The sequence below is a fragment of the Passer domesticus genome, chromosome 2 (genome assembly GCF_036417665.1).
Source record: "Passer domesticus isolate bPasDom1 chromosome 2, bPasDom1.hap1, whole genome shotgun sequence".
Classification (NCBI taxonomy): domain Eukaryota; kingdom Metazoa; phylum Chordata; class Aves; order Passeriformes; family Passeridae; genus Passer; species Passer domesticus.
Window position 1 is genome coordinate 124,654,371 of NC_087475.1, and position 144,179 is coordinate 124,798,549.

The window sequence follows — 144,179 nt, forward strand, 5'->3', positions numbered from 1 at the left end:
TCCCAAACAGGCCAGCTGTCCTTTACTGATAACCTGCCTAAACATTGCTTTTCCAGAGCAGGTGAACTAAGCTGCAAAAATAAAGTGTATTTGTCACACTGCTGCTAAACTTTAATTTGTTACCTATGTGAAATCAATTGTTCAGATCTTTAGGAGGTGTGTGTGGAGGCAAAAAAGGTTAATTCTTTCTATGCCCTTACTTAGAAGGCTTCTGTATATTTAGAGACTAACCATTTAACTAATTACTTTCATCATCCTGAGCTTGAGGGATCAGAGACCCACAGAAAATAGTGGGGGACAACAAACTCAGTGAAACCTGATACAGCAGGAAAAGGACAAGGGTGTTTAATCAAAGCCAGAAATGTGCAGAACTGGGTACAGAACAATGTTTAGATTTAAAGAGAAATATTTCTTTGGCATGACCAGTTGGACATCATTAGCCTGTGTTTTTCTGATTTTGGAATCATCATCTGAATTAGGTCATTCTCTCAAGACTAAAATTCTGCTTGCTCTCTGCTCTCTCAAATAGGAATTCTCATCTCATTGCATATCAGGATTTGATATGTTGCATTCTTAACTACAGCCAGAAAGAATTTTTTTTTCCATGCAGTGTGATAATCTGTGGGCAGATACAATTTAAAAAAAAAAAAAATCAGCTTATTCCAGCAGTGCTCACCTACTTCTGCATCAAGAGGAATGTGTTTCACCAGGTGTGTATTTCTCAATAAATATTCAGATGTGGAGCTGTGGGAACCCAATACTGCTAGACCTAGCAGAAACACCAGAAAAGGAGGACAAAAGGTGGAAATTGCCCCAGAAGGCCCCATACAGTGAATGGTTTAACCTCAAAAAGTTGACCTTTTTTCTGGTGTTTCCCTCCTGGCTCCAGATTTATTTGCAGCCTCTTCACTGCAAAATTCTTGGATGAAGGGAAATAAAATAATGACTCAAAATATTCTGCCCAGCAGTCTGCTGTGGAAAAAAAAAATTAAAAAAATAAGTGAATTTCTGATTGTAAAGAGTAAGTGTACTAATAATGATTTTTTAATTTATTTAATTTATTATTCATGCACAAGAATTTTAATAACTTTAGTGAACAGAAGTCAAAACCAGGACCAGATGGAAAAGAGGAAATTCAGCACCCACAGCAATTTTGTATCAAAATGAAGACTGTTATACCTTAAACATCCAAAAGTCCAGTTCACAAGTCTCAGCATAGTCAAAAGAAATAAACACCAACAATGAGAGATTAATAAAAAAGAGTTACCAGCAGCTCTCCTTTACCCTATGTGGGCCACATGCAATACTTCATATGTTTCTAACCTATACATTTCACATATATAATGTTATTTTTTAATTATTTATTAATATGTTTACTAAAAAAATCTCTATATTTCTAGTTCCATATTTTGGGCATATTTTACACCCAACAGCAACCACCAGGTGCAAACAGTTTTACATCAGATGACAAGAGGGAGTCAAAACTATTTTACCTACAGTGGCTGGAACAGTATTTAGCAATTATAAATTTTGGCTGATTCAAAGCATGCTTTAAAAAATTAAAAATGAAAAAAAGAGGTGGGATGAGCATCACCATCAATGGTAGACAGCAAGCAGCAATAGTAAAGCACTCAATTTTATCTGAAGCAATGAATTAAAACCTTCTAAATAGTAATGAACCAAAAAAAACCCAAAAAACCCCCACAGAAATACAATACCAGAACTTAAACAAAGTAATTTATAGGAGAATATTTGTAGCATATTTCCAAAACACTGCAGTAGGAAAATTCATGAATAATATTAGGAGCATTTATGTGATCCACTTTCCTCCTGTACAGTGTTTGTCCAACATAATGAGATCAGGATTGGCTGAATATAATACAAATTTGAGAGTGTTATACTTGAAACTGATCGTGCATGTTAGGAGGGCAAAAAAAAAGGCAAATGGAGCATTTTTCATGCATATAATGGCATGTGTGAATATTGACACTCAGGCTGCACTGATAGAGGTTATTGCTACTGAATTAACAATGCTCACAAATTAACAGCCAGAGAAGTCCCATGGAATACTCTTGCATCTTCTGTATAAATATTTTTTTAACATTTGTTTCCATTCAGGTCAAGGCCATGACATTCTAATTTCATTGGAAAAATTCAAGTCCCATTCTCTGAGGCAGGCAATGTGGGAGAACTCTGACTGACAGAAGATGGGTTTGCTTTATTCTCCAAAATTGAAGTGAAAATTACATTTGTGTCATTACATTTTAATACAGTCTCCCATGAATATACATACCAATATACATCTCTCTCTCTCTCTATATATATATATATTGAACTTATTACCATTCCAGACACTAAAAGTTGAGGTTTACAGCTGCAGGAATTCAAATAAGATTAAACAGAAAACTTTTACTTGTTTGCAAACCCTGCATAAATTTTGAACTGCAGTTTTCACCAGGCAGAGAACATAAAAGTCTCTTCCATTCAAAGAAGAAAGCCAGAAAATATTAGGTGAGATATGATGGGCAGGAAGGACTGCAAAATTCATGTTTGCATGAAATTCATGCCTTTTCATGCCTGATTCTGCTTTGTTCATTATAAGAATAATCCATTAAATAGTGTAAACCAGTTGCAGGTATTCCAACCAAACTTTTGCTTTTCCCACACAAGTCTACACAATATTTTTATTAAAATCCCCCCACAGCAGATCAATGAGACTTTCCTCCACCAGCAGCTGTGTACCTGAGGAGCTGAACTTGTAAAACCGCAACTTAGTCCATTTGGAGCACAAAGTTTAACATTTGCAAAGTGCTGAGATGATTTTGAAGGCCTAAGGAAGTGAAAAGGACTTTGAAAGGGTCACTTAAGTACTCTTAACCTTGCAGACACAGTAAAAGGATCATGTAAAGAGGGAAAGGGAATTCCCATTCTCCTTTTAATTCAACAGAGGATGTGCTTTCCTGAGAAGTTTTTATATTTTCCTTTTTTTACAGCCTATTTCTGAAACAGCACATTTCCTGCTTTCTTTTCCTCAACAAAAAGAAAAAGAAGAAACTTTAGATTTAAGAATTTTAAGATACTTCTCCCTAGCACAGGTTTGTTTCTTTCCAATTTTTCTGCTTATTCAAAGACTATGAAGAAAAATCAATAATCAAACAGGTTCAATAAAACAGACAAAACAAAACATACCCAAGTTTTAATGGTAAAGAACATGCTGCTTGCATATTGTTAGAAGCTCCACAGCTACAAATTTATTCAAATCAGACCATTGAAAGGGACAAACCCAGAAGTTCAGAGTTCTGCTCCAAATACTCTTAAGACTCTTTATTCAAAGTTTTCTGCCACTTGAAAACACCTGGAAATAACTGAAAATCCATACTGAAAATCCAACTGAAAAGTTCCAGCCATTACTATAATTACCTTAATTTTCTTTTTACTAGCTCTTCTAGATAGCTGGTGCACTTTACAGTATTCTGTTTCCAGCATGGGAAATCTGGGATCAAAATCCATTTTATGTGTAATTTTCTATTTCATGGGTCAAGCATCAATAACTTTAAAAAGCAGCTTATATCTTAGACTAAAGCAAAGCTGAGTTCAGAAGCTAAAGCATTTTGTAATCTGCGAAAAATAATAATTAAAAAAAAGGAGGTAGGCTTTTGTCAGAAAGCCAGGCATCTTTGCTTTGGGGTTAGTGGGTTTTTTTGGTTTTTTGTTTTGTTTTTTTTTTTTTTTTTTTTTTTGGGTTGGATTTTTTTTTTTTTTGTCTAAGAAAGAACATTTTATACAATTTTTGTTTAACAACTTCCACCATATTCTAATCTTTGTCATCTCTGGATGTCACAGTGTATTGCCAAGAGCCACTGTGACATCTGCTAGGGAGGGCAGAAATAATTTGCAGGTTACTGACAGCTGCTGTGGATTGCCAGACTGTCATTTCAGAGTGTACATTGGAATAAAAATGTGTGGTAAAAAGCTTTCTTCATCCCCACCCTCTGCTATTAAAGTATTGCACATTCTCAGCAAAACCAGTGAATCCTCTAAGCACTAAATAGAATGGAATCCATGATCTTGGAGGTCTTTTCCAGCTTCAGTGATTCTGGGATTCTGTGGAAGTTAGAAAATGTTACTGGGGAAAGTGTGGTTTTGTTGCTCCAAGATCTGGATGGCTCACATGTGTGCATAATTACCAGGAGACAGATGAAAAAAAGAAATCCTGGAGACTTTGAGGGCAAACCAGCAAATATGCTCCAATAAGTCTTAACTATTTTCAGGTAAGGCAATGGGAAGATTTGATTTTTGATAGCACTTAGACCTACACTAAGTGCTTTTAAAAATCACAGCAGAAGGAAATTGCCAAAGGAAACCAACAGAAATAGAAAAAGGAGCCAGGAGCTGAACTGTGACCCACCCTGAGCCTCTCCACAAAGCCTCTGTGGTGGTTTACAGGTGCTGGACAAGGAATGGTGATGTGGTGCACAGCTGGGCACTTGGGACACAGCTCCACCTGAAACTGCTTTCAGCAGTGGAATTCAAGGTCTGCAATCCCCTGAGAAGCAGAAGAGGAATATAAATCCCAGCCTGGCAGTTCAGGTCAATTTTGTATCTATAATTTAACACAAACAAACAAACTACCCCTCCCAAGCAAAAGAAAAACCAACAAAGCAAAATATCCTGCTACTTACATATTTTGAATAAACAACACAAACAAACCTGAAAACATGAAGCTGGTGAAAACCAGCCCACCAAAACCAGTGAATTCACATGGTTAGGTCAGTGCTGTAAGGGACTGGGTACAAGAGGGCTGCTTGTGCATTGAGATGAGGCTGTTCAATGGCTTTGTCACCCCATGCAGAAAACACACTTAACAGCATGAGAAAGAAGGACTCTTCCATGTCCTGGCACTGCCTGTGCTTCACCAAAAGCTGGAAAAGCTCCTGTGTACACCCAGCTAAGCAAAGAGTTGACAAGCCTTTGCATAATCCAATTGCAGGAGCTGCGAGTGTAGTAAGCACTAAGAGGAGGAGTGTTGTACAGCAAGGCCTGCTGAATTATTTACTCACAGCTACATCCTAAAAGTTTTAGTTACACTGCAAACTTCTTGTTGGAGTCTTCTGCAAACCCTGCTCCTGCACTGAACTGGGAATGTGCTGCTCTCCAGCGTACTTGATGGTGAGGAAAGGAAGCTGAGTGAAAACATCAGCCTGGCAGGTCATCTCATTTCCACACGTTGAAAGCTGCTCTGAATCCAGAGCTTTCAATGCATAAACATCAAGGTTCACAGCCACCAAAATATGGCTCATACATTGTGCATTTTCTATAAAGAGGGTCAAGGATGATGGGTTCTGCAGGACACAGGCACTTTACCTCCATTCAAAACATTTCCCAATTAAACATGAGTTAATATACTCATCCAATTAATTTTTTTGTTGTTTGTTTGTGCCTTGCTGATTGAGTGAGTCGCTATCCAAACAGCTGCTTTTCAAAAGGGACCTTTCTTAGCCTCTGGTGCTGCAGACTGCTGTGTTATGTACTAACCCACTGATCCATATTGCCTTCAATTTTCTTTGATGCTTTCTAGATTTTAAGTGCTGTAGCATAATGTTAGCCTTGCAAGTGCAGCATCTATTTCCAACACAGCTACCTCCTGCAATTTATCTGGGCAAATTTTTCAAAGGCAGTACTCTACACATGGAGACATTCTGCCTCCATCCTGTGCCCCTAATAAATTAAAAAATAGGTAGATAAATAAATGCCAACCTTTAAATCCTGTTTTGAAGGCAGACCACATTATCTCATCAGCTGGAGACTACATCAATGGTCGTGACTTCACCACTTTATAAAACACTCTCTGAACCTCGGATGAGGAGCACGTTACACACAAAAAATGGTGTGTGCAGGAAATATCCATTGTATATCTACAAAATGGGCCATATCCCAGTGCCATTAAAATTGATGGGAGTTTTGCCACTGCCTTCAATGGGATCAGCAGCAGTATATAAAGATGGATTGGCTCTGAGCGTGCACACTGGCGCTTTATGGGCGTGACAATATAAAAGCCCTGTTGAAGTAATGGAATGAATTATAACAGTGCTGGGGATGTCAATTTGCCTTCTTCTACCTTCACTTGCTGTACAAGGAACATTAAACATTTCCCTGGTTAGCCACAGAATCATAAAAATTACAGATAAAAAAGTGCTATTAAGTCTACTACCAATACAAAATCACTCCTCCTTGTACCTTTTCTAATCCTTTCTGCAGCCCTGTTTTACATCACTCAAATGTTCTGGCATGTTCTCCTCCCTGTAAAGAATTATTCCATCAGCTACTTAATCACACATTCAGAAAAGACAGATTTTTTCCTAGAGTAAATCAACAAAGCAAAACACCCTCCTAAAAAAAATTAAAAAAAAAATATATTGCTCTGAATTTGCTCTTAGCATTTTATTCCACTTTCGGACAATTAGAAAATACTTTCCAAGAACTCTATCAGTGACATTTTTCCCTGCTTTTCATGGCCCATCACATCCAAATGCAGGCAGGACGAGCTGCTCATTTATTAGTGGTGGGATGGTTCTCAATAAAGCTGAAATCCCTGGACTCCTCTCCCATCTTCTCCTACTGCCTCATCACATTTTTGGGCTTCACCCTGTTTTGTTTAGGATAGAGAGCACCCAGGCTCCTCTATTTTTTAGCATAGGATGTTCAATAAGGACCCAGTACATTAAAGAGGAAGAAGAAATAGATCTAAAAGATGTGCTACGTTTTGAGGCACTCTCAGATCAAGGGACCTCGAGCAGGTTAAGGTGTTACAACAACACCTGTTCTGAGACAGAAGTTTTGCCAAATGACATCAAAAGGTGGTTTGAAAGCCATTCCCAGATTCTCACTGAAGATATGCGACTCTAAAGATCTCCCCTATAGTGAAGGAATTTACTGGAGACAGGGGAAGAATCAGCAGGAATCGTGTCAGGGCCCATCCCCAACACAGACCTGCTGTACAAGAATTACCCCAGAGCAGCTCAGGGGACTGAGACACAGCAACATCAACCCAAATATCTTGGGGATGGCTGCAAGATCTGCTCTGACACTGCATGCAAGCAAGCCCCTTGTCAGTTTTGACTGCTTTATGTGATTTGCCTGGTCAGAGGTGAGGTCAGGCCAAATGCTTGTGGTCCTTGAAGATGAAAGCCTCATGTCAGGGAAGCAGCATTTTGGAAAAAAACAAAGTGAGAATGTCACTGACCAGATGAAATGCTGCCTCCTAATGCCTTTATCTTTAAAAAATACTTCTACTTGTGGCACCTCTCACTATAGGATTATTACCTGTTTAGGGTTTAGGGCAGCATATCCATTTCTTTTTTCCTCTGAGCCCATGGAGGGGTCACATCACCACGACACCATGGTGACAATCGCAGAGAGAAACAGCAGAAAACATTGATGGGAAGAACCCCCTTGGACACAGCTGTAGGGAGCAGAAATTCCTCTGTGGAGTACAAAAAACTAACACAGGTTGATGTTCCATCTCTCCCTCTCAAGAGCAGCTGTGACTTTTTGATCCATTTTATTTTGGTGGCACAAAAAACATTTTTGAGATGGAGCTGTGGAAGGTGCATGATGCTTGACCCTGCTGAAAACTATGTAAAACTACTAAGAAAATAAAAACTTCCAAAGTCAGAAGACCTTGACCTCAAATCATAGGATGCATACAGGAAGATCAGACAAGGAAAACATTTTCTGACAAGTGATAAACACCAGTCTTCAGTCAGGAATCATGTAGTGGGGTGACATCTAAAAGCTGTGACCAGTGACTGTGTGCCCTGCCTTCTCTAAGCCAGGTTTGGCAAACAAAGAACTCCAAATTTCACTTTTCCCTGGAAGTTAAAAGACTACCAGCATGTGCTGTTCCAATTTCTCCCAGAACAAAGAATCTCATTTATAGCCAATACTGCATAAAGTTACATCAGCTTAGAAGTGAGCCAAATTCTACTACAGCCAGGCCTGAGTCTCAAATTTTTCTCACAGTCATCAAATAAACTTTTCTGATAGGAACATCTACCAATACAGCCATTTGTTTGGCAAGAAGCAGGCAGACACATTTGATTTAAATGCTTATAGCTAAGTTAAAGACCCTGCAAATTTAAAGCAATCCCACTGCAGTTTTCACAACTGATGTCCTCAATTCTCCTTCTAAGACAGTTAAATGAAGTGAGGGGATCCTCCCAGCCCAGTACAGGCACCTGTGGCTCTCCCACCAGCCTCCCCCAGATTTCTTTTATTTAATACCAAGAAAACCAGAATAGGTGAATGGTGTAAATGACACTTTATAATCAGAGACTTGTAGATATTACTGACAAAACTGTGCTCACACACCCCCCACACCCCAGGGAAAAAATATCCTCTCTATTCAGAGCTTTTCCTGAACAGGCTGCAGCCACTGCTGCTCGTCCATGCTAAAAGCCACAGTATCTCACATTTTTCTCCCACTGCTGTAGTCCTGATCTTTTCATTTTGCCCCTCCTTCAACCCTCTCTTCACACACCTTACTGAGACAGCCAAGAGTTCATTAGTCCCCTGGTCAGCTGCATCAGCACACACACATTGTGTAATCTGTTTTTCCACTCCACTCCACAGTGGAGAATGCTTTTGACAAGCCATAATTGAACTGTGTCAGATGCCACTGCATAAAGGATAAAATTTGGTAAATACTGAAATTGCCTTTAGATAAGGCTTTCCAATTTGTTATTGTGCCAACCCCCCTGAAACAGGGAAGTGACTTTTTGGATGTTGGAAAAGGAATGGCAGAAAAGCATGAGAGCAGCTGAGCTCCAGAGCTCTCTGCTGTCTCTGAGGTGCTGGCACTGGTGTGTGCTACACATACAACTGTGGGCAGTTTCATTAGAGGTCATGAAGATTTCTCTGGGACTCCCCAGTCCAACAAAATTGGTCACTTTCCTGCCCTCAACTTGTTGGGGCTGCAATTCCTTCTATGATAGAAAGGCTGTCTTGTTTTGCACCCCATCTCCATCAGCATTGCTCAGGAAAGAGGAGGAAGGACATGGCAAGGAATTAAATTACAATTACCTAGCTGAAAAAAAAATATATGTAAAAAGGAAAAATGTTGCAGCTTTGTAATGAAGGGAGCAGAAGTCAGAAGTATCCAAGAGATATTTGAATGGACAAGAAGCCTTTTCAAGAAGTGCCTTTGAGTGGACAGTACTTGCGAACATGTGCAAACTTTGCCCCTCACCTCTACAGACCTACCTCCATCCTTTCTGCTTTTCCCTTCTCACCCCACATGTGCTCAACAAATTCCTGTCACCAGCCAGAACTGATTAGAACAGAACTAAAGAAACAACTCCACAGCAATCTGGAACAGAGCATAAACCAAAACTAATCAAGTACAAGCAAAAATAAGTATCACTTATTAATTAGCCTTGTTTTTACTTCTCTTGTCAGTGCATTCTTACACTGGTTGGGACGGGAAAGGGACTCCAGGAGATCAGCAAAGGGTTATGCAGACACAACTCAGTGCACACCTTGCTGCAGGGTTCAGGTCTAAAGCAGCTCACAGCGATTTGCCCATCTGCTGAGACTGAGTTCATCTTTCAAGGGTCTCTTTGTTCTTCCTGTGATTACCCAGTCCACGTCCTCCTCAACCATCCAATTCAAGCACATATTTCAATTCCATCCCTGAGCAGGTTACATTCTTGCCTTTCCATTTCAATTTCCACAGGGCAAATGAAAGTGATGGGAAGCGTTTTGCCAAAGGTATGGTTATTTCACCCAGCAGCCTGACATGACTTCAAATCTGGATATTACATTTAATGTTCCTGGGACAGATGCTGTCAGGCCTTTTCACAGTATCCTCTGCATACCCAAACTGCATGAACTTTACAGCCTCTCAAGTTTTTAGAGACATTGCTGACAATTTAACACTGCAAGGCTACCTCAAACATTTTTCATCCCAAAGCTGGGGAAAGGATAACTGTGAAAGCTCACACAGCACAGGGTGAGGTTTCAGAACCTCAGATGCATTTGTTTGCCTCAGCAGAAGGTACAGCAGTGTGCTGAGGGCAAACTCTGTGATACACACATAAAATACACTAAATGTTTTCAAAGGAAGGAAGACAGATTTAGATTTGATATTAAAAAGAAATTCTTTACAGTGAGGGCAATGAGACACTGGAACAGGTTGCCCAGTGAAGGTGTGGGTGCCCCATCCCTGAAGGTGTTTAATTTAAGGCTGGATGGGACTTTGCAACCTGGTCTAGTGGAAGGTGTCCCTTCCACAGCAAGGAAGTTGGAACTTGATAATCTTTAAGGTCCCTTCTAACCCAAACCATTCTGTGAAATTAATTAGTGTACAATGTCACACACTCCCATTTCCACAGAGCAACTATTTTACCACGGTTCTTTAAAACAATGTTTTTAAAACCAGTGATTATCACCTTCCATCTGGGAAAGGACCCTTGGGGATGAAAGGGTTCCACTCTGCTTCAAGACAAGCACAGGCTGAAATATATGCACCATTAGTCTTTCAATTCTTATTTTTGCAAGCTCAAAATAGAATAATATTAATAAATCTAAAAAAAAAGCTGGTGTTGATCTAACTGCTGACCTTTTCATCTGTAAACAAAAGACACCTTTGTTTTTAAGCAAACAACTTAGCAAACATGAAACCTGTTCTGCCAGTGCTTCAAGATTACACTGTCCATACAAATCAGTTCTTGCAGAAACACAGATTTCTAGATGTGTTTAAAGAGAATGCAGGATTTCCATGAGTTCAGACCACTGAAAACCATTTATTTAAAAACATACTGTATTAGAACCAAGTTAGCAAATAACTTGGTTATTTACCAAGTGCAAAACCAGTGCAAAACTCTACCACATTAAGCCTCTATTCTAGAATCCAAATCCCTTTAAAAGCACCACCTTGAAAACAATACCAACTTCCTAAGGACTCAGAGGCTCACAAGCCCATGCTGGAAGGCACATTCAGTATTTTAAGTTAAAATAAGTTAAATGTCTTGCTTCCTTTTGATCAGGAACTGAAACACTAAATTCAGTTGCCTTGGATGTGTTCACATACACATACTGTATTTAAATCAATATTAGTTGATCATATACTGCTCATAACCAACAGGCATCAGGTGGAGGACACTTTCTTTAATTTAGCCACATACATGGGACCCCAGGCTCTCCCTTTCTCTGGGAGAACCAGCAGTTCATGCTGCTGCATTCCACTGAGGAAAGTGAATTCCTGGGAAACACCTCTGGCCATCCCACTTATATCCACAGGCATCACATTCATGCAGGAGTTCAGGATGAGATTGATCACATCACTGTTTTCTGCCCTGGAGAGGGTGCACGTGGAATAGACCAAGGAGCCACCAGGACGCAGGGCTTGAACAGCAGACCTGCAGAGAACAACACGAACAAGGGGAAAAAATCAACATCAAAAGTGACATACTGCTAGTGGGAGAATGTGTAGGCTTATAAATCCAGAGTATAAATAAATATGACAAAAATAACATTACAAAATGTCTTAACTTTAAGTTCAGGAAACCACCCACAACACAATTTTGCTTTTCATTTATTGTTGTATTCTCAGTTAGCTGAAGGTATTTTTTACACCACAGTGACAAGTACAAAGCAGCTTCTATTCAGAATATACATCAAGCATTCCTGAGCTCAGCACTGCTGTGAAAATGATGCAATTGCACACAGAATGGGTTACCCCACATCAAAAGGGCCTGTCACACGCTTGGCAAGATGCTTGTGTAAATCTGCAGTAACAGCCTGAATTAATGACTGGGCTGTAATTTTAGAAACTCTCCTGCTAATTCTGCAACTCATTTAGCAGGTAAGAGGATTCGGGGGTGTCACTGAGCCACTGCTTTTCAACGTCTTTTTTAGGGATCATTTACTGTTTCTTTATAAGTGCCCTTCACTTATTAACCTGCTGACAAATTTTGGTTAAACAATGGCAAAATAGTGGCTTAAAGCCTGAAAGCTTCACAACTGCTGTTGGGTGGAGGGAACAGAGGCTCTTTATCTCTTTATCACTGCAAGTGAATTTATATAAACTGCTTATTTTCCACTACAGCAGATCTGCCAAGTCCTTACACATATGCAATACAACTTATGAGTATAGAAATGGGATATGTAAGTTGTATTTACCTACTCCAAATTAAAAGAATAAGGAGAAAACTCAAAAACCTTGCACCACAGAAGTATTCTTCAAACCTGGTACCACCACATTTCTAAAAGAGGAAGCTACACAAAAGGTTCATTTCCTATTAAAACAATGTCTGAAGATAAATTCCATCAAATCATATATTTTTGAGCCATTTTTGGCTCAAAGACTGAATTGTAAGCTGATATACAAACAGATACTACAGGAAAAGACCACATTATATACAACTGTTCCCAAAGATTGCTTTTATTTAAATCCCTAAGATTTCTTTTATTTAATACCAAGAAAACCAGAACAGGTGAATGGTGAAAATGAAAATGAATAATCAGAGACTTGTAGATATTGCTGACAAAACTGTGCCCACATCCCAGGGAAAAAAATATCCTGGGACAAATAAAAACACAAAAAGAAAGAACCATCTCTTCAAACCAGATGTGGTGAGCAGCCCCCAAATGCAGAAAGTCTGATTCTAAGTCTAGATAAACAAAGACAATGCCATGGAAATAGCAATTCCTCCAGAAACAAGCTGAGGACTTCCCAAGGGTGATAGCTGACCAAAAACAGTTGAGAAAGGAAAGATGAAAATACAAGGGGGGAAAGATAAGCCATTTTAACAGAAACAAGACTTTTTGGGAAAATAACCAATGAATAAAAGCTTCAGCACAAGGAGGATCAAAGTTCATCACAGCTTTCAAAGCTGCTCTGAAAGTCCTGTCCAAAATAATAAGGGAACACCAGGACATCATTCAGACAATGGTAAGACCAAGTGAAAACTCCTTTTTTTGATACCAAACCTATTTCTCTTGGGAGTATACATATGACCTTGTTCAATTCTTTTGAGTCTTCCTTATGGTAACCATCAAGCCAAGTATTTATTAATAACCACAGTGCACTCACATATATGGAGTTAACTTCTAAATTCAAGCAAAGCAAGGATGTGCAACCTTGCCTTCTCATGGACACCAAACCAGCAAGAAAGCTTCTTGCACCATCTCTTGGCCTCACTCCCATTTGGGAAAATTAAAAATCACTTTTTCTCCCCCCACATATTGGATTTCACTTTTTATCTTTCACATTAGAACTCAAAGAGAACAGAGCTGAAGTCTAAATGGGCTCTCATGAAGTCGAGCTGATCTTCAGATTATTATCAGAATCCACCCACATAACTCATTTTTGACAGACTTTCCCCTGCCAGCTACACCTTTTCCATGCATGCAGAAGTGCCAACCCTGAGGGCAGCCAGTAAGCTTGGGAACCTTTTAATGTGACAACTGAGATGTACTTTTAGCAAACCTGAGAATTTTACTCAGAGAAGTAGATAATGGCAACAAATTTCCTTCCTCTAAGACAGCATTTAGACAAGAGAGAAAATTCTTTTCCCATGTAAAAGTGGGAAACGTAAAAGATAGAAAAGTAGATGTAGCTACAGGTTATAAGGTTAAATACCTGAACACTTGCTAAATGTCTTTTTCTTCCCATATGGAAAGCAAGAACCCATCAAGACAACATTTTCAAGGGCACCATCCTCCTCCATCAGAGGAAAAAGCAGCACAGACCTCTGAAGGGAAACTTGAAAATCTCACCTCAAAACCCCCTTGTGTCTAAACTTCAACTTGTGAATCTCCACTGGCCCATGACCCAAAAAGGTCAGCCTGCTCAGTGCAGCTCTCTTTATTTTGAACCTGCAGCAGGAATTAAAATATCTGAGGAGAATTACTCCAGGCAGCAAGGTTAATCAATGTATCTATCCATCTTGTCAAGTGCAGCAACAGTTGTTTCAGTGCCTGAGCTCAAAGTCAATGCCCCCAGCTCTGATTAAGCCGTGCCTGGCTTCTGATAAACCTGCAGGGAGCTGCAGAATTCCACGTGAGAAGTGCTGGGCTCAAAGTCACACGGGGTGACACTGAGCTGGGCCAGCAGAGGCAGGCACTCTGCTCCTCTCTGCATCAGCAGCACAGAGAATTCATTCAGGACAGGATTTGATCACCAGGGAATTTGTTCATTAAAGAATTGTTCAACTATATTTAACCAGCTTCCTCTCTAAGCACTGGAGGGAAACAAGCTCATGCAAGGGCTAGGCTGGAGATGAAGCACAACTTAGTCCTACTGTAACTCCACCATCTAGAAATTAAGATTTCTCTTTCACTGGGAATCTTAATTACTCACTCTTAGCTGAAGGAATTCAGTGTTTGTAACTTTGTGACTCCTAAAAACAGGAAGTCAAATCTAGAATGATTAAGATGCCAAAATATTTTTTCACCTTCCTCTTATTACAATGTTAAAAAACCCCTCAAATTATTTACAAGTAGTTGATCTGCAGTTCTTTTTCTCTTGGTGGCACACATTACACTTGTTTACTAAAGAGCTAAAACTTTTAGCTGATATAAACATCAAGTTAATATCCTAATTTTATTTCAGGTACATATATTTCTTGTAATGAATTATACAAGCTTACAGGCACTACTACTGCAAGGTTTCATACTTCACATGATGAAACACACATTAAGGGCCCTGGAAACTTTTTCTGGAGCCTTTGTCTGTCCATCTCATTCCACAAGTTCTGTAAAACAAATTGACATATGCAGATTGCTCCCCTCCTCTTTCTAAATGAGACTTTACAGCCCTATCAAAAAACAAGTAAAAAAATACTTTATACTTTTGCAGGGTGTGTCTCTGGGTACAGGTTCATATTGTACTGTGGAAGGCAGAGGTACAACAGATGCATTAATCTATCCTAACTCCCTCTATTACAGGAGTACCAAAAAAGACTTTGGAAAGAAATATATTACTTCAAAGCTCTTTTTTTTAGCTTATTTCTCAAAATTTACTAAATTAGGAAAAACAAAACAGCATCACTGGTTAGTATCTCAGGGGTAAAAAATATTATTATGCTAAAGCCACATGGCAAACCCAAAAAACTCTTTTATGCAACTAGTTAACCAGGACTTAAAAAGGACTTTTTCCCACTGACAGAGAAAAGTCTTGGTGTCTCAAATATCCTTTTAAAATTGGGCGGACACAAAAATATGTATTTCACACTACAGGTAGCACCTGCATGTCCAGCCTATCCTCTGGCATGTGGGTTTATGCTGCATGCCATGGGAAGGGGCAGCATTAATTATGTTAATAATTCAACCACTTGCTGTATTAAAGTGAAAAGATGACAATTTCAGGGCAATTTTAAACTAACACAACACTTCAACAGTGCCATCTTTTGGCAACTACTATGCATTTCTGCTCAATAGGCAAGATAATGTCTCATCAGAATAAAAAATTCCAATTCCATTCTTTTTATTGACTTAAAATATCCACAGTACCTTTTGCCTCTCACAAGAGTCCAGACACTTTGTGGCAATATGACCTGCATGTTAAAGGCTTTGCTTTTATTTCTCTGAACCTGGACAAAATGATAAAGGAAATCCTTCAGTGTCAAAATACCAATTTTTTTAATACTTTGTGATGGGCAGTGACAGTAGTTCAAGCACTCCCTCTGCTCCTCTCTAAATAAACTTTGCTCCTGTGGAGAAACACTGCAGCTCAGAATAACAGGAGAATCATGAAAATCAGCTGCCTTTTTCAACATTAAATTGAATTATAAATAAAAGGAGATACAGGCATCAAAACCCCCTCAACCAAACCCAGTCTTTTCTACCCTAGACAAAATTTGTCCTGAAAATCCTGATAAGCAACATTTCTATTGCAAATAATTCTAAATTATTCTAAAGCAAAGACCAAACAAACAGCTAGAATTATTGATCTTTCTCCTTTAATACATGGTGACTTCTGGAATATTCATCCTGTTAAAACAGGGATATGAGACAGCCCAGGAGGGAGAATTAAAGACCTTTGAAGCCCTCTAAAGAAAACTTTAGGGTTAGTGGTTATCCTCACAGCTCATAAAACACACAGAGAAAGGACTGGAGGTGAAATTAAAGCAAAATTTGTGCATGAATTGAAATATGTGATCCCAAAAAGCAGCTGAGTAGCTTATTTGTTCACTCATACAGTTATTTATATATTCAATAAACCTGGCTTTGCAACATATCCTGAGGAACTTGATCCATAAGTTATTCACAGGGTGCTGCCACACTTAAAATCAGAAACCAATTATTTTAAGATAAAACATGATGGAACACCTGATGAAACACCTGGAGCCACAGCAGTGGCCACAGCACTCACTCTTTGTGAAGAAAGTCCAAGCAACCAAGTAAATCCTCCAACAACCCAAGCAAAAGTGTTTTGGGGAATGGCACAGCACAAACACACACAAAATATTCAGCTTTTATAAGACAAAAAGTGGCTAAAGAATCCTATCATCCACACAACCCGCAGCAGATGTGTTGGTCCAACACCTGGAATTCTCAAAAATTCCCAGTGGAGCTAATTGAGAAGATGGTTTTGGACAATAAAAGGATTAACTGGGCAGCTACAGAGGAACAGAAGGAAAAATTCCAGGGGAAAGAGCTGAAGATGTGATGAAGCAATTCCCAGCACAATTTACTCCACACAGAAATGGTACAGTGGTGACAGATGCTAAATATATGATTTTGTATTTATAAACACAATTCTGCATTCACTCTATAACCACAAAAAAGCCCAGCTAAGAGCACACAATTCCTCTCCTGTGGAAAACTCCACAATTCAGTGAGAAGACAGAGCTGTTTAATTACTGAGAGATGCTGTGTATAGAAGAGTTCCAGCCGTCTGAATGCCTTTGCTGAGTATTCTAAATTGTGTTCTGTTGGATTTCTTTTCTGCTGAGCCCTAACACAAGTTCCTTTCAGCTGCAGAAACCAGTCTAAGAATAATTACAACATCCATAACAGTTTAACCACTATGTAATTGGGTATTCAAGCTTAGCCCAAAATTTAATTTCTCTCTGAGAACTGATAACATTGGTAAATCTGCTTTTGGGAACCACTGTATTTTGTGCTAGCATTTAGCATCAGGAAGTGAATATTTCTTTTCTTTCAACTTTGCAATTTGTTTTCTGCACAAACACTCCAAATACTAACAAGATTTGCAGTGTGTTCTTGGATTAGAGCACTCAGCAGGGACGCTTTGGTTTAGGTATGAACAATCATTACAATCTCAATTTCCTTCAAATCAGTGGTGCCCTCATTGCTTAGAACATTTGCTGCTCAGCATTTATATCACTTATTTACATTTCAGATTTTATGCAGGCTGCAGGAAGAAAATTGTTGCATCAGCTTCTTCCAGATCTTCATTCTCTGAAGCCCCTATGTACTTAATTAATTACATTGTATTGCAAACCCTACACTTCCTTCCTTAACTTCCCTCTTTGATGATCCCAGCTTCCTCAGAAACAGATCCATAAGAACAAATTAGAGGTGAAGCATTTCCTTCCTTAAGAAGGAGGGAATCTCAAATTTCAGGCTGTTGCTTGACAGAAATAAAAATAGAACTCCACTTTGCATTTCATTCTTCTCATTTTTATGTTACACTTAATCCTCCTGCTAAACTGAAATAATGCTTGGTCCCTCAATCTTCGCTTTTAAATCACAGGATGGTTGGGGTTGGAAGGGACCTAATGATCATCCATTTCCAGTCCAATCCCCAAACTGTCCCAAATTTCTCCAAGCCTTGTCCAGCCTGGTCTTGGACACTCCCAGGGATCCAGGGGCAGCCACAGCTTCTCTGGGCACCCTGTGCCAGGGCCTCAGCTCTCTGACAGTAAAGAATTTTTCCTGTGTCCCATCTGAACCCACTTCCCTCTCAGTTTGAAGCCATTCCCTTTGTCCTGTCACTCCATGCTCTTACAATGTATTTCTTACATTACTCTCAATAAAACTGCTGGGATTCAGCCTTACACTTGTTTTTGGTTACAGACATAGGAACCAAGGTCAGGAACACCTGGGAGCATCAAGCACCAGGTAACCTGAATCAATGAACCAGAGAGAGCCCTGCAGGAGCTGGCTTGTGTAAAAAGCAGTACAGCTTTTTGGTTTTTTTTAAGTAATATTCATGGAGCCTCAGCCATCCTAAATATTACTGGAAGTACTGGAGAAGGGATTCAAACTCAACTTTTATTTATAATTATGCACTCTAGTCATTAAACAGAGGCTTCAATAGGGAAGCATTCCAGAATTTTAGTTCTAATGCACCTGTCACAACCCATTCAGCCTGTTCTGATCTTGCTTTATCATTTCATTTCTCCCCTTTCATGTGGCATCTGAGATGTCTTTAGAACTGGGAATTCATTCTAAAGTGATCATGTGAATTGAACAATAACCACCCAGTAGACAGCTATCCTTCAAATATTTTACCCAATAACCCAAATACCTACATCCAATAACCCTTATATCCTTTATCAATAACCCTTATAAACTCTAATTCTTGAAAGTAACCATCCTTTTACTACAATTTATATAGCAAAGGTATTTTACTAATTTATATAGCAAAGGTATTTTGTCTTTACAAATTCTTATTACTGTTGCTAAACTAAACAACATTTTCAACATAAAGTTCTCCCTCTATTTAGGAATAATTCAATTAAATCTGATTTGGGCTGACAGGAATGTATTTTTTAAAAAAAACAAGGTTTCTGCTGTCATGAGTTCTCCAGGATTACAATGTGGAATGATTTATGCAAATTCTCAAAATTTCTCTGCATGATGTATGCTTCCTTTTGCTATGGGTTCACAAATTGGATTTTCCATGTCAGATATTGAAAAGCGGAAACTGGAACAGGTCAGTGTTTTAAATGTGATTGATTTCTTCAAAGGAAATGGATGACATGATGCATTACTGCAATAAGATCCTCATATTTCTGTTATAAATCACAGGCTTCTGCCAGGCCTTTTTCAATTGGAAGTCTTGCTAAACTATCTTGAACTGCAATGGGAACTTTCCATAAAAATTTTTCTTTTTTTTCTTATAATATGTTATTTTTCCCTCAATTTGCTTTGACAGATGGACTTCAGGCATGACTGTTACTCCACAAATAACATTCAAGGTTTTATTTCAGAGGGTTTTATTGAAAAGTCACTCTTTTTTTTTTTCCTCCATGAGAAAAATAGTGCAGTTTGAAATGATTCACAAATGCCAGCCCATAGCTGGTAGCATTAAAATGTGTAATACATGACAGTCTGGCTTTGGATTACTGGGGGCATGTTCTCAAAAATAAACAGTCCTCCCTTTCCTCCACCAAACCTCACATTCTTTTACTTTTTTACCCTGCCAGTTAGGACTGGGAGCTTTCTGTGCTACAAACAATCAATATGGAATATATCTAAACCCATTTGAGCCGTGTCCACCTAAAATCTTTTGATTTTACACCAGACTGTTGTTGAGTCATCTGCAAATGGACATTCTTTTGAATAAATGAGTTAAGAGGACCAAGGCCTCACTGCTGATATCACCCACAGATATTTCCACATCCTCATTATTATCTCAGACCCACTGGTTATTCTGAACAGCATCCCAACCACAAATTCCTGACATTATTTCCAGAGCAGGAATCCTGGGTTGGTTTATTACATCTTGCCCCCATGTAATTTTTATTAATTACAGGAAGTTCATTTAACTTTTTTCACTTCTCACCTTAGAAGCTGGATCTGCAGGGAGGACAATTCCTTCCTTTGCATGAGCCTGAGCACAGCTTGCTGAGGGTCAGCAGAGAAGAGCCAACTTCTGTCATTTGAACAAGGAGCATCAACCAGGACCTAAACAATTAATAAAATCAAAATTTTTAAAATCTCAACAAAGATGGCCACTTTTTGAACACCATGTGCAAAAAATATATTTGGTTTTCTTTTGCAAGTATTAGGAAAATTTCATTTTCCATTTTGGGGTTGAAATTATCCCCTTACTATTTTTAGATGTTTTTATGGGATTAGCAGTTGGGGAGATAAAAAAATTAGTGCTCTGAAATCAAGATCTACCTGAGCAGATCCCTCTTGTTCTCCTCCTCTTCCTAATTACCCATCATGCAAAGATTACAGCTCAAGGTCTTCAGAATTCACTCCCAACATCATCCAACACAGGAATAAATGCACAACAAGCTTCATGAAGTGTTTCCTGAGGATCTACAAATCCTGTACATGACTTTATTCCCTTTGACAGGTCAGGTATTTTTGTGGAGAACCAGGAAAAAAAAGAAAATTAAAAAGACAGGAGCATAGGAAGAAGAAGAATCAGAATACAGAAATATAATTTGCCAATAATAATGTTACCTTGTCATAAAATTCAGGCTGAAGATCTCCAATCTGTCTACCATCCAGTTTAGAGACTGTTATCAAGTTAATGAAAGGATCTGGGATGAAGGATTCTATTGTCTGCTCCAACCATCTTGACCTCAAATCATCATATTCATTGCAGTGAAAATTACCTTAGAAAATTAAGGAAAAAACAAACAAACAAAGAGAAGTAAACACCCAAAGATAAGTCTCTGTATATCTTTTTTTCAGTTTTGTTTTCACAAATACAAGGAGTTAGACCTATTTTGGAAGTTGTACTGCATTGCCATGACTACCATGGAGTTTACACCTTATGTGCCTCTGTTATAGTACTTTTTAGAACACTACTGAATTTTTATAAACCCAAATAAATCTCAACATGCTCCTACAGAGCAAACCCTAAATATTTACTAGGAAATCCTTCTGTAGCAACAGACTTCCACAGTAAAACAAACTTTAATCATGACCCATATCCAAAGAGTGAGTGCCTTCCTGGGCTCCTTAAGCCACCATCTAAATGAAGTGCAAGCCCTACATTATTAAACTGCCTTTTTAAATAAATAAAACATTAATTTTGTGTATCTGGAGGTACATCTTAGCATTCACTGAAGTATATTAAGAATTAAATTCTTCACATATCCCATTCAGCAATAGTTTGGTCTCTTCAGAAGCAGACAGAGGGTAAAGCATTGGGTTTTTTTTTTTTCCTCTAAACCTTCTGAAAGGACAACTCCTATTTAATTTACTTCATTAGCATCACCTCATTCCTGTAGAAGAGGGAGGGAAACCAGCTGTAATCAGCTGGTGCAGGTGGTTATAGTAATGGTCTCATCAGCAGGAGCACAAGGTGCTGTGAACAGTTTGAAATAATTATTACCCAAGCCCACAAATAAACCGGGAAACAGCAATCCCAGCAATCCCAAGCAATCCCTTGGCCCAAGCTGTTGCTTTGCTTGTTCCTGCCTTCTAAACACTCTGATCATCTCAGAATCCTCCTCCAATTCCCTACCATAAACCTTCTACCTCTGCCCAGATCTTGGACATTTCAAGACTGCATTGTGCATAATTTCTTAAGCTCTGCTTTATATCAGCACACTTAAATTTACCTTAAATGTGTAGTATTTGCACAGTATTGACAAAAGAGGCAACAGAGGAGAAGGAAAAACAAAGTAAAAACGGACAAGAATAAGATTGCAGATTAATTACATCCCTGTGCCAACAAACTGATATGGCTTCCAGTAACTTCTGGAGAGGTAATAGTTGAGAAAAAAATCCACAAAGCTACCCCACTTTTGCCTGTCGTTCTGCGGAAATCTACCTTAAAGCAAGGACTGCATTTTTAATCTTCTTTTAGGCAAACAGATTTCACAAAACCCTTATTAAACAGCACAGAACTAGGTGGAATACAAACTGTTGTTTCGTTTTTTTCCCTCCACCAGCAGCTGGCTCCATTACCTGGACAGGCACACTGCAGGATAGCTACAGATTTGCCCCCAGGTGCAGCACAGAGATCCAGAACATCTTCCCCATCCTTCACCTCCAAGGCCAGCACGGGCAGCAGCGAGGCAGCGTTGAGCAGGTAATAGTCCTTCAGCCTGCCAGGCTGGTGTTTCTGTGCAGGGAATCTGCCAGGAGCTGTCCTGGTGTAACACCTGAAGGCTGCTGGGAGGTAGGGCAGGGCTGCTGGGAAGGCAGGATTGTATCCCTGCTCAGCCAGGCTGCTCTCCAGGCTGGGGCTGTGGCTGAACCTGTGAAAAATGACCAGATAATATTGGCTTTCTCATTTATTTTTAGCTTATGCATGTTGTTAGTGATGACAAGGATCTAGAAATAGTATCAGTGATAACTCTTTTTAGCTGCTTGTTAATATAAGAGAATCTATCAGCTTAAGTCTGCACTGTGTTGCTCATAGAAATAGCAGTGTAATGAATAGAATATCTATGTGTCATTATGGAAACAACAGTGTGATGAGTGTATTGGATTACAGACCTCAACAAAACAGAGGATGTGAAAAAGGCTTTTGTGTAACTAAAACCAGTGCAAGGCTATCCACTGACCAACCTGTCCAAGTGGTAAGATAACCCTGACACAAACCATTAGAGAATACCATGTTAAATTTAAGGACATACTAAATCCTTATCAGAGGATGTGAAACAGCAGGATAGAGACACAAGAAGAAATAAAAGATATTAACCCGACACACAGCATGTCATGCAGATAAGCCAGTGTGTGAAGAAGTCTAACAAAGGAGTTCCCAAAACATCACAAAATTAGCAAGAATGTTTGAATAATATATGAAACAGATGACTATGCATGTACCTCAGTGATGTAACAGTATAAAGATAACACTGTTTGTATACACAGAGATTTTCTTTGGCTGTTGGTCAGGAACATCCCAGTGCTAGAAATATTGTCCTTCCTTATTATTAAACTTCTAAAAATTCTGCAAACTGAATTCTGTTTCTCACAGACCTGTTCAGCAGCACAGCATGCTGCCAGCACCACGGCGAGGTCAGCACATCTCTAGGGTGAAAAAAGGAAAAGCCATTCAATAACCCATCAAATTAAACAGTGTAGGAAGCCTTTACTTACAATCCCACTATTGGATAATTCTGCTGTAATTGGAAATTAATGATTTTTGTTAGAAAAAGTATGCAGGAAAATAATTTTAATAGGAAATCAAGCCACTTTTTTTTTCTAATTATTGCATTTAAAACACCAATTTCTTCTGAAACAAGACATTCTCCATTTTTCTTACTTTATAGGAGGAGATACAAATGATGAAGCATAATGGTTTGCCTGACTATAAAATACTTCCCTGGGGACAAAGAATAACTGTATTATTAGCTGTAAACAACAAAAATAATCACACACACATTGGCTTTACAATGTTCATTCCAGCCTATACTAAAATGCCGTTTTTACAAGTGTTCTTTTTTACATTTTATGCTCTGCAAACACTGGGCCAGTAAAACTTAAATTAACAGATATTTTTGGAAGACAGCAGTGGTATGTGATAGAAAAGTGCTTGTTTGCATTTCAGTTTGCTCTTTGTTATATGGATTTCCCTCTTTCTGTTTGAATTCCTATAGTAATTTTTCATTTAATCTCAAAAAAAAAATATATTCTTCAGGAGTATTCACTGCCTAAAGCAGAAAAACACATTGATCCAATCGAAGAGCTTTTAAGTTGACTCAATTAAACTAATGCTATACATTGATGCTTTTTGTTTTTTAATAATTAAGTTCTTTAGCAGCTGTGTGACAAAGACCTAAATTTAGTGACAGCCTTTGCCATACGTGTCATTACTAATTCAATTCCTTATCTCTCCCCTTCCTTCCATGTCCTGAAAGGCACAGACCTGACAGTGCTCCATGCATGTCCCAGCTCTGCCGTGTACTGCTTCTCGAAGTGGTCCAGAACCACCTGGCAGATCTGCTTCTGGAGCTTCCCTTTGGGCTTCTTTTCCAGCTTCAGAGAAAGGAAGAAAAAAGAAAAGTAGCAAAGCCAAACTAAACCCTCTCTAGTTCTCACTAGAATAAATAAAAAACATCCTACTAATTACATCAACTTGGTCTCAGTGATATTAGAATGCTCAAATATTAGCCCATATCTTTACGTGATCAAGATGTAATAGACATTGCAGAGAGCAAAGGAGTGAAAGCTACAGCACACTGTTCCTCCCCGCTCGGCTGGTTAATAATAAATACCAATAAATACCCTCCATATCCACTGTGCTGACAATCCAGCGCTTCCTGGCACTCTGATGGAGATTAACCTACGAGAAGAAGGGAAAGACCTTTTGCTTTCCCCCGAGGGCAAGCGCAGAGTTTCCCTCCCTCGGGGCACCCGCCAGCCGTGCCCGTTCCGCCGCGCTCCTTCCAAAAACACCACCGGCACGGAGCCCGGGCCCAGGGCGGGCTGTGGGGCCGGGCAGGCTCTGTCAGTGCCGGAGCAGCTGCCGGCAGAGGCTGCAGAAGCCTGGGGCACACTGCGGAGGAGGGACAGGGGCAGAGCAGACTGGACGAGCGGGCTCTTTCCGGGCTCTTTCCCGGCTCTTCCCGGCACGGCCCGCGCAGGAAGCAGCCGGGGCCCTCCCGCCGCGCTTCCGGCCGCGGCCCCGGCTCGCCCGGCCTGGCTCTGGTTCCAGTTCCAGCTCCAGCCCCAGCCCCTTCTCACCTGCTCCGGGTCCCGCCCGGCCGCCCGGCCCAGCCCCAGCGCGGCCCCGGCACGGCGGGCGAGCGGCAGCGCCGGGCCCCGCATGGCCCGAGCTGCCCGGGGCGGGGCGGCCCGGCCCCCGCGCTGGTCCCTCTGCCGGGAGTCAGAGCTCTTCACAGCACCACGGGACGGAAAGGGCAGGAACTGATCTTAAATCAGCTGGTCCCAGCCCCTCGGTCAGGGGTGGGGACACAACCCCTGGAAGATGCTCAAGTCCCCAGCGAGCTGGCTTCGAAAGGTTGAGGCAACCCACCACTTCCTTGGGCACCTCGTTCCCGTGTCAGTTAAAAAAAGAAACAAAAAACCCAGTTAAAAAAAACAACCGAAAAAACCCAAAACAAAACAAAAAAACCCAACACAAAAAACCACTCCAACTTCCTAATTTTTTCTCTGCCTTTTTTTTTTTTTTTTTTAGCCATGGAAGCCTGACTTGCCGTCCTGACTCCTCTGCCCAAACCAGGATTACACAGCACCTGGGCTCTCACTTTAACAATTTACAACAGTGATGCTCATCCCAGCACCTGCTGGAGGGTCTGATAGCATCCACACCCCACCCAAACATCAGGTCTCTGCTTGTACCTTTTTTCCTATATGGCCCAGGCTTTGGAAGTGCTACTCAACTCATCTGAACCACACCGGGGATCAGTTCCAGACTAGAATGCTGGTACTGCCATGAAAAACTGCTGGAGACTTGAGAATTATTCACAGAAATCTCTCTCACACACTTTCAGATCAAACATTCTCTGGGGACAGGAATCAGGAGGACCACTGTACCCCAGTTCAGCTGTCCCTGGTTTAGCAGCACTAAAATCGGTGGCTGCTCTCATCTGATCCCTCTCGTCTGATCCCTTCATCAAGACCTGCAAACTGCTCCTCCAAGGAAGGGCATCCTGCAATCACTGTGTCCTAGCAAAACAAAACAAATCCCCACAGACCCTTTTGTGCACATTTGCCAACTCTCTTGCTAAGATCAAGCCCTGTGGAAGCAGCAAACTTGTTTAAGAGTGGTTTTTAATTAAAGCTTCTGCAGGCTGAACCCAGCCTCTGAAATTGAGACTGGAAAGGGGTGCAAAGGTAAAGGCAGGAGTGCTGTTGTATGGATAAATATTTGAGTTTCAGGTACCAGCTAATGAAGACTAAGTGCTTTTGCTCACCTCATGCAGATTAGCTTGAAAGCTGATTATTAAAATGCTTCTATCAGGGTTGTGACAAAGGGCCTGGAGGCAAAACGGAGACTTCTTACATATCAAACATGAAAGAAACCTGAAAGGCTTTTTGATAAGTGAGTTTTACCAACAGACACAGAACAAAACTAGTAGAAAAAGTAGTTCTGTGGTTGTAATTCTGCTAAGGACAGTACCATACCAGAAAATGTACACAAGAGTTGAGTTTTACTGTAACAGTACAACAAAAAGGTCTGCTGAATGAGTCACCTTTCCCTAAATCTATGGCTATATTCCACTGTGCCCTATGTGTCTGAAACCAGATTTGCACCAAAGCAAAGAAAGGACTCCAGTTCTTCAGCACCACCACCATCACAGCCAAACTGCAACCAGCAATAATGCATCTTGTGTCTCTCTCATGTGCTACTGCAGATAAACTTAGCTCAAATTATGTTTACAACAGGCTCCACTTACAAATTAAATCCTGGTGGGTATATTCTGTTCAAAAAAGTAAAGTATTTCAAATGGAATGAACCCAAGGAGTCAAGAAGCTAACATGATGGCAAAGTTATTGGGTAGCATCCTGAAGTTACAGGACTAAACTTCCCACTAAAATACTGCAATATATTATTGAAAAAAAAGACTGCTTGAATCTTATTTAAAGGGGGAAAAAAAGAATCAATGTTGTTTACCTTGTTAATCCTTTCCAATCTCACCCAAGAGACCTAATGGATACCAAATGTCTATTTTTAATAATTTTGATGTAAAAAACCTTGAAATCTATGAGTAAGGTCTTTCTGTGAATTCTAAGATGTAACTAAAAGAGAAGACAACTGAACAACTTATTTTGAAGTACTGAGTCTCTCACATTAATTCAGTTAATGAACATTACTATTCCTTCTTAGAAGACACTCTTAACTTACCTTTAAAATATTTTGTGTAAATTGTATTCAAGACGTTACGCATAGATAATGCAAAATCTTCTGCTTAAATAGTGAATTTCTGTATTCTTACCACTCCTGTATTTAAATATAAATACTCTTAGCTGCATGCACTCATACATTTCAAAAGTGATTATATGGATGACAAAAAATCTGGCAAAATCTAATCTGTGCTCTCAATTTACAGCTGCACAACTTTTATCTCTCAAATATTAAGTGCACTATCAAAGCTCTTTATAGGTATTCATATACACTCAACTTAATGCCAATCTTATCAGTATATTCTAAATTTGATCACATTTCTCCTGCAAAAATATGCAAAGATTCTGTCTATGAAAACTCCATTCATTTTAGAAATGTGAGACTTGCAGTCCTTAAATATTTATAGACTAGACTTACTTCCAAAAAATTGTAAATACAGGAAACATGTGGATGCTTTGCAATAGCTTTATTCTATACATAAATGTCATCTTCAGCAAATAAAAAGTCATAGCAGTATAAATTACTGAAAAAAAACCCCAGCATAGTAAATAAGTACAAAGCATATTAATAAAACAAAAACTTATAAAACATTGTTGAGTACTTTGGTCACATACTGGTAAAATTTATTTTAAAAGCAAAAATCAAAAATTATACATATGTCCACACACACGACACACAGAACACACAGTTCATATATATATAAGCATCAACATTTTAGTTTTTCAAATTTGTTACCACAGCAGTATTTAGCTTTATTTTTAATAAAGACTTCCATGATTTATTTTAGGAAAGAGGGAAAACAAAAGCGTAGTACATTCCTAGAAATTGAAGCTGTAAAAAAAGTAAGTCTGCAAAAGTAGAGCCTTTAAGCCAAAAACTTAAGTGGTAACAGAGCTAGTGTTAGTGAAGTTGAGATTGCACATATACATTTTTGTGCAACCTCCCCTCCACTTAGTATTGTGTTGTCTGAAGGGAAAATGACCAAATCCTGAGAAAAATTCAACTGAATCAGTATTAGAATACAAGAGAAGTATTCTCATGCTGGTAGTCACATAGAAATTGTTTCCTCCTTTCTCTAAACCAGCAAACACAGAGGAATAAACCTCTCCACCTATTCCAAACTTCGTATCCTTAAGACTGATTCCACCTCACTTTTAATTATTTCATTTTAATATGGCAGATGTTTGTGCAACTCCTTGCTGCAAGGGGTGCATGGCAAGGATTTCCAATATCAAAGTGCTGAACATGTAACACACCACATTGTTTCAACATCTCAACTCCTTTGGTAAAACCACATTATTGACGACAGACCATAATATAAAATCACCAAATACTGCTTCTCAAAAAATCCCCTGAATGGGAGCTTCATCCTGTCTGTCATTAAGTGGCAGAACAATGAACATTTACAAATACACCACTGGTTGTCTCCAATGTAACAGTAAAAACATTTAAACAGGAATATAACAAATAGTAACCCTTCTTGTTTAGGTATCACATGTCAGTGATTTTAACACATTATATGGAAATGTTAAAGAAATACTTAAAAACCCAGGGTTTCTTCAGTTTGCAAGATATTTTAGTATTATTGAGATTAAAAACTGAGGGAGGTCATCTGCATACTGGTTGGTTCAGTTTCCCATCCAACCTGATTATTTAATTAGTGCAAATTTCCCACTCTGTGAATTTTCTCGTTTGTTGTAGTAGACAATACAGTATTCAACTCTATTTTTTCCCACAATATTTATTACCTATGTCAAACTCAGATAACAAAACAAAGAAAACAACTGATAAGAAAACTTCCAGACAGTTCAAATACCATTATTTTGTATAAAATGTATTTAATTTTTTTTATCGTACCCTCTGCTTCAGATTGCCAGTAATATGAAATATGTAAAGTACTACCTAAGAAAAGGTATTGGTACTGTAAGAGAAATATAAGAGTCAAACACACTTTATTTTTTTGCACTTGACTATCAGCTTTCTAATGCTCCCTACGTATCATTTCATTGGTAGTAGGTACACAGCTCCACTCAACCTTTCAACTAATTTTATAAAAAGGTAGAAAAATATATTCAATATTTGTTTAACCTTTCTATTATTCACCCTATCATACAGGAATCTTACAAAATGCTTTAGAATAATTTATTCCCTGAAAAAATCCCAAAATACCAACACCTGCACAGCACCTGGAGAAAGGTCTCAGTGGCAATGTACAATCCAGTATTATGGGATCTTGAAGGTGTTTTTCTTCAGGTTTACAGCCATGTCTTTTCACAAGTAAACCAAATAAATCCTGAAGAAGAGCTGGTGATGTGAAAAGTAAATTATAAAGTCTGACCATTAAGCACAACAGGATGAACTCCATGTTTAGTTGTCACATGCTGATAAAATATCACATAAAAAAATTTCCTTCAAGGGTAAAAAAAAAAAAAAAAGATAGGATTCTTAATTTATGTTTTTTAAAATTCTCTTTGTGCTCCAGTTAAGCAATGACATCATGGGTATCACTGTTGGGTCTTTGGCGTAGAGTCAGCGGGGGCAGAGGCTTTCCATAGAAATCTGTGGAAGAAATTCCAGAGCAGAAAAACACATCAATCTGTCGCTACCACCTTCCTGGCTCAAAGAATGTTTTCTAAATTCTTACTTCCATAATGAAAGCCAGGGATTCTATGAGTTTAGAGCTAATTCCTCCAAGCAAACTTTCAAACCTAGTGCTAATTAATGTCTAGAGATGGATTGGCCAAACGAGGGTTTAATTACATTTTGTTATACATGCATCAGCATTTGCAAGATCAAGCCCAAAGGGGATCTGTAAACATCCCTAAAAATAGGAAAGGAGAAATTCAAAGTGTACAATAGCAACTGAAAAAATGAAACACTGAAATTTGTACGATGTTGTATTCAAGACTGCACTGCAATATAGTTTTAAATTACAGTAATACAGAGCAGAATCCAAAATTTTGGGACCATCTATGCGTGGCATTTATCTTCCAAGCTAAAATAACTTTCTAAAAGAACTATTTCAGAATTTTTAGATAAAACTGCAGCATTTCCTTCCATCAATAAAGGAATTTAAAATGGCAAAATTGTACAAGACAAAGTTAATAAGTACATCAGAAGAAAGTAACAAGTGTTCTCAAACATTTGTAATGGATGTGAAGTAAAAAAACCATGCAGACTGGAACATGCAAAGCACTTCACAAACAAAAAAATATGGAATATGGTAAGAGGAAGGAGGTAGAAATCAAGAAAAAAGAAAAGCAGCTTTTTGAAACATTCAAATCTCCATTCTGTTTATACAGACCACCTCTTCCCCAAGAAAGCCGTGATGGCCTGCCAACACAAAATTCAGCTTTAATAAATCATCATTTTCCAAGAAGAATATATCCCACTTGTCCTACAGATGCAATAATTTCTGTTAAAATTGCATTCCTGAGCTAAGATTAACAAAGACAAACAAACTGGACTACACTACTTGAAGAACATGTGGACCTGTCTGTAGGATTGAGGTTTTAATTACCTTTACATTTAGTTAGCAAAATGAGAACACTTTTATGTTATTGTCATAAATAATTTGATTTCAATAGCACTAATTACAGCAGCAAGAAAACACCAACACATGATTCAAATGTCAATGAAAATCTGTCCATTGGATGGTTTTATTCATCCATTTTTTTTGAGGTCTGGCAGAGAATTTTGCCTCCTATAATGAAGTTTAACATTTTTGTAAATGTATCCTCCTCGCTGACAATAAACAGGCACTCATCACCTCATGTTGTGCCAAAATTATTAGCATGACTGGAAAAATGGCAGTCTTCAGGGAATATAAGCATGTAATTACAAAGTCTGAATGTCTGAAAAAACTTTTAAACCCACCTTTGAATTTGGACAAAGGTGAGGGAATGAAAAAAAAAAAACTACATTGATTTATTTCTCTGCTGAAGGGGCAATCAAAAATAAGCTGATTTTCAGAAAGACGCAATTATTGTAAAAAAAGAACCCAAGGCAGGCTCCTCTGGTCTTAGGGAAACTCTGAGTTTCCAGTGAGGAGCAGGTTCTGAGTGTGCAAAGTATGTAAGAATTCATTGAAAAACACTGTTGTGTGAGAGGAAATGGGCAAGGCCAGGTGGGAAATTAAATCAGTGTATCTTAAGGGTCCTTCCCAATCCCAGTAATTCTCTGATTCTGTGGATCTCAAATTGACAGAGTTAAAACCCCACAGCTGCTTTAAGCAAAAGAAAGAAATAAATGATATTTTTGAAGATCAGGACCTAACTAAATGTTTGGCAGTGCTGAGCTATGAATGTCAAGAACTTTCTTCATTTATAAATAGTGCTTTCCTAATAGCTATTTTCTTGCTAGGATTTGCAAGTGTGAATCTTGTGAGTGGTTCAAAATTCCTGGAAAAAAAGAATAAATCTCCCAAAGAACAGACAATGCCTTACATTCAGTGATAAATTTTGAGTACTTCAAGTTTGCTCTTAACACCTCTGGTCAAGAGATAATTTCCCTACCAACATATTTGACATTTTCAGCTTCCAAAATTATTTAATAATTATACTTATTTTACTATTTAACACCTAGCTTAAGCAGGTTTTTCCCTCTTTGTCCCACCCATGCTCTTCCTACAGAATGCAACACCTCGATAAGGCACAGATAAAAATTGAGTTCCTTTTCTTCCCCTCCCTACCTCTTCATCTGGCTTTCCTTTCTTGTCACCTTCTCTCTATTTGCCTTTAAAAAAAAGAGCAAGATGTGTTTAGGATCAACATTACAAATCACATTTTAAGCACATGAATTTCCTTCCTGTGAGAAGTAAGTATTTTGGGTTTAGAAATCTTATTTTCCCTTCAGATATATTTTGGTTCTCTGGCAGAAAAGCTCCTTGTTCTTGTGTTCCAGATGTCTCCAAATTCACTTTTCAAAATTTGAAAAATAAAAATGGAAGAAAAATGAAGAAGCTATCATCTCAAATTCAGGAAAAAAATGTAATATCAACATATGAAAAAGTCTTCCACAATCTTCCAAAAACAGAAAATAGTCATTATTGAAGCATGAAATCAAGACTGCCTACTGCATCTTGATATTTCCAGTTAAATTTTTTCATTTTAAATGCAGTATGTATTTGGACTCAAGTAACTGGCCCCATTACTATTTGCAATATGTCTAATTCTTAGGTGCAAATAACTTCAGATCATTAACAACTTTTGATATCCCATGCCACTTTAAACTTCATGAGAAAATTGGAGAGAACTCATTGTTTTTCCTAATAAAAAAAATCAGACTTGAAAAAAATCAAAAAGATGCTTTCTACTAAGCAAAAGGGAGAGCTTTTGGTCAATGAAAACTGGAATTGAGAAATGAAAAACAGACAAAGAATGAAGTGAATGTAGAAGTGAATGGACAATGGAGAATGGTTTAAAAAGGTACAAAGCTCCAAATACTTTCAATTACCAGGATGATGTGTTTCACCAAGAGGCTCAAGTTTTCCAAGTCTATTAAGCTTGGGAGTTCCCCATCCAACTACAGGAAAACAAAAACTGTCAGAGCATTCCATGACTGCACTGGATTATTCTGAGCTGTACAGACCCCACATCTCCTTGGGAGAAATCAAAGCATTCAGAAATGCCCAAGTTATGCACTACATTGCATCCATGGTGAAGAACAATGAAACACTTCAAAAACAAACTGATTAACCTTAAAAGATGTTGATATTTTTAATCATTTCAGTGAGTAATCAAGTTTCTGGCTCTTTTTTTTGGGAAAATGATGGTTTCCCCATGGAAGAGGCCAAATTAATACTGCTGGAAGTTCATATCACGAAGTGGGAAGCTGCATTAAAGATTTTCTAGAGAGGAGGTTTAGTAGCTCCTCTCTGTATGAAAACCAGCTCAGTTTCATCATTCACAAGTGAGACTTTGAAAGGATTACCAACCACAAACTGAGACATCAATTACTGTTTTTACACTTACCTGGTGGAAGGGCTGCTGGTGGTGTAGGATTCTTGGGAAGAGAGTCCTCTGTATTAACAGGTTCTACTCTGTGGCCCCTTTTTAATTTGGGTTTTTTACTTTTTTTCTTATTGTTATCTACATCCAACAGGAAAAAAAACCCATTACATATCCTACAGTCATATTCAGGTAATATCCTACATCAGATTCTAATACAATTGTTGGGGACATAAATCAGAGCCTTCAGTCCAGACTTAAGACATAAAATTATGGGAAATGTAAATCACACAACATTTTGCTATAGAAAATAAGCTGTGGGCATAAAATATATGAAAACTCTACGTTTCCATGAAGAAATTCAACTTATATAACCTATTCCTGAATTTCTGTGTTTCCAATAGGTGACATTGATATGTGGTATCATGACAAATAACATGGACAGAAGAAGAAGCATATGAAAAATCACATTAAATAGTTTAAAAGGCAGAAGTTTTACCTGAGTCAAGGCATTCTGAGGCTTGTTGGTCACTCTCTTCTGCATGCTGCAAAAGCTGGGCAGTTGTAGAGTTGCACCTTTCCTGCCTGCTGTCATTTGTGGTTTGGCTACTGCTACTTGATAAGTGGTCCTGCTCTGCTTGGGATTTCAAGGCAATTGTAGCCTTTTCAGTCTCCAACTTTTGTCTCTTCTTTTCCTTTTCCAGCTGTTTTTCATTCTAACAAAAAGGACAAGAATATTTTTAAATGACTTCTAATGCTGTGAACTGACTAGTAGGACAGAAAGATTATTAAAAATAAAAATATTCTCCAAATATCTTACACTTAGCATAGAATTTATTTTCAAATAGATGAAGAAATTAAATTTACAATATCCTATCCAGAGAAAGGGAGAGGAAATTATAAAACAAAAGGATCTTTAGATTTATTGCCTGTTTTCTTGTTTTATTTTTGGTCCTATTAAAAAAACCAAAACAACCTTCTACTTTCTTTCTCCTCAATTACTTTTTTTTAATGTGTGAGTTAAAAAAAAATACAGATGCACAGAGCCTAAGTCTCCAGAAAATACTATCCTAATTTGGATGAATAGCTATTGTGGCATACAACCTCAACAACAGGCTGCTTCACAATTCTCTGTCACTGCAATATTCACAGCTGCACCTTTATTTTCTTGCTTTTGATGTTATTGCTAAATGGATTATTGTGCATGTAGCTGCCTTGACATGTTCTGTGGATATGGGTGCTTTTGTCTTGGAAAAAAGCAAATGTTTGAATTACTTGCTGGAAAAGTTTACATGTTTCTTTAGATTGTGTTATCTCCAGGCAACTGAATAAAAAAAATATGAACTCAGAAATGTAGGTTAAGGAAACTTTATAATGAATGTGATTTTCATATTTCAAAATTAATAAAAAATTCTCAAGAGTCTATTTTCCACTGAAAAGAGGTTATGCTTACAAATCTGAATAAATGAAGAAGACAGGAAGATTTGATATGACTCACCACATCACTAAAACACCTTAGAATAAATTCATAGACCTTGAATATTTTCCACTTCTGAATCCCAGGAGTTTAATTAGGAAATGTTTTCAGTAATGTGTTTACATTTATTTTACTGTGTCTACAAAACTTTTGTTCCCCAATCAATAATATGGGTTTTCTTATCACAAAAACATTGATTCAAGGCACAGAAAACAAGGCTGCCAAGATTAAAGTATGAATTTAAAAAGTGCTGTGCAGACAGAATTAGAACTCTTTCAAATAACCATTTTTCTCATTGCCACTCAGACATTTGTTAAGGTATTTCCTAACAGACCTAGGTGTTCTCCTACCTCAGAGATTACAGTAGCTATAGGCTGGAAGGGGTTTCCACATTTCCCAGGCTCAGGGTCTTCCTCCTCAGGTGCATTTCCTTCTTCTTTTTCCCTTTGGCATTGTTGTTGGGTTTGTGTTGTTTCAGTGGTTTTGGTGTTTGGTTTTGGGGGTGTTTTTTGGGGGCAAGGGAAGGGGAAAGAGGGAGAATGAATAAAGATTTATGAAGAAGCCATACATTTTATAGAGAACAATGCCAGCTCTCCCCACTCCACCTCTCAGTGTGGCATAAACCCAACACAATCCAATATGGTCAGGAGGTTTTGTGTGTGCAGAGACTTGTAGCAGATTAGGAGCAAACCAATTTTTCAGAAATTTGTGAAATATATATGAAGACCATGTCAAGTTGCAGCTGTTTTAAAACGTACTCAAGTAATTTACTTGCTTATTTAAACCAAAACAGCCAGAACAGAGTCCAAGATACTTCCCAGCTACTTCTCACAGTAACTGAGACTCAAAATTCTCTGCCTGCAGAGGAGAGGACAGGAGTGCTCAGCAAATATTTTAAGAATGCCCCAGTAACGATTCACATCAGCTCTTCACAGGCACCACAGCAGGGTGCTAAAGACCAGAAAGGGATTTGAAGAGGAGTGATAAATCAGTTATCCTACTTTCCCTCACTGCATCATCTTTAGTTCCTTCATGCCTCACCTGTTGGATATCCTGAAGTTTATTAAGCATAGTATTGAATACATTTTCATATTTAGTCTTTGATATTTACATATGGGTTAGAGTCTAACTTAATATTTTATTTTAGAAGGTAACTTCAGATTAAATGACAGGAATTATTTTTTAGGTCAGCCTTCTGTGAAGTTATATTAGTAAGGTCAAATTTATCCCACAACTATCTTACAATTCTCATTCAAAGTGCATTTCCAGCATGCAGCAAACCAAATAATGGGGATGAAGAGGCAAAGACTTCAAGACTCTTGGCTTGCAAGCTTTAAATCCTGGATAGCCTGATTCCCGTAAGATCTAGGCACAGGAATGACCCAAACATTTCAGAGAGGGGAGGAAGGGATGGAGTAGGGATCACAGGAAAATACCTCTGCTCCCGTATCCTCCTGACTCGCTCAGCCCGTTCCAGTTTCTTCTGCTCCTCAAGTGCCTTTTGCTCTGTTGTGTCTCTCTGGATGCGCTCACTTAAGGCATCAAAATCTTTTGCTATGATATGGAGAAGCCAAAATAATCCCTTTTTGATTGATTTGTCAATTTTTTTCCCACAGCCCATGATCGCTGAGCAAGGCTCCTGTAAATATATGGAGAAGGAGGGAAAAATTTGCAGTTCAGACCACATTCCTTGACTGGAAACAAGAAATTAGCTGAACAATTACTGTTGACTGTGAAGCTTGTAAAACACTGAGAATTATGGGTTATAAATAGTCCATGCTAGATTTATCAATCAAAATGGAAAAATCTGAGATGAAAGAGAATCAGCTTTACTTCATTAAAGAAAGTTCAACATGTTCATAAGCACCTCGGGGGTAAATAAAATCTCCTGTGAATTTGTCAGAAAAGCTATAAAACCAATTTTTACATCAGAACAGGCACTGCACCTCGATTGGAGTTTTTTTTTGTCACTATACTCTCAGCAGCAAGTGAGAGAAACATGATCCAGGCAAATCTGTTGAAAGAGAAAGGCAAACCTCATGGAGAAAATAGTTCTGAAGACACATCTGGTAAGAAAACACTGAAGGACCAAGAGTGCCTCTCTTGAGATTAAAGCACTTCAGGGAGACAGGATAAAAGCCTTCAAAAATGTGAGGTAAAACTGCAAATAGGAAAATAATTTCTTTTTAATTTTTCATGTCAGGAGGACAAGTAAAATAGGCTTTAATTGGGAAAAACAAGGCAGGGCTTGATTCAAGCTTCAAACATGGGAAAGATGTTCTCTCAAGTTCTCCTGGGAACTGTTTTCAAAATGTTTTGGAGCACTGTGTCTTTTAAAACATTCTCAGAATAACAACTGAATAGAACAGCTCTGTGTATGACATTTCGCACTGATCGTGTTCAGGATTTGTGTTTATGAAGATTTAAAGAGACTCTCCAAGACCAACATCTGAAAAACTCTCAGTGCTCTCTCCATCTGACAAGCATTTAAATGGCACCACAATCAGATATGGAATGTACAATTTACAACAGAAAAAAAATCAGTTATGTTTAAATTAAAGTTCAAATATGAGTCCTTTTCAATATGGAGCCCTGCAATACTCTCCAGCAGAACCTACTCAGGAAGGAGATGTATAGAGGATGTATGCAACTTGTTTCTCTGAGGAAACTGAGATCAAACACTGGCCAGCACTGGGGAAATGCTCTTCTCAACTTGCACCAATATTATTGTTGCTGAAGTTTGGTTACAAAATATAAGGTTTTATAAATATGGAATCTACAGACATTAAATAAGAAAAAGAGGAAAGTCATTCTCACTGATAGTGTCCAAGAGCAAGACAAATTACTCCTTCCATTTCCTTTCATATTTTGTGGGGAAACTTAAAGATCCAGTGGAAAACTAAATACAAGAATAAGAAGAAATAAAAGGTTTTTTGGTCCTTGACTAACTTTCTATCTTGTTTCACAATGCCTCTGTTTAAACTGACTCCAGGAGTCATCCTACTGAAGGCATTTGGGACCATGTTTATCTTTGAAGAGCCTGGTAAAGAAGGTGTCCATTAGAGTATGAAACAGTCTTAGGAGTGTGTGATCTGGTGTCTTTCCTAATTACACACAAAATATAAATAAAGAACAAGAACAGCATGTCAAAAATTAAGCAATTCCAATGTATTGGAATCTAGTATCTTTCAGGTTGTTTTTACTGAATATTTTTCAAGTAAATATTTTTGGTACACGAGCTCCTTGGGGGGAAAAAAAAACCAAAAAACCAAGGATGAACTTGCAATTTTTATTTTTATGATTGCTATATGTGCATAGTGCAAAGAGCACTAACTGAAGGAAAGCACTCAAATGATCATGACATAATAAACAGAGCTATGCCCTGCTCTTACTCAGCTATTAGAGAAAATAATAGCAATATATAGTGCTCTATAAATTCTGCAAATTTCTCTAGTGAATTAAATTTATTTTTAAATTTTAAAATCCAAAGCTCAAATGGTTTTGCAAAACTGTCTTCTTATCTTGGTTAGTAACAACATAACCCTCATTATCTTTCAAAGTGTTTTTTAGTGCCATCAGAAAGAGATTGTGGAAGTAAAGCCCTATCTAAGACACTGGGAGATTAAAACAAAGGCCTAAAGAAAAACTTCAGGGACTACTAATTTGGATATATTATCTGAAATATTGGCCAATATTAAGTAGCTTTCTTAAAGATTTCTGGGTTTGGCTCTCCCCACAATGACTTCCTGCTAGGTTTTTTCTTAACAGGACAATGAGTATTACATCTAAATTTCAGTTCTATGCCACGTAGCCTAACTTCCTACCTTAATGGAAGCTTTACACAGATATGAGAAAATACAGCATCTTAACATCTACTTACAATTTGACAGAGACACTTGTGTTCATTAACCAGCCTTTCCAGAGATAAGGACTCGATTACATCTGCCTCTGACAGAGCTCCTTCTCTGTCCTGCTTATTTGCCAGCCTAGAGAGAAGATCAAAAGAAATATTCAGCATCCTGCCACAAGAGAGGCTCTCACATCTCCAAAAACTGAGTTCATGACAAAGCTAGGAAGAAGAAGGGGAAGACTAAGAAAGAAAAGTTGAAATTCCTTGTTTCAGCTTTAATTATTTCTTCTACTCAATAAGCATGTTAGTCTATACACCATTTTCATCAGATACTAATGTTAGATAATCACCAAGGTGCTTAGCAATACATTAATATTATTTCTAGAGAAAGCAGTAATATTTACAGTTAAGAAAATGGACATAAAAGACCATCCTGCTTTACATCTAAATCAACACAGGACAATCTGTTGGAGCCTCTGGATGAAAGGTCACAGTTTTGCAACATTCCAAACCATAAGCATTTCCCTCTTTAAAAGTGCTTCAGGATCATCTCAGCTCTGCCTGCTACCCAGCAGGTAGATGATGCCTAACAATGTTTTGAACGTGCTCTTCCTGAGTAAAACTTAAAAGTATAGAGGGAGGAACTTGCATGAATGGCTCTAAAAACCGTATTTTATTAAATAGAGGAAAGCAAAAGACTCCCACATGACTCACAAAATAAGTATTCTGTAAGATGAAGATCATTGTCGTGTCACTTATATATGGTAGGAAACAGGACTCTAGAAGACAGACATTCATTTAGGAGTATAAAATTACAATCCAACCTTATTTTGCACTTTCTACAACATTAATAATCCAAGCCAGAGTGCTGGATTAGAAAATATGAAATTTGTACTTGCTTCTCTCTAATAAAGGAATTCCACTAAAATAATGTTCCTCTGAAATTTAGCAACATTTCAATGAAATGAGAACTCTGATTCAATTTTCTGGATAAGAAAACAAATATTTGGCTTCCATGAGCTCAGGAACAGAAGGTTTTGGAACCAGACATCATAGCCTTTCCCCTGAAATCCCAAGTCATTATCATGAACTCAAATGCTTTTAGGGAACTTAGGCCAAAGCTTGTACTTTGAATTTATGTTAATTCCTTGCTGGGAAGGAACAGTGGTAAGAATTCACTCCATAGTTACCAGAACTTGTCAGCACTTTAATTTGATCAAAGACCTTATTTGTCCCTATTCTCCAGAATCCCAGTATGAGAGCTTAAATTCTTAATTCTCTTACTCCCAAGAGATTTTTCAGCATCAAAAACATTAGAAAAAAAGCTGTGTTGCATCTACAGCCCAAGACCCCATATTTCTTGTCACCATTACCCTCATGAGCTTGGATTCATTATCTAATCTTTCATCTTCCTTCTCAAGAATTTGTTTATGAAGGAGACCATAGAAAAGCAGCTTCTCAAATGTCCAGTCCCTCTCAATCTTCACCATTCTTAACTATTTGTGGTCCAAACCATTCAAAGCATTCACTTATTTATCATCATCCTGGGGATTAAAATCCCTATGACCTACTGATAATCAGAACTTTGCTGGCTTGGCCTGCAGAGCTGATAAGAGCATAAAACTCTTCCCTGCCCTTCCTTGATAATAGATTCCCAATTCTTAAAGAGAGAACTTCCACAGTGCTTTGTATGATTTAGTGCAGGGATTCCCAAACTGCTGCTCAATACATATACAGAACCTGTGATATTTTCAATATGTTTATAATCCTCTGGCACTGCTTCTTTTCACCAACCAGCTAAAACAAGACTTGTCCTCTCAGTATTTAGCTATGAAACCAAAGCTAAACCAGGGAAAAACTGAGATGCAATGCAAGAAAGTAATTAAAAGACTGGAAAAAAATTACCTCCACTTTTTTTCTCCCCCACATAACCTATTTTGTCACAGTTTGAAAATCCTACTGTGCTGCCTCTTAGTGTCAAAAAGCATTCCTCAGCAGTGCTGTCAATTCATCTAGAGCTAATTGAAGGAAATATTTCTGAGCAGTGTTTGTTGCCACAGCCTATTCCTCTCTCACCTGAAGATTAAATAACTGCACTATTTGCACTATTTTTGCTCTGCACAGCCTAGAAAGCACAACTGAAGCAGAATGAAATGCTGGTAAGCTGCATAGCTCAGTGGCAGCTTGACACCAACATCCCACAGCTCGCAGTAGCTGCTGATTTTTAACCTCCAGCACCTCAAAAGGTGTCAGATTTGCCTTTCTGGTCGATTAGCTTCCACTTTCTCTGCAGCAACACTGACAAAAACATGGCTGAGGTGCTGTACCTGAAAAAGCAGCTGTCTCTGCCTATTCTCCCCAGGAACTGAAGTGGTTTTGCTGAGGTCCATCGACAGCTGGACCCTTCCCATTTCAGACTTTAGGTCAAACTTCTAAACAGACTTCAAGTATTTTCAAGATACTGTAGTAAAACGCATTATTCTGCAGGGGCTTTTCTTTTCCCCCATGAACAGATCCACCTACCCTCAAGAATTCCTTTTCCCTCGGTGCACAAGAAAGCAAAGCCTGCACTGACACTTGTGCTTCCAAGTTGGGCAGTGCTCCACTCTCAGCTCCTAAGGGGAGCTGCTCCGAGGCACTTCCTGCTGCTGGGCACTCCGAGGGATCCGCCTCCCAGCAGGGCTGGCTTGCAAACAGGCACAACCAGATTCCCCAGGCACAAAGTAATCAATTTGCCTCTCTCCTGCAGTTGCAGAAGGCAGTTTCTCTCTCACTGTGCCACTCCTGAGGATGATCACACTTGGAGGACGACAGAAGAATTAGAAGCAGGAGGAATGAAGGAAATGCTTCATGGAATGTTATTCAAGACACGTTGCCTAGGGAATATTCTGGAAAAATGTTTTTTGGGATTATACTGAAGCTTAACCTCAGGAGTTCCTGTGTAAAGGGTAAAAGCCACCACAACAAGACTCAGAGGTAAATACTCTTCTTACTTCATGTTTCTAAATTTGCAAATATCAGAAAAAGGCTTTCTAGTGGGGTGTAGAATAGAAATGTGCTTAAGTGTCAAGATAAAAAAAATAATGTATGTCTGTCTTGCCAAGAGTTAGGTATTTTGTGGGTGAATGTGGACTTAGAGCTCTGCTGCTCTTGCACAGGAACACCAGGGTTTCAGGCAAGTTTTATGCAAAAAACCCCCTTCTTTAGGCAATACATCAGTTATCTTAAAAGACAGACCTTGATTTTAATTTTCCAAGTTAGCTGAACTTCATATATAGCAATTTTTCATGTTTAAAAACCTGTAGGAGGTATATATCAAAACATACTTGAAAGCACAGCAGAGTGGCTGTTAGTTTATCATATTGAGTTTGCTGAGTAAGAAGCTTTCATCTATAAAATCATGCTTGGCTTATTTCAGTTTCACATAAAGAATATTTGAATTGTCTTAGTGTAACAAACGTACCTCATGCAAGAAATAAAGAGAAAGTTGGCATCTACTGCTTTTAGATCAAGTAGGATTTTTCTAAGCAACTGGAGAGCTTTTCAACTTTAAGAGTCACGGGAAACAATGTGGAAAGGGAGTGTTGTGTGTGCATTGGCACAACTGACATCTACAGCTCAGTGACAATATTTCTCTTAGAAGCCACTTCTGCCAGAGAAAAACAGAGTCTGAATGCTATGGAAGTTCCGTGACCTGTCTATAAAATCTCAATTACTGAGCAAAGAGGAAAAAAAAAACCCACAGAAACCAAACCAGTATTAAAAGTTTACTTTGCAATACAGATCTGTAAAAATGTCTCAGATATGCTACTTTGGGGGGTGTATTTATTTAGAATCAGTGATCACAAAATTCTGGGTCAGATCTGCATAGTGTCCATCAAAATTAATGAAGAGCAAAGCATCCCTGACGTCAAAATACTGCAGCATCAGAACAATCTCCATAATTGAAAACAACTATAGGAAAATTAATCTTTATGAGAATGGTTTACCTACGATAGTCATTAAGGCTACTTCAAGAAGCCATAGCTTTGAGGGATGGAATTAGCTGGGAAAACAACCACAGGACCTTTGAAATTAACAGCAGTCTAAACAAGGGGAAAGAACAATGCCATATTCTTCACTCTACAGTGAATCTTCTATTTAAAGTGCTGCTCTACCCTTTTTCCCTTTGGAATTTTCATCTCTCACCCATTAACCTTTTTCTTGGGCAATCCTGTGGACAGCCATCACAAGGATGTTTTATTCCAAAGAAATGAGGCCTCAGCAGATGCAGCATGAAAAACCTTTTCTCTTTATGCTCTGCTTATCTTAACATCCACAAAAGTCAAACTCCTGACCTACACACAGGCAAAAAGAAGTGACTTGTCTGCTTGTTTCGCTTGTTCCTTCTTCAGTTATTGGCAGTTCACGAGGTTTTTGAGGAAGTCATGGAAAATCTAACTCTTCATGCTTTTAACAAACAAACAGAAGAACAGACCAAGAGTTTCAAGTGGCCCATGGAAGGCACTCTTGATGAAGTCTGAGCCTGCTCTGTCAGATGATTTTTTGCAGACTGCCTTCCAGATGGAAGGGTTAACAGATCTTCAGGCACATTCTTCTTTAGCATTTCAAGCCCCTGCCTCTTCTGGGTTGCTGACAACAGTGACAAACCTATCAGTAAATTTTGATGGTTAACATATGGCTCTTTCTGAAACAATGGGATTTAATTTCAATTCATGCCTTCAGTTCTCATGCAAAACAATACTTTGAATATTATGGTAAACTATAATGAGAAAAAGGTGAATAAAGTGCTACAGTATTATTGGCCTGCTTTCATGTAATTTCAGGGAGCTGTAGGAGATATTTCTGTAAGTCAGCATTTTCCCTAGACAGTTCCTCCAGGTTACTTTTAAATAAGAGAATAGTTAAAACTAAGATTCTTAACTCCTCCTGTTTACAATATCTCCAGGCAGCTTCAGTCTCATATTAGCTTTTGAACTTTCATAAGAACAGCAATTATAATTGGTTTCATTTTCTTAAGTGGCCTCGTTCTCACCACAGGTCTGAATCATATTCCTATTTACTGAAAACGTTTCTTGACACACTGCTCTGCTATCAGTTCAATCCCACCTCTTAGTCAAACAGGCTGCAGCCAACAAGGTCTGAGCTCACCTAAATCAAGTTATGTTCAGCTTCCAGATGTGAAATTCCAAAACAAATGGCAGTAAATGATACAGCAGTATATTTTTGGACAAGATGAAAAAAAAAAATTGATTGCTTTCTTATACTCTATTTACCTTGATATATCAAACCCTAGGCAAACCATAGTCAAATTACCTGTATTTTTAAAAAAAAAAAAACTGCCTTACATTTATTACAGGTGAGTTCCAAGGCTGTGATAGGCAGCTCTGTGGTCTGACAGAGATGAAATGGGAATGTAAAGCAGGTGGGATGGTGCACGGCACAAATCCTGAGTCTGCACTTCCACTGTCACGAAGACAAATCTCTCACACCACTTAGAGCAATACAAAGCTGTTAAGTATGAATTCAAACTACATATCCTATTAAATGGAAACAATGCCACCTGTACTCTATCCTGCTGCAGCCCTTTCTCTTGCTCCCGTTTTATTTTCAAGTACTGCTTTAAAATATATCAATATTTGGACCTTAACGAAGTGCTCTTTTGGCAGAGGAGATCATGACTTTCTTTTTAGGTTTCTGTGACCTCTGAGTTTGGGAGGACTCTTGAAGGGCACTGCTGGCAGCAAATCTCTGGTTAAATAGGTGAAAAAATCACCATCAAAACATGAATGTTACAGATTTGTGGTTAAAGGCCCAAAAAGATCTGGAGTCTCTTCTCCCTCTCTCCATGTCTCTTGGAAACCTCACTCCAGAGCAGCATGATTTGGCTATACTTTTCCAGCAACTTTGGCCTAATTCTTCCCCACCTTATGAATTCTTTGAATACTCAGGTCTGCTTTACTACATTTGAATTTCTTAGTTTTACTCAATATCCACATTTTGCCACCTCCCACTTCACACTAATCAGAGAATTCCTGAGCTACCTTGCTTCAAATGCAGTATTTCTATTCTTGTACATTCTGGTAATTTTGGTTTCCCTGGGGAAGTCTTGTGGCAGTTTTTCCGCAGTGATAGGACAAGGCTGAAGTGTTTTAAATGCAAGAGGGAAGATTTACATCACATGTTAGGACAAAATTCTTTCCTGTGAGGGTGGGGAGGCTCTGGCACAGGTTGTCCAGAGAGGAGCTGTGATCATCCTATTTGCTGAAACTGTTACTGATTTTGCACTATCATCTCACCTGTGGCACATTTTTAGGCAGGGGAAGCTCTCTGCCTTTGGTATTTTCTTGTTGAACCACTCCCACACTTTCCACAAACAGAAACTTGAACTTAAAACTATTTTTAAGTATGTTTTTCCAAAGACTTATCTTACAACAGAGATGCATAAGAGGATATTTTCATCCAACCACCTTGTGTCTTGTAATCCTTGGTTTAAGCATGTTTGTTTACAAGGTATTTAAGTTAAAGGAAACTTTACAGACAAAGGAGAAATTAAATGTAACTTATAGCAAGATGTCCTACTGTAGTAACTTCAGTAACAGGACAAGATTCCAAAACACCACCAAACAAATTCTTTCTTTCCTTGTGAGAACATAAGAGAGCACAAACTGAATTTCAACTCAAAACACCAGCCTTCCCCAAGACTACTGTAAGGATTTTAAACTATATCCATTTAAATAGTATATGTGTCTCACTGATTTTTTGTTGCTAACTTAAGACACTTAAGCAGTAACCAAGCTCCAGAGTATGACTCCAAGATTTACTCATTGCCATTGTGCTCAGAAAAAAGTTAGATAGGTTTCTTGGCACCACATGATAGAGCTGTAATGTAATTCTACTGCAGCTTGGAAATGAATAGAAATAATAATAATTTAAAAAAAATGTTTGGGATACATGTAACATGAAATTCCCTTGGGACACATTGCCTGAAAGTCTACCCAGTGACCTTAATTGACTCATAGCTAAGAGTCAGGGAAACAAACCTACCCTTATTTATGGTACAATCATAAAAAAAAAAAAAAAAAAAAAAAAAAAAAAAAAACAAAACAAAAACCTCCCCCCCCAAAAAACCAACCAACCCCGCTAACAAACAAAAAACCAGCAGTTTCAGCAGAGGTAAACAAGGCAGCATGAGCCAGAACACAGATAATAGATATCAAAGAGCTCTTAAAGAGATAATTCTGATCCTTGATTGCCTGCAAGTCCTCTTCTTTGGAAGGGACTGCAGGATGTTAAAACCAAGGTAAGCTGGCAAATTGTATAAAAGATCAAATAGAAGCAGAGCCTTTGCTGACAGGCATTTTAATCGAAGTGCTGAATAACTAAGAAATAGTGAACAAAACCATAAATTAAAATGAACAGGAGGCTTTGATAATTTAGGGACTGGGGTAGAAAGAAAACAATCCAGCAAAGCCAATATAGAAGACATTAAACCCAAGTGCAAGCCGAAACAAAACAGTTCCATACAACTGTTGGAACAACTTTCCTACTTCACATATCCAATTATGTCTTTTAACTTAATGTAGCCCAAATCTTATTTTTGGATGTAGGCTCCATATTTCCTGGGTCTACTGATAAATTTATCAGACAAGGTGGAAGAACATTCTAGGTGGTTGCTTTGCAATTAAGCAAGTGGACCTTTCAACTTCCCCAGTCAAACATGGCATCTCTTTACATGGAGAGATTGACATAACCCTGTCCCTGAGGAACAACACAGCCAAGTTATCAGAAGGCAAAGGCTCTTGCAATACCCTTAAAATATATTTGACAAGGATGTGAAAATTGCATTTCTGAACCTGCCAATTATGTATAGCTATATATAAAGATGCTTCAAGAAGAACAAATTTAATCACCAGTTACTATATTTGCATGATAATAACTGCAATGGGCAGTGAATGTAGGGGCCACACTAAGTCACTGGAGTGCTTTTAGTCCACAAATTCCATTTATTCCACTCTAAAGAATGGGCATTTTCTCCCTTTACTGACAAAAACTTCAAGGAAAGTGAAATGCTTTCATCTCAATGAAAAGAAAAACAGGATGTGCCCCTATATACAGACACATAGGACAAAACAAGGACTCAGTAAATGAACAGAGCTTGTTGTGGAACACTCAAGAAGCCAAGCCAATAATTCCCAAGGTTATCTCTGTCATGAAGACATCCTCATTTCTTTGAAACCAGCATGGGTTCCAATTGCCAGTATAATCAAGCACAATTATTGGCAAGCCTGTTCAGTGGCAGGCTTTGAAGGCAAGCCTGACAGAACAGAAGATATGAAACTAAGATTCAATTGCTTACATTCCAGTCTTTTGTGAGACTGATCTTTAAACAAGAAAAAAAAGACTCCAGTATTTTCTACTCACTTCTCTGATATTTAACAATATTTGCAGATTTGTTTTGCAGTTCTGTGAGGTTCCTCCCTCCAGCCCCAAGGAACACAGCTATTTCAAGAGCAATGCACCAGTTTTCTTAGACACAGGAAATTCTTGTCACCTCATAGCATAAGGTGTCCTTAGAACTTGCTTGTAATCCCAGGTTTGCCCAGCCCTGCTAAATTAACGTGGGTCAGCAGATGTGTGAGGCTGGACTAGAACAGATTTTCAGGTCACTTCTCTGAAGACCCGTTTAGCAGCCCTGGGTCCTTTCACATGCCCCAGGCTGAACTTTCCCTGTTGGTGGCGCCAAGCAGCTCTGGAACATTCCTGAAGAATGTTATCTGTGAGAAACTGCCTGACTTCTGCCATGGGGACAATCACTGAAAAATTCAGCAGTGGAGAAGCATTACTGTCATGAAATAAACACATTTTGCATTTTCCTCACCCGAGAATAAGACTCCCCATTAAATAACTTGCAAACTTGTTTGATCACAAGTCTTCTCTTGATGTGAACCAACAAACACTAAATTCAAATATTAAGGAATTAAGGGGGGGAAAAAAGCAGTAAAGAAATTCACACTAGAGTAGAATATCAACATTCTTTCTCATGACTGACCTCTGAAGCATTTAAAGTTTTGTTTTCAGCTAATCCTCCTGCAGAAAACCAGATTTAAGTCTGTGAAGACGTGTCCACACTGCTCAACTCCATGACTTAATACAAAAATCTATTTAGAGACTTCAAATATGCACAGAGGAGCAGAGATACCACAGCAGTATCATTTGGAACTGTTCAAATGCAAGAAAATAATTTGCATATTGACAGGTTACTGGATAGACCCTTTGCAGTTTCTAAAAATGCATCTTTTGAATATTATTAAGAAATCCTACATTTGCTTGCTAAGAAAAAAATAAAATCTGTAAAACCAGGGTTTAATAAGAGTTTCACCTATTTAGTGCTGCTATTCCAGAAAACAGCCCTAAAAGCTCTGAAACAGCCAAAAGATACCACTGAGCTGTTTAACCTTTATGCTTTAACAGCCCTTTGAAAGACACACATCTGATTGAACCAGAAGACCCTAAGTAAAAAATCCTATAATCTTCTAGTCCTGAACATGTTACTTCTTTCTGAAATCTTCCATTCTTGATCACAGTCCAAGGAAATAATTTATGTAGAGTTTGAGAGAAATACCTTCTTCCCTATGATTAAAAATAGCTGAACTTAGTTTCCATTGGGCGTGTTTTAGAAAATATCTTGCTCTTAATTATCTTTCCAGTAAAGCTTGCATAACAGCTAGGGAACAAAACAAAACTATATCTGCTTTCTGTTAAATAAGAAACAGCACTGAATTGTAGCCCACTATGATTCACAGTGCACATTTGCATCAATTTTATGAAGAACGTAAATGACAATGTAAGGGTAGATAACAGTAATTCAAAAAAGGCTTAGAAAATCTTCATGCTGCAACATTAGTGATATGGATGCAACTCCATAAAAACTCAAACATAAAAAACTAATTTATTTTCAGGCTAAATTATTAGAGTTCTTAAATGATGAGGGTTCTGTTGTTCTGTTTTGTTGTAGCTAACTGCTTCAGTTACTATCTAACACCCCAGGCAAGGAAAATGGAGAAAGGTTTTTGAGTGTGACCAAATTAATAATCTTAATTCATGCCAGAATGCTGATTCATTACAAAGTCTGCCTCAATCTCAAAAACTGAAATATTCCCTACTGAGAATCCAAAAATGGCACAGCCACACTCACTTCTACTTCCAAAAAGATTTATAGGTTGATTAGTTTTCATCAAGTAAAGAATAATGATAAAATAATTGGAGTTACTTCTCTCTTCCTCCCCAAAATAAAAGTCCTTTCCACACTTCTCTGGTCTAAGTTCTGTGTGCTGCATCGCAAATATGCCTCAAAAATGCCTTGGGTTACAAATCAGAATACTTATTAAAGTACTTAAATACGTATTAAATACTTACTATTAAAATGGGCTACTTATTCAGAATACCTCCCATTCCAACTCACTGCTACTTTGGTGCAGAGGGAGGTAGCTCTAATCTCCAAAACTACTTTTCATATATACATATAACCACTAACATTGATTGTTGTTACATTTTGATTACAGTGCAATGAAACAAACCAAACAAAAAAGATACTGGAATTAACTTCCTGTGTTGCAAGAAGGGAGGAAAAAAAAAAAAAACAAACCAGGAAAGAATCCTGACCACAAAAACCATGAGAGATCGTCTGCAAGAACTCAAACTGAGAGCTAAGGAACTAGAGATGGGTGGGGACAACAATGGGGCAACTGTACAAGAAGAGGAGCAGGAGGAGTTTGAACAGCAGGCCATTATTTATGAAAAAGAGCCCATAACTGAAAGGCACTTGCACGAGATCCAGAAGCTTCAGAACGAAATTAATAATCTGGTGGAAGAAGTCAATAAATTCAGCCAACAACAAAAAAGCCTCGTGTCTTCAATGAGAAGATTCAGCGTTCTCAAGAAGGAATCTAACATAGCGAGGGAAATCAAAATGCAAGCAGAACACGTACGCAAAGGTTTGGATGAGCTGTCGAAAGCCGTGAGGAGAGCTGAGAATGAGCAGGGGCCAGCCCGAGCCACGGTGAGGATCCTGGCTGCCCAGCACGCCTTCCTGTCCCACTGCTACCTGCAGGCCATGCTCGCCTACAACGAGGCCATCACTGCCAAGCAGGACAAGTGCAGGACCTTCATCCTCCGCCAGCTGGAGGTGGCTGGGAAAGAGGTGTCTGAGGAGGAGGTCAATGACATGCTCCAGCAGGGAAAATGGGAGGTTTTCAATGAAAATCTACTCACTGAAGTCAAGATTACTAAAGCTCAGCTGTCAGAGATTGAGCAGAGACATAAAGAACTGGTCAATCTGGAGAACCAGATCAGAGATGTGAAAGAACTCTTTATCCAGATCTCACTTCTGGTGGAGGAGCAAGGGCAGATGATCAACAACATAGAAATCTACATGAACAATGCTCAAGAATATACTCAAGTATCTAAAGAAAAGTTTGGGCTTGCAGTCAGGTATAAAAGAAGAAACCCTTGCAAAGCAATTTGCTGCTGGTGTTGTCCGTGCTGCAGATGACAACAGAAATGAACTGCTTGAAATACCAATGGTTCCTCCACACCAAACTGATCTTGGAAAGCACTCTTGGGATCCCTCAACTTCACTTTTCTTTCCATTTTCCCTTCAGCAGAGCTCTCAGGAAAAACTGCATCTGTTTTTCAAAACAGATTAAAGAATTTTATGGTTTTCACAGAAACGTGTGAACTACAGGAAAGGATCAAAGGATAAAAGTGACCTTTTTTTTGGTTCTTATAAACTTCTTCAAAGTTTAGAAGTTCTAAAGTTTAGTTTGGTTCTTCAAACTAAAACAGTGTGGCAACAAACTCCCTGTACTGTTGGGAGGCATTGAAAATACTGTTAATCTGAAAGACGGGATTCATAAAAATGTTTTGCTTACTTTTCACAAAATAATAGTAAGTATTTTTAATTGTCTTGTGGTTTTTTGTAATTTATATTTACTTGCTCAAATTCTAAATGTTTTTTTTTTTTTCCCCCAGGAATCTAAATTTTACAAAACAAATCTCCACACATAAAGCAGACACCAGTAGTAACAATCCAGAATGGGATAAACCAAACAAGAGGTCAGAAAACTTATCAGGAATATTTCAATACTACATCTATAGGAAAAGTTCATAAACTTTTCATAAATTGACATAGAGATACTTTTATTATTCAGCTCCACAGGCAGAGCCCTACCAGGATAGGGGAATATGATCCTTAATTACACACTCACAAGGTACATTCTTAATGCTGCCTATCCTACCTGAATACAGTCATGTTAGCAGTCTCACTTTTTCTAGCACAAAAATTAGTGAAAAAATAGAATAAAAAATATAACTCCATCCTTACATCCCCTACTCCTCCCCCATAATCTAGAACCAGAGAATGATTTAGGTTGGAAGGAACCTCCTGCAACCAACTCCTTTTGGAACTGAGTGAGAAGTGGCTCTCCATGCAATTTAACAGACAACTGTAATGTAACTGAGACAAGAAAGTTATTTCCAAGAAGAAATTTAAAAAAAATTCCACATTAAAACCAAACAGCAAACCAGAAATGTATTCCTGAACTGCTTTGTGCTATGCAAGGATACAATCAATACCACTTGATTTGGATGGTCAGAGAAGGCAGAACAAACTGCACTGCAATTCAGCAAGACACTAAGTGAACTGGATGTCTTTAGTTGAACGTAGTGGGGAAAAAAAATATCTACTATCAAAGTCATTTTCACATTGTGGTATTTAGAAATAGTTGGATTCCTTCCATCCCAGATTAAAACTGCAACTGAAATTGAATGCTATCAAAATACAATCAAGGGTCTGAACCTTAAAGTAAAATATATTATTTACACAGTAGCAACAAAAAGTAAACTTAGATGATGACACCACTGAAGCTATTTCATTAAATACTCTCCCCTTAACCGTATATCTATTAAAAATTCATTTATGTACCAAGTACACAGTAGAAATTAGCCAATAAACAACAGCTGTACTTCCAATAGTGGAATAAAACTCAAGTCTTCAAAATTCAAGCTTTAATATTAGGAAAAGAGCTGCCTGATTAAGTCATTTCCAGATGTAAATTGGTTAGAAGCAGGCAAAACAGATAAAACACACTGAAGGAGAACAGGGAAGTGAGAAAGACTTATGGAAAACTTTCCCTTGATCCGGGGGTGCTATTAACTGAAAATAAATAGTATGAAATAATAGTATGAACTACAGTTTACACTGAATTTGATATTGAGCATTCAGAATTATTATCAGCTGAAATTTGCAATAATCACTAAAGTGACTTTCCAATGTTTTCAGTAGTTACATAAATACGCAGCAAACCAAACAAATTAAAGCCCAGCTGCAAGTGTTCTATGAAGAAAAGTGAAGCATTAATAGCTATAATCCCTTATCACCAAAATAACAGGTAGAAAGTAGCTTTTCCCTAACAAAATACCTGCCCAAAAATCTCCTTGGTATAAAATATCAGTCACAGCACATGGACTTGCATTTCCTCTTGCACATGCTCCATGTCAACTTAAATAAAAAAACCCACAACCAAAACAAAGACTCCAAACAAACACAACTAATCCCAAACAAAACCAGCATTTGCCTGCATAATATGATGTCTGTGTGCTCCTTTCTGATAAAAGAAAGGACAAAAATAATCCTAAGTGAAGAAAATTTAAACTTGTATATGAGTCTTGAGTATGCTGCCAGAAGAATTTACCCATAAACATAAATAAAGTGATAACACTGAACAGTGAAAAAACCCAAATGACAAGTTTAGCATCTCTAAGTAATTTATACCAAGAGACAGTAAAAGTACAATCACATTTGAGGAAAATTGTCTTAAAATTATTCTGTGACACCTCCATGGGCAGCAATAAATACCAGCATGGGACAGCAGCAATTAAATTTGTAGAAAATATCACACTGAACATCAGATTTCCCATATTCCTATATTTCTGTATTTACCATCAATTTTATGTCCACATTGTGCAATTCAGCCTATTCTGCACAGATTAAAATGCACTAATTAAAACATGTAGCAAGGTATTAGGGAACTTACTGCTACATGGGTAGCAAGTATCTCTTTATTTAAAAAACCAACAAAACCAAAAAACCCACAAACAAAATCTGAACATTAAAATTAATATAACATTTAGGCTAACTTCCAGCATAAATATGGAAATCTGACAATACAGGAGAGAATTCTTAACTCAAGAGGAAGGCTCACACAGGAGCATAATCCAAAGAACAAATGGATCCCTCCACAGAATTGGGACACTGTAAAAGCAAATTCTGATCAAAGGCTTGAAGTTTAATCTAATAAAAAGTATCAACATCAACAAACTTGGTTTAGTTACCATTAGAGCCATTAATAAATACACTCTGCCTTCCAATTAGCTACTGATAGAAATCAACAAGCAATATCAAGATCCAGGGAAGTGAGTGAGTTCTCTGCAGGTCCAGTCAGCCACACAAACAAACTCCATTACAGGATTAGAGCATAGAGATTTCGACCCAAAACAAAAAACAACAAAACCAAAATGCAACCCAAAAGCACCCATAAAGTTGTATTTAATTAAAAAACACAGCACAGCTTTCCACAGTCCCAGCTGCATTTTCATTTGAGTTAAACTAAGCTGGCTTTATTGCCTTGCCTGTGCCAGTAACATGCAGAGCAATGAAAATCTAATCTATTTTCAACATACACACCATTACTTTGCTGAACTACCCTCCAGTTCATCAAGAGAATTAGCCAGGCTCAGCTTCAAACCAGCAGAGCATCACTATTTCTTAAAAATAAGAGGTCTCTCCTCTTACCTGTACAGATTCTTTATGATAGCACAGGGATGTTGTGCAATTTATGCATTATGGAGGTCTTATGCTCACCAGACATAAAAATATTGACTTGATAAACCATTTTAAACTTTCAGAGTTTATTTTTTAATTTCAAAAGCAGATTTGTTATCAAATATTTTTGGTGTGGAATTAAAAAAATATGTTCTTTCCAATATTTTTACAAACCCTATTAAACAGGGAAAAAGCAGGTGCCCAATACAATTAAAGCAAGCCTCCTTTAATGAGATTTTTTTGATCATATATCAGCAGCACCATGCGTTAAATGAACAAGACATTTATTGCTGAGAGATCACCCTATTGCTGAGTATAATCAACCGTTTGCCATTTAATTAATTGATGTAGGCATAAATAGCAACAATATTTTTGCATCATGTTGCCACACCAAATTTGAAAGCCTTTTAACCTACCATTTCAAGTAACATTAAAATTTTAGAGCATTAAAAAATCCCACCTTGTTATTTTTCCGTGGCTAATGAAAGAAGAGAGAAATAAACATCCCTGAGAAGGATAAAATGAAACATAAAACCATAAAACTAATTGCAGTATTGGTTAGAGCTAAAATTACAGCAGTATTAGTTACAGAAATAGTTCTTTAGGTCTAAATTCAGCCAATTTCAGACTATTAGGAGAACATTTATTATGCTACTTACACTAACACAGGTTTTCCTGATATCTTAGGGCTTTTTAGCACTTCTATCATGGCTTGTTTTGTTTCTTCCATTCTTTCAATGTCACTGGAATCCACCACAAATATGACACCGTAGGACTCAGCATAGTAATTCCTCCAGATATTCCGGATTCGTTTTCCACCTCCTAAATCAAAGATGGTGACTTCAAAGCGTCCCTGTTTAAGATTAATTTTGGAAAACCCAACTGTGGGAGCCACATCTTCAGGAGACTCTGTCAAAGAAGAAAGCCTTCATTTTAAAGAGGATTTTATAGTGGGATTTGTGTAGCAAAACTCGCATTTTAAAAACACGGAGCAAAACCTCCTTGTTAAATGTTTCCGATCACATTTTTCTTACATGAAGATTTCCCCTCTCCTCAGGGAATTTAGTCTCTCAGCTAGTTACTTTACATTAATTTAGACAGGAGCACTGGGGGAGTGGGATGGGGGGAGATAACAGAGGGGCCCAAAAGGCAGATTTTAATATTTCACACCACAGTTCCATTGCAGTGGTGGTTACTGTACTGCATTTTCACTTCCACTCATTTCCACGGTAGTAGTTCAACTTTGAGAAGGAAAACAACCAAACCAGTTAAAGCACTGTGACCTGGGAACCCTTGTGCTCTGCCAAATTTATATTTTATCCTTCATGGTTGCCAAAACAGCTTCAGAAGTTCAAACTGAGGGCTGAGATGAAATGACTGAAACTATCTTCTTCTGAGATGTAAATTATCTGATTCCCTTAATTCAAGGTCAGGTTTTAGCCTTTGTTTGTTTGCTTATTTTTATTTGCTGCTTTTTTCTAATTTGCCATGCAATATGCTAAAAAATGACAGATTTCTATTTAATACTTTTGTTTGCTGTCTCCCTTTCCTGAGGGCAAAGAAAGCCTGGACTTTCCTCACACCACTAAGCTGTGCCTGCAGGGCTGAGATAATTGGATCTCTGTTTTATGCAGCTGGGGAGCACAAGCCAGGAGAAACATGGAAAATTCAGCTTGTTCAGAGGAAAAAAATGAAGGCCTGGCTAAAAGCACTGAGCTCTGAAGAGCAGTGCAGAAACTGAATCCCCACCAGCCTTCTGCTCCCACCCTTAAGACAGCCAAGATGGGCATTCAGGACATTTGAGCCCTGGGGAACACTCAAAGAAATCAGAACTATCCTTTCCTTCAGTTTCCCTTTAGAAATACACATCTTTATCTCACTTTTCCCCCCCTGAAAAATAGGGACTTTTAGAAATAACTGTTACATTCAGATGGTGAAGATAGTAAAGGGGATTTTCAAATAGAATGGAAGGCTAAATAATGAAACACTTCTGTTTTTAGGGCAAAGATGGAGGAACAGGAGAGAATACTCATGATTTTATTTGTGCCTTAGCAAGTCTGTGAACTTACATAACACAAGTAAACAAACTCGAGGTGGAGTCTCCAAGTCTGCCAAAACACTACTAAGTAAACTCTTGTTCTTGCACAAGATGAAAGTTATTTAGCAAGACAATCCCTCAAGTGGAGAGAAAAAAATACAGAAATTTTGTTTTCATAAGCACAAGTTTTATCTCAAATTATATCCTGCTTGCATGTGCCAGGGCAAAGTACCCTTCAAAATCAAGTGGTCTCTTAGTAGCAATTTTATCATCATTTTCTGATTATAAATCATGATAAAAAATATGTAACACTAGAACCATCCTTAATGTTATACATACCAATTTCCTTTTTTTAGACCTTATATTAGACCTTATATATACATACTTACAGCACTGATTTTTATATAAAGTTTACTGCTGTATGCACATTACTGGAGTGGTCACCTAAAAGCAACTTCAGCACATGCACACAAGGAAAAAAGAGAAAAAATCAAGTCCACTGACTGTATTGTCCATTGTAGAGTTTTTATTAAGATGTGATATATGTGGTATTTGGATGATACAACCACCACCATTTTCTTTCAGCAGTTTGGGAGGGAGAGATACATTAAGAGATGAAGCAGTATTTTCAGATTCAAATGATTGAAAATTAGGAATAACAGTCTCAGTGTTCCATTTGGATGATAAATTAGTCACTTACCTCCTTGAATTCCTCGGACTGTAGCAGTTTTCCCAGCATTATCAAGACCCACCATTATTAGTGTCACCTTCCTCCATAAGGAGAAAAGAAAACAGAAAGATATTTAATTTTTTTCCTCTAACTATATATAATGTAATCTATTTTTAAACATATGCACAGCAAATTTACCACGAAATAACAGAAAGAAGAGATCAGAATACCAAGGCACTGTTACTATTGTGTGTCTGGTGTTTAATATATCCAGTCATCTGATTAGACAGAAGGGCAGAACAAGGTAGGAAATGAAAAGCCTCATATCATCGTTTCAGTTTCACAAGAGACAATGATTCTTCTTTCAACTGGTGCTTGCCTGCTGCAATTTAATTTCACAGTACTGTAAATTTTATTTGGTGTGGTCATGGTCCCTTTAACAATTTCTGTAATTGCAGTTCCATTCCCCTGTATTTTTACCATCTCTCTACCTCAAAGTTTTTCCTGTGTTAGAAAATTATTTCTGTCTCCATCAGTGTGTCTGAACACCACCACACAGTGTACAACACCTGTGCAGACAACACCAGATGCTGAAAATATGTGGGACTTATTGTGCCTCTGCTTCTAGACTGTAAATGTGCAAACCAGTGGTGCTAGGAATGCACAATTTATTAGCAAACTAGTATAAAAGTTAATATTTTCCCCAGGATAGGATTTTAAAAGCCACAGGAAAACCATATTTATGTGTGATACCTCAGTTCTTTCTCCTGTTCACAAAGACTCAGTGATCAAATCAATTTGCTCAATGTTATGCCCCCTTAAGTGAAGGAATTCTAAAAAAACATTGTTATTTGCAGACTTTAAAATCTAATAGTATCAAACATGAAGTATAATTTATACAAGTTCTTTCAGAAGAGCAAGAAACCTCTGAGAAAAGAACCCAAAAATTAAATAATACTTGAGAATCTCAAAATGCACAAGCTGTAAGAGTAAGGCAAAAACCAAACAAAGTTTACCCTGACCAGCTTAGAAGCTTTCTGTGATGGAGTGACCAGAGCAGTGGACAAAGGAAGGATTACAGATATAATTTATCATGATTTCTGTCCAAATTGGAGGGATGGGTTCAGTGGATGGAGTAGCAGTAGATAAGGAACTGTTGGGACAGTCACAGCCTGAGGGTAGTGGTGACAGCTCTGGGTCCCAGTGGACACCAGTGACCAGCAGTGCCCCTCAGAGGTCCATACTGGGACCAGTGCTACTGAATATCTCCATTAATGAGACAGAAAAGGTGCTGAGGGCATCCTCAGCAAGTGTGAAGGTGAGTGGTGAGGCTGACACATCTGAAGGATGGGGAGCCATCCACAGGGAACTGCACAAGCTCATGGGAATATCAGGAGGTTTAGTAAGACCAAGTACAAGGTGCTGGGTCAGGGTATCAGCACATGAAGAAGAGCCCTGGGGAGAAAGAACTTGGGGCTGCTGGTGGGTGAGAAGCTGGACATGATCAAATATGAAACAATGAATAAAACACATTTTGGGAAGGTGAGAAATGTAAAATACTTTCCCACGTTTACCTGACAGGTTCCCTCCACCGTTTCAGCCAGTTGCAGCAATTGGCCATTAGATTGAACATCCCTCTTCACCAGCCATCCAGGGCCACCAAAGCTGCAGGAATGATGTGGGCAGGCCAGAGCAACTCAATTAGCAGAGGGACTTCAGAGCCAAGGTCTTTCTTGTCACTCCTAGAAAGAAAAAAAGGGACAAGAAAAATAGTTAGGTACTCTGTAGAAAGAAGGCAGCAGCCTCCTGTTCAGTGTGTTATGTTCAGTCTTGTTATCTTTTCCATCCTCACACACTTCATCCACCCCCCTCTTACAGATCTGGGCAGCCACCACACATTACTTATCCCAAATAATAATGCCAGGCCACAGCACAGAAGGAAACCTGTTAGAAGCAAGTTAGAGGAGCGAGACACATCCAGCTACAAAATTTCAGTGCTTGCCTCACCAACAGGTGCCACAGCCCTGCTGAGTGATGGAGAATAAGGAGCAATTTCAAGCATGAGTAAGACTTACAAGAACATATCAGAATCAGGCATTAAAAGCAAACAAAGAACATCCCTACCTGCTAAGGGTATTCATTTAACTGCCAATTTCTTTAGCACAAAAAGATTCCAGAGCAAGGAAGCTCTCCAGTGAGTATTTTGAGGAACTGGCAATGACATCTAGTAAATGTCACTAATTTAAATAGAAGTACCAAGTACTTCTATCATTCCACAATCCCACTTTCCACTCTTCAAGCAGAAAGAAAAAAATATTCTTTTTGAGAATTACCACAGCAGGTCTCCCAAAGCTCGTATCTCAAAATTCCCTTCACATTTTTAATTATAACTACCCTCAAACGAGGGTAATTTGAAATTATGGCAAAAAGTGAATAAGATTATAGCAATCCTGATCAACTGTGATGGTTTAGATAATTTATAGAGGTAGGAACTGAACTCCTCCTGATCTTATGAAGTTCGTTTTCAAGGATGCCTTTGCATGGATCTGCTGTCATTCAGTGTCCGCAACAGGTCAGGTTTCATCCAAAGCAGAGACAACAGATACTCTTTAAACATTTATATTCATTATCCTCAAGAACCTGAGAACAGCTTCTCCGTGGGAGAGCTGAGTGTATGAAGAGCAGAGAAGTGCTTAAAAAGAGCAAGATGATTACAACTGTTACAAGTATTAAAATCAAGCTCTGAAGAATACAAAATCATTAAAAAAAAAGCCTACATGCAGTGGGCTGTGGTGCCTCAACCCACCAGCAAGTCTGAACAAAGCTCACTTTGAGACCAGAGCCACACAAATTTCTAGAAAGCCAAATGTAACAGCTCAGTGAACAAAATGTGCCATTGTAATTGTGTCAAGTGACATAAATGTAACATTTTCAGTGCCCGAGCACCTCCACAGAACAATTCCCATCTCTTTTTATACAATCTTTGCAAACTGTCACAAAATTGCTCTCGAGCCTATTTATGGCCCAGAGCACTCAGATGGGATTCATGAGATGAAGAGAACTTGTTCAAGAGTGAAAAGCAGAGAGCAACAAGAATCTTGTTTAAATACAAAACCATAAAAGGGGGTGGGCAGGAATTGACAAATCAGATAAAAAGTTGCAGAAACAAACCGCTCTAGGAGGAAAGGACATTCAACACTGCTGAAAATGCTATGGTAGGGAGGTAAACCCCATTCTGCTAAGCCAGTTTGGAGAGACTGGATCTCTGAAACATGTACAGAACAAACGTCAGGTATTTTACAGGGTGCACTAAAAACATCCCAAACCTGTTCCAGATATTACATCTGTCAGCTTGTTGAGGTCAAACAAAACCAACAAGCCCACAAACCTGTCAAACTTAGCAGTGAAGCCTGCACACCATTCAGTAGACTACATTTAGTACACCACCTTCACGGGAGACTTTCACAGTAGAGAATTTATTTCAGCAACATCAAGCTTGGAAACACAGCTGAACAAATAATTTAGAGCTGACCCTCCTCACACAATTTAATTATTTAACTTCCTTCCCTGTCTGAATGTCAGTTATATCAGGGCACTTCACTGTGTTATATTTTGAACAGCAAATCGAGTGACTGAGCAGCACATTCAGCAAAAATCTGAACACCATCCTCTCTGCCGAAATTGTATTTGAGACGTAAATAAGGTGTAACAACTGCGATGTCCTGACAGCCCGAAGCACTCAAATCTTTCTGCAGAACAGCTTTAGGACCACCATATTTCCTGAAAAGAGCTGCTAATAGAAGCCCAGCAGTTCAAGAGAGCATCTGCACTTTCCGGCCACGTTCCCAACCTTCCTCTCCCGCTTCCAAGAGAGCAGCAACTCAAAAACCCCGCACGTGTCACTGAATCCTCTCTCCCACTTTGGAAGCACTTTTTTTATAGTTTATAAACTCAGCGTTCTCTATAAAATCCGGTTTCTGACGAAAAGGAGAGAGCCAGCCCTCAGGCTGCCGGCTCCCCCGGGCCCTTCCCCGCCCCGCTCACCGCTGCCTCCGCCGAGGCCCCGCAGCTCGGCGGCTGCGCGCGGCCCGGAGCGCTCCGCCACGGCGGCGGCAGCCGGCGGGCACCGGCGGCGGCTCCGGGCTGCGCTGGGCCGCTCCCGGTGAGGCGGGGCCGCTCCCGGTCAGGCGGGGCCGCTCCCGGTGAGGCGGGGCCGCTCCCGGTGAGGCGGAGGCGCTCCCGGTGAGGAGGAGCCGCTCCCGGTGAGGCGGGGCCGCTCCCGGCCAGGCGCTGCTCCGCGGCCGCGGGGACGCCGCTCCGAGCCCGTCACCCCGGGAGACGGCCGACGGCGGCCGGCAGGGGACACACTTAGTGGCGCGCCCGCACACGCCAGGAGGCAGGACCGCGGCCGGCCAATAGGATGGAGCGGATCGCCCGGTGCCGGCGGAGGATCAGCCAATCAGCGGCGAGGATCCGCGTCCCCGGCCCCCCGGGAGCGAACGCCGGGAGCGGCGCGACCCCGCCGCCATGGGGGCGTGGGGGGCAATGCCCGCCCGGCCCCGCTCCGCGCCGCTCCCTCCGGCGCGGGGCCCGCCCGCTGCGCGCCCTCCGCTCCCGCCGGGGATGCCCGCCGAGCCCGCCGAGTGCGGCCGCCGCCTCCGCGGGGCGGGCCAGGCGCGACCCGCCCGCGCCCCCGCGGCGCTGTCCCCGGCGCCCTGGTGACGCTCCCGCAGGGCAGCGCGGCCCGGGCGCGGCCCAGCCTCCCGCCGCCCCTCCCTCCCGCCCCCAGAGCCTCGGCCGGCCCCGCCGAGCAGCCGCCGCGCAGTCCCGGCCGCCCCCGGCAGCGATGAGGCCGCGGTGCCTCCCGCTGCTGGCGCTGGCCATCGCCCTGGCCCAGGCGGCGACCTGTGAGTGAGGCGGCACGGCACGGGGCGGGGGCGCGGGGCCGGGGCTGGTTCTCCCGGGGCTTCGGTGGCGGCTCCTGAGGGGGGAGCTGGGCTCGGGGAAGTGTCCGCACCGGGAGCTTGGTTCCCCTGCGGGAATAGCCCTCGGGAAAGCGGGTTTGTTGTGCAGTCCGGCAAGCGGCACTCAGTTTGGAAGTTCAGCCCTCTCAGGCTGAGAGCTGCTTGCTCTCACACACAAAAAAAATAAAGTTCTCCGCCTTTGACGCGAAAGTCTTTGAGGTTAATAGTGGAAGAAGACAGTGTGGCTGAAACAGGCAGAATTGCAGCTCAAAGTATTCCTGTTTCTGACCCGTTTTACTAATGATTAAACTGGCAGAGCAGAAAGCGAATGTTTGCTATTCTGCAGGGTGCTGGGTTGTCTGACTTGGGAAGGCAGCGGTATCAAAAGATGAAAGTTCATTTTGTAACGTTTTTTAACTGCTCCCAAAAATAAACCTTCTAATAAATATAAATATTTCATAATGATCTTTCCTCATGTTTTCATCACGGTTTTGGTTCCATTTATCTTCTCCACTGCATACCTTGTAATTTTTCTTAACAGCAGGAAATGAGCTGTCCTGCTCATCCAAAATTTCTGTGCTCCATATTTCCAGTTCCTTATCCCTGGCTGTGAACAGTGCCAGGGATTTCTGGAATGGCAGGGGAGGAGAGGGGGAAGGAGAAAAAACAGCTTTAAAATGCAGCTCATATCATTCAGTAATCCCAAAGTTGTCTCTGCAAGCCTCAGTGCAGGTGGATTTGGTCAAATATCAGGCGAGGGACACATTTTGGAGAAGGTGCAGGTAAATATTAGCAGCCAGCTTTATTTTGTTGGCTGCGTAATGTCACTGAGGAGCTTTTCAGGATACTCTTGTCACTGGAGTTACAGAGCTGTGCAAACAAAGTTATGCCACTTCCTACAGTGGTGTCACTCTTTATTTAGTTTTATTCAAGTGCTTTCCTTGGCTCAGGTTTTAGGTAAGCAGCTCTAAGTTATGTTTTAGTGGCCCACTTTAAGCAGGTTTATGGTTGCATCTGCATGACAGAGCAGCTGTAAGAAACCGCTGAATCTCATCCTCTCCCATAAGTTTTTTTTTTTTTCTTCTTTTTGAGTAGTGTCACCTTTATATGCTTGATAAGCATTCACTACACAGTGGCTGTACCCCAGTGCTGGAAATTGTGAGGCTCTGGAGTTGCACAAGGCTTCAGTGACCACCCCATGAAGCACCCCGAGTGCATTAAGGGTTAACTTGGTTTGGCAGGATCAGAAATGGGCTGGAGTTTCCTGTAATCAGACTGGCAGCAGCAGCAGCAGTAGTCAGGAATTTTTGTTTTTAATAAAGGTCCTATCATAGTCTTTGTAATTAAAACGCAGATGAATAAATACACTGCTAATTCTGTGCATGGGGATTGAAATATTTGCACTAAAGAAACATGGAATTTGCTCAGAGTTATGTGTTTTATTTAAAGTCAGAAGTTACAGGAAATCAGCTTGGGAGAAGGATAAACTGCTCTGATGTAGGGAAAAAGACTTATTCCCATTGCCCCACTGTATTGAAGACATGAAGTAGAAAGTGTTACATCTGTTTGTACACAACTGAAAATTTCTTGTATTTTATTTACTGTAAAATCATGTGAAAATGACAATGATGTAGCTAAAGGTCAACATCTTTGTGGGGGTAGAGATCTCCCATGGAAATAAACCCAGCAGCTAGAATGCACAATTTTCTGTTGTCACTCCTTTTGCCTCAGGACAGGAGGTCTTTCTACATCTTTCGTATTAATGAGAAATAAAGCATTTAGTCTAATTAATTGAACTTCTTTCCTTTCTAAGCAACTTGCTTGTTTATCTCTGAGTTAGAGCTGTGCTGTAAAACCTTGGAGGTGAGCTGTGCATCCACCTTATGCTCAGGAAATCTTATTTACTGCCTTACCAGGATGATTAGTTTTACCAGAATGAAAGCAAATAGATTAGTTTGTAGTTACAAGCTCAGCCCATGTCAGATTCACTCAGGAGGCTGTAACACACAAAGGTTTCTTCAGGTCATTGCCCAACGCTGCAGCACTTCAGAATGTTCCCTGCCACTTAGTAGAGACCTTTAATGTGTTTAGGATGTTGTGGTTTTAGTTAAATGTTAAATCTATCTCCTTCCAAGCCCTGGGCCTCATTATCTGCTCTTTCTAGTCAGCTTCTTTATTTTTTTTTCCTGTTAGTGCAGAGAAACTGGGAGCTCTTCTCTGGCACTTGGCCGCTGGTGTGGCTCGTGAAGGTGCTCTGGCTTTGAGGAATTGTCACAGGCAGTACTGGATGGACTTTGTGTACCTGAATGGCTCATTTCTGTGGAGCTGGGATGAATTTGTGTGGCCACCAGGCCTGATGTGCACTGCAGGTGTCACAGCCCTCACACAGCTGGGCACTCTGAAAGGTTAAGTTGTGCAGAGGCTGAGGAAAGCAAAGTGTGGTGCACTCCAGTTAACATCTGTCATCTGCACTCTTTAACCCAGTCAGCTGGACTTCTTCCAGCTGTGCTCATCCATTTTTCTCTTGATCACAAGCTATATCCAAAAATTAAACCAGGCAGTCTAATTTAGAGGCTGTTCCTGGAGTGTTGTGTGCTCTGCAGAGAGCATTGAAGCAGATATCTTTCATTTTTAGTGTCATTTCTCAGTGTTCACCACTTGTTAAAAGTCTCTAAAATGACAATAACCAGATACATGAAAATTAAGTAATGACTCATGCTGGGTCTGAATCATAAAAGCTGGCTAGGATTGTTTTACCTTGCAAAATGTGGATGTATTTATAGGCTGTCTGCCTTGATATTCCCAGGATAACATTCTCACCTTTGTCTTGTTCTTCACTGTTCTGAAAGATAAAATTACACTTGTATTAATTACATACAACAGGCAGCCTGACTTTGTAATACATAATTTTGCTCTCACATAAATTTAATAGGGTCAGAATATTTACTTGCAGATCACTGAAACCAGTAATAAAATCAGCATTTTTTTTTATCTACTTGTTGCTTACATATCTGGCTTTATAATAACCATAACAAATAAATCTTGTCCTGAGCATGACTTGTAAATTATGCTTCTTGCATGGATGCTGTTAAGGATAAATAGCACAGATTCAGGATTTTTTGATCAGAAACAGCTCCCACATACAGAATCCTAGAATTTCTTGCTTGCATTTTTCAAAACAATAGCAAACATCAACTCCTGACGAAGCATTTAATTCAGAATTTTGTGTTAAATTCTAATTTTTGCTCAGTGTTCACGGCATTTTTCAGCTGTTGCAAAAAGAGATAATAACAATAATAATATTAACTCAGATAAAGATAACTCAATAATAACAGAGTTGCTTTGTTTCTCCCCAGTTTTATCCCAGCAGTATGCCTCTCAGTTCCTGCAGAGGAAACGCCGAGCAAACTCTTTCATGGAAGAAAGTAAGAAGGGAAATCTAGAAAGAGAATGCATTGAAGAATTATGCAATAGGGAAGAAGCCAGGGAAATCTTTGAAAATAATCCTGAAACTGTAAGTATTTTGTGAGTATCTATGACATAGATAGGAATTCTTTGTAGAGGGAAAGACAGCCTTGTGGACTTCACTGCTCCCAGTAACAACACTGGGCAAGATCCCCCCATTTAAAGAGACAATTTTCAAAGTAATTTTGACATCCAATTCATTTGCATTGCCCTCATTTTGCAAGTGTCCAACTCACTGCAGTATTTTAATCTCACTGAGTCTTATGTGTACTAAATAATCTGTTTTAGCCCATACTACATTAATGTAGAAACCAGGCCTATATTCTGTGACTCAAACTTTTTCTTCTTTTGTAGTTATAACACCAATATACTTCAGAATATATTCAATGATGTATTTTGCTGTCATTTTATCTACCTGAAATTTTTCTTAGCCTTTATTTTTCTTTTCTTTCTGCAGGAATATTTTTATCCCAAATATTTAAGTAAGTACAAAAAAAAAAAATCCCTAAACAATTGTAGCGTATGATTCAGTGATGCTCTCATTTGGGTAATACTGGTTTAGTTTTTCTGCCCCTAGCACTGGGATGATTTCCATGCTGATTATAGTGCAGAGAATGTCCTGTGTGCTGAGATCCTCACAGAGGCACTCTGAAGGTTGAGCTGTCATCAGCTGTCCTTAACATGCCCAGACCAGTTTTGCAATTCAGGCTGTGAGAACAGGCTCTTTGAAGATGCCGTGCAGCAAGTGGTGTAATTTCAGTGTAAATGAGTTGTTTGGACCCTGGGCTGATTGTGTGGCTTTGCATTTGCAGGCTGCCTGGCCTCCCATCGAGCAGGGGTGTTCAGGGTGGCTGCAGTCACTCCAGACTCTCCAGCTGACCTGAGGGCTTGTGTCAAGGGTAAGTGCTGATGTTGGAACACACGGTGGCTAAAAAGCAGTTCAGAGACACAAAAAGAGACAAAAAACGCTTTAACTCAGGAAAACTCAATAATCAAAACCAGAAATTGACCAAAAAACGTCAGCTGAGACAGCATTTCCAGAGAAAGCAGTTTAAGTGACTGCTTTTAACTTTATAAAGATAAAGGAACACAATTGACTGCAGCATGGAAGGCAGAGTTCTGCAAACAGAAGTGTCCTGCAGCAACCCAGCAATATTCCCCAGTGTGTCCTCTGTACTCTACCACATCTTTAACAGTTATGCCAAACCCTTTGCCTCTAGCAAGTCATGTTCTGTCAGGTAGAGTAAGAGAGTCTCTTGTTAATTGTCATGTCAGCCTACTCTTTGGCCTGTAGTTACATTACCAGCTGAACATCTTAAAATATCAAAAACAACAACAACAAAAAAGTAAAATATTATCTGTAACACAGTCATTGATTCCAAACAAAATTTCACAACACACAAAATTTGGGATTTTTCTCAAATGTTCGATTTTTATGCCTATACACTCACAGGTCCAGCATGAATGTGTTCTTTCTAGGAAATTCATAGCAAGCCATTTTTACCATATTTCCTACTGCTGCAGTTGAAACAACTCTCTAAACCTCTTACAGCCTGATTATATCAAATAAACGTCCAGTTAAATAAGAATACTTACCCTTAACCATCTGACACTGTTTTTATCATTGAAAGCAGTGGAAGGCAAAAAAAACCCTTAATAATTACACTGCACACGTCATGGCTGAACATGTTTTTGGATCAGTTTGTAATAGTGCAATAAATTACCAGTTTCTCTGACTGACCACTCTTGAAAAGAGAAACTCAACTCTCTAATCTCGAGTTCTTGAAACTTTAATATTTCTAGTGAAATTTGTGTTACTATGATGGGGGCAGAGCACTGTTCTTTAAAAACTGAAATACATATTTTAAGTATAATAATATAAAGTCTGGTCACGTCTTGCAGGGATTAACTTAGCAAGTAATTTGTCTTCTAGTTGTTTTCTGCCTGGCAAAGAATAAATACTTTTCTGGTGGCTTTGTATGTTCTCACTCACTTAAAAATTCTTGCTGACAGAATGAGTAGCAAGATTGTTGTGGGGGTGCTTCATGTTATACATCAAGACCTTTCCTATTTCATGACTTGTAGAAAGAGAATAAGAAAGACTAAAGTGATTCTTGAGGAGAAATAACCCCAAATAACAAGGATTTTCGATGTTTTCCATCCCACAGAAATTTCAAACCAGTGCAGCCCCCTGCCATGCCATAAAGATGGATATAAGGATTGCATAGATGGACAAGCCAAGTATACCTGTGTCTGCAAAGCAGGATGGAGAGGAGAGAACTGTGAGGAAGGTACAGTCTTCAGTTTCATGGCATGTTGGTTCTCAGAAGCACAATTACATTTCTACTATTGAACGGTATTTTCAGCTGGTCAGTTGATGCCTTGCTGTCAGCAGAGAGTTTGATTCCCTTTTCTTTACAGACATAAATGAATGTGAAGACTTCAATGGAGGTTGCAGCCAACGCTGTTCCAACTTCCCTGGGAGCTTCCGTTGCCTGTGTGAAGATGGCTACTTCATGCATTCCAACAAAAGGGATTGTGGAGGTAGGGAAACTTCAGGGGAACATCTTTCCATGCCACCACAGTGCCTGCTGACCAGAGAGAGGGAAGGGTTTCATCCAATAGTTCCACAAATGCTTTTGCATTGCCTCTGAAAAATCCAGCCCTGGTTTAGTTTGGCTGCTCATTCCTTACACACTGCAGGCATTTGGGCAGCCAAATAATGAACCAGATCAAGAAGCAAGGAAAGAGGGAGTGGCTATAGATGAGATTCTGCTTCATTACTGGAGCTTCATAAAGCTCATTTTGGTCTCTCACCAGTTTGACATATCCTTTAAGCACCCTGAAACAAGAATCTGAAGTGATACAAATAGCTGATGTTGTTACCATGGAAATTCTCTCTGGTAAATACTGATTTAGGCTAAATCACTCCAAATTAGTCATGCTGCTCTTTCTGCAGTTTGAAGTTTGTTGGAGAAGAAGCTATTAATGAATCCAAAAAATCTCTTAATGGGGAGAAAGATTTTTCTTTGATTCACCCAGCATTATTTTTTCTGTACATGTTTGTGTCTACTGTTGGCCATGACCTACAAGCTTCATTCCATTCCAAATAAAGACCGTGTATTTACATAATTAGCAGTTCTTACTGCATTTTTAGAAAAAATTAGAACTTCATTCCGTTTTAATGGAACAACAGTTTGGGATGATGTCAGATGTTTTTGGTTTTTTTTGTCCAAAGACATGCCAGAATGACAGAAGACTGTGGGTTTATGAAAAAGGGCAAGGAGATAAATTGGTTAAAAGTTCTGTAATTCTTAGAAAGATACTAGAAAATGTGGTAAAAAAGTAATCAAAGATAAAAATATACTAGTATACCTTAGTGCCTTGAGTGTTAGTTTAATCATTTGATAAACTGCATTCAAGTATTTTATTACATGCGACTACAGAGTTAAACAATCAGGAATTTGGAATACACTAACTTACTAAAAAAGTAGTCTGAATTCAGGGCAGCTTTGACTTACTACAGTTCCAGGACTCCAAGCAAGCCAGTGGGAAAATCTCCTGTGCAGCACCATTTCCACAACTGTTACAAAACCACAGAGAAAACCAGAATGATCCCTGCAGCTATGAGTGTAGTACTGCCAGGGATCTGCTATTTTTCTGTCTCAAAGACACTTAGTAAGATTGATACTACACCCTGAATCCCACTGCCACATCTGCATTGGGAAAATGACATTGACAAATTGAAAACAAGACAGAAGACAGACACTAAAATGGTTTGAGGGATAGAGAGACAGTGAGGGACTTGAACACCTCTCAGCATAGCCAATTAAAAGAAAACTGACATGAATTGATTGTAGCATGGAAGAACCTCTGATTGGATTATCTCTTGTCTTTCTGGGTGTCTTTTTCTAAGATGGAATTTTACTAGGCAGTCTGGTTTAGTTTCTGGGAATTCTGTAGCCTGTTTCTCTCTCTGCCTTCCTAGACATGCATCCCTTTCCCTGTTACCCATATGAAGGGATAGGAAAGATAAGCAAGCAGAGAATTTTTTGACTGGGGGCATGCAGAAGTGTCTTTTACAGCCCTCTGGAAATCTTTCTGGCTGTAGTTCTAGTCTGCAGTGACAGCATGGTAGAGCTACCAAAAAATTTTGCCAGTCTTAGTCAGTTTGCACAGTGTTGGATAAGGTTGGGAAGAAAAATGGTGTGCAGGAGTGGGAGTTGTATTTTAATAACTTGTTTGTGTTTCTAGATATAAATGAATGTGTGCTACATCCAAACATCTGTGGGACTGCCATCTGTAAAAACACCCAGGGGAGATATGAGTGTGAATGTCCAGAAGGCTACAGATATAATTCAACTTCCAAGAACTGTGAAGGTGTGTCTTTGTCCCCAGCTCCTCCTTTTTCATATCTTTCATGTTCCCTCTCCTCTTTTCTTTTTTTAATCCACTGCTATACACATCTGAGCTCCTCATCTACTGATGCATTTCTGAATCTTCATATTCTTTATGAAATGAATTGTTGTCAGGCTGTATTACATGACAGCATGGCAGTTCTCTAAAGTTTTTTTCAAAATGTTTTTTATAAAGATCTCAAATGTCAAATTAAACTATTCCAAAATATCCAGAGAAAGAACTGTGGAAAAAAATGAGCTGCTCCAAAAGAATCTTTCCTGAAATGACAATCTGGAACTAAAAAATTCCAAAGTTCTGTAACAATTATAGCAAAGTTGAAAAGTATTGATAGCTAGCAGTGAAATAACAAGAAGCCACTCATACAAAGACCATAACTTCTCCAGTGTTGAAAGTGTTTGCATATTTGTCTTCAAATATGTTCTATTTCTCTGTGCTTGTTAAAGTTGCTGTTTACTGCACATCAGAAATTAAATTTCAGTTGTAAACGGGTATGAAAGCTCTGAGAATTTTACAAAGATGAATCTTCTACACTGTCAGTTTAAGGAAAATCTATCAGTGGCTGCTTTTTGTTTTAAAAGCTGTCTTTTATTACTGCTCAAAAGGACACAAAAGCACCTTCCTGGATGGCCATGAATCTTTTGCTCCATGGCTTTTCCTGCAGGTCTTTTGTGGCAAAGCTCTGCCCAGTGGCAGTGTTTACATACCCAGGTGTCAGCTCTTTGTCCACTTACTACGGGATTAAAACACTACTGACAATTTTCTGTTCCTGCATGCACCAAAGTGAGAAAAACTTCACAGTAATTAATTTTTACTCCGCTTAGGGTTTCCTTCAGATAAATCCAATTTGATGCAAGCCACGTAAGTGTTGTGTTTCTGCTGGGACATGGATTCAGGAGGTTGCAAGATGACGACATTCCAACGGGGAAAGTCTTACCTCCCTAGCAGGAGGATTATGCTGCTAAGCTTTTAGACCTTGTTGTAACCACATTAAATGAGTCACCAAATCCTGTCTAAGGACAGGATTGTGCAGCCTGACAGGAATGTAGCCTTACAGAAATACTAAATGACATGAGCTTTTCATTGTCATACTGCTTGTAGGTGGCTAAACTCAATTATGCTTATTAGGAAAATTGAATTTACATACATTTATGCACAGCTATCTCTATGATGACAGATACTATTAGACTGAAGAACAGAACAGGGTTTGTTATGTTTTTCATTACCTCTCTTCCTCCAAGCAACAGCAAAGAAAAAAAAAAATTAGTCCTAAAAACCTCCAGATTTAAATGCATTCATTGGTACAAATTCTTTTGTTCCCACTAGAAGGGCTATTTGTTTCAGCATAAATGTTGCAGTTGCTTTAATCTTCATTGGAGTCTCTTGTCAAGGAGAGATTTTGTTTCTATATTATAAATGTAAAATTTACATTGGCCATTTGAACATTATTTCATTTCTAAATTACTTACTTTGCACAACCTACTAAATATAAAATGAAGTTCTCTTATTGATTTGCAGCTCAAATTAGACTGTTCTTCTCCACAAGCAGAAGCTGTGTGAATCTTAGGCATCAGGAGATTATTGTATGTTATTTTAAAAGGTATTTTGCCCTGAGATTATTTGGGATTTATATGAATAAAGCACATTCTTTCTTCACATATTTGCCCCATATACTTTTAGTAATCTGAGCTCTCATTGTGTCTTACAAGAAAAACAAGAGATCTGACCCAGAATGGGATTTATGCCATCTGTGGCAGCAATTTACTAAGTCTCTCACTATTCAGCCACCTTGTGCCTCAGAAATCAGACCAAATTGTCTCCAGCTCTGTATTCCAGGCCTCTATCAGATTACTAAATCACCTTTTGGACTCATGTTATTCCAGAGAACCTCTCTTGTCTGTTGTTCCATTAATTTGTGTTAGTTTTTAGTCTGTGGCGTGAAAAAAAAAAAAATCTTCTGTCTGCTTTAATTTCCGCCAGATATTGATGAATGTGCTGAAAATATTTGTGCTCAACTCTGTGTGAACTCACCAGGAAGTTACAGGTGCTATTGTGATGGCAAGAAAGGGTTCAAGCTCTCTAAGGACATGAAGAATTGTGAGGTAAAAGTGTGCTATGTAAAATTCCATGTGGAAAATCACAAAGTTTGGTATTTTTTGATGAGAGGGAAGCTTAGATTAAGGAAAATAGGAAGCTATTTGAGAAGTGATTAAAAATTCCTGAGAAAATGCTGGGGATTCTGATCTATGGTTTGGCTCACAAAGCAGCAGGGATTTGGATGCCATTCAGTTCATGCATGCTCATTTACAGGAGTCCTGTCAAAAGCTGCTTGCTTTAGCCAGGCATCTTTATTCCCTGCTGCTTCCAAAATAAGCCTCAGCTTTCTCCTATCAAACAAATAATTCCTGTTCAGCCCACTCAGAGACAGAATGTTCCTTTTGTCCATATGTTCCCAAGTTTTCCTTAGGCTGTGCAAAAGTTTTTGCTCACTGTTTCAGAATTATTCTGTTTGGATTGAAAAAAAAACCTGGATTGTTTTCCACAGTTCTCATCTGCCATAGCTTAAGGAAAAGCACTCAGTAATACTTGCCAATTGGAGAACATCTTGCAGCCAAAATGGGCTGCTCTTGATCAGTTTGAAAATTTACACTTCTTAGGAGCAGAAAGTTTGAAGCTCCAGAGAATTGGGATTCAAAGATTGAAGTCCAAGGATTTTTTTGTAAGTGGATCTCATATACTTTGAAAAGTTCAGGCAGTCTGAGATGTCATGTGAAGTGAGCTCAGATAACTGCCAACAATAAAACACTTCTAACAACAATAAAACACTTCTAACAGAGTATAACAAAATTTGGCTTAAACTGCAGGAACAAGATCTGACACAAGTTACAGGATCTGTGTATTAGGTCTTGTTTGTACTTTCTGAAATTTAATGAACAGCACTTGGCAGTCATTCTATTTCCTTTTGCTCATCCTTGAAATGGTGAGATGTAATGAGGCTGGAAGATGCTCTTATTTTCAGAACTGTTGTTCAACAGTGATTAATTCTGTATCTGGAAGTTAATTTCATGCCTTTTAATTGGGGAAGAAAAGTTCAGTCAGCTAAAAATATATTCAATCTATAAACTAGTGACACCAAGAGCCATAAAATGAAGTAGCCATAAAATTCAAGGAGAACACCTGTACATTTAATGGAACTGATGCATCAGGAATAGCAAAGTCAGAGTACGAGACAGTCACAGAATGTCTTGAGGGATTCAAATTTGAGAAAGAGGCTTTGAGGCTTCTACTTGTCCATAAGCACTGTGATCCTTTAATTTCACTTTAAGAGTCTTCCCAAGGTATAGCTCTAGTCTGTTCCCTTCTAACAACTGAACAGGTTTAGATTCTGCAGAACTTCAATAGCAGAGCTTGGTAGCTCTCTAGAAGGTGGGTGTCATATCCCTGGTGAAAAAGTGCTTGATGGAAGATTGGAATTCTTAATTCAAAAACTAAATATTTAAATAGTAGTTTCAATCCACCAGAACTATGTGTCAACCTGGATCATCCTCCAGCAGTTTAAATAAGGGATGTTTCAAGCAAAAGCAAAACCACACCATTTCATTTGTACATAGGTATTCAAATTTAAAAAAAAAAAAGAAAAAAAATCCCAGAGGTAAGCCATTATTTTAAAAATAAAAAAGGCTAGCAGGCAACAACAGGAGTTGCATGATAAATTACCACAATGCATTAACAGCTTTTTTTTCCTCTACCATTTTCAGTCTGTTACTGAGTGTATCCCACTGAATCTTGAAAAGAATTATCAACTGCTTTACCTGGCAGAGCAATTTATTGGAATTCCCGTTCTCTACTTAAAGTTCAAACTGCCAAATGTCACAAGGTAAGCATTTGCTATTGATAAAAGTATGCATTGGAATGACAGACATTTGTTTCCATTAATTTTCTGAGGGTTTAGGAAGAATGCATTGCATGCCTAAATTATATCACCATCTCCCCCTTCATTAAGATACCTTTACATGATGAATGATAAACAGGAAGGCATTTAGAATTAACATAAAATTCAGAAGTTATATGAAAACAGTTACAGTTATAGTAACTATTATAGTTGCAGTACAGCTTCCAGTTATATATGGGAATGGCTTTAGTTTGGATGTTGCTGTTGCTCCACCCCTGCTTCAAGTAGATGCTAGGACATGCTCTGCCCATCCTGCTGAGCAAGAAAATCAGGCCATTGCCCCCTGCCCCTCCCTGGGCTTCTTTTCACACACAGAGTGTCCCAAGGACACCCACAGAGCACAGTACTCTGTCTGGCACCAGCTGGATGATTTTCTTTACAGCTGTCAGAGCTATTGCCCATGGCACTAACCCCTTTATTGCCCTTGGACCTCTTTGCTGCAGCAGCCAAAATTGCAGCGTTCCCTGACTTAGTGACCAAACAACTGGAAGGTAACAGCAGCAGCTGTGGAGCTGGTGATCCCCAGAGCCTCAAAACCGTACAGATGGACATAAATACTGAGAACTCTGTCCTCTGCCGCTGTTCCAAGTTGACCGGGCACTAACGCTGTCCTGGAAGAGCTTTCAGGGATGATAAATGTTTGAAGCCCGGTGTAAATACAGAGCGGTGTTGGGTGCGTCTGGCGAGGGACAGCCCCATCTAGGGGACACAGAGCAGCACTGCGAGGGACAGCGACCCAGTTCCGAGTTACAGATGCCTTGGCAAACCCCAGCTTCCAAATGCTTTGCTTTCTCCTTTCACCTTTAATCTGTTTTGTCTAGTCCCAGAGGCTGTTTTTACTCTACTTCTACTCTCCTCTACTGCACAGTAAATCCTAACTTTGCTACATATACACATTCAACCTAGATCCAGCCAACAAATCCTCTAATGAGAGAATGGCATGTGAAAGGCAGAGCAAATTTATGGGTTATAATTCCTTCAGGACAACATTTGGCAATCCAGCTGTACTGAAGCATATCATAGATCTTATATTTTGTCTGCATTGCATCCCTACAAAATACAACAGGAAGATTACATCTCTCTTCTTACTCAGGAGACTGGGATATCCTTCACAAGTAAAGCTCAGAGTGAATTTGGGAACTGCACCAAGGTTCTTTGAAATCCTAGGTCAGGGTGTTAACCTGAAAACTTCCCACTGGATTTGAGTGAGCAAGGCTTATGTTCCATTCTGTGCAAAAAATCACAACTACTCTGATACAGAGACACCAAAAGTTACTATCTCTGAACCTTTCTCTGACCCTACTAATGAGTTATCCAGGGCTGTACAGTATTTCACCTTTCCTGTCTTCTTATTAAGATTCCTTCTTCACAACTCAGATTTACAGCAGAGTTTGATTTCCGGACGTACGACGCAGAGGGTGTGATCCTGTATGCAGAATCCCTGGACAACTCAGCGTGGATCTTGCTTGCTCTTAGGGATGGAAAGATTGAGATTCAATTCAAGAATGAGTTTGGAACAAAAGTCACCAGTGGAGGCAAGGCCATTAATGATGGACTGTGGCATATAGTAAGTTGGATTTCCTTCTCCCATTCCTTTCCTTTTAGTCACTGTGGGAAGATGCTGATAAATAAAATAGGGAGAAACTGAGCTAAACTAAACTACTAAAAGGCTTAAAATGATGCACTCAAACCCCATATTTAAAAAACAGCCAAGAAATGCACAGGAATGCCTTACATCAGGAAATTCTGCTACCTTTTAACAATCAAAGAGAAGATAATTACCTCTAGCTATCAACATAGCAATTATTCATTTTAAACATGAAAAGGAAAGAACACGATATTCAAAACTGTGATTGCATGGTCAAGTGCACAGTTATTGGATACTTTGTGTTTAGAGCAAGTTTTACATCTGCTAAACCAAAAAATTCATCTTGCTTTTCAAGCCTTCACACCTGAGATGAAAAGTCTTTCTCACACAATCTGTAGAGCACACCAAATTTTTTATGTCAGTTAGATTTTGTTTGTTACCCTCCTAGAATGTCTCTAGATATGGGCAGCTGTCCTGCATCAAGTTTAAATACAGTTTAAATAGTGACTGCATTAAAACTATTTTACAAGGTTTAAAGAAATATTAGTCATGCTTCACAGGGCTTATGTTATTTTAAAAAAATAATGTATTCTACATTTTCATATGTGTTTATATGTAATTATTTGTATTTTATTTCAGGTATCGGTTGAAGAATTAGAACACAGCATCAGTGTAAAAATAGCTAAAGAGGCTGTGATGAGTATTAACAGCCCAGGAACCCTGTTTAAACAATCCCAGGGTTTCTTGGAAACCAAGGTGTACATTGCAGGATTGCCTCGCAGAGTGGGCGGTGCTCTTGTTAAACAGGTAATTAAATAATAATAAGACTAATATTGATTGATCATGCTCTGTTCAAATGTGTACTCCTGGTAGTCACAGAAGAAGCAAGCCTGGCATGAAACTCATTTAGAAAATGAAAATGTGGCTGTTAAATCACTGTTTTGAAAATAAACACGTATGAAGCTTTTCAGTCTGCCTTCAGTAAGGCTTCACTTGTTAAAACACAGCACTTCTGGTCTAATCTTTGAGGATTCTGTAGCCTGTTTCCTAATATGGCTTTAAGATTCCCTAAATCACCACCACTGCTACTGCTGAGAGTGCATTTCAGGGTGATTCACGTCCTGGTCCTGGCTTTTGCTAAGCTCTAAATGCAGTGTTCACTGTGCAGGCAGCACAGTGAGCTTTCATTTTTAAAAGGTTTTACAACAGCCCAGGCTGGACAAGGCCCATGATTCTTTCAGTCTCCCAGCCTCAGGAATGGCTACAGTCAAGTTGTTGCAACAAACTAACTGGCAATCTCAACAGAGAGTTTAGATTTTTTTTTTTAAATAATTTTAAAAATAAATTTTTGCTTAAAAGCAAAGCACAGAAAAAATCATGGAACAATACAATAACTTCCCTTTATCCAATAAAAAACAAGTCCAGAAATTTCCTTGTACTTTATCTTTGTATTAAGATAAAGTTTTGAACAGGGAGCATTTCTAGTGATCATTTTCTTCCAGTGCAGAAAATCTGCTGTCCTTTTGTCTAGATCACAACACGAGCTTTAAAAGTGGAAGCAATATTATTTTGTTCAAATCCTGGCAGCAAAGTGGGAAATGCTAAACCATAAATACCTTTTAAAGGCTGAGGTACCAAATGCCTGTCACTTGGTTTTCTCCCACCATCACTGCTGTAACCTATAGCATTGGTTACTGATATTGACTACATAGAAATAAGCTGATGTGGAAAATAATGCCTCATTGTTAACATTTTAAACCCAACTTTGGACTAAAACCCCCAGTGCTGTCATTCTGTTCTAGATTAACCCTCGTCTGGATGGTTGTATCCGGGCCTGGAACTTGATGAACCAGGGACATTCAGGAGTAAATGAAGTTATTCAAGAAAAACAAAGCAAACACTGTTTAGTAGCAGTGGGGAGAGGATCCTTCTACCCTGGCACTGGAATGGCAGCATTCCAGATAAACTATAGTAAGTATTTTTCTATCCCTGTCTTTTCTGTTGGACTGGTGATGGAACTGATGAAATTAAAAAAAAAAAAAAGAAAATAAAGTCACACAAACTAAGCTATACACTTCTGCATCCACCAGTGATCCCTTAACTTCTGTTAGGAATCTTCTTGAATGAGGATTCTGATCACAGTAGTGTTATCTGTTCAGTTTCTGGAGTGTTTTACATTCAGAAGTTTAATTGCAAAAGTTGGCCACTATTGAAGATCCAGGATTAAAAGTTAATTGGAGTTTTTTGTGGGTTTTGGTTCTTTTTGGTTTATTTGGTTTGGTTTCTTTAGAATTATAGTTCTTCCTATAAGTTCAAAACTTAGCACTAATTTTTCCATAGTAGGGAGGAGATTTAAATACTAATTTTTAACCCCATATTAATTTTTCATCAGCAAGTGCATTTACTAATTTCAATTATTCTCTTTAAAACAGATAATCTTGACAGTGCTGAAGATTGGCTAATAAATGTGACTCTGACTATTCGCCCATCCACAGACACTGGTGTTATGTTTGCCTTGGTTTCTAATGAAACAGTGCCTCTTGCATTGTCCATAGTGGACTCTAACTCCTCTGACTCACAGGTGATCTTACAATTCTCCTAGCAGCTGCCAGGTGAAAAATCAAACTAAAAAAATGCTACTCACACACTTGCAGTGCAGCTGGTAGCCTCAGTATTTTGAAAATTAGAGTGGGTAATAATGTGCAGAAAATATCTGTCTATTAATGATTGCTGCAGCAGTGACTAAGCACTAATCACTCATTAGTGATTACATTATGTAGTCTGAGCTCAGATCCATTCCATCATGTTTTCTGTAACCTTTCCTTCCAAATGCACAGAGCAGAAAGGGAGCTGTGACAGCAGTGTATACAGGAAGGGCATCATGTTAGTTCCAAATTATTAACAGATTTTGTTGTCCTTACGTTTCCATTTACATCCCTCTACATCAGCCATTCCAAGCTAGAGCATAATTATGCACCATGGCTACTCCAGGCTTTTTCCCAAAATAAGAGCCTGTAGTGAACACTTGGGTACCTTTAAAACTCTAGGTGAAACAGGATTTCACCTCAGAACTGTATCCAGAGTTGTTCCCTGTAAAGCATTCTCACTTATAAATTTAAGAATGGCATTCATCATCAGAAGTGATGGTTACACATCAGCTTTTCCAGCTGAAGGTACCAGTATTTAATATTTTCTTTTACTTGCAAATACAAAGTGCACCAGAACCAAGTATAATGATTTATTAAAGTTGCATATGGCATCTTTGGTGATCTACCATTCTTCCATCTAGAAAATCACTGTGACCATTGGGAGCACCATTGTTGCACAGCTGGAATCAAAGAAATTATGTACCCCCAGAAGAGTGCAGGTTGAACTTCTAGTGACCAAACAGGAGCTTGAACTGGCTGTTGATTCACACACAGACAGAACCAACTCTGAGCAACTCTCAACTCTGCATCAAGCAATGATGGCAAATGTTGTCACCTACCTGGGTGGCCTGCCAGGTGAGACCTGTTTCTTTTCATTAATTTGATTATTTATAACAGCCTGATTGTATTCAGACTTACCCATGCTAGGAAAAACCTACAATTATTAAAAAAAAAAAAAAGTTTTTTTTCCCTCAAGTGCCTTCTTGCTTCCTCCAGTCATTTCAGCTTTGGAGGCAGCCAACTTTTCAACAGCAGCATTATTTGGACATTAAGAAGTGGCTCTCTAGAGGTTTGAATTTGGAAAATATCTTGATTTTGAGTTGGGTGAGCATTGCACGTTTCTGAAATGCCACCATCTGGCACAACTGAGGAACTGCATCAAAAATGTAAGAAACGCAGATATTTGTAAATAATCCTAGTGTCAGAAGTGCAGAAGGGAAAGTCAGGAATATGGTTTCAACAATTAAACCCTGAGCAAGAGATGACTGGCAATCTTTATGAGACAGAGAATGTGTTGAAACAGCAAATAGTTCATTCAAAGCAAGCTTCAAGTTAACATTATTGAGACATAATGTCGACATTATCACAAGGATTATTTTGTCCAGGAAGTGTGCACATACTTCTGTATAAATAGTTTGACTTCAGGCTGAATCAAGAGAAAAAAAGATCATTGCCCCAGGTGAGAAATAGTCAAAACCTGAATTAAAACTTGAAAATTGCTAGAGGAAAGGTGCCATGGTTACAGTATTGCTCCTTGTAGAACTTTTCTGTATCCTGTTACTATTTTATGGAGAATGAATCATAATTCCTAAGAAAATGCTACAAATTTGACTGACATGTCTTGAATTGGCAAGGAATGAGTCAGTTTTTACTTAATACAGGTGAGTTAGCAGTTTAATGGAGCCACAGTAAATAAGATTCCAGTCATTTCTTGGGCCTTTTCATCTTTGTGATGCTTAAATGAATCTTTTTTAGAGCTTTGCATTATTCAGGCATCCCAAAGAGATAAGAAGCAAGTATTAGTTACTTGCTGCTCCTTAATCTCAGTTCTGTTGTCTCTGTTTTAAGTTTTAAAAGGTACCTTAAACATGCAAATTAACACAATAAAACAAAAAAAATCCCACCAAAAAACAAGCCTCTGTATTCAAAAACCCCATGCATTTCATGAAGACCATAAGTCCCCATTTTTGATACCCCTTTCTACAAACTAGTAACAATGGTGGGAGTATTCCCCTGTTATTTCAGCACCACTAGTGCAGGTTAAATGAAACTTCCATGGTTCTGTGACAGCAGTGTTTTCCTCAATGGGTGAAAAAAGCAGAAGGGAACAATTCTACAGGACTCCATGCAATACCTCATCTTACAGCAAAATAAAATCGTGAGAAAACAGTGTTTCTTGCTCCTAAGATAACCAAATCTATCTCCTAAGGAGGGATAGGGTGATTAACACCTGAAAAAAAGAGAGGATGCTTTTGAGATCAGCTCCTGATCACCCTCATTCTAATTGCTGAAGGTGCTTGCATCCCTTAGGTCTGCCTTGTAAGAAGCCAGTTGTACCCTAAGACTTGAGAGCAATGCCTGGTTCATTTTGAGCTTAACATATTGTTTCCTGCAAACATATCCATGATCTGACGCTGCCCTAAGCCAAACAATACCTAAAAGAGCAGCAGATAAAGTGAGTGTTTCACAGAGAATTCACTTGGAAGCAGCAGTGAGGAAGCAGGAAAATGTGTGAAGCTCCCAGGGGTGCCCCAAGTGAGAAGCTGCAGATTTGAATCTAGAGTAGCTTCCTGGCAAAAGCAAGGGAGTTCTTTATGTGACCTCTAAGCCCAGAAACAGCTGTTTGTAGATAAGGACAAGAACAGTGGGCTCCAGGAAACAAATTCTTGTTGTTAATACAGGAAAAGCCACTATGGAAAACATTTCTGGAGTTCAGTTTTTGGATGGGAACAGACTTCTAATGCATATTTAACATTTTACTGGCCTTTCTCAGCTTTGCTGACTTGATCTTAAAGAAAAGGCAGAAGAACTCAAGTGTTTCCTGCCAAATTGCTCCTTTTCTCCCATGACTAAATAATGGATGGGGAATGGAGTATTCCCCACGTTTTGACTGACTGAAAATTCCATAGGAATTTGCATGCCTTGGCCTAATGAAGTGAATGTGTTTCTGTGCAGATGTTCCTCTGGGTGCTACACCAGTGACTGCTTTTTATAATGGCTGCATGGAGGTGAAGGTCAACAACAGACAGCTGGATCTGGATGAAGCCATTTCCAAACACAACGACATCAGATCTCACTCGTGCCCACTGATCATGCAGTAACTGTTCAGATTTAATTTAACTTTTTTTCTTTCAGATGTAATTTGTGTAATTAGTCTCATGCCATAATGGAGCTTGCATTGTTTCGTGCAAGATGTGCCAGGGAAAGAAGCAGCAGCATGGTTTTCTCCCTTTCAATATAGAATGGAGGGAAAAAACCCTCTCTGTTCAGCTGGAAAGAGACAATCAAGGTCAAAATTTTGTAAAACATTCTTTTATATATCAGTGGGAAATCTTAAAGCTAGATTTATCTTTCGTGTTCATGCTATGTCCTTTGACATATTTAGCTTGGACAGAAAGTTTAGGAATTTCTGTTTAGAAAGAATTTTACATCTTATATTTCATATAGCAGCACAAAGTTTCAAGTTGCAAATAATTTTAGTGTATTAGAATCTAAATGAAACCAGACTTACCAAGTACATTTTCAAGCATAACATGCAAAAAAAAAAATCTGTACAGGTTTTGTAATATGTGCTTTTGGTAGAGGAAAACATACCCTGGAATCTATAGCCCAAACTCTGTGAGTATGTTTACAGGTTGTATCTGTAGTGGTAAAGCAACTTCAAAATGGAAGTGTTTATTTAAGTAGCTCAGTTTTTGAAAACAGTTTTGGTTATACTGGACCAGCTTTAATTTGTCTGTCTTTAGAACCCAGCTTTAGAGTTTGAAGAGTTCTGAATCAGGTCAGGTCATTTACTTTAAAAGTGGGCTAAAATACACCCCAGGCAATTTGAAAAACAGAGGAAATGGCTTGAAGGAAGGAGCTCTGCATCACAGGACATCAAACTGGAATTTGCTGAGTAAAACCAAGGAATTGCAGCAAATACTTGTTCCATCAAACCTAGCACTGCTCAGCATAAGCACAGTCTGATGATCCATCATAGTCCCTTTATTTTGGGTAACCTTGCCTTCAGGGAGCTCCAGAACAGATTTGTGAGCCCTGCTGCCATTGAAAACCCGAGTTTTGCCAGTAACCTCAATGTAAAGCCATATTCTGCTCAGCCAACTTTAATAAACCAACAGGTGATTTGAAAAGTATTGCTTTCCTCAGGTGTGCTGATTTCGAGCATTTCCAATATTTCTTTAACATCCTTTGAGTGTTCTTTCCACTTCCAAGCTCATTTTCACAGCACCAGAAGCCTCCCTGTGCAGCTCACCTGGTGGTTTTGTTAACCCCAAACCAAATAAATAGCAAGAGAATTGCTGTGAGGTATAAATATATCCTCTCATCCATCAAGCAGAAACATTTATCTGCCAGCATTCCTGACCCCAGCTCTGCTGTCTTCACTTGAGACACTGAAGTGCAAGTGGATGTCCAGAAGGATGGATTGTGACAATATTCATTTGAAGGACTGCCTTTCTCCAGGGATATTCTGAGTGACATCAGGGAGGTTTCCTCCAGTGTTAAATGCAAGGGTTAGTGCAGATCTGAGCACATCTCTCAGTGTTATTATTGCTTTGGCTGGACTTACTGGTCACTTCACTTCCCACTTGGGTAGTGCAATACAGGATTTGCTCCCAACTTTCACCCAGTACAGCCCAGCAAGAAGCTGACACCCAGGGGCTCCTTGCCATTAATACAAGGTCACTTTTCTAGGATGGCATGGAAAACAAGCTTGGAATTCTGACTCCATGGAGGGGAAATCCTTTCCTGCAGTCACCCTTCCCTGCTCTTCCTTCATACCAGCACACACACTCTGCCTACAAGTCTTAGTTGGAGAACAGCTAGACTGAAACAAGTAGGTTTTGCATGCAAGGCAGAGCTGAATTGAGACTTTTGACATGAAATAAACACATGATCACTTTATTTATGATATCTCTGTGGCACCCATTAATCTTGGAAAGCCCCTGGGTCAGACTCTGCCTCATACAACAAGCACAAACTAAGAGATTAGGAACATAAAAGCAAAGTGTCATCAATGTTCTGCTTCTGGCCTGCAGGAACAGAAGAAAAGGTTTTTTTGCTGTTGTTTGCTAGAGATTTTTTTAGGTTTTGTTTGTTAAAATGTAATAAATTGTATAGAAATGAAAGGAAAAAACAATCACTGTGTCACACAGACACTATTTCTCTTTGTTTTCACGGAATAATACTTTAGAATTTTGTAGTTAATGAAACCTCTACACTTCTTTTTTAATGTAAAAGTGCCTCCCTATTGTAAGAATTAAATAAAGCAGCATTTGCAAGTTTCTTTTCATTTGAAATTGTATTTGCATATTTTTGTTCATTTTTGCTGTGCAAGGCTTGTTCTGGTGGTCTCATGCCTTTCTCAGGAGATTGTGATCATCTTCAGCATCAAGGAAAAGAACTGGCTCCAATTAATATGCTATCCAAATAGGCATCCATACTCTCTAGATAATTAAGTTAATTAATTGTTTAATAGTACCTGAGGAAATTAGAGTTTGCTTAAAACTACAAGTGGAAACAAAGAAGATCAGGGCAAGTAACCAATTCCTGTGTTTTTTCCTTCATCAGATGCATTTCATTGAATTTTGAGGCATAATCATTTCAGCAAGGGCCATTCAGGGTTTATTCAGAACAGCTGGAGCTGCTCTGCATTTTCAGCTCCCATGCACTTGTGCTACAACTCCACATGTCCCAATTTCCCTGGAAGTGAAACCCAGTCCTGAAATTGGTTCTCAATTATACTACAGCAGTTTAGTTTGCAGGCTTTAATGCCTGCATGTTTTCTGGTGGATTGAGGGCTCTTGATACTCAGGATTGGCTCTAGATCTTCAAAGAAAGGGAGGCCACGCTCACTTTTGTCATTTTAGTCCTGCCTGTCACTCACTGGTGATATTGGTCCTTTAATGTCATTCATCATATGTACACACTTAATATTTCATTACCTCAGAAACATTTTTGTATCAAAATTACCACCCTGATTTGGGCACAATTTTACATTTCATCTGCCAGAAATAGAAGTTATGTACACCACCCCAAAAAAAAAAAAAACCAAACAAGGAAAACCATAACAGCTAATACCCAAAGGATAAATAAGGCACCACTTTCTGAGTAAGAACCAGGGTACTGAGATGTTCATGGTTTTGAAAAATGCTTTCAGTCCACAAAATAGCTGTAACCTCCTTGTTACACTGGGCACATCCTTCTGCTCAAGGGGCAGCTACATTTCAGTAGGAATATGTGAATAAGCAGCTAAATAAGGGAGCTGGTGTGTTGCTTACAGGTGCTTGGATCAACTGAGCGGGTGCAAATTGATGCAACTCAGCACTTAATTACGTGATTTTTTTTTTTTTAAAAAGGGGGTTGTGTGGTTTTTTTTTCTTTTTTTTTTCAGGAATTTCTAGTATCTCAGCAAATAAGGAAAAAAGTCAGAAACTGAACCCATCTTGGTCTTCTGTCCACTCTAGCTGAGCACTGGGGGAAGCACACACACAAGGAACCAACACAACCATTCAAAAATAACACTAAACTTGAAACAACCTCCCCCCCAACCCAAGAAAAACACAAAAAAAGCACCAGCAACAATGCAACTCTGCATGAGAAAACTGAGCAGGTGTGAGGCCTACAGAACTGGGGAGGAATATTTCTAGAATTCATCGATGGCTATATTTATTATAGCATAAATAAAATGTTAAAAGTCTTAATTAGTAGGACATAATACACATACTAAGCTATGTGCAAATTGATTTAAGTTTTGGGCAACTTACAGTACCAAATAAAAATGGCTTTGCTTAAAACATGCCCCAAGAAAGAGCAGTTCATCTATAAAACAATATTTCTGACTACCACTCAGCAATGTCTTACCTTTCCAGCAGTGTTTTTTTTCCCCTTTTTGATTTCCATCAACCAGAACTCAGCTCACAGAGCACCTCACCAAACCACAGCTGTCATTAAAGCAAGGCTTTACTCTTTCCTAGCCTATCACTGAGTGCCTGATCATTGCCACCAGCAGGTGACAGACTCCTGCTAACTCAGCCCATGGAAAAGCAATCTGCTCTTCTAAACCTGGGTAAAATCCAGCCTTTGGCTTAAACATTTTTTTTTTCTGGGACAGGAGGTCATGTGGATTTAACAAACCCATTTTCCTGGAGCAGGCAAACCCCATCACCTTGTAATTCTTGACTTTATACAAGCACCACGGGCAACAGAGGCATTACCCCAGCTGTACAGATGAGCTGGAGTTTGTGTCTTGCTGGAGGTTTAAACTCTCACAGTCTTCCAAAATTTCCTAAGTAATTCATTGGCAGCTTCACAAAACACTCCCAGTGAAGTCATTTTGCTGCATTTGCTGTTTCCCACAGATGGGAACCAAGCTGACATCAGGCTCTGCCCCAAGCTGCCCTTGCATCTGCTGGGGTGGGTTCAAACCCAGGGCTTGGGGTGCCCCTCCCTGCAGGGGGAATGGAATCAGTCTGGGTCAGTCCAGAGAGGGACTGGTGTCCTGTCCCCACAGGAGAAGCTGCTCTTGCAGCCACTCAGCATTTTAGACAAAGATAAATGAACAGCATTTCCAAGCATGCTCTGTTTTAAAAATGTTTTCCTCTTTAAAAACACAACCTGTAAAAACAAACACTTCACAGAAGGCGAGCACACTGCCATTCTCTTTTAAGCCTTGCACTATTATTTCCTGAACTTTATTTACACCCAAAAGACTTTCAACAAAGAGCCTGACAAGAATTTGAAATACAGGCTGATTTTTATTTTTTTTCAGACAAGTGAACAGAATCTAATCACAATAATTTGGGGCAAGAGGGATTGGTGAGTTCTTTACATATCACTGAAAAGCCCAAGCACTGATGTGAATGATGTAAGTTACCTTTCCATATTTTGTTCCCACAGAAAATAAAATGTTTTTTTGAGCTACTGTAAAGCAGGTAACTTCAAAGGTTTCTCTCTCACCTTTTGCACTTTATAGCAACCTTTCTTCTCAATTGGCTTTGGACTTACATCAAAAGGTGGAGATCCCAGGAGTCCCAGGTTCCTCACCACTAGCAGTATTACAGTGGGTACATTCAGCTGTTCCTTGCTCTCTTTTGGGTGTCAGTGATATCCTTAGCTGAAGCTGGTGAAGCAGAGCTGTGATCTATAGTCTCAAGGGATGAAAATGTAGTTTAGCTCATCTACAGGAAAGTAAGAACAAACTTTGCCAATATTTGAAATGGTGAGTTTCACCAGAAGCCTGGAGAGATCATTGCTAATGAAGGATGAAATGGATTTAGTCAGTTTTACTCTACACCCTGTTGTAAGTTTTGATATAAAAAGAATCCTGCATCCCTCCACCCCACCCAAAAACCCAATAAACAAACAAACAAACAAAAAGCAACCAGTGAAACTTAAAAAGTGGAAATTAATTTATCAGAAGTTTGCACAGAGAATATTAAACAGAGCCCCAAAGCTCTTTGTGCCTCTGCCCAGAACCAAATGGGTTTTCTTCCTTATGTGCACTGATTTTTCTGCTGCTAATGCTGGGTTTAACTCCTAAGTTGCAGAAACTGTTTTTCTATGCAAGTGGCAGAAAAATACACAAAGGAATGATCTCCAAGGGCACAGAAGGAATTTAGGCATCCCCTTGCTGTTGAAAGTCAACCATCTCCCACCCTTCATGCCTCTGGAATTCTATCTTGTTACACTGAGGATCTCAAAGCCAAAATTTAGGTTATGTGTTGTTCTTCACCAGAACAAAGATCTGCCTGGATGCAATTGCAGAGGTTTATGTTTGCAGTCAGAGGAGGAAGGCAGTAAGTCCAAAGATTCACTGACTTCAAACAAAACCAAAGCGTGTTTGTGGCAGTCCTGCATGGGGCCACCAGCTTTAAACTGTCCCTGCTGTGTAGTGTATACAGAGAGTGAGAAAGCAACTTTCCAGACAAGCCAGAAATCTGATGACTTCCCATGTCTGCTGTACATTTTGCTATATATAAATGCACAGCATAAAACATTTTAAAGTGCTGAACATAAGCCATGCTCTGTTTCTGCAGCAATACCAAGTTTAATCTCCCACTAGGAACTTTCTACCCAGACTTTCAGTTCCTAAGGATGAAAGAAGTTGCAATGACACCAATGCCTTTTGCAAAATTTATTTGCCACTGCCAGCCCATTTGTGCTGCTTTGTTACAGGGAGAGAGGGCCCAGGTAGCTCTGGAGCTGTCCTGTCCCTGTCCTTCCTCTCCACAGACACTGCAATGTTCATGTGATCACCTGCAAATGTATTTACAGAAATTCTCATTACCTGCAAGGGTTTGTCTGCCCAAAGCCTTAGTGCTGCTGGCCACAAGGTTCACTTTTTCACTAAATGCAGTGTCAGTTTTGTTACCCCACCTCACAGGGCAAAATCCAATCCTGCACCCTGACTCTCTTAATTTGTAAGAAAAGGTTTGTCCAAACACTGTCCTGAGGGAAATTCTCTCTGTTAGTCCCCTGCTTTCATGTATGAGGTGACCCCTTCATTACCTACTCCAGAGGAGGCAGATTCCTGGATGTCCTGCTGCTCTGAGTGCTCCCACAGAAATTCACTGAGTGCAAAGGAAGCATTTTGAGATCCCTGACCTGCTTAGTTTAGCAATAAAACAGCTTTGTTTGCAGTGGAAAAGGCATGCTGGGTTCTGCCAGGCTCAGCCATATCTGTACTGCAGAGCCCACCACTGGTATTGAATTATCAATTTCCTTGTTGTTTTAAAAACCAGGAAAGAAACTGGGTTGGTTCATTTAGGACTTTACCTCTTTCTCAGCTTTTGTGAAATCTCATCTCTTTCACCCAGTTTTTCTCAGCACTAAGAACTCCAAGTCTCCTCATGCTTCTGGATGAGGCAGTGCCTGCCTGAGCCTCTTTCTCTGATTTGCCTCACACTTATTTTTCTGCTTCTGTTGTTGGGATTCCAAGCATCTGGTTACACTCAACATTATTTTGGTCTTAATACTTTGATTCAATAGCTCTTCAAGTTGTACTTCTGGGAGAGCAGAGTCCCTTGCTGCTCCCCTGGGCCAGTCTGCGTTCTCTCCACTGGGAATGTCCACTTCTAGGGCTGTATTGAGGTGTTGTATCCTTCTGGGGTGTGGTTTTGAAGGGAAAGATGTTAACTAACATGCAGAACCTGGATTTTTAGCACTGTCAGGGTGGAGAGAGGGCAGCAGAACTCCTCTCTGGCCCTCTGAGGTGACCTAAACAGCTGCTGTTGAATTCAGTACCCGGCCTCCCTTCAGGAGCTGAACTTCCATCTCTCCCAGTGCAAGAAGTTGATGGTGCTGTGACTTCCTGGGGACCAGAGTCTGCCTCCATGTTCTCCATTGTTTTTGAAACTGTTATTTCTTTGTGGAGAAGTTGGGCCCTTGTTTCACAAAAGACAGGTCTTCATCCTTCCATAACTCTACTGCCCTGGCAAAAGAGACCCAACTTTGACATTAGACAGATCCTGCTCAGCTCTGCAGGGGAGAAGTTTTCCTGCTGCTGCCCCTCTGAAGCCTGACTATTTATGTGCTGTTAAGTGCTGGTCTTCAACAAATACCTGGAGAAACTCAGGGGTTTGGATCTAATACTGGAAAAAAAAAAATCTGTAGATGCTTAGCTGGTCATGCAAATTGTATTGTTGCTACACTTATTAAATATCTAATTATCTCCTTTGGAACACAAGCAGCAGACCTGACCTCTGTTTCTCCTACCTGCTGAGGGCAGAGGAAGAGAGTTAAACAAAATACTCTGATCCTTCCAGGAAATACACATCTGGAGAGATGCTGAGCAGCTGCTTGTTTATTAATTCTCTGGAAATCTTTGTCTTGTTTCCAATAAAACACTTTCTGTCACAGTTTCACTACATTTCCCTGAGACTGGGGCACTGTTTTTCATTTGTATTCTCTGTTTCCCGGCCAAACATTGCATTACAACCAGAGAAAGCTTGCAGGAATGTAGCAGCATATTGGGGTGGAAAACAAACAGTCCAGGGATATTGCAAGTGTTTCCAAAACAAGCAGTGCACCCTCAGCAGGGTCAGAACCAAAGTTCACCCGAAAAGGAACACAAACACTTGATGTTTGAGACAGCACAAAGAAGAAATCCCATACAAAGCACTCTGGATTGTGGGGCAGGGGAGCTCCTGCTCACAGGACAAAAGGGGATGGTGTGTGTGCCATGTGTCTGCTGATATCAGCCACAGTGAGGTGACCCCTCAGACACTCTACCTCTCCTCCTTGGGCAAATGTGTTTAATTAAGATACCAAAACCAAGGAGAAAGGGATGTTTCTCACATGGCTGGCTACTGAAATGGAGCCTGTGCTTGGGGAGCATCCCATGTTTTAGGGACAAAGCACAGCATCCCCCCCACTGGAGAATTTCTACCTTGGCTGGCAAAAATCCTTTCATGTCAAACTGCATTATTTTGGATGAGCAATTGCCAGTTTCTCGCTCAGTGCTCTGGTAGAATGTGATACACCAGACCTTGTTATGTTTACACGAGCTGTTAAACCCAGCACAGTTACCTGGAAACACACAAACCAGGCTAATGTGAAATATTTGCTAATAATGTTATCAGTCCAGTGACATCAACTTGGAGTTTGGTGATCTTTCCTCATGCTCCCCAGTGACGATTTATATTTTTTTTCCCCTGGATATCCCCAGCCAGCTCCAGCTGGAGGAGGGAAGGGACCAGCCCGTCAGCGGGGCGGGCAGCGGGGGAGAGAGCGCAGCTTCAGCATCCGAGAGCTGCTCAAAACTGGTGTCAAACCCAGCTCCAGCACCCCTCCGGGGCTCTTCAGGCGTTCGAAAGCGTTTGTGTCCCCGCTCCCCGCGGGTTGGGAATGCCGAGCTCCAGGGGATGCTCCCGGAGAAGCGCGAGCGATGCGGGGACAGGAGGGGACGCGCGGTGGCGCTGCGGCACCGGGAGAGCGCCGCATCCTCATCCTCATTTGCATCCTCATCCTCATCTCCATCCTCATCTTCATCTGCAGCCTTATCCGCATCCTTATCTTCATCTGCATCTGCATCCTCATCTGCATCCTCATCCTCATCTACATCCTCATCCTCAGCCTTATCTTCATCTGCATCCTCATCCACATCCTCATCTTCCTCTGTATCCTAATCCTCATCTTCATTTGCATCCTCACCCTCATCCTTCATCCTCACCCTTACTTCCTCCTCACTTTCATCCTCCTCCTCCTCCCCACCCTCATCCACATCCTTTATTCTCATCCTCACCCTCACTCTCATCCTCACTCTCCCTCCTCCTCCTCATACACATCTTCATCATCCTCCTCCTCCTCCTCTTCCTGCTCCTCCTGATCCTCATCCTCATCCCCATCTTCATCTTCCTCTCCTGCACACCCCGGGGCAGCTGCAACCCCGTGGTGTTTTAAGCAAGAAAAAGACCAGTACAAAAATGCTAATTTCTTCTTTTTTAAGTTTGTGTTTTTTGGTTTTTTTTTTGTTTGTGTTTTTTTTTTTTTTTTTTTGGTTTTTTTTTTTTTTTTTTTTTTTGTTTTGTTTTGTTTTGTTTTGTTTGTTTGTTTTTTGGCAGAAGTACTGCCAGGAGAAACCAAACATAAAGTGATCCTAGGGAGTAGCTGTGGTACAAATGAACCTGGTCCTGCCATTTGCAGACCTGTGAAGTTCTGTAAACACAGACATAACTATTTTATTTTATTTCATTTGATGGGCAAAGAGGATTTTCCCCCACCAATGTAAAAGGTGGAGATCTGAAATGGCGCGGGAAGATTTAATGAAGTAACTGCAGCACATCTGAAATAAATCTCAGTAAATTCATCCTCCCTTCCATAAGTCATAGTGTCTGTGAATTAAAGGCAATTAAGATGGTTCTGTCTCAGTTTAAAAAAACCCAAAATTTGTAATTATGCAAGTTTCATAAAATTGGGAAAAAACCTCACCCTATGAATTGCAGAAAAAAGATAAAAGCAAAAAATCATTAGTGTGGACAGCTATGATCATCATAAATAAAAACATATATTTGAAGTATATTAGAAACTACTTACTTTTCTCTTTTATCAAACCCAAAATATTTCACAAAAACCCATAAGCAATGTACTCTGAAGTCATTCTCAGGAAAGCAGGTGATCCTTCCCAGTTATGTGTTGCAGTGTCTCTGAAAGGCCTGCTCATTCCTGAGTGTTTTGCAGGCAGTTCCAGCACCACAGCACCCAAAAAGTTTTGTGTCCCACACTAAAGAGGACCAAAATCAGGAGCTCAAAGTATAACCAATGGAACAAACACCTGGTGATGCTTATTTACAGTTACTGTCTCCATGTGCCATTCATGGCAAGAGTAAAGCCAAAACAAACTCTCACATAAAACAACAAACAGACAAAAAACTGAGCTGTGTTTAGGGATCAGAAATCAGTGTTTAAGATCATCTTAATCTGGGTTATAATTCCCCATTTTTGATAAAGCTTATCTTTATTTTCAGATAAGTTGATCATAGTTTTCCAGCTAGGAACGACCACCCTGTTTTTAAAAAGTAAAACTGGAAAATAAAATTAAACCTTGACCTAAACTGGAGGTAGCAAGCCTACACATCACCACCACCACCATTCTCTGTATTTAAGAAGCACTGGGACGTAATGAGCCCATCTGGTTTATATCAACAGGCATTGGGGGTTCATCTCCACACACAAAACGTCCCAGCCCTGTACCACACAGGCAGGAAGAGTTTTACTGCACAGAACTGGGAGCTTTGTGCTGTTACTGAGCACAGCCCTACCACACAGACCTTACCTGCTCACAGCTCCTAGGAGTGTTTGTGTACAGCATGTTTATGGCACTGACTGTAAAAACAGAGGGCAAAAAAAGGCCAGATGAAGTCATTTTCTGTGCGGAAGCTCAGCCAGGTACAGGATGGGCAAAATGGATTTTTATCCTCGAATGTACTGCAGTCCTCCAGGCAGATGGCAGCTTTTGTACCAAGGAATGGGAGTGCTGAAGGAAAGAGATGAAGTGCAGAGCTCTAGGCTTTTTCCTTGCTTTCCAGAGCTCCAGAGGGACCAGGGGAAATTGGATATGAACTGGCTGTTCTGACTTTTGCTGGTGATCAGGCGGGGACCAGGTGGCTCTTGTATGTCTTAACCAAAAATATCACTTAATCCTTATTTTCCCCCAGAGCACTGGGGACAGGGAACAGAGCTGAGGCCAGCCCTTCAAACCAGCCACACTGATGCACATGGAAGTGGGAACACCAGCTTTTGTCCCATAAATATGAACAAACAAATGTCTCTCAGACACTGTTTGATTTTTGGGTGGAATTGTTTCTTCCTCTCCACTCCAGTTGGGCAGTGCATGAATCTGAATCAGACCAAAGGAGCTGGTAGGACTTCAAGTTGGAACAGAAAATGGTCTCCTGTCAAAATCAAGCAAAGATAAAACCCCAATATTACCTTTCAGTTGGATTTGGAACAATTATTCATGGAAAAAGAACTGAGGCTGGAAATTTGAGCTGTTTTGCTCTGCAATAAGCAGGGGCTTAGGATGGGTTGTTTTTTTTTTTTGTTGCTGTTTTGACTGTAACAAAGGAATATTAGATCATTTTGGAAATATGAAAGTCAGACACACATTTGTCATTGCCTGGTTGTCCTGAAGTCTTTTGGAAAAGCAGAGTCAGACACAGAATATCACAAATCTCTTAACCAAGGCTGACTGAAGGGGTAAGGTGCCATAAGGGATGACTCCTCCTTCAGCTTCTTTAGAGCTTTTGCACAAATTACATCAGTACAACATGGCCCTTACCCCTTTTGCTGAGTTGATTTATTCAAATCCACTTGACTATCAAACTGCCCCAGGATCAGCAGCTCCTCAGGACAGTCCCCAGAAATCAGCTCCAACAGGGAAGCCCTCCTTAATGAGCATTCCCCCTTGTGATACTTTCCAGCTTCCCTGTTATGGACTTGCCCTTCTAGAATGGTCTTTCTACCTTTCAGTAATATACTCTCCTCATCAATTTGCTGGCAAACTTCCTGCTTTTGATGTATCCAAAAAAAAGACAAAAAAAAAAGGTTTTATTGTAAAATTTTGAACTCTTCCTCCTCAAAATCATTTTTGGCCAGCTTTATTATTGCTTCACATTTAGCTTGCCAGAAGGCTTATTATCTTTTCTGCAATCTCCATTTGGACTCCACTTACTGAAGGGTGTCTTTTATGCTTCTAATAATCTCCTTATTTTGCTTTTAGCCATACTGCCTTCCCTTCTTGTCCCTGCTTTTCTTAGACTTCAGAAGTTTTGGACTAGACTCCAAAGACTCTCTCTGAAAAGAAAAAGTGTGCAACTCCTTGAAAGAGGCCAGAATTATTATTTCTTTTTTTATGGTGATTTTTCAGTGAAACTGAAAATTGTGCCCACCCTGTAGTACAAAATAAGGTTCAAAGTAACTTGCTCCCTCTTAGACTCCCCCTTAGAGTCATCACAGTTTTCCAGGATGAAAATAGAAGCATCTGAAAAGCTGAGGGAGAACACTTTTCATGTGGGGAAACCCATGAGCCAGCAAGATTTAAGGGTGAGATGAAGTCAAAATATCCACTGGCAGGTCTAAAAGGTTTAATCAGATCTTATGAAGCCATGCAGGTTCAAAGGATTTCACACTCCTTGGGAAAAATCCTGAGCTGTTGATAGTGCAGGAAGCTCTGAAGTGAATAATTCTCAAAGCACGTGCACGGAGCTGGCAAAGGCTGTGCAGACCCTTCAAACAGTGGTCAAGAGGGAATGTGTGATTTAGGAAATCAGTCAAGCAAGGAGCTTTCATCTTTGGAGTCCTGGTTTATGACTTACTTAAGGCGTTAATTATAAATGTCTTGGGTATCCATCCCTCACTTAATTAATCTCCACGCTCATGTGAAGTGTGAATCCAGACCACAACCCAAAGCTCTCCCAGCACAGAGAGTGGAGGAGAGGGGAAGCTGCTGCAGGATTTACACAGGGTGGGAAGACAGCCCCAGCCTGAAGGTGTGCAAATACCTGTGCAGCAGAGAGCAGAGGATTTGCCTTTTTCCTCCAGCAGTGTCTTCCAGCTCTCGGGCTCCTGATCAAAACAGGAACAACCTCAAAATGCCAGCACAGCATAACATCCCACCAAGGGAGGCTGTGCAGGTTTTAGTGCCCCCCTACTGAAACCCCCATTGATGAAAAGAAAAAGAAGCTGAAAACAGAAAGAAAGGTCACGTGAAAGTGAGGGAGAACAGAGATCGAGGAAGAACTGGATACCAAGAAGAGAAATACACGAAATAGAATTTAAAAAATATAAAAATAGACATAGGCATGTCAGAGGCAATTAGATTTAAATGTTTCAGGATGTGGACTTTTCTCACAAAGTACATTAAGTGGGGAAACACTGGCAAACATGGTTTGTTTCACTGCACTACACAGAGCACTCACTAATTAAAAATAAATAAATCAAAACTTAGATTTCTCTGCACATTCTGGTCTTGTTACCTGTGTAACTTGATTTTTAAAGATTTTTGATGTCTTCTAAAGCCTTTTAAGTTACCATTCTATTCAACCAGCTTCAGCATGAACATTCTTCCTCTATCATTAGTCTTGCACGTGAGTTAAAGATCTAATTCCATAATGAACTCATCAGGTTATGGGAGCTTCTACATCTATCATTTATGCAATCCATTTATTACTGAAAAGGCACACACATTATTGCAAAGCATTACTAGCCATTGTAACAAGCTCTAAGCATTTTTTAAGAACTTTATTGTCCGTTTTTCTGCCCACAGTCAAGCTTTAATTAAGATTGCAGTTAACTGGGGCCTCATGGGCTATGTCTGGGTCATTTTCAATTTGGAAGCTCATCTGTGTCTCTATTCTGAATTGCTGCAGAATCTAAAATTTTCTAACCAGGGGTTATTACATGGAATATCTGACCTCTTTTTTCACACCTAAAGGATGGAAAAACAATATTTCTCAGGTAATGCAATATTTTCCTGCAGACATGCTGGATTTGGCCCTGAAACTCCAGGTGAAGATCATGCTTGATGAATAATCACAGATTTAACATCCTCAGTCCAACTTCGCTTCTGCTCAATATTTGCACCAGATAAAGTGTAGTTAAAAATTAATTTAGGCGAGAAATACTTGTTCTGGATGAATATATGAATAGTTTTATCATGAAGAGTTTTTTTTCCGGACTGTGAATGCATAAGTTTTACTACTCAGAGTAAAGCTATGGTTCCACTATTATAATTTTAATAGAGACTAAAACAACATTTCCACTTTCTGAGCAGAACCAAATGTGTTACAGAGGCATCTGTTTATAGCTGTCAAAGGTCTGGCTTCTCAGCAGGTGTGAAATCACCAATAACTGACATACCTGCACATTCCAGTCACGTTATTTATATGGAAACAGTCTGGCTGATGATGCAGAAGTGAAACGTAGACAAAAGGCAGGGTTTTTCCACCAAAGACCTGGCTGGAGTTCAACAGATAACCTAGAACAAATCTTTTTCGCAGAAATACAATTACTATCAGAGCACAGTAAAAAATATATATATTTGCCATATCACCCTCAGGGTTGTTGCAATACTTGGAAATGTGCTGCTTAATAGCTTAGCACTGGAATTCAAACTGAGAGCACTTCTTTTTATTTCATTAAGACTTCTGATTTGGCTTTGATTTCCTAAGGTTTGGTGACTAATTTTTTTGAGCACTTGAGAATGGTATTTTTAGCTACTTTTTTTTTTTCTTCCAGTTAAGGTTAACCAAAACTTAGCTTTCTAAATCGAATTTCTCCTTCTTGCTGCAAGCTCTGTGTGTGCAGACACAGATAAAGGATCATGGCTTCACCTCTCATGGACCCAAAGTGCTGCAGAGGAGCAATTTCACATGCCATTACCTTTAAGGTCTCTTTGGACACAAAAGCATAAAGCTGCAGCTGCATTGTAAAAAGCCAAAATGAGTCTCAATTTTTGTTTTACTTGGAACCCTGTGGACAATCTTTGGTTTAGAAGTCAACCAGAGGAAGGATCACATTGTGACACGACAAGGGGAATAGCTTCAAATGGAAAGAAAATGGGTTTCGTTTGGATTTTAGGAAGAAATTCTTGTCTGTGAGGGTGGGCAGGCCCTGGCACAGGGTGCCCAGAGCTGCTGTGGTTGCCCCTGGATCCCTGAAAGTGTCCAAGGCCAGGCTGGATGGGGTTTGGAGCAACTTGGGATAGTGGAAGGTGTCCCTGCCCCTGGCAGGGGGTGGCACTGGATGATCTTTAAGGTCCCTTCCAACCAAAGCCATTCTATGACTTCGTGACCATTAATTCACTGCTCTTGTCATTCTACACAGGAAGATAAAACAATTTTATCACTTCATCTGGATAGCTAACATGGCCCCACACTCCACATGGGGAAAATAAAAAGGAGACCCTCTTAAAAAATAAAAATTTCATACAAACGAGTAGGTGCTCAAGAAATACCCCCAAAAAACCACTGAGAGATTTTTTTCCCCCACTCAGATTATATTGAAACATCACTCACAAAAATGCAACGTTTCAAACAGTTCATACAGTCCAACACAAACATAGGCAAAAATTCCACAGCCTCCAGGAAAGTTTGCTTTTTAAAAAATCTTTTTTGAGTCTGCTTGTTTGGGGGCACCACAGTACAGGCAGAGGGGGGTACTGGTGCAGGGTGTTAAGGGTGACAGCTTAAATAAGAGCCATCACTATGTAAATACTTTGACAGTCATTTCAATTGCATTTCTTTGTGAGGGGACAGACATCTGATGGCATTATTTCCACATGAGAGAAACACATATTTTAATAATCTCAGAATTTCTCACCAGCAGGCTATGAATATTCAATAAAAAAAATTTCTAAAATTTTTTTTTGATCCTGGCCTTTTTTCCTTCTATATGAAACGAAAATAAAATGTGGGAAAAGACATAGTTGCTTGCTCTACATTCTCATTTTCTATCTCTTTACTGTGGACTTGCATAATACTAAAACTATTCAATAATCACAAGAAATCCTGGGTGGCAACCTCCAGATCTCACAGCTTTTGATCTGCTCTAAATGCTCACCCTTAAGGACTTAAAAAAAGACCAGAAAATGGTAGCCACCACAGCTTTATCTGTCATGTTATCCTCTCCTCTGTGACTGTTTGACAGAGAATAAAAGATGGTATAACCTGTACTAGGCTGACACCAGAAGAAGATTGAGCACAAAGTTAATCAGAAAAAAATTACTTTCATTGTTTTATCAGACTTGTAATCTTCCAGGACTGGAGGAGCACAGGAATTTGGGTCCATGCTGGTGCTCAACTGCTGCTCCTTAAGATTTATACCTGGGCAAGGATGACAGTTTTGTTGTGCCTCTACAATGCCAAATGAATACATAAATAGATTAAGGGACATCAATCTAGAATCCACCAGGAGCTACAAATATTTAGGCATTATTCTTACAGAAGTCACTGGAAGTATTATGACAATTTTAATGAATGTTGTACAAGATTCAAGGGCAGGGAAATAAAAGGTTTTGTTCCTGTGACTGCCTTACACCTATTCTGATTTCTGCTATAATATTGGGGTTTTTTTCCCCAAGCATTTAACAGGAACAATATTTGTATAGGTGCTACACAATTGTGCTATGGGGAAACATTGAATTACAAACTAAACTTGTTCCTGAGAAATTGTAATTACTGCCCAGGAGAGTGTACAGCAAGAAGCTGCTTCCTCTCTGCTGTGGGAACCAGGAGTGTGCTGTGCACCTGATCAGAAGAAGAGAAATAAATCCCTCAAATTAAAAAAAAAAAAAAAAAGTAAAAAATTCCCACAACCAGAGTACTCTTACAGATTCACACCAATATGTTTGGGATTTCAGAGTTCTGCACAGATGTCAGACAGGGAACTGGGATAAGAGGGACCAGTGCCTGGTAATTATGGTTACATGAGCTGTCAGAAAGGAAATTTCAGTTTAGAGACTCTCTCCCAAACCCAGAAGCCAGGAGAACACCTCCTGGTTATCAGAAGAAATCCCTTTCACTTCCACAGTATGGCTCCAGATAACAAAGGACACCTGCAAAGGGCAGGTTCATGTTTTGTTTTTTCCTCAGTGATGTATCAGGAGTTCCAAAGATGTGCCACCATCACCTCAAAGCATTTTAAAAACCCTCAGCTATATGCCCAGCCTCAAAATTCCTGAGATATGCTAAAAAATAAACCTAAAATCAAGAAATGCTTAGGTTTTTCAATTTTCCCAACTACAGTCACAATTTATAAAATTCACCTATTTCAAAATCCATGGGGGGCAAAAATTCTTTTCCAACAAAAACTCAGGTGAAAAGCAGATTTCAGTCCATATTGTGCAATTCATGAATCCACTCAGCTGTGGCAATGTGACAAACTCCAGCTGGATGAGAGCAAGCAAGAGCTGTGTGGCAAGCCAGAATTTCTTCTTAGAAGCCAGACCAGCCTGCAGTGAAGCCTTCATTCTTCCCGTCCTCTACATCAGGTAATGCCAGCCCAGAGAGAGCTGGAGATTTTGGTTACTGATGTAGAAACCAAAGTTATTTCCCTCAAAAAGGGAAATAAAGTGCACGTAGGTGCATTCTGAGCTGCAGCACTTTGAGGATCACAGCCCTTGTGTGAGTTGCTGCTTTTCCCTGGGGTTGTGTTGCAGGAGCAGCAGCAGCAGGGCTGTAACACAGCTGGAAACCCTTGGAAACCATTCTGATTTACTGGAGTAGCTGCTCACAGCACCGAGGAGCTGCCCCCCTGCTCCTCTGAGGGCAATCCTGTGCTTAGAAAATTCATCTTTAGTTTTCATACTGCCTGGCTTCAGAACCCCTGAAGGACTGGGGGCTTTTCAAGCACGCTCTTTGGAGGGTGGAGAGGTGCAAAGGCAGCTCCAGAGCTCAGTGGGAGTGCTGATGCTGGGCTTTGCACCCTGCAGGATCCCTCTCCCCAGGCCAGCTCCAGCCTCATTAGGGACAAGTGCTGATTGTACCCAGGCACAATCACTGAGGAGGAGGATGCAGGCAAGCAAATTCTCCTTAAACCTTTGCCCTGTGGCTTGAATTTTTGTAGAGAAAATTTTCATATTGCCTGCCCAGGTCAAATTCTTAAGAGGTATTTGAACTTTTAACTAAGCAAAGTTTCCCAGGGAGCTGCAGCCAAGGGAAGCATCAAGATGGAGGTGCCTCACTGATGGGAAGCAGACTTCCTGAAGTATTGGAGAAGGAAAACCTGAGTTTCCAAGCACAGAGATTCCTTATAGAGCAACCAAGCCACCTGTAAGGGCCTGTCCTCTAAATGTCACTACAACCCATCCAATATTGGCAATATGATTATTCTACTTTGGCCATGATAAAAATAAGCACAACCTGGCTCATTAATTTCCTTTATCTATTTTTGATTCAGGAGCTGAGAGTTTCAAATGGACTGAGAACCTCAGAAGCACACATTTGCCACCTTAGGCAGCTCCAAAACCATGGAGCAAATTGAATTTCTTGCTCTGCAGGAACTGGGAGAGGCCAAGTCCTCCTGCACTTGTCCTCAGCACAGTCTGTGAACAAGTGAAGCTCATTTGGCTTTGAGAGTGATACACTGATTTCTAACTGTCCAGAATAGCTTTAAAATACACTGTAGAGCAACAGGATGAAAGTAAGTCACAATATATTCTCATAGAGCTGCAGAAGCTCTATGAAGTGATTTCATGTTCAATCTGTAAGTCTGAATTTCTTTAGAAGAAATGGATGTGAGTTCATTTCCTGGTCGTGCTAGTAAAGGAGCTCTGTGATTATAAGGCACAGGAGAACCAGGGCTCTATAAATGTGAAGTAATAAACTTTCCTTACCTAAATAGCACAGGGGCTGTGTGTTCCTGTTTGAACTACATGCTCTGACAGTACCAGTTAAAGCAGAGTATAAGTTAATTCATCCAGGGGCTGCTTCTGGATAAATTATACAAAATAATGGCAAATGATGCCTCACAAAAGGCATGCATTGAGTGGGACACTGTGGACTCTCCTCAAACATGGAACTGCCTGCTTGTGGGAAGTCTTTAGTTCTGATTAAATCATTTGTAATTTGATCAAATGGAAGAAAGCAAGCTGCCTGGTGCTAATGACTATTTTCCCTTTCTTAGCAGCTGACCCAACAATTGAGCACCCTTCTGGGCTGAGGAACAAATTAATATTCCTCAACTGACTTGAAGGCATTTAAAGACTGAAAAAGACTGCATATGGGGATGCAGCTAAAAGTAGGTTAAGTAGTAAGCAATTATCTGCAGATAAACCATGAATCAGTCTGGCTGGATGATAAACTGTAATTTCAGCTTTTGCCTCCTCAGTGTGCTTCACAAACACAATAGGCAGGCTCGCACTGAAATGTGAGCAAAATATGACTCTTCTGTTGAGGGAACACATTCCTTCCTTCCTGCTCTCTAGGAACCAGGGGAAAGGTTTGGTGCGGACATTTTCTCAAGTTTGTACAATCAAACCCTTTAAAAAATCCTAGGAAATTATTCACATTACCATGTGGGAAAGGAAAGACATCACCAGTGCAATAAGCAGATCAGACTCTCTGTTTTCATTGAAGCAGTTAACTGTCTGTCCATAAAATCTGATTGATGACTACTGAAAAGCTGATGGCTTGTAGCTACAATTTTTATTGAAACTAAAGCTTGTTATTTCGTGTTTCTTTGTCAAGACTAGGGCTTCTTTAGTATTACAATATACAGAATACTTACCTCACTACCTGAATTCTCAGACTTAAGTTTGTACTGATGTTTGAGAAGGACTGGAGGTAACAGAGAATTTCAAGAAATGCCAAATGGGGAAAACATTAATCTGGGGGTTGTAAGAAAAAAACAAACGAAACAGTAAAAAACCTCTTCAGATTAATCTTAGGATTTCTGTTACAAACTATTTAAATTGGAGTCATTTTAAGGTTCAACTCACTTGCATCCCTTGGTTTGAAAGACAGTGTCAGAGGCCTGTTCTACAGCTTCATTAGTAACAAAAAATCTGATCAAACACCCTGGGTTACACTGGGGTCAGTGTTAAAAGGAAGTTAAATGAAAAGAAGGTATAGCCAGGGCTGCTTGAACCACTAAACACAACATCAGGATAATCTGAGCAACAGTTTTATTATGACTGACCAATTTTCTTTTTCTTTTAATGGTGATTTTTAATCCTTGGATGTAGAGACACAGGAGAAGTTCTAGGGGACCTGTTCATTGAGGCGTGGTGCAGTGCTGTAAGTTGTGATTGATACTTCCAATAATTCTGTCAGCACTTTGTGTGTGAAATACATCACCAAATTGTGCATATTTTTTTCCTGCTACACACACACAGAGGAAAAAGCCCTTTCTGCACAAATGCAATTGGGGATACAAAGACAAACTGTTTTTCAGAGATGCAGCTTTCACCTCCGCTTTTCTTTAGCTTCTCAAAATTCTGTGGCTTGCTTTTGACCTCCAACTTTCTTACTGCTCCTGCTCCCATACATAGGCATGTACCTCCAAAAACCACTAATGAAAGTTATTTATATTTATAGTGCACTGGACCAAGTCCTGACCTTTTCTCAGAGTTTTTCTCTGCATGCCAATGCATGGGCAGGGCTGTGGGGTTTGCTGCAGGCTCAAGCTGTATTCCACTTTCTCTCCAGTCATGAACCTGCATTTCCTAACATCTGTTTCCAACATCAAGTCTTCTTTATCTAAATTGGGTTCTGGAACACATTCTGATAGTCAGATAGAGACAGGTGAGTTTTGGAGCTGGTGCTTCTCCTTACCACAGTTAAACAACAGTGAGGATAGCAGGAAATATAACTGGAATTTTAGAACCTCATTTCTGGATGACCAGTGGAAAAATGATCTCACCTTAACAGCACTTTAAGAAGGCATTTACAGAGAAATAGAATGAACACAAGTGCTGTTTGTGTGTTTGTGGAAAAACCTTACAAAATGTAGTAAGCATTTAATACATACATTTGTAGAAGTTCATTAAAGTTGAATAGAATTTATTTATAAAGTCATGCAGTAAGCAAAGAACTTCTACCCTCATCGAAGAAAGGCTAGCTAAGAGACTGTCAAATAACACAGAATGAAATAATTTCTGGTTTTAACCATCCTATAGAGTCCTGTGCATGTGATGTAATTCCCAGTTCAATTCCACAGAGAAGCTATAATTTCCTATTAGAGTCCATGGGGTTGTTTGCGTGTAGGTTTCCTTTCACAGACTCCTTAGCATAGCCAGAAAATTCATTTTCTCTGTGTAAACTACATGGTGGAGCTCATTTTCCTCTGAAGTCATGTGATGTCTGTCACCACAAAAGCCAGCCTAACTCTTGTTTTGGAGCCTATTTCCTTGCATATGGTTTCTGGATGGAGGCAAATATCACTGCACTATTTAACCATTGTCATACAGTGATTATTTTCTCCTTTATTTTCAGCATGCAAATCTGTGGCTCAGACCCCCATGTGGTAAAATAATAGGCTGAAAGATTAGCCACCACCACCATCTGTTACCTGTCCCTGACTTCACCCACTTTTTCAAGGGCCAATTGCAATTTCAAAATCTGTCACTGAATGAGTCTATTTTCTTTCATGTTATTACCTAGATTACTTCAGTAATTCTGCCTAAATGGGGCCTGAAAAAGAAATGCTGGTAGCAGTGAACACAAGTAATATATTTGCATAATGCAGGGGAAGAGAGAGTGCTGTGAGAGGAAACTCTCAGGGCTGGTGTCTCCCGTCAGTGTTTACAGGAGGGTAACTCCATTGCCTGCTCTGGAGTCACTCCAGAGACCACGAGAGAGAAAAATGAGGTTTTCAGCACCCCACTCCTTACCAAAAGTCATCTATTGTGGACAAGGAGTGAGATATAATAACCCAATTCTTCTTTTAGCATGTAGCAGTCTTTCACATGCTGGTTTTGTTGGATATAGTTGAACTTCTCATGGCCAAAACACAGGAAAGTAAAAGGGATGGGGAAAGAAAGAAGGATAAGGAAACCCAAGCAAAAAGAGGAAACATATCTTAGGAAAATATGAGGGGGGAATCAATGAGAAAAGTATTCTGTGATCAATATTCCCATTAATTCACAGGACTGATTACATTAATGTGCCCTGTAAAGTGTGGCATGCAGCCCTGCAAACACATGGCAATCTTTGCAGGGGAACCTTTGCCATTTGAGGGGGCACAGCACACTCTGGCTGCAGATCTCTAGGATAAGCAGGAATCATTCTCATGGATCAAGGTGAGGCAACCAAGCCTAGGAAGCAAACACACATTTAGCCTATGGCAAATACCACTGGAAGCAGCAAGAATCCATACTATCACTCTCTCATTTTTTAGTTTTTCTTTTTTTTTTTCTGCTTTGGGAGCACTGCAAAGGCAGAAGCTGTGCCTCTGCATTTTACCAGCAGCAGCTTTGCAAACACTACTACTGTTTCCAAAACAGAAGCAGAAACAAATGGCATTTCTCATAGCAGCCCTTTTTTGCTCCCATCTGAGGAGGAGAATAACTCCCACCTTTGTGCCTTTAGACAGAGTTGTGTTTAGAGGTGTGCTCTTCCTTCTCTCTGTGTGCAAGTTCTAGCTGGGGTTCACCTTTAAGGTTGCAAAGTTTCCCTTGTTTAAACTTTGGAACTATATGAACATCAATAAAGAATGACACTTTTCTATAATAACTGTAAAATGCTAAACATCTTTAGCAAGGAGGTTTAGAAATTTTTCTATCAAATTTTTAAGTGAGCAGTTGCTTTATTCCAAGCTGTCTTAAATAATACTTATACTACAGCACCTGCCTGTGCTAATTCTCTTATTTTTACACAGGCACAGGAAAAATATTGAACTCAGCTGAATGAATGCTGATGTGTCATGACTGGCCTGCATTTGCCCCAAAAACTGATTCACATCCCACATGCTATGAGCCACTGAGGTGTGAGCAGACCACAACCACGAAATCGCACTTTAGTTTGGTTTTGTGTTTCCCTGCCTGCAACATCCCCTGCCAGCTTTGCTTTCTGAGTTAGATTTGGGGCATCCAGCACCGACTTCTGTGCTTGCAGAGCACTGAGCACATCATGGGGACACCACAAACAAAAACCCTGTGGAGGCACTTCAAGCCACATGCAGGGAGCTTTGTTTTCAGCGTCCATCCCTTGGACTGCTCTCCCTGGGATGTCAGGCCAGATTCCTGGTGGGAGCAAACAGCTCAGCCTGGCTGTGCGTGACAGAGCTGCCCCCAAAAGGAGCTGCTCATGTTTATGAGCAGGAACAGCCTCCATGTCACTCTCACTTCTGGCTCAGAAGACCATAACTGTTTGACATAACCCATGTATTTGTTATTTTAGGGGGCTGGTTGGAAGGAGATGGCAAAGGTTTAGGAGTCAATGATCTCCATCAGCTCTACAAACAAGGCAAGACTGCTGGGCTTTGTTTTCTTTTGGGAGCTTTCCAAGCATCAGTACTTTGCAAGTTACCCCCATAGGCAATTCAGTGTCTGTTTCAAGTTAATGTGCTTTGTTTTTCAGGCCACAAATAAAATCAGAACAAAGCAAAAGTTCACGTTTGTTTGAAAACAACCCAAATTGTGTATCGTGTGAAAAGAAAGGTAAAAAGAGGGTCAAGGAAGCTGGGAGTAGAGAGGGCATGGGATAGAGAAAATCTATCCAGAGGAGGGAAAGTGGTTTATAATACACAGAAAAAGAATACACTGAAGAGAGGAGAAAAAGATAATAGTAAGAAAGTCTGCACAAAAATAACTCTGAAATATTGAAGCTCTCTTTTTCCTAGTGAGGTTCTGGCCTCACTCATAAGAGGGTCACAGGGACTGAAACTACTCTCGTATTTCCATTGTATTAGAGACACATGAAGTAGATGACATCAATAAAACCAAGATACCAGGCCAAATCCTGCCCTTGATTACAGTCATTCAACTAATTTAAGACCCTTGTTCAATGTAACCTTTTAATTCTCCGATTCCTGAGTAAGCCAGAGCAACAATGGAGGACTTGCATTAATCAGACATCAAACACACTCATACCTTTGTTAAAACAAACTTAGCCACAGAAGGATTTAGAGGGACTTTTTTCTTTTTTTCTTGGTTAAAGCAAAGATCTGTTTCCAGATCCGTGAATGTGATGCTGTGATGGCTGATTTCCCCCCCTACCTTGATGCTTTCATGCCACAGCTGTTTTCTCAAGGATGGAACCAGAGTTTGGCTGCTCACCTGGTTCTTGAAAGACCTATTTTTACAATTCCTGGACCAGTTTTTACAATCCCCCACCCCTTTAAAAACACTGAATGAATCTGGAGACAGTGGTCCCCACCTGTCAGGTGGGGATTACACTTTCCACACGACAAAAATAGGGCAAAGGAAAAACGTGAGAGTATGCTTCAGTGCTGAGCTCTTTTCTGGATTGACAGGTTTTCTTTCCTATGTTGGATTTGTGAAGTCACCCTCAGAAATTTCCATTGACTACCATGGCAACTGCACTGGGCCAGTAGTAGCCATAGTGATGCCAGATGGTGAGAAGTTATGCATATGACTGCCACAGAGAATTGCTCACTGAATGCTAAATTCAGATGAGTGCACTGGATCCAAAGTAAACAGAACTGAGCACAAATGCAGGCAGGGAACAACTTTCCCCCTGTACAAAACCTGTTAAAAATAATACAGATTTTTTTTTTTTTTTGAGAAATGAAAACAGATAAAACCATGTTTAGTGGTACAACCACTGATATTCAGTGTCAGTGGGGTAGTTTCATCCTATCATTCACTGGGCAGGTTTATCTTGCCATGAAAAAGAGAAAAAAAAGGCCAAAAAAGCTGATTTGACTAAGATGACTGCTGAGCAGTGGAACAGGCAGGCTCCATGAACTCTAGATAAGAGATGAAAGCTTTGCAATCCATGTCACCACCTCAAGACTGGCTTCAAACCCGTGGTGACCCACGGCCACCACAATGCATGGATGAGGTTTGGTATTCTTCTGCCATTATGTTCCTAATCCAATTAAGAACTGTCGTTCACATCAAGCAATTAAAAACCCAAACCTGTGCTCTCAGAGGACTGGAAGACATGAAGAAACCCAAATCTCATTTATGACCTTGAAAGCAATTGTGTCCTTGTCAAAAGCCTGAAATTAAGAAGGTCAAGACTTCCTTCCTACATAGCTCCAATAGTGAACCTCAGTGCCTGGATATTACAAGGAGGTCAGCCAAGGAGAAATTCCATGAATGTGTTGTCACCTGGGATAAGAAAGGTGGCAGAACAGACAGAGAACATTATTGCTCCTGTAAGATGTGGGACTACTCTTTGCACTATTTTTGTTTATTTTTTCTCCCTGACTTAGAAAACTGCTTATGTAGAAAGCACAATCAATTTAGGCTTCAACATGCAGGGAAAAAAATGGAATTGTCCAGCTATCTCCTTACCCAAAATTTTTATTTCCTCTGCAAGATAGAAAAAAAAATCCTTGCCTTTCAAAAGGTCCATCAATAGAAACAATGAAGAGATGCAACTGAAAATCAAAGCAACATTTTAGATAGTTTCCTTTCATGACAAAGTTTCAAGGTTCTCTGTCAAGAAGCAGTGTCAGGCAGGGAGAAAAGCATGAAACAGTATTCTCTTTGATGATTAAAAAAAAAAATAGAAAAAGAGCCATTTCAGTAAAGCTACAATAAGAAAAAATGGAAGTGTTTCCCGCTGTGGAGGCTGATAGAGGAGCAGCCAACATGGTGAGATTAACAACAGCTTGAAAATGCTTCTCCACACACAAAATGCACACATGAGAGAATATATTTTTGTGCTGCTTTGAGGATTAGTTGACAGATGATCTCCCAAGATGAGATGGTCACTTACCTGATGTCTCGATAAATTTATTTCCACAAGGAGGGATGCTGATAACAACAGCAATTCCATGCAACACAAATCACACCAAACCATTGATATTTTAAGTTCAGCAGCTGATTTTGCATGGTTGCTAACAAAGAGACCACAGTGACTGCAGCAGTGAGCTGCACTCATGTCTCACTTGGCTTGAAGATGCAGTTTGACAAGTGCTGCTTAAGCAAACCTGAGCACGGCAGATATTTTCCAATGATTTACTCACCACAGTCACTCATAACATAAAAGACAACAATCAGTCATTAGCACACAGCAAAGGAAGCTTTCCCAGGGTATTATGCATCATGTTTGGACAGTTAGAACTCACAGCTATTATTTATTCACACCACCATAAATTATTCTACTCCAAATGAACCTGAGTCACGTAAATGCTGACTTGGAAACCACCAGTGGCCTCTCCTTTCCTGCAGTGTATATTTTTCCTTTCTGACAATCTTCCTGCCTAAAAATGGAAAACCAAAGTGAAGCTGAGGTGTTTAAAATCAATGCCCTGGAGGCACTTTGGTTAACATTTGCTGTGTCCCTTTCAAGGCTCTAAATTTGTCAAGGGCTAAAATCATCTCAGCACTGCAAAAGAGCACCAATGGTGCCTGTGGGTTACTTTCATGCTGGCGTAAGCATCAAATTATTTTTCACAGGCTTTTGCCTCCCTCTTTTTTTTATTTTTAATGCATATTTTTTCCTGTCAAACAATAGCCAACCAGGCACTTTAGAGATGCACTAAAACCAATGTAAAACCAATGCAGGTTATGCAAACTTCCTGATGGGAACTGATGTCATCCCATGGACGTGGTTAACAGGGGCTGGGTTTAAAGCAGGGAAAAGTAGGACTAAAAACTCCTTGGGAATCATTATAAACAGCCAGAATCTGGTGCTGAATTATCACTAAATTGAAGCCATTCTACCATGTCTGTGTGGTAGTTCATTTCCCCAGACACTTCCACAAATAGTAGGTGACTAATATCTCTCCTGTTAAAAATAGAGAAAAAAAGCCAAACAACAAAACAAGAAAAATCAAAACAAACAAACCACCCTATGAAAGAACAACAAAAACCACACACACACACACACACACACTCCAAAATAAAACCCCTACACCTCCTCAGACTGCTTGCTGCTACATTCTGGAGTTACATGATTTTGAAAGACAAGTACCAAGCGTGAACTGACAGGAGAGAAACTGAGTTTCACTCAGAGGTCTAAGGGGTTCTCCTGGGCTCACCCTTATCCTAGCAGAAATAAACCAATAATGCAATGCCCTCTGAAGTTATCCACACTGTTGCAGAGTTAAAGCCAAGCATTTTAGTGGGTGGCCCTTGGGCACAGACCATGTCACACCCTTCAGCTTCCAGAGCAGCTCTAGAGATATCCCAGTGTGTTGTGGGATCCAGGTATCCAACAGGGGGTGGTCCAAGTAGGGATCAAGTTGGAAATTTCAGTAGAAAGTTGAATTTATCACTGGGTTTAGTACTTCCTGCATCACTCAGTCTGTGATGAACACAGCAGACCACCTCAGCTGTAGTGTTCTCAGAGATATTTGTGCTACAACTGCTGGGTCTGACTTATGCAAACACTAAGATCTGCTCTGGGGCCAACTGCCTGCTCAAATCTCTGACAGCTTTATTGTCAGGCCATGGCAGAAGGAGATACCTCCTTAGAAAACAACTTGAAAATAACTTTATCGTTATTTTAGGCACCTCTGACACTTCTTTGGGATTTTCTGTCTGCAGCTCCAGCAGACACTGCTGGGAGAGGAACAATTCTATTGACAAGCTGTCCCTGCTGTAAATGTGATGTTGTGCCTCACTTGCACATTTTGGAGATGTCTTCTTGTTTCATTTGTTTGGCAAAAATTGTCTCACACATGCTGGAAACATCCATGCTGAAGGAAATTACTGTTACTTAACTCACATGAACAATGCAGAAGGTATTGGCAAATAAAAAGGTTGACCTCCACTGATTGCTGCAGCCAGAATATGTCTTTGGATAATTTGGATAATTTCTCCAGAGCCTTCCAGAATATGAGACAAGCAGTTTTAAATATGTGTAACTTTAACTACACTGATAATTTTTTCTATGCTTAGATACATCCATCTCCTTTTCTTTGTTTCAAAACGGAACCAGTCAGACACTGTCCAAATCAGGTAAATCTGATGTTACCTTCATCTGTCATTAAAGTTTGAAGAGATAGAAACTCCTATAGGCTAAAATCAAACAAGATCAAATTTTGCAAGCTCAATAAGAACAAATAATGTGAACAAGCAGTGAGAGACAGATCTTTGATTGATATGAATTGTGTACCAATGGTGTACACAAATTAAGGGCATGGCCCTAAGATTTGGTATTTCTTCTGCAGAACCTTAGCTTTGAACTTCTGAGGTCCTTATTTACCCTTTTCCTTGCAGAGAATGTTTCCCATTTAAATAAACACTATCAGGGCTCTTCACATAGCACAGGAAGTCCAGGACTGGGATTCACTCAGGGTCTTGCTGAAGTGAGTCATTTATTATTCCAATTAATTGTTCAGCTATACTTATATGTTTGCTATCATTCTAGCAGGTTTTGAACTCTTTCTTTTTTTTTTCCCCTCATTCTCAGGGCATGATCTTTGTAGGAAGGGGCTGCACAACCGAGGCAGCTGCTAAAGAAATATGTCACTCATTAGTTTCACACTGGCAAAGTAAATATGCTAGCAAAAGTCGTACATGTCTGTTTATTTGTGAGAATGTCTGTGGCTGAGCTTTACGTGAAATAAACCAAAAGAAGACAAATGTCAACACCTCGGCTGACAAACGCAAAGCAAAGGGCTTTATCCCAAACTGATGGGATAAAAGGACCTGCAGGAGAATGCTTGCAGCCCCACTTGCTGCAGAGGAAAGGCAGAAGCTCAGGAGAGCTCCAGGCACATCTCTCAGCTCATCCTCCCGTCCCCAGCCTGGGTGGGATGCAGCTGCCCAGATGTTTGTTTGTCCAGCTCTCAGCTCTGCTGCTCAGGCTCTGCTGCCTGAGCTCACGGCCAAGTCCTGCCCTTGACACATCCCAGGGACTCCTGCAGCCTGTGGGGAGCCAGCAGAAGGAAGGCTTTTCCCCCTGTGCTGGATAACAACTCCATTTTCAGCACTTCATTAACTAGTGCAGCTGCACCAGACCCACTGTAAGGGGGGAAATGAAAACAAAACAAAACAAAAACCAAACACAAATCTCATCGATGCTGCATCAAATTGCCACTTCCAGCATTAAGAATGACACAATTCACACCATTTTTCAACCTCTTAAAAACAAGCTTTTTGCCTCAATGTTTACAGCTGGCAGATACACCAACTTCCCTCATCCCTCCAAGTCTCAATATCAAATCACTGTGATCTGGGACTCTCGAAAATCTGAATTTCTGAATGGAGCACTCTGCCTGTCCCACTGGCACATGGTCCATAACCAAAATAGGCTCTTGAGGGACCTGTTAGCATATCCAGTTTGCAGCTCATCCAGTTTGGGATTTTCCCTAATCACCTCAAATTTTGGCTATAAAATACCACTAAGGTGATAAAGTATAAAATTAAAATATCACTAAGGTGACTAAGTTTACAATAAGTTGATATGCATGTAAGAAAACCAAGTTCAGAAAGTACAAAGCTGTGAATTTTACTGTTCAGCAAAGAAATTTTCATTTTCCTACATGAGGATTTTTTTTCCTTACTTTTTTAATTTTTTTTTTTTTTTAAGAAGAGCTATTTTCTGGACCATTCAATTTGCATTAGCAAATGAATTATGCACACTAGCTGAGAGTCACACTGTGAAGTTATTCTTTGAATGGAATACAGGATGTATTGGATTAGAGAAAATTTAGACTACACAAAATCTCAGCTGTTTCTTTCAGTAGGTTTGCTGCAAAAGTACTTTTTTCCCCTAATCCTACCAGCTGAGACTTTATGAGTGTGCATCCTTAAAGCTGTTTTTATGATTATATAATAAGAATTTAAAATCTCGTAAACCTTGATTGAACACAGAACTTAGGCAATTAATGGATTTTCCTGTCATGTATGAGCTCCCATTTTTAAACAGTTGTTAAAGCATCCAGCCACCTATGATACCAGAGTAGGAGCATGGTAAGAAAAGGAAATCCAAGAGGTGGTTCTCACAGGAATTTTGAGTTGCTGCTCACCCCTAAGAAGTGCAAGTGTGTAATGCAGTTTTATATACACATAACTGAAAAATGAGGGTTGGATCAATGAAGTTCTCTGGCGGGACCAGTCAGTGAATCTACAGGATGGAAGGTGGAGATGGTGATGACAATTATGGAAATAAATAAAGCCAAATAAAAGATAAACTTTAACTTGAAAGGGACACAAATGGAAAGACCCTTATTGAAATGTTCTAAGCTGCGAAATTACCTCTTTAAGGGAAAATAAATATGTTCAAAACATGTATATTTTTACTCTCTCTCTAAGAAAATCCTCCCCACCCCAATCAAATTGTGTTTATCTCTGCTAAAAGAGATTTGGACAGTTCAATTTTCTTCATTTGACTTTGATATTTGCTAGAAGCACAAAACTGGGAGAAAGGCAAATTTCCTGCTTGCCAAGCAAATGGACTCCATCGTGCTGGCAATGGCTGCCTTGTCCACACTGACCTGGAAGGAGAAATCTCAGGGGAAGAGGGTTGAACATAATGTCACAAAAACGCTGTATTTTTGCAGCTGAAGTGCACATCATTCCCTGCACACTGTGTTTTTGCAGCTGGAATACCTAATTTGTCTTATTATCCACACTGTATAGAATCTCACACAGAACGCTGTCGCAGAGGTATCAGGACAACCCAAATGTGCATAAACCACTGCAATATATTTTCCCTTCATTTTTATTGTGGTCACAGCAACAAGAAATTACCTCAATCAACCTGTTGCAGGGCAGGGAATCACCTCTTACAGGTGTCTTTGTGCTGCACTGACACGAGCTGAGCATAAGTGGCATTTTCCTGAGCTCTGGGTAATTTCAGTGAGCTGCTCATGCCCTGACTTGGCTTACTGGGGCCAAAATCTTGATGAGGGGCTCCAAACACGGGGTTAAACTCTCACTAAACAGCAACAGGGAGCAGGATGGTTGGTAGAGAAGAGTCAGTGCTCAGACCCTAAAGGTTCAGCTTTAACCACAGGGTTATGTGGAGGAGCACAGTGCAGGCAAACCCAGCACACTGGAAGAATGGGAGCTTGGAGTTAGATCCTTCTCCTCACCCTCATTTCAAAATGAGGGTGAATGCCTCAGGAACCATGAGAAATAGTGTTCTTAAAGGCCAGAGGATTTCTATGGACTGTTCAGGGTTTTCCAGTGGCTTAGAAGGGCCCCATTCACCACCCTGACAAAGGGGAGCGGAGTGCCAGCATTTCGGGGGGAAAATTTCTCTAAGTTCAGGTTCATAACTGAGGTTGATCTTCACAGAAGCAACACAGAACCCGTGCTTTTGTATCTCTGCAGCTCCATCTGCACAAACAACCAAATGTTAATCGTGATCTGCCCGTGTCCAAAGGGACATCCATTGATCTGAGCACTGTGCAAACATGTTAGACTGCAATTTAAATGTCACATTGCATAAACCCACCTGCTTACCTAACGAAACTCAGCACTCCTTGCCCACACCAAGTCTCAGCCCCTAATTAAAAAAAAAACCAACAACGAAAAAACAGGGAGATGGCTACAACTACTTGTTGTCTAAACAAAACCATTTTTAAAAGCAGAGCTCAAGGAACTTTGTGAAAGAAGATGGTTTTGTGCTGGATGTATTTTCTGTAGCAAAACCAGTGTCTCTTACTGCCCAGTTATTGCCAGAGATGTTTCAAGTGAGGACTACAGTTTATTATTCCAAATACACCTTGAGATAAGGAAAAAACACCAAAAAAAACCCCACAAAAAACAACCAACAAAACCCCTCAGAAACAAACAAAAACCACAATCAAGAAACTCCCAGACTCACTTAAAATATCTACATTGCTGTCTGTTTATCTTCACTTAAATCAGCTTCTCTTCACTCAGATTCTTATCTTGTTTAGGTTGCTATGGGAACTGCATAGTTTTTAATTTGCAAAGAGAAGAGTGTAGTACTAAATGCTAATTGAATATTGGGAGCCTGGGAGCCTCCCAGATGTCTTTTTACAAACTCGTAGAAACATTTACCAGACGTGGGAAGAGACTGAAACTTGTGGAAAATGGCAGGAAAAGAAATCACCTTACCTACTCCCCTGGTTTCTATTGGAGAAGATGAAGTACAATTTACTTATAAATAGTTAGTTTGAGGAATATAATCATATTTCAGTTTGGTTTTTCCCAATGTTTCCCATGGCAGAAAATAGGAGAGTCTCACTGGCATACATAAAAAACTACTAAACATGGAAAGGATAGTTCCTCTTTTTTTCTCTTTACTCCAAGCTGACAGAGAATTTCTCTGAGGGTTTCTAGATTTAGCCTCCTGCACTCTTTTCCCCTGGATGCTCTGCTGTGCCCCACATCTCACACAAATTCAGGAGCTGCATCCATTTCAGATACAAGGAGATGTTCTCTGAAAAAAACTCTGTGTACAAAAAGGACAAAGCAGACTCCTACAGCCTTTGACAGAGGGATGACAGCTCTTTCACTGCCACGTGAAGGACTGATGGGTGCAGCCAGAGCAGAGATGCAGCAGCAGGTTTTCACTTTCTGCATTTCTATTAATCTCTTTCATAGAAGCAAAGCTCTCTCAGGGCTGACACCGATGTGAATTTTGCAGGTTTAGCACCCCTAATTAACAGTTCCTCTGCTGAGTCCCGTGGTGATTAGCAGGGCAGCTCTGGCTGCAGGAGGTGATGCCAAGCCTGTAGGTGCTGTGATACCACAGCCTTGGCACCTCCAGAGCTCTGGCCCCGTGTCCAGGAGCCAAAATCTGAGAGCAGCAGCAGCATCAGCAGGTCTGCCTCGTTAGGCCAGTGCCAGAACCAGGACTAATAAAGCCCTGCCCAGCTGCCTGGCTCAGCACTCTGGTCCAGCTGAGCTCAGGCAAAGAGCTCCTGGCTTCTTGCTGAACACATGTAGCAGAGTGTGTGGGTGACAGGAGGTGAGCAAACCTCGACAGCTCAGGGCACCAGTGGCACCTGCCCTCCCCAGTGTCAGGGCCAGGCTTGCTGGCAGCTGCTCTGTTTTCAGCCCTCACCTCTTCCAAGGGATTCAGCACTCAGGCTTGTCTAGGTAGAAAAATAGAAACAAAGCCTGTGTGAGAGCCTCAGCCTGCCCTGCACTCTCTGCAGCAGGATTACCTCAAAGTTACCTACAAATCTCCTGAGATTAGCTCCTCTTGAGGCTGAGGAGGCTGTGCACACCTAAGGCCAGTCCAGTGCCATGTCTGAATATCCTAACCCTCATCAAACCATGGAATTCATCACCCATATCCTCCAAAACCATTCCCCAGGGCAGCAAGCCTTGCAAGTAGGTTATATATTTTTTCTGTGTATTTATACCTGTGTTTATACATGCTGTAAGGTGTAATGTTTAGGATGTAACCTGCACGTTCAAAACAAAGCATAAAATTTGTTGTGTTTACATAATAGTTTTCAGAAAAAGAAACAAGTGCCATTTCCCACTTGAACACATCAACAAATCAAGAATTCCAAGCACTTTTTCTGTGACAGCAGGGGAAACAAAAACCTGGAGCACCTTTCTTCTCGCTTGCTTGCTGCTATTTGATGTATTTATTAATTCAGCCCAAACTGTGAGAAAAGCTTTCTGCTTGAGATTATTAGACTACAGAAAATCTGTTAAAAAGTTATCAAGGCTTGCCATAAATATGCCAAGGTAAATTGAGTAAATGACACAGCCAGGGAGGACATCCTTATAATCAGTTACTTACAATCAGTATTTTTAAATTACACCAAATTTCAAATTTGAACCTGAATTTTCTAAGCTCCCTGAAACTGCATCTTGAAATACGTCTGCTAAATTAGACAGCTTGTTAGGGTCAGAGGAGAGATCCTCTACCAGGATGGCATTACCTGCCATCTGCTGTGGAAGAGGCAGGTCAGGCATTTTTTGAGTGCTCTCCAGACCTGGGGAATCATGTCTGAAGCTGCCTGCTTGTGCCCAGACAGATAAAAGCAGGCTAGGGTTTACTAACCTGCAACAAAGAAAGAAGATTTTTCAATGAACTGTGACATTTTGCAGCAATGTTCAAGACATTAATGGAGAGAAAGGATGAAAGGTGTTCTAGAAGTCTTTTTTTTTTTTTTTTTCTGGGCAGAAAGAGATAAATTATTTTCATTTCACCTACAAATCTTTCCTGGGCTAAACTTGAACCTCTTTTTTTGACCTTCTGCTGGTTCATTCTTCCTGGCACCTTTCCAAGTAATCTAGACCAAATATCCCACACTGAATACCTGCATAGATGAAACACAAATCTGGAACAGCCCTGAAGCTGTGAAAGGGAGACAAGTCTCCATCCCCCTTCCTGTTCAGCTAGAAGTGCATTGCATTTTGGGGGAGAGGGGGAGAAGGCTTGAAGTGATTTCCCCTTCCTGTTCAGCTAGAAGTGCATTGCATTTTGGGGGAGAGGGGGAGAAGGCTTGAAAGTGGAAAGCAAAATAAAGTAATGGAAAATATTTAATGAATTCCAGATGATTCACCAACTGCTCGGCTCGAAATGCAGAGAGGAGCTGACAGACAGAGAAGGAAATGCAAATTAGATAAGCAATAAAGCAGGAGAGCTGCACAGCCCCAAATTCTCTTCAGATTTCTCAGAAGTCAGTGTTTAGATTTGGCTTTGAATTGACATAATGGGCACATTTTACTTGATGTCTTACTAGCAACCGAGCCAAATCACAGTGCACTTTAGTGCTCCAGTGTTCTAATAAGTATTTGCTTCAAAGCAGCAGTTCAGATCTCCCTGTGAATTTTGTCAAGTACACACCATATCAAAGGATAAGTATTTGTCAAAGCCTTTATTCAGCCACAAAGCAGGGGGAAGGTTTGTTTAAAGAATGTCAAGTTGCACCTGCTGGCTCACACAGGGAGGATGAAAGGCACGACTGGAATGTCTGTCACTGTTGAATTTTTATTTTTCATTTCTTAAAGTATTTTTAACCGATGTGAAAAGACTTGTTGTATTACAAAAGCAGAGTGTTGCCATAAGCTATTCAGAGCCTTTCAAATGAGAAGATAATGGATTTGTGGCTAATAAAGTGGTGCTTGTCTGTGAAGCAAAAGAGTGGAATTAGGCTGGCATGTTAACAAGATGTGCATGCTAAAGCAGCCTGAAGTATTGCACAGCCTTTGCTATGTCAGACTTTCAAGATATTAACCCCTAAATTTGCAGTAAATTTGAGACTGTTCCTTTGGCCTCATGAACAGAGAGTCAGGACCCACAGCCCTTGTGGGGTTTGGCTTCCCTCTGGATATGATGGGGATGAGGAAGCTTTGATTCTGTCCTTGTGCTTCCCCCAGAGTGATTTCCCCAGCACAGGGAGCTGGGGCAGACAGAATCCCCGTCCCAGGGCAGGTTGGGGAACACAGCTCAGGGGCAAAGCATGGCTGAGATGTGCTCCTTGTACAAATAAAACCAAAGGCACTTATCATAAAACAATCTACAGCATCAGATGTCCACATCCTCTTAGCTCGTAATGTAAGTTATGATCATTTGCACAGAATAAAACTGGGTTTTTTTCAATAAAACAATAGTTTCTAGAAGACAATAAAAAAGGAGAGGGAGACAACACATACCTACATAAGGGTGGATGCACTTTACCCTGAGTGTAGTGCACAGACTCACCCTTTCTGTGCCTCTTTCCATGCTGCTGACCAGGGAGACCCTCACCTCTGTTCCTGCTGCAGGGCTTTGGTGGGGTGAGCTCAAAAAAGAATGAGGTGCTGAGATCCTTCTGCAGCTGAGATCAGCTCCACAGCAAGGAGCCACATGAAGAAGGATTGCCTACAAGGGCATGCAGACACTAGACCCATTTAATAAACCTCAGTTATTATCACAAGAGCACGTGCAGTGTCAGGCAGGAGAAAGCAGGGCTGCCTTTGCTGCAGTGCCACAACACTTTCTCCCCTTCTCTGCACAGCAAGGGATTACAGAGTGGAAAGTAACATTAGGCAGCACAACTCCAACCAGCCAGCCTGAGAATGAGGGACTCAGAAAACCAATTAGAGAGGCTCCTCTGGTTTTTGTCATCCACATTATTAACAACTGCCCACAAAATTGTTTCCCAGGCTTTGCCTTTTGCTGTTCTCAAGTTCATTTTCAAGTTATTGCCTCTTCTCATCTACACACTACATTGGGAAAGTGCAAGCTGGTCCTGATTTGCAAACAACTCCTTAAAAGATGCTGATAACTTCAGAGGTTACCTGTCTTTCATGTTTTAGGACAGTATTCATAGATGTGTCTCCTAAATCCAGCTGGCTGTAAGGAAAGCAAGTTACCAAATCAGATAACGAGTTGGGGGTTTTTGCTCTTCAGGTGTTAAACCAGACTGCTTTGAGCAGCCCTCAGAGACCAGCAGTGCCCTGGAGGCAGTTTATAAAAAACCAAAAACCTCAGCAGAGAAGACAGGTAACACAGAGCTACTGCTGGCAGCACACAGGGCATTTCTCTGGTAAGGTAGGAGCCCTAATTAGAACTTGGCTGGAGCTGAGCCCTTGGATCAGGTACAGCAAAACTCTGCTGCATCCTGAGCCCAGACACAATGTTTAGACATGATCCAATCCCCAGCTCAGCCCAGCATTGTGCTCACTTGGAAGGGGATGGGGCTCATCTCTGACTGCAGCCAGCCTGGTCGGAGGCTGTCCAAAGTTGCCATCTGCTGCCTGCTCTGTGGCCTGATGGAAGGAGTTTGCTGTTCTGCCTTGCTCTTCCAGAAGGAGGCTGGCAGTACCAGCAGTTTCTGCAACCAGGGAAAAAAAAAAAAAACCTAAAATAAAAATCCCAAACCAAGCAGTTATACCTACATCTAGTTTATTTAGCTTTTTCTTTTTTAACTTTTTCAGATTTATGAACAGGCTTAAGTTTATACCTCACACCTCCAGATCTTGGTCCCTCAAACCCCTTCCCAACATGTTTACATTTCTAATCATACATGGAAAATATTACAGGATTCTCTCAGGAATTACTCATTGCAGTCATCCACATCCCCTTCAGCTTTGAAAAAAGAAACATTACTGCAAAGAACTGGAGGACTGTGTTCATGAATTTTCTTAGCTAAAATGGCTGCAGACCTTAACAAGGTGGACAGTTCTTGCCTACTGCCTAAAACTCAGCACAGCATCCTGTGCAACAGCTTCTGCAAGGCATCATCTTCCCCAGGCTTCCAGTACAGTATGAAAACGAATTTCCACCATCACAGCCCTAGAAACCCATGCCCAGAGGTACCAGGCTCAAGCAAATAGGGTAGAGGCTTCTAAAAGCTACTTGTGGGAGAAAGGAGGATAGCAAAGGTGGAAGGACAAGAGAAGAATTTGGAAACAGCAAAATATACCAGCAACTGTGTGGCTCTTCCTGCCCTGCTGTTTCTGGATGAACTGAAAAGCAAGAAGCAGAGAAAAAGCTCCCCTGAAGCTGATTTTTTTTTTTCCAATTTAGATTTTTTTTAAAGAAAGTTTAACCACGTGGGGGTTTTTTCTGTTTCTGATGAACTAAAGATGTTTTTAACTAAGTCTCTTTGATAGCAAATGCTATTCATAAACTTTTCTGTCTGTAACCTAAAATTCCTCTGGTTATAAGGCTTAAGAACACATTGTGAGCTTCAGCCAAGGTTTATCCCATGACTAAATCATGTTAAGTTTCATCTGCTGTATGGTTTGTTTTAAGCTGAGTATTTGTTCAGTGCTTTTAGCATCCACCAGACAGTTCCATCAAGCTGTGCCAGGGATACAGGGAAAAACCTAAAGGCAATGCCAAAAGTGCATAATACAGTAGTAAATTTAATTAAACAGATAGATAGAAGATTTATTAGCATCCTCATCAGAAGAATAGATACAATCCTAAATTACTGGGTTGGAAGGCCATTTAAAGATTTAGTTCCAGCCCCACTATCACAGGCAGGGACATCTTCCTATTGCCCAGGTTGCTCCAAGACAAATCCAGTCTGGTCTTGAACACTTCCAGGGATGGGACATCCACAACTTCTGTAAAGAATTCCTTCCTATTAATTAATCTGCATTGATGGGATGGGAAATCTGCACTGATTTTCCTGATGGGAAAATGCAAACTGCTTCTGGCTTGCTTATCTCTTATCTCTAAGATAAGAGCTTGCCATCACCTGAATGCATCACTTGATGCTTTGAGGATTTTTGTGCCTTTTTCTCCCCACCTATTCTGGTTTTTATCCATTGACAACACTTTAAGCAATTGTCTCTTCTATCCCAACAGTTCTGCAGGGTTTTTCCAAAGAGGGATATTTCCAGCTCTAGCATCCCAGAAGAGCACATCTCAAGTCCTGGCACAGCTTAAAAGTCAGCAAACTGTACCCCTGCATCTGAAATCTATGAGCCAGCTTATTCAGCAAGGAAAATTCCCATGGAAAATATCCCATTCCTGGGACACATCCTAAGGCATTCCCAGCTTGTGTGAATTACTCCACATTCAATATATTTTAAAACCACTATATCTTCTTTGTCCTATCCATTTCTGGGCTTGGGACCTCCAAGGCTTACCCTAGTTTTGTGGATAAATTAGGGAAGTAAATACAATATCATGGTGTTCCAGCTTTTTTTTTAGCAGTTTCCAGGCACTTATGAAAAAAAAATTCTCCTCATGATACCCGTTTCATCCTGTTTGCTTTTTGCTAGAAATCTTGAACTAAATAAAAATACTTAGCTCAGTCTTGCACTCATCCAAGAACCTCTTTCTTAATTATGACACTGTAATTATATTTTAACTGGAACTCTTTCAAGGAACTATTTTACACTGAGCTCCCAGATAAAAAAAAATTGCACATTTTTGACTCTTGCATGTGGCAAAGTCAACCTTTAAATTTAGGAAGAGTTCTCATGTACCATTTTAGGGTGTTTGGCAAACAAATATCTCAAAACGGGCAAAATTAGTATCTGGGGGCTTCAGCAAGGAAGGTGATAAATTAAGAGCATGCAAAGTGAAAATGAAAATGAAAGGGCCTGCCCCAGAAAATATATCTTGAAGTGATCAGGTTTTCCTTAGATAAACCAAGGCATTTTCCCTGTTATCTTTAAGAACATCACTTCTGACAGGAAACATTTGTTTCCTTATGGTCTGGGCTGGTGGACCTATGTTGGCATTAAAAATGAAGAATCAGGAATGCTCTTTTTTCCCCCTTTTTAATTAGGAGAGTTGTGAGCCAAGCTCACAATGCAATAAAAATGTAATTTCTGGCAAAACAGAGGAGGCATTGCTAAATTAATTTTTATGATGTACAAACCCTAGGGACAGCAGGGGGACCGAGCAAGGAGCACAAAACTGTTTGTTTGTTACTGTTTTACAGATTTCAGCATAAAATTAAGTCCCTCGGAGATTTACTGAGAAGCCGATGATTTTGTGAAGTTGTCATTCATCAAATAAAGAACATTTCTGTTTCTGTAGTAGCCACGGCCTGATTTCAATTATTTCCAGCACGTATGAAGAGCTCCCTTCCGAGATTTGTTTGTTTTGCTGGCTTCCCAACAAGAAAACAGCATAAATTCAAATTTTTAACTGAAAGGTGCAGTATTCTTGTGGTTTTAATTGGAAGAGGTCTCTTGGGGAGAGGAGAAACTGTCTGAGGAGATTATGAGCAGTTTTTCAAGTCCAAATGAAATTAGGGTGATTAAGTGACAATTTGGAAATCCAATAGGACAACGGGTGGCTGTCATCAGCAAATACTTTCTGTGTCTGTAGGATTTTTCAGAGAGTAAAATTGAAAAAACCAAACAACCCCATAATACCTATTGCCACATATATATCAGAAAACATGAGAGATGAATTGAGATTATGAATTCTGCAGCTTGTATTTTCTCTAATTTATTTTTAGTGGCTAAATGGGCGACAAGAGCTTCCTGATTATTTATCCTATTTGAAATTTGCTGAAGATGACTTTGCTGCAGCAGTTTCTGCCTGCAACAGGCTCCATAATCATAAAAATTTCTACTAGGGTAAATGACAGAAATTAATGTTAATCATTGCAGAGCATTTCTTGTCTAGCTGTTCTTTAACATCTATTACACGAAAGCATGCATTTAAAAATTTATAAATAATGGGATGTTTTCTGTGTCCTTCTTAAGGACCTAAAAACTTCTTCTGCCACTTTGGCTTTTAAAGGGAGTTGAAACTTCTACACTGATAAAATTTCTTTTCTGTGGAAAACTTCTGGCCCAAGATCCTTTTTCTGCTACTGAAAGAGATTTCAACATTATCCAAGGGCTACGAGCAGCTGTATCAGCCTTTCTGTTTCCTGGAACTCTGTGAGTGTGGACAGATTGAAGAATGCTTGGAAACTTGCTTGGTGATTTTTGACTTAGAAAGCTAATGTTTGCCAGCTTGGGGAAAAAAGGGAAAAAAGGAAAAGAAAAAAAAAGAAAAAAGGACAGTGGAATTTATATAACTTCTACTGTTTTGGATGGATAATCCTAGAATTAACACTTTCAACCTGTGGTAATTATTTAGTGTTTTATCAAAGCACTGCTGGGTGTTCTGTCTTAGTGGAGATTGGAATTGTACATGCAGGCTTGTAAAAAAAAACACCTAAAACCCAAACCTACCATTACAGCATTAAACTAAAAGTAAAATATCTGAATTGCAGCTGCCCTTTGAAATGTTGAATCGCCCCCCTCTCCCTTCCCCCTCCCAATATTTGCATTATGATACAGTCTGTAATTATATACTCAATTTTCTCTCCTAATAGGATACCACCCATATGATTGCACAGGCCAAAGGTGTCTTTGAGGATTGAATATTTGATATTTTCCTGTATCCTTGATATTTCAAACATAGTCCTGCATTGCTTGCATTGCATGCAGTTTAAATTCTTCTCTCAGTCTATTTGTATTTAAAAAAAAAACCTCTGTCCTTCATTAAAACCAATTAGAGATTAAAAGAGCAAGTCTATTGATGCAGACATTTATTTATTTTAGCAGTAATACATCTCTGCTTTGGTCTCAGTACTTCTGCTGGAGGGTACTGCATAATTTCACTGCTTTTATAGTTTTCAGTCAAAATATAATTACGGACAGTTTTTGTCTATTCCTTTTAATACACTGATCTTTCACCCTACAGAGGCTTTTTCCCTCATGGTTTTAAAGCAAATGAAATAATAGACAGCCAGAATAGCTCCTGTCAAAACAGCAAACAAGATTCATCCCCAAATTAATCCAGAGTTCATCTCTAATCTGCACTGTAATCCACTTTTCATCAGTGCCTGTCATTATATCATCTGTTTATGGTTCATTTACATTAAAATCTTGCAATTCCCATATTAAACGTGCCTTTTCCAATTTTTTACTCATTTTCATGACTGAAATGTGTGAATATCAAGCTGATGCACTGTGGTAGACAAAGGATGTATGTCTGTATGAATTTATCAGAGTGACTAATCTCATTTGATCTACAGCTGTGCTATAACAAAAGACATTTTCTATTTATTCCAATGTGTTTCATGCTTACTTGAATACTATTTTTTTGATCCTTCAGTGCTATCAATATATATAAATACATGGGTCATTTTTCTCTGTCTATTTAAAATATCTCTTTTATATTTTGTGAGTGGGGAAAGTCAAGACAAAATGTTGTAGATTTTTTTTTTGTTTTCTTTTGGGATTTTTTTTAAAAAAACAACACCCATGCTGACACTGGAGCTCAAAAATATCTCCTCTTACCCCTTTATGTAGCTGAAAAACCTTTTCTTGCCTATTTTAATACACAAATTCTGAGTTAGACTTAGCAACTCTTTCTTTACACATATTGTTTTTGGATGTAAGATTATGGTGATAAAATTCTTCTTGCAGCCCCACAGTCTCAGTGGATCACAGCTCTGGGATAATTAGAGACTTCTGGCTCACCCAATATCAGAATGTCAAACATTAATTCAAGCTTCATATAATTTAGCCTGCTGAAGTTTGCCTTTCTCAAAAAGGTACTCTGCTATTTATTAACTTCTCAAATTTCAGCTAAGCAAGAGTTAACCATCCATCACTTAATCCAAAGTTATTTTATACATCCAACTCTTTTATTGGCCTCATTACTCTACTGCAAAGCACTATGAAGTTTACAGGCAAAAAGAGCTTTTTTCAGACCCCAGTGACATAAAGATTATCCCCATTTTTAAACTGAAGATACCATTCTTTCCTGAGAGCACTTCATACCCTGCTCTTAATACAATTCTCTTACAGTTTAATTCCACCTACAGGCAAGCAAGAGAGCATGAGGAGCTCTCTTGCTTCTTTGAGGGAACAAATTTTGAAAACTACAAACAGGTTTCTCAGAGGATTTTTACAAAGAGATTTACTCCAGAACAGCCACCTAAAGAAGAGAATTGCAAAAGACCAATATAATTTGAGTACAACACGTATTCTGCCATGGAAGGAATTTGTAAAAATCATTTCTCCAATCTTTCTGTTATTCCACAGCTGTCATGGTCAGGCACACTCCTGTAGAGGGAAGCAGCTCCTCAGGTATCCAGGAACAGCCTCCAGAAGGGTTTGGAACAGGACCCCGTTCCTAAATTCAATTTTGCACTCAGATTTTATCTGGTGCTGGATATGATGTCTGTTGTGATTTTTGCATTCTACAGATGAGATTATTTGAAATATTGCCGTGAACTTGCCTGTCTCCTTTCTCAGGATACAGACACAGGCAAAAAAAGCCCAAATTTCTACAAAAACCCTATGGCTTGATTCTGCAGGATGTTTTCCCCACCTTAAAAATCTGTATGTCATCCAGATTCAGTGATTAATGGCATAAAATTAATGTGTGGAGTATTAAATAACTCAGCAGACTATAACATGGCTGGACAAGTGGGACACTGTTTTCTCTCTCCAAGAGGGAATTATTACTCACTTAATCTGCAAGCTGGTATAAGAAAACAAGTATATATTGGGGAGGAGGAGTAGATTTGCTGTCAGAGGAGTCTGTAATGCCAAATGACATGGAAAATAATACTCTTTACACTTTGGAGCTTAACTTGGGCCAATATATTAGCAATAAAAGGAAAAGTGTGAGGAACTCCAGTGGACAGGGTGTCTTCTGGCCCAGGACTCTGGAAATGAGTTTGGCTTCCTCCCTGTGATCCTTGCAGGACAGGAGGGATCCAGAGGAACTTTCAGGACCCTAACACACACAATTTCCACATGGGCTTCAGTGCACAGCCAGCATTTGTGTTAGGAAGTGAAGACATCGCCAAGAATCTGATAAACATTTGTAGAGTTGGTGCCTGTGTGCCCTGTCACCTCATTATTATAAACCATACTCATTGCATGGTTAAAAAGAGCCAATTATTGCTCCCATTCCTGGCTTGTAACTCAGATTTAGCAGTAGCTGAGGAACTTGGAGTGGCTGTATCTGTGAACTTCAGACCACGCTTATCTAAAACCACAACAAGAACTCAAGTCACGGCTGCTGCATCTTGTTCTTATGTTTCTGACAGTTGGACTAAGGATAACTGAAGCTAATAACAAATAAATAAATACATAAAAACTGCAAAAACAACCCCTCTGAAACCAAACAAGCATGAAGACATCCCAGTAGGCCTTTATACTACAAACAGAAGGAGTGATCAGAGTGCACCTTCAGAATGAAAACTGAAAGGTGGCTTACCAGAGGCTGGGTACAAAAAAACCATCAGTTCTCATCAGTTCATCTCATCTGCCCTTCCATTAAACTCCCAAGGTATTTTTTCCCCAGTGAAATCTAGGAAGGAATAAAATCTCAGGAATGACCTTGATGCTGACTCTTAGAGCAAAATAAACTCTTTAGCTCCACATGCACACACATACATATAGATATTTTCATATGTACATATTTTATGTCACTCTCTTTCTCCACCACCCTTACTTTTTTCTGGCATTTAATTAATGGCATGTCTCTGATGTCAAAACAAACATAAAATATAGCTGCATGTAGGGAATGCAAACCCTAATTAAGATGAAATTTTGGATATAACATAAGACAAGCTTTACATTTTCATTGGGAGAATACTCCGGTTTATAAAATATTCCCAGATGTGCCTTTGACTCTCTAAATATCTCCCTGTCTTGAAAAACTGCAGCTTAAATTAAAAACTGCAGCAGTCATCTTCTGTGCAGGAAGTTTCCCTCTTGGAATCTTAGACAATATTTACCACTGGCCTGATTCCACTGACTTTGGTGAAGCTCAGGGTGAGGTGGAGCAAACCATCTTGAAAGCATTAAAGTTGTGGGAAATAAATTCAGACATAATTAATTTTGCTTTTAATTTACACTGAGGAGCAGTGATCTTAATTCTGGACATCTTGACTCTACCCCAGGAAACTTCAGAGATAAGAAATTGGAAGCAATAAAAAAAAGAGTCACCATTTATTTATGCTCAGATTCCAAAACCTTAGTATTCAATCAACTTTTTTCCATCACAGTCCAGTAAGACTATTTGTCAAGTAAAATGTTATTTAGCATGGGTAGCTCAGAGGCTATTCTGTGCCGTTTCACCATGAAAATAATATTTATAAATACATAGAGAAAGGATTGTGCAAATATTTCTGGTTATTTGTATACAATGGTTGCAAGCACTTGGTAAAAAGCAAACCTGACCCTTCTACTCCCAGTAAAACCATGGAAATGAACATCTGAACTTTCCTCAAGACTCCAGAATAAATCCCTTCTTTTTTCCCTAATGTGACCAAACCTTTTATTTACCTTCCCAGTATTTGTTGCCATAATGCTCTGGCAAGTTTGAAGGTCTGCAGGGTTCTCTGCAAAGATCCCTTATCTGTTATTAAAAAGCACCTGTGTGGGCACTCCTGGTAAAACTCCTTCTAATGGAAGCCACTTGTGCTAAGCAGACTGTGCATCCCAAAGGGGGAGCAATTAAAACCAGAAAACATGGAAAAATGTTAAGGCAGAGCATCCTGAAAGACAGTGTGCAGCCTTTGTTTCCATTTAGCCACACACGGGTACAAAGCAGTGACCTTGTGCCTCCTTTCATGTGCCAAGAACACCTTCCCAATACTGAAGGAGTCCTGATCCAAAGGCTGAAGGTATAAAAAAGGGCACCAAGTGAACTAAGTGGTGTTCAAACATTCTGCCAAGACAAAGGAGCAGTAACTCTGCCTTTCTGTTTGAATTTTCATGCTCAAATGTCAAGTACAAAATGTATTGAGATTTATTAGTGATTCCTTCACTGACCCTCCAGAGGGAAAAGCCAAAAACTCCATGGGGACAGGACAGTGGCATCAGCAAACCCAGCCTGAGCCCTCCCCACATGCTTCAGGACACCCTGAATCCAGTAACCCAATTGTCTCAGCATCCCCGGGGGAGCCCAATAATTTGACTTGTGCCCTGTGCTCTGCTTGTGAAAATAACTCATGCAAAGCTCTGTTTTTCATCAAACCTAACAGGAAATTTTCCAAGTCTTCAAAGAGATCTCGGTTCTGATGGGAACCCTCGTTAGGAACAAGGGTTTAAGAGCAAGGCATGTGATATTCTGCTGTGTGTCCTAGCCAGGCTTTGTGTGTGCCTGCCCTTTTGCCTCATATTTTGTAATTGGAAATACAAATCTGGTTTTCCCCATTGCTGCACACCACGGTATGCCAACTGCATAACATTAAAAGCAGCTGAGCTAAAGGAACCTCTTTGTCCCAGCTCGTACACAGATTCATGTAACCTGGAAAAGCAGAGAAAAATACACTTCTTGTGTATAAATAAAAGGATAAACAAGGCTATCCTTGCCAGGATATCCCTGGCAAGGTTATCCTAGCCAGGTTATGCTGAGCTGTTGCTGCTTGCCTTGGTCAGAGCAAAGCACAGATTTGTTTCAGCTTTGTGCTCACCTTGCCTTTCATGCAAACTGTGGAGGAGTGATTCCCAGTATCCTGAGAGTTCTCTGGGATTTTTAAGCATCTGTAAATCACATGCACTATCTCTGAACAATGATAAAGAGCTAAGAGAAATTAAAATCCAAATCTACTGGGCTTTTCCAACATTGAACATTCGGCTTTGTGTAATTGATAACTTGGGAAATTCTGGAAATTAATGGAGGAAATACAATTTGCAGTTAGGGAAGATTTAATGCTCACGATCCGAGATTGCCTAAGGATATAGGTTAGTTTTGGGTCAGGTTCAGTAGCACTGGATCTGAATGCTATTGTCACATAGACAGTAACCTAAAATAGGATAATTCTGATGAGATCGGACCATACAGATGGAATTTGATGATCTTGATCTGAATAAACTTGTTGTAAACTGAGTTCCTTTCATAAGGCTTTTAGCAAACACAGATGGAATATAACATTTTAAAGCAAAAAACTATTATAAACAGACTTAACTCTTAGCTTCACTGTATTAAAGAAAAAAAAGTTTGGTTTCAGATTCTGGTTTTGATCCATCAACCAAGTGATGTTAATCAAAGTCCATGGAATAGTTCTTTTTCCAAGATTCAGCTTTTCAGCCTGCTCTGTTGAATTTAAAAACATACTGGAAGTCTGCAGGAGAAAAATATTTACCAACGAAATTGACTCTTGACAGCAATATTTTATGCCATCTGTACAGAAAAGAAGTACTAACTCTGTGCTGAATAACCTCCTGTTCAAAACTATTCTGAATTGAACTGGGAAAATAAATCAATAGGGAATTTTCTAACAATTGCTCTTCTACAAATTCAAAGATTAATGTCAGACTTCAAATTATTTTTTCACTCATTCCTCCTTGAATTATTACCAAAGACACTTGAGAATAAATCCAACAGCTACTTCTGTAATCTTCACATAATTGAACTTCTCAAAGGAACAGGGAAATCTGTTCCCACAAACTAGAGATGATTACAAGCATTGCTTTAGAGAGACCAGCCTTCTCCTCCTCTGGCCCTCAAAGAGCTGTGGACAACTTTTGCGGTAGCAAGACAGTCCTTTGTAGAGGGTCAATCAAATTTAAGATGTTTAAAGTGCTGTTTATTCCACCAGATCCCTGAGTGTTTAAACTCCCAGTGCGGAGTGCCTACAACCTCTCAAATCAGTGTTGCTCTTCATGCCCATGACCCGCCTGATGGCTGCTGTTGAAGGCAGAACCTTCCCTAGAAATTCTGTGGATATTCTGTCTCAGATGACACAACTCAGCTCACACAGCTCAGGAAATAATTGCCAGGGAGTTACTGCTCAGTGATTGTAATTACTGTCTGTGTAAGGGTCAGTCAACACATGCAACCTGAATCAAATCATAGACTGCCAGTACCCATACTGTAAATGAAAACCTGTAAAGTTTCAGCTGAATCTATTTCTATTTTTCACTACGAAATAGATTTGTAGTGGAAAAAAGGTAATTTTTTTCAATGGTCAAAAGAAGAGATTAATAACTGTATTTGTCTGGCTGTGGTTGCAGAAGAAGGACCTCTTCACTCTCCTTTTGTTTAGAAAGAAAACTAGAAGTTATTTTGTAATGTGAAATTCACAATCATCAATAATACTTCTTGGGACTTATCTGTGCCCCCAAGGTCATAAACACATTTGACCTTTGGCTAAGAGGAAGAAACATCTAAGCCAGACTTTCTTATTTATTCCTGGATCTCTATTTTGTTCAATTGTTTGGGAAATCATTAATTAAAATAAGGAATATATTTGCCTATAAGCAAGTACAGAACAGTTTCCTCCAGAAGAAATAGACTGAAATGCACATTACCCTTTTCAGGTATCACCTGTGGAGCCATAACTCTAATAGAGCAGCCAGCTGGGGGAACTGGCTGAGAAAATTAAAAGTAGTAGATACAAAAGTTTAAGTAAAATGTTTTGGATGAGAAGAACAGGATCAGAACATGCTCTAGAGAACATTTCTATGTCTTCTCTGGATTCTTCAAGGAGACTTCTCCATCCTCTTACCTCTGGCAAATGATTTCTCCACAACCACAAGGAGAAAGAAAATAAATTGCTTTTCCATTGGTGAGATCTGCCAGGTTTTCCTTTGAAGGCACCAGAGTGAATCAGGAGAAGAGATGCAACACAGAAACCCATCTTGCCTGTCACAATGATCACCATTGAGTATTTAAGGGAAATATTGAATAATCAAAACAAGTGTAGTGTTCCTTATCCTCAAAGAGTAGATTAGGAATTCCTCTCAATGACCTGGTTGTGTTTAATAGCTCATGACTCCTTTGTGGGCTTGCCTTGCCTAATCCTTTTTTGATCCTATTTATGTTGTTGGCCTCCAGAACATCCTGATAAGATGAAGTGAATTTCCATTCAGCAATGTTACTTTTGTTTAGTACTCTTACCTCTGGCAAATGATTTCTCCACAACCACAAGGAGAAAGAAAATAAATTGCTTTTCCATTGGTGAGATCTGCCAGGTTTTCCTTTGAAGGCACCAGAGTGAATCAGGAGAAGAGATGCAACACAGAAACCCATCTTGCCTGTCACAATGATCACCATTGAGTATTTAAGGGAAATATTGAATAATCAAAACAAGTGTAGTGTTCCTTATCCTCAAAGAGTAGATTAGGAATTCCTCTCAATGACCTGGTTGTGTTTAATAGCTCATGACTCCTTTGTGGGCTTGCCTTGCCTAATCCTTTTTTGATCCTATTTATGTTGTTGGCCTCCAGAACATCCTGATAAGATGAAGTGAATTTCCATTCAGCAATGTTACTTTTGTTTAGTACAGGAAAATGTGGAGGCATCCAGTGCTACCCAAAGCGTTCTATTGCCATAATTTAGTGTATGTCCCTATATTCAACCCCAAATCCTCATTAGAAAAAATGGATAATATATCAAAAATATGGACTTTAGGAAAAGTAAAAACTCAAGAAACAAGAGCAATATTCTTTACAGTGTTGTATTAAGAAGAAAGCTATTAGCTGCAGAGCTGATCTCATGTCAGTCTGAATATCAGTCCAAATTTTACCTGAAATAAAAACTCGGTTTCTGCTGCAATTCCTCATTCACATGTGATCCTTTGTGATCATTTCATTCCATATTTCAGGATAAAGTTTGCAATTAATACAAAAGCAAATCCATCCTCTGATGCCAAGCAAAGAGTAAATTTATGCATAAAAATAGGCTGGGAAAAATGACTGGGACAACAAAAATCTGTAACAGAATTTTACTTTGCTCATGCTTGAGTTTTTTACTGGATGAAGCAAGATTGCTCAACAGCTTGTTGAATTAATTTTTAAGTAGTACTATGGGGAACACTGAAATAAATGCCTCAACGCTTTGCTAACCAGATTATGAGATGGAACACGTGCTTAAGTGGCTTGCTGTATCAAAAATAAGAATTATATTTTTGTTTTGTTTTCCACAGGGCACTTTCTCCCTGTAAAATTAGGTATTAACAGTTGGCTGCTTTCTAAATACATCAAGGACTTGAAGACTTTGTGGAAGTACATCCAGAAATTAAAACTTTGTCACTGATTGCTCCTTCTACTTTTGACTCAGCATCTACATATTTACATAACACAAAACATGATCTTTTTATGCTTTGCTTGGACAGCTTCATTGTCAGCTTTGGGTTATAACAACTTCGTCACATTGGGAGCAAAATAATCTGAAATATGACAATAGAGCTTTTTGCCATCTTTTTGCTATCACATTTGGCTTCTCTACCAGCTTGCTAATTTATATGTTCAATGATATTTATATTACCAAAAAATATAAGTTTATTATTTATTACACAGTTGATTTAGATCTGGTTCTACAAATGTCAGACTGATAGAAAAACATCACTTCAGCAAGACCTTTTGGTGTTCTTGGGTTGCAAAAGTAAATTGGGAGAAAGAATTTAAGGTTACTATTTGCATTTAAATAAGATTTGATGCATGAGATTAGAAGCAGAGAATTTTGCCCCTCACATCCAATTGTAAAGCCCTGTGGAAAAAAATGGGTTTTGGAGTAGACAGCATCAAAATTTCAGCAAATAACACTTACAAACAGTTAACACATATAAGAGTTAGTTGTTGAGCTGGCTTTCTTTGTTTTACTCTCCACTTTCCTGGGAAATCCTCTATTTTGAAATCTAACTAGCAAGTTTGAGAGTAATAATGAAGTTTGAATTGTTGCATCTCTCTGGCTGGTGGCTCTTGGCACTGCCAATGCCAAGCAGGGAACCCAACTGAGCACAGAAAGACAAATTTTTATCTGTGTGCCCTTTCCCCTCTTCCTTTGCAGTATAATAAAGCTGTTCTGATCCTGATGGTGTTTTACTTTGAAGATTTCTGATGGTTTTCAAGAAATGGAGGAGTTGGCTTTCTTTAGATCTGACCTCAATTGCCCAATTGTTTTATTGGCTACAAAACATGAATTGTTTAATAATAAAACATTCTGGTTTTCCTTTAATGTGTTTGAATAAATGTTTTTCAGCACAGCACGCCACGGTCTTTTTAGTCTCTCATCTACATTCTGCCTTCTCCATAAAATCCTTAGTATGAACTCTCTGTTCATGACTGTTTTCTTCATTATTTTCCCTTTCTTGCCTACTTTCAGGAAGCAAGAGTGGATCTGTCAGATGGCCTTTGTCAAGGGGAAGACAGAGATGATGCTCCTTTTGCTTTCCATTTCACAGCATCCCATATTTATTGGCTATTGAGGAAATTCACCAGCCACTTCCCATCAACAAACACAAACAGATCTATTCCCCAGAAAGAGGCTGCAGTTGCTGAAATCCAGTATCTTTGACTATTTGGATCAAAGGAAATCAGTTTCTATTGTATATGTTGGCTCCAAAATAAAGACTTCTAAAAACTGTAAAAATAACAAGAAAAAGCCCCAAACAAACAAACAGAACCCCCCGCCTGAGAAAACAAATGTAGTGGCACTCAACTTCTTAGGAGAATCAGTTTGTGAATCCCGTGCTCTGGTGTTACAGGGAATTTGAATTTCTGTGTTAATATTCATGCTCTTTGGCAGCTCTGCTACCCAGGAATATGACAACTGTCAGAGCCTGGGAAGTCACTCACTCACTGCTGTCACAAATCTGCCTCCGAACAAAGCCACCATATGTTTATGCAAAGAGAAGTTCCTCTCTCTTGGCTCCAGTGCATGAGGATGAAATATAGAACATTCATCAAACAAGTGTAACATAAAGCCTGGCTCTCTCCCTTCTTCCTCTATTAAATTAACTTCTTTTTAGAAGATTAATATTTTCATCCATTTTGCAGCATGTCATAAAATATAGAGTAGTATGAATTTCTAGGGAAACAAAGATCACGGGTCGTGGCATGCAACAATTATTCAGAAGACAACAAGGAACAGCAGATAGCACATGATCTGGAGTGCTCTGAGGCATCTGGAATTCAATCCTGCAAATACAATGCCTGAGCTCCCTTTTACATGGAATTTAGGTGCCTGATTGACATTTTATTTAAACAGTCATTTGAGCTACTTCCACTCAGCAACTCCAATCTTACTCAAAGGAGCCACAAAAATAATACAGCTGAATAAAAAAAACCCCTCATCTGATTTTTATTATTTATGAGAAATTATTTTCTATTATTTTCTTTGCTTTAATGCTAATCATAAACATGTATATATATATATATATATCTATATATATCTATATATATCTATATATATCTATATATATCTATATATATCTATATATATCTATATATATCTATATATATCTATATATATCTATATATATCTATATATATCTATATATATCTATATATATGTATGTTCAGGACAGGCTTGCATTGCTTTGTTCCAGCTACTTGTTTCCATCAATCCCCAGGAACTAACACAATAATAATACGCTGTCCAAAATGATTTATGATCTCACTCTGCTTATGCAAATGCCTAACTTTCAAATGTGAATCAAACTACTGTGGTAATGTGTCAAACAACTTGCAAAGTATTTAAACAGCTGACTACACCTGTTTCCACTTTATAAATGCTTTCAAGTTTGGGCTGCTTTGATTCAAAGCAATATGTTGAGCTTCGAGCATTGCTATTCAGTATGAAAATGAAAGTTGCCTTCTCCTGGGTATAACAACGTGCTGAGGTCTAACAGCACACGGAGCTATTACAATGCTGAGGCTCCACTGTCTCAGCCTCTCTGGGTGGGTCTGGGCAGAGCTGTGCAGTTTCTGTGCACGAGCACCCTCCTGCATATGTGCAAAATTAGCACCAGGCTGGTGTGGACCTGCTGGCCTGATTTTCCAGGCAGCTGGCAGTGAGCTTGGAATTTTACAGCATTAAAGTGGCGGGGAGGGCTGCCTCAGTTCCCACTTTAGCTGAATTGCATTACTTTGATAACAAATTTGATAATTGAAGCTAATGCCCAACATAGGTAGCAATAAGTTGTTATTACAGCAGATGAGAGAGGGAAGGGGTGAATGCAGATGTCGAGCTGCACAAATCACTGCCATGGCCTTGACTCCTGCTGCATCCCTCACTCCCTAAATTGTCAGGGGCTTCTCTCTTGTGCAGAGAAGGGACGGAACCCACACACACAGTGCCACTCAGGTGAGGGCCTCAGCTGACCCTACAAACCACCCACGTGAAGGTTAAAGCTTAAGAAACAACCATGCAAATCTCCACAACTGTATCCTCTCAGAAGAGGAAATGAGGTAAATCTCATGCTGCACATAAGCTTAGGCTCAGGTTTAATGGCCAGACATAAACAGGAGGGATTTATCCCTGCCCTGTGCCATGGTGTCATTGCACTCAGCTCGGGGAGGTCCAGTGTGCCTCCCCATTGTGCAGAAAAGGAGCTTCCAAAGCCAACTTCAGTAATGCTTAATCCCAAAGATATGAGCAGAGTTAGGAAAGTGCCTTTTAGTTAGACAAGTTGTGGCAGCTGCTTTGACACCCATCACCTTGGCTAACAATGCTTCCATGTCCAGCGTTATTTGAAAGCCCCCCCCACCTTTCTTGTGGGCGAAGATTAGAATAAGACTTTTTGAAAAATATTACAATTTCAGCTTTCATGCTCAAATACAGTCCAAAAGATCCAGAGAAAGGCAAGAAAATAAGTATCAACATTTTCCAGGACATCAAATAATCTAGTATTTAAAAATAATGTATGATTTTGAAGTACCTGTATGGCCAGTGCTGGGGTTAGTTGGGTCACCTATGGAAGTTTACATCAGTTGTTCTCCAAAAAGTCTGGGCTAAATGAATACATTTCTCTTGAAGAACAATCAAAATTGTAACCGAGTTCTGTGTTTTACAAAAGCCTCTTTAGTTAGAAAAGCACCTTCCTTGAGACAAGCACAGCAAGAACTTTGAAGAGGGTGGAAAATACCACAAGACAGTCTGATGTAAGAGATAAAAAATATGCAATATACCAAATGTATAAAAATTTCATTTTGATTAATATTTAGTAATTTCAAATTTTCCTGGATTATTATCTCGTTGCTTCTTTTTTTGGTAACACCTGGGCTATTGTTTGGACAAAACGGGTAACCCTGGTGGAAAAGCTTATTGTACTATGTTACATGAGGTAGTGAAAAAAGACCATAAAAAACAAAAACACCAAGATAAAACTCTGGTAGAAACTAGAGTTTCAAAGTTTGAAATTATTAATGTTTTTTTCCCTGTTAGGCTTGGTCTACAAAGTTATTGCGTATTCTGTCGTTCAATATCAGCATCTTCCAGAGACATTATCCGTTTTCTTTCCAGCTGCCTCTGGGGTTCCAGCTCATTGTCTGGGAGCTGGAGCCTGCTGTTGCCCTGAGCACCAGATCCCCTCCAGGGCAGCCAGGAAAGGGAGCTCAGCACCACCAACCTGCCCAGTCTGGCCAGCAAACCCCAGTGAGAATCCCAGACTTTATATAAGAGAGGGGAGTGACCAACCCAAACGTCTGACTCAAGCAGCTTTGGCAGGCCAAGTGGATATAATCCTTCCAACCTTATTTTTTGGAGGCTGCCTCTGGGGGTTTAGTGGTTCCAAGAGAAATATTTGATCCAAGGCAAAGGATTTCCACATAAACAGTCGGGGCGAGCGCACACTCGTTTCTCCATGAGTTTTTGTCTCGTGGCCTTTTGGTGAGCCCCATGACCTCACTCCCCTCTCACTCTCTCCTGGGTAAAATGCTCCCTCATTACAAAAAGTCTTCCAAAGATTTTTAAGAGCCTTGAGGACTGAAAATGATCCCTGAGTAATCTCACCCCTCTGGAATACAAAGCACACCGTTCCATGCAGCAGTTTCTGCTCACAGTCCATAAACTCACGACACAATTGAATTAGGAGTTGCTCTCCTTCGCCTGTTCTCTCAGGGGACACCCAAACATGGTCTAAAATACTCCAAAAAATGTACATTTCATCACTGTTTATTCATCACAAGGGTGATTTTTTTTTTTGTTTAGTGTTGTGAGGGGACTCCTTTTCTTCCAGCCCTGCTTCAGAAAACTGAGGTGAGCTCTGGTGAGGACACAGCACTGACAAAAAAGGATTCTACCAATCCTGTATATGAATAAAACCTTCACCTCTCTGCTCCCATAATAAACAGCAAAACTGGTCCTTGTTTAAGTGATGTAACAGAAAATTATGCTCAAAAGCCTCCCTGTTTCCATATCTGACTTAACAACTGCTATAACCATTATGATGGACATAAAAGTTAGTGAAATAAACAGTAAGAATCCTTATTTTACCACAATTTAGTTGCAGAGCTCAAAGAGTAGAAAAATTTTTAAAAAAAGAGATCATGGATGTGATATAGCCTTGAATTGATAATCAAATCCAGAGCTGGTCCCCAAGACCTCTAACAAGGGATATATTATATATATTATTATACATTAATGTACTTTCTAGGGAGGAACAGTTAATGCTTTCCTAAAACTGGAATTTAGATGGCTTTAGCCTTTATCACAAGACAATTTAAATTGTAAACCAGGTGTATTTTTCATGGTATTAGAGATATCTGCCCATCATCCTTCTTTTCTTATTCATAGTGAGACCTGCGCAGATTAGTGGAAGGAATAGCGTTCTTCAATATATGGAATTAATTGCTTCTACCTACATTGTTCTCCACAAGTTTATGGTTAATTTGCTGCTGAATCCTGCACCACCTGCTCCCTCTTGTACCTAATTTTCCCTCTTGTATGGCTGGGAAGGCAGAATACAAAAGGGAGTCAGAGCCTGGGATTTTGCTTGAGAGTCTTTAAGCAGGTTCTAACAGATCTAGGTGGGCATTGAGATATGTTATTGCAGAGTTATCCTCAATGCTAACAGAAATATCTGTTATAAAGTGAATTTACATCAGCACTTGGATTTGCCCTAAATCAAACCTTAACAATCCTTCCTTATAAATCACTTACTACAGGCAGCTGGAAGAAATGCAGAATGGTAAATGAATTTCTTGTTAAACAAGAAATTCCCACAAAATGCTTTGAAAAGTCCCTCCATCTTACCCAAGCCTGTGTTTGTTTATTAATATTTTAGGTATAAATCACACATTCACACACAACAAATACACCCACTTGATAGTTCCTTTCAGATTCAAAAGATTGGTTGTCAGTTGTTTAAAAATTCTCTCCTCCATACTTCTGTGGAAGAAAAAAGGTTTACAGACACTTGTCAAAACTGATTAGAACTGAATGGGAACATTTTAATTCTTGGAGTTAGATAGGAACATCCCTTTCTGTGTAGGAGTCAATGTTGAATTCAGGGAATGATATCCACCCACCTGCTGTCAGTGCTTAATTTCCTCTGTTGCATCCTCGTTTTACTATGGAAAACTGACTGAACACAGAAGTTATTCACCAATTGCTCACTATTCAGTGAATTAACTGAATTAAATTATTAAACAGCCCACGTAACCAGCAATTTCATAACACACTGAAAGCCATTCAAGTTAAGCTTCAAATTCAAAACATGCCCTGTTATTTTCAAATAATAATATCCTATTTATTTACCATTTCTTAGAGACTTCCCTATTTGCATTATGTTGCTTTTACTAAACATGTAGAACATAAACCTCAGTGACACCTCATTTATTCTCAATACATGCAGTACAAAAATGTTGTATTTGACTCAAGTAACTGTGAACCTGTCCCACCCGGAAGCATGCAGCATCCCTCTTATTTAGTATTTACAGACAAAAACTATTTAACAGACAAAGAAAAATTAACATTGAAAATAAAATAATATAAAGTGTGAAATAAAATTAATTTAAACCGAAATATGAGCTTGTGTACAAGGAGGTCTCTGCATTTACTCTTCAGTTCAATTTTTTTGTTTGGTTAGCTTGTTTTTTGTTGATTTGGGAGGGTTTTTTTATGATGACTTATTTGAAACATCTACACAAAAGCTGTCTGGAATACAAGAATGCACACCTGATCAAGTGTCACTGAAGCCCTTGGCAATGGCCAAACCCATTTCCACTTGTTTCTTTCAAAGGCACCACCACGGTCTTGGCAATTCAATATTTTTAGATGTTACTGGGAAGTGTTCCAACATCCCAGTGTCTGAAACAATACCTGCAGTGCCTTAAGAAAAGAAAAGAAAGGAAAACCATGCTCCAAGCAGAGCTAAGCAGGTGTGCTGCTCTTGCAGAACAATTTTTCTTGCATGGCATGAACTCCCTTTAAGGGAGGGTGGGCTGAGAGCAGGAATGACAACAGGGCTGATCATGGCAACATTACTTTCTGCTTCAGACCCCAAATTTTGATTATTGGGGAGGATTTCTAAGCACAGAGGAGCATCAATGTGAATAAATGTCTGACAGGAGGGTGCAAATAAAATGGAGCTGGGCCTATCTCAGTGGTGTGGAACTCCAAGCACAATCCTGCTCTTCTGTGGTTTTTGCTCAGGGACCTTCTGCCTCCACCCACTCCTTGTATTTTTTGCTTGCCTTTGACAGATCATTTTGCGGCCAAGCACAGAGCTGTGCCACTTTGATTGATGTTCCTCTTGTAACAGACAAATTTGGGGTTCCCCACAAAGTCACATGTGCTTGCCTTTACAGGACTGAAATTCCAATAAACCACATTGAGTCTTCCTTAATGGGGTTATGCTCAAATACCCAGGCACATCTGTTGCTTCTTTCTGTTGTTCTTTTCCAATTCTCTGCTTATTGAAGTGAAAGATAAATAGAGCCCTGGATATCCTTTTAAGACATCACAAATTATGTACAGCCAGTTTTTATGAGCGGTAAAACAAACCAGGATTTTCATAGTATTGTCAGAATTAGGAAGATTATTTTCAGAGATGTTATAACTATCTCATTCTGGCAGAGAACAAAACTGCTTCCTCAGCATTTATTGGAGAAAAAAATCTGTTTTCAATGGAGCCACAGCTTCACATGTCTAATTCATATAGCCTGAGCAATAGCATAGAAGATAGACTACTTTTTAAAAAAATAATAATAATACAAAGGGCTTTGTTTTAAGAATTGGCCATGGACCAAACCATATCATGTTCAAAGTTTGTGGAAAATATAATGAATACACAAAATCCAGACACAGTATCTCTTTCCCTGATTTAAGCTTCAAATTTTTTCTTGTACATTTAGGAAATGTAGAAAGCAGCTCAGATAATAAGGAAGAACAGAAATTTTCTAGGGTTTAACCAACAGGTTGAGCCTTTCTTAATTAGGATCATCCCTTTGCACATCATTTTGGTATCCCATAAGGGACACAATTAAATCAGATAGGCTGAAGTAATGGAAAAATCATGTGCAGCACTTCTCAGAGCTCAGCAAATAATTCTTTTTACCCAGAGCTGTGTATGTAACACTAAAACTCTTCCACACACACAGTTGTGAACCTTAAGAGCTGCGTACCAAGCCCTGATGTTTGAAATATCCCATTAAAAGGTAACACATCCTTTCCTCCAGAGCTGCTCTTGGCTGGGATGGAGATGCAGTTATGGACAGAAAAATCTACTCCTGATGCAGGATCTCAGGCAACAACTAACTGTGGACAAGCAGCATGTGTTTACACACTTCCCTGCGTTAGAAATAAAGCAGATTTTCGCTTAGAGAAAACTTCTATAAAACCAGAACAATCTTCAACCCCACCAGAGGATTTGCATGGAAATTTAGCACAAGTGGTGTGTGCCATGCAACCAGTTTTGGCTAAAAACTTCAGCACTGCTCCAAAGAGGTTTCAGAAACTGCTTACCTCAAGGGACACTCCAGCTAAAAATGGATGTATTAAAGGAGTGTTCTTATGACAGAGATGTCCATAGCCTTGACCCACTCTTCTGTACTTGCTCAACTCCTCTCCTGTACTATGATTTTTTGCTGTTAGGGCCCCTGAGCCTTGATCTTGACAAACCCTGGGAAGGAATCTCCTCCCTTGTACAAGGCAGGTGGCAGTTGTGAGCAGAGGATGAAAGAAATCCAGAAGAGAAGGCTGCTTGGGAAGTAACGAGTACAAGTGCTAATTTATATTTTAATGATTAAAGAGAGATTAAAGCCAACAGCATCATGATTTTAACTCTGCAGCTGGTGGGTTTCTTTGTTTTCTGGTCAATGAAGCTGAATTATGAGACTGAGGGAACTTCAAAAGTGTTAAAAGATGTCATAATAATGAAGGGAGGTCTATAATTACGGAGAGATTATTGCATATAATACGTAAGTGGATTGCACTTAAGCAGCCTCATCAAACCAATTTCCAGGGAAACTCATTGATGGCACAGATGAAGACTTCAGGTGGGAGGATAAACTGGAGGAATGGATGAACACTTAAGGAACAAAGTCCTCGTTTTCATGCTAATGTCCCTGTGCAGTTCAGAGGAAAGGGAGAGAGACAGTCTTTGTAGAACATTGTGACAGGAATGCAGCAGGGCAGGGGAGGAGGAACCTCCTCTGGTGTGGTGATGAACTGCTTCAAAGGAGCCCAAAGTTGTTCATGAGACAGCAGCAGCTGTAAGCCTTCTGCAATCCCAGCACATTTTATTATTACTGCAAAATAAAAAAAAAAGTCCATATCTGTCTGGTATAAGCAGTGACAGAGATTCATCAGGGACTGGGATATTTTGATGTTTCTGTCTTTTCATCCTGCTCTGGTTAGACAGGAAGAACAAGTTATATTCTCACAGGACCACTCAAAAAGACTCATCCTCCCTTGTGCAGAATGGCTACTGGAGCTCCTATAATATTAAAAAGTGTTATTTAAGTTTATATGTTACGGAAGAATGTGAAAGAAGTCTTCTCCCAAGCATTCCTCCAGTTCTGTTTTGGACCCTCTTCATGAAGCTGAATTGTGGTGCACACCCTTCAATTATAACAGAGATGAGTTGATTATTTAATCGTGATTAAATCATGATCAATCAGGCTCTGTGCCATGTGTGGGGCTGTGTAAGTTTTTGTAAATTCATAAAGTCCTTCTTTCTGAGGGTGCAGGCCTCCACCCCACTCAGAAATAAAGCTACACCGTGTCCATCACCACCATTTCAGTTTTCCCTGACTCAAGCAGTATTTGACCTGGAGTTATGTGCATTCCTGTAAAAAACCCTAAGCCAAATTAGGTAAATTCTGCTGTTAATGTCTGTCAAAGGATTGGTTAAATACATATTCTGCTTTGTGGGGGAATGTGACTCCTCTTGTACATGAAGCAGCACATGTTCCTTCCCATCAGGAAACATTAGTTTACGTTTCTGTTCTCTACACCAGAGCTTTAATTTACCTCCCTGTCTAGATTTCAGATTTTTCTTCATTTTCTTACACAAAATCACACAAGATTGTTCTCTTGGGAAAAGTTATATAAGTTCAGCTTCAACAAGGGACCAAATTCTCAGCTGCCACCAGCTGATGTTACCCCAAGGTCAGGAGAACAGCACAGATTTACAGCACCATTATAATTCAGAAACAGGACTCAGTCCCATCCATCAGTGTTTCCTATCTTGCATCATCATTTGACACTCACTTCTGAAGACAAAATACAAAGATGAATTGAGCCCTCTGGGTTTTTTAGCTACTAAAAGTTGCACTACTTAACAATGTAATTAATCTTTTCTAGGGGTTGTTTTTTTCCATCTAAAAGAGGAGTTGTCATAACATCAATATCTGCTGCCTTTCTCCCTTCTTGTTCTGCCTTTTGTGCATATTTGCCAGTTAACATTTATTATTAATTCATCTCATTAATTTCCTTCATGTTTTTGTTATTTTTCTGCCTAAACTTAAGCTTTGATCAGGAGCTGCACTGATACAGTCAATTTAGTGGGGTAAAAGATGTTTTTCACAGTTTTTTAGTGAGAAATTAAAAATCACAGAACAAAGTAACCGTATGGTGTCTAGCACAACAGATCTGACTCTTGACAAGTTGTCCTTAAAGACCACCAAGATAATCTGAACACCAGGAAGTCCAAGTATCATCACATTCATTCAAATATCTGCACACCTTGATTTGCATCAAAGGCCCTAAGGAATGGCTGGTTTCAAACACTTGACATCAGGGAGGAGAGGAAGGCAATACGTAAAACTATTGCAGTCCCAAACAATGTTTTCAGCCATTGCACCCAAAGATAACTGATCAGGCAGGCAGGAGAAGACATGAACACTAAAGGCATCAGTTTAATATACGATGCATAATATATATTGTATATCTATAATTATAATATAATTTATAGAGTATATATATTATATAGTGTATATTATATTTAATATATTGTGTATCAATATAGTATATTATATAGCATATATAATATATACAATATATAGTTTCTATATATGTAATATAATATTATTTTTTGCACTTTTTGTTTTCTAGACTAACTTTAAAGCCTTGTTTCCCCTGTCCTTTCTAGCTGTTGCTGTTCAGAGACTGATTCTAGACTTCACTCAAAGGAAGAATATCGAAGCCAAACTTCATCATGTAACAACTCTGAGGCACACATTCTTTTGTGTATTACCAGATTTATCCTATTTGTGCTGAGGCTCACAAATAAACCCCTCTCTCAGCAAAATTTACACAATTTTCACTTCTTATGCTAACACCTCTATTAAACTCACAGCAATGCTGATCACAGACACAGAATTAAACCCATGCTTAAGTACTTGCAGCAGCTGGGCCTTGGAGCAAAATTTTCTCCAAAAAGTTATTTCAGAATCTCTGTTCCTTCCTCATTTTTGGCAGCCTATAAGTAGATGCAGATTTGTATGCATTTACCAAAAATTGCTGCAGCTACTCTAACTCTCCTTGTAGGAAAGGTATACGACTTTCATTTCAGGATGGTAAAACATCCCAGCTACCAGGTGCTTCTATATATTTATCAAGAGCCAAGCTTGACTGAAGCACAGAGAGAAAGACCTGCATTGTCTCACTTGACAGAGGATCTGGCACATCTCCAATCAAAGCTCTCTGTAACACCAGCTTAATCAGTCAGTCTCCAGCCTTGGAGGATAACTCATTAAAAAGAGGCACGGAAGAAAAGGCAACTCAACGGTGTTTGCAGTGATACATAAATAAAGCTGCCTTGTCATAGCAAATTCTGTGCAACTGGGACGATGGTTTAAAGCCTGACATTGATCTAGGAACTTGGTACCTCGGGGCACAGAGGAGGGAAAAGCCATTTAATCACTGACATTGGCTCTCCTCGAGCTGGCACCAAGCTCCTGCCAGCAGCTGTGACCCACTGGGTGACCCCAAGTCAAAGGGCTCTGCACTCTGAGGGAGCATGGTGGGGTGACAGTGAGTCTGATCTGAGGGGGAGACAGAAAGAAAAACCCAACCAGATTTTATCTGCATTCACTGAAAAATAGTTATTCTTGAGCTGTTCTCTTCCCCATTTTGGTTACAAACATTTCTGGCAAAAAGAAAAAGGAATTGAGGTCCTGTATTGAATAACAGCCTTCCAAAGGAAGTTCTCTGCAGACCATTTATTTTGGGAGATGACCTGGTGTTATATTAAATTAACTACTAGATTTAATTAGTGCATTGAATTATTGGAATGCACAATATTTTCATTTTTTTCCTGCAGTCACCATGAAAGCTTGGATGGGAGAAGCTAATTTTTCCCTTTAAACCTTTTGATTGTGTCATGAACATGGAACAGAAGTCCCAGATAGCTGCTCTGTCAGAGGATGCAGAAAACCAAATAAATCACCCAATCACCATCACCTATATTTCTCATTACCCATTTTGAAATTTATAGCAGCTCAGCTTTCCTTTCAAATATATCTTCCAGTTGGCTCTTTCCCTTCAAGAAGAGCACGCCAGGATGCCAGATCTTTTTGAAAAGCCATTTCAGCAGACTATTTTCATTACACACCATGCTGGATTGCTTAAATGTCTAGTCAGATCTCAATCTGCCCTAAGCCCCACATGACACTCATTTGCTCCCTGACATCCCCTGGATCTCTGAGGTTTCCAGCAACAAAACACAGGATGCTGCAGATCTGGGAGAAAGTGACAGCCCAAGGATTAACCTGCTTGTTGATATTCGTGTTCCAGCACATCCCCTGACAAACAGAACACTCCAGGGGGCAAAAAAAGAGAGAATACAGATTATTTTGATCAGGACTACATGTGTCTGGGAGACTAATCCAAAATTAATTAGATCTGGGCTGCATGATATTCATTTGGATTTGTAAACATGGTGACAGGGGTATGGGGATTATGCAGATAGAGAACAGATAAGGTAACGAATTTGTTGATGATGCTTTAATAATGTCACAAATGTACTCCTTTGTTTTCATAATTGTGAAAAATAAGGAATATTTGGCTGTTAATTAGTGTGTGTAGACAGCATTTCATTAAAAATGAAGACGTTTTATTAGCAGAAATGAGATAGAGATAGAAATGGTTTTAGCAATTATTATCTAAATAACATTTAAATTAATGTTTCCATTTGGTATTGCAGTCACCAGTTCAGAGCAGTACAAGGAATGTTTTTTTAAAAAGTGACCTTTGTTAGCTGGAAATGGAAAGTGATGTATTTTGAAATAATTATTACTCCCTACTTTTTTTAACCATAAGGGAAACTTTCATGTGCTGCAGGCTGAGACTGCCCTATTGATTTCAACAGTGGTACAAGAGTAATTTAATTTTTAAGCAGCTTCTCCCCCCAATCAGCTGAGCATCAACCTTTGTGTGCCAGTAAGAAAAGCCCCAGTAGCATTTAATAATGAAAAAAAAAACAAACACCAAAACCTTGCAAACCTCCAGCCAAACACCTGAAGTTGCAAAAATACCAGGGCAGCTGATGATAGTACCCAGAGAAACAGACAGATTATGTTCCCTAATTTCATCTGGCCTAAGAGGGGTGTTGGGGGAAAGTCCTCCTCAGGATTTACCTGAGGGATTGAAACAGATCTTGATGGATTCCTAACCTGTCTGACACAAAGCATTGATCAGTTTAGGGGGATGTCAAGAAATATGTGAAGAAGGTATGGAAATGGAAACTCTGAGCACTCACAAATTTGCCAAAATTTGTTCTTTTTTTTTTTTTTTGCACTAGCAAAAGTGCAAACCAAGGCCATCTTTATTCAGTTGCTAAATTTCACATCCCCCCCAGCCCCCTGCTCCCCATCAACATGATCCAAGTGAGATAGCAATCTCCACTTGTGCTGTGAGCATGTCACAAACAGACTATTCCTCATTTTCCTTTTACAAAGGGATTAGATCCATGACCCCATCCCAAACTGTGCCCTGAGCAAAGACTTCTCTCATTAAAACTATCTCAGAAGTTATCCTGTTGCATATATACATATATTAAAAACTCAGTCATTTTCCATATAGAATTTTCAAATGAAACTGGAATACAAATATTTCAAAGAGGACTGACTGCAAGCAAGTTCAGATAACTGCAGGTTTGCCAAAATGCCAAAGGCCCCAAAATCTGAGAGAAGCTGAGAAATAATAATGCTTGCTTAATGAATAAAACCTTTGGGACAGGTGTGTCTGTACAATCCCAGTGCCCCTGTGACCTGGCTTCTTTCAGCACTATTGCAATAAACAAATGTGCCACATCAGGGGAGCTGCATCAGGAGAATGAGCAAGGGGGAAACTGAAGATGTGGAAGGACTCCTTCCTTGCCCCCCAGGAGAGAGACAAATTAATTCTGTAAACATTTTTGACACCTGACCACAGTGTCCCCACGGAATTTGCTTTTGGGAAGGTGTGTCCCTCAATGCTGTTTTCCACATCAGCAAGACACCATTTCCTTCCTCTCCTGCTTGCTGCTTCCTTCAGGATTCACCACCTTTGCAACCAGCCAGCTGACAGCTGACCCCTGAAATACCTGCTTCAGGTCTAGGCAGGCTCCAGGCAGAAGCTCTACAAAGTATGTTTAAAGCAGAATACTCACATAAATAAACAGGAAAAAAAAAGCCAAACTAGAACAAACATTTTCTTTTTTAACATCAGCAAAGTCAAGAAGGTATGCTGCTGCAATATTTAATAGAGTGCAATCCAAGGGGGATTGTGCAGTGTCTGAACAGAGGGCTAAGATTAAAAGGGTGTTTGCAGAACAGAAAAAGCAGAACAGGGGTGTAGTAGGACTTACCACGCTATACACAAGCTAAAAAAGTATTTTTTAAAAAAGTACTAGTCAGAATTTCTCCCAGAAAGAATATTTTCACTAACATGTTTCATGCCCAAGAAGCCAGCAGATACCAACTCCTAATTTTGCCTGCAGCTCACCATCCATCCACATAGATTTGTTTCCACCAAAGATGCT

The 144,179-nt window shown here is 39.6% G+C and overlaps 4 protein-coding genes and 2 long non-coding RNA genes across 10 annotated transcripts in view; 2 read left to right on the forward strand and 4 right to left on the reverse strand.

Annotated features, from left to right (window-relative positions):
- Positions 1–1,037: 1,037 nt before the first annotated feature.
- NSUN3 (NOP2/Sun RNA methyltransferase 3) lies at positions 1,038–24,725 on the reverse strand. The gene is made up of 7 exons (XM_064411116.1): positions 24,574–24,725; positions 23,756–23,865; positions 22,867–22,917; positions 21,850–22,142; positions 20,392–20,546; positions 19,760–19,881; positions 1,038–11,417 (listed from the first exon to the last, which is right to left on the reverse strand). Exons 1-7 carry the CDS (start codon positions 24,655–24,657, stop codon positions 11,147–11,149), a joined length of 1,086 nt encoding a protein of 361 aa, XP_064267186.1. The 5' UTR covers positions 24,658–24,725; the 3' UTR covers positions 1,038–11,146.
- Positions 24,726–27,299: 2,574 nt separating this feature from the next.
- ARL13B (ADP ribosylation factor like GTPase 13B) lies at positions 27,300–59,747 on the reverse strand. 4 transcript variants are annotated; one of them, XM_064411113.1, is made up of 12 exons: positions 59,610–59,747; positions 57,140–57,307; positions 55,596–55,666; positions 53,517–53,766; positions 38,004–38,109; positions 35,560–35,762; positions 34,474–34,567; positions 33,146–33,362; positions 32,671–32,787; positions 32,153–32,221; positions 31,389–31,432; positions 27,300–29,257 (listed from the first exon to the last, which is right to left on the reverse strand). In XM_064411113.1, the coding sequence occupies exons 2-11, from the start codon at positions 57,196–57,198 to the stop codon at positions 31,425–31,427; spliced, it is 1,194 nt and encodes a 397-aa protein (XP_064267183.1). In that variant the 5' UTR covers positions 57,199–57,307; positions 59,610–59,747; the 3' UTR covers positions 27,300–29,257; positions 31,389–31,424. The 4 variants fall into 4 exon arrangements, with proteins under 4 accessions (XP_064267183.1, XP_064267185.1, XP_064267182.1 ...); XM_064411115.1 differs by lacking the exon at positions 32,153–32,221; XM_064411112.1 differs by lacking the exon at positions 31,389–31,432.
- STX19 (syntaxin 19) lies at positions 39,712–53,747 on the forward strand. Of its 2 annotated transcripts, XR_010357096.1 has the most exons (3): positions 39,712–40,949; positions 48,539–49,922; positions 50,007–53,747. XR_010357096.1 is itself a non-coding variant. In XM_064411118.1 (2 exons), exon 2 carries the CDS (start codon positions 48,649–48,651, stop codon positions 49,525–49,527), a length of 879 nt encoding a protein of 292 aa, XP_064267188.1. In that variant the 5' UTR covers positions 40,625–40,949; positions 48,539–48,648; the 3' UTR covers positions 49,528–49,931. The 2 variants fall into 2 exon arrangements, 1 of the variants encoding a protein (XP_064267188.1); XM_064411118.1 differs by lacking the exon at positions 50,007–53,747 and having other exon boundaries at positions 40,625–40,949; positions 48,539–49,931.
- Positions 59,748–59,834: 87 nt separating the features above from the next.
- PROS1 (protein S) lies at positions 59,835–81,898 on the forward strand. The gene is made up of 15 exons (XM_064411111.1): positions 59,835–60,472; positions 63,886–64,043; positions 64,452–64,476; positions 64,807–64,893; positions 66,163–66,285; positions 66,416–66,538; positions 68,249–68,374; positions 70,391–70,512; positions 72,169–72,287; positions 73,740–73,929; positions 74,590–74,757; positions 75,753–75,921; positions 76,383–76,531; positions 77,240–77,453; positions 79,554–81,898. Exons 1-15 carry the CDS (start codon positions 59,986–59,988, stop codon positions 79,697–79,699), a joined length of 2,406 nt encoding a protein of 801 aa, XP_064267181.1. The 5' UTR covers positions 59,835–59,985; the 3' UTR covers positions 79,700–81,898.
- LOC135295051 (uncharacterized) lies at positions 62,025–83,536 on the reverse strand. Its single transcript, XR_010357097.1, has 3 exons — positions 83,463–83,536; positions 63,287–63,371; positions 62,025–63,200 (listed from the first exon to the last, which is right to left on the reverse strand). It is a non-coding gene; the product is annotated as an uncharacterized LOC135295051 (long non-coding RNA).
- A 6,192-nt stretch (positions 83,537–89,728) lies between these two features.
- LOC135295054 (uncharacterized) overlaps positions 89,729–144,179 on the reverse strand; it is a 58,042-nt gene continuing 3,591 nt past the window's right edge. The window contains exons 2-3 of the long non-coding RNA XR_010357101.1: positions 93,957–94,085; positions 89,729–90,991 (exon numbers count right to left, since the gene is read on the reverse strand). This is a non-coding gene — a long non-coding RNA (uncharacterized LOC135295054). The remainder of the gene's footprint in view (positions 90,992–93,956; positions 94,086–144,179) is intronic.

Excerpts from the sequence above, each read along its gene's own strand:
- NSUN3 (XM_064411116.1), bottom strand. The coding sequence starts at position 24,657 with ATGCGGGGCCCGGCGCTGCCGCTCGCCCGCCGTGCCGGGGCCGCGCTG. Across the intron at positions 20,547-21,849 it reads CCTGCAGTGTGCCTGTCCAG|GTAATTTTCACTGCAATGAA; the intron begins GTAATGGAGCCA and ends TAATTTTCTAAG. Across the intron at positions 11,418-19,759 it reads CTGCAGATCCAGCTTCTAAG|GTCTGCTGTTCAAGCCCTGC; the intron begins GTGAGAAGTGAA and ends TGTTCTCTGCAG.
- STX19 (XM_064411118.1), top strand. The coding sequence starts at position 48,649 with ATGAGAGATCGTCTGCAAGAACTCAAACTGAGAGCTAAGGAACTAGAG.
- ARL13B (XM_064411112.1), bottom strand. The coding sequence starts at position 57,198 with ATGTTCAATCTAATGGCCAATTGCTGCAACTGGCTGAAACGGTGGAGG. Across the intron at positions 34,568-35,559 it reads AGGAGGATACGGGAGCAGAG|GGAAAAAGAAGAAGGAAATG; the intron begins GTATTTTCCTGT and ends ACAATGCCAAAG. Across the intron at positions 33,363-34,473 it reads TAGCTACTGTAATCTCTGAG|AATGAAAAACAGCTGGAAAA; the intron begins GTAGGAGAACAC and ends CCTTTTTGTTAG.
- PROS1 (XM_064411111.1), top strand. The coding sequence starts at position 59,986 with ATGGAGCGGATCGCCCGGTGCCGGCGGAGGATCAGCCAATCAGCGGCG. Across the intron at positions 72,288-73,739 it reads AAACTGCCAAATGTCACAAG|ATTTACAGCAGAGTTTGATT; the intron begins GTAAGCATTTGC and ends TTCACAACTCAG. Across the intron at positions 75,922-76,382 it reads AGCATTCCAGATAAACTATA|ATAATCTTGACAGTGCTGAA; the intron begins GTAAGTATTTTT and ends TCTTTAAAACAG.